A 144,179-nucleotide genomic window follows, 5' to 3' on the forward strand; every position below is an offset into this window, starting at 1 on the left:
TACAGAACTCTGGTGAAGCCGCACCTGGAGTATTGCGTGCAGTTCTGGTCACCGCATTATAGGAAGGATGTGGAAGCTTTGGAAAAGGTGCAGAGGAGATTTACTAGGATGTTGCCTGGTATGGAGGGAAGGTCTTACGAGGAAAGGCTGAGGGACTTGAGGTTGTTTTCGTTAGAGAGGAGGAGAAGAGGTGACTTAATAGAGACATATAAGATAATCAGAGGGTTGGACAGGGTGGATAGTGAGAGCCTTTTTCCTCGGATGGTGATGGCAAACACAAGGGGACATAGCTTTAAGTTGAGGGGTGATAGATATAGGACAGATGTCAGAGGTAGTTTCTTTACACAGAGAGTAGTAGGGGCGTGGAACGCCCTGCCTGCAACAGTAGTAGACTCTCCAACTTTAAGGGCATTTAAGTGGTCATTGGATAGACATGTGGATGAAAATGGAATAGTGTAGGTCAGATGGTTTCACAGGTCGGCGCAACATCGAGGGCTGAAGGGCCTGTACTGCGCTGTAATGTTCTATGTTCTATACCCCCAGCCAATGATTGTTGGCTGTTTGGAGGAGTTGAGGGTTTAGGTCGGCTGAAACCCTCTACCTTAATGAATCAGCATCTTTTGTTGGGTGCTACCTTCTTCTGTATAAAGAAATAGATGCATTTCATGAAGTGATGTTTTATGTTGTGCATTTTAGGCTGTCATACAGTTGTTTGCCTTACACATACTCGGAAAAATATTTGAGCGATGGCTGGTTGCCTTGAAATTGTCAGTTTTGTGTGTGGATATATTTAGTTTCCATTCTTTCCCCAGATGCATATTTCAAAGTGATCCCTTTTTGGCCAGAAGTACTAGTTCCCACCATCCTTCTTATTTTCTTTGGTACAGAAATTCCAGGTTAATGACTATATTTGGGGTAAGTGCATTAAACTTGTTCGATATTTACTCCAGCTCCTTCTGGCCCACACAAAAACTAAAACGCATTTTTTTTTATCCAATCCTGACAGGTTTGGCCTAACAAGGAAGCTGCTACTACTTCCTCAGTCAGGCCTCTGGTTAAAATAGCAAATTGGTACATTTAACAAGGACCCCAATTAGGGCCAGCTAAGTTCCTACTCCATTTTATCTGCTCCCCTTCAACCCGCTGGAAACCCTGGTTTCCTTCAGGTGGAGGGAGTTAAAATCGAGGCATTCTTTATTGACACTTCCTGCCTACACTTGATCGTTTACTCAATTTTTTTCTTGGAATCCTGGTCCATAAAGTACTTTAAGTAGTCACAAAATGACACTCTTATTTCAATAGGGCCATGTGGCTCCATGAATTATAGTTTTAATTACATGATTGAGACTGATTGCATGTTGCACTTGTCACATAAAATGTAATCATTGTATTTTTAAGCCTCAGGAAGCCACAGTAGACAGGCATTGAGAGACATAAAATGTGGGAATATTTCTACAACTGCGATAAATGGAGCTAATCAAAGCTTAACAATAAAAAATTTAAAAAATTTTAACAATCAAGTTTAGTAATAAAAGCAAAATACTGCAGATGCTGGAAATCTGAAATAAAAACAAGAAATGCTGGAAATACTCCGCAGGTCTGGCAGCATCTGTGGAGAGAGAAACAGAGTTAACGTTTCCGGTCAGTGACCCTTCATCATTTAAGTTTAATAATAAATTGGACTTCAAACACTCAAGTTTAATCATTTTCAGTAAACTTTAATTAACTACTTTCCATTGATAGCTCAGGTCAGTAAAATTGTAAGATATTGTTAAAACATTATTCAATTTTTCAGAAGTTTTACATCATTTTGTTGAAGCACTTAATAGATAGAGATATGCATATTAACCAACAATACATCACATAGCCAGCCCGTTTTTAAAAATATACCGGAATGTAGAAGTTCTAGTCCTGTCTCCCTTTGAGCTTTACTGGGCAACGATCCAGAGTTTCACAGAGAGCATGAAGGTCTGACAGACCCTGCTGGTCATGGTCTTTATTTGCTAAATTTATCCATGAAAGAGAAAATCCCTACTGCAACAGCAAACAATGCTTCCTCCCACTGTGGCAGAGCTCTTCTCTCCCCAAAACAAATAGGTGGGTAGAACATCTGAGGGACATATCCCAGGCACAAGAAGTGATAGATGCATTCATCCTGTAACTCAGGGATTACTAGTCTGGAACCAATTCCTGGAAGCCCACACAACGCATGCTCCCCCAACACAGACTCATTCCATCCCTCAAGAAAGTCAAAGAGGAACTATTGACGAAAAATCCCTGCATGAGGGTTCCATAAAGGGTAAGGCTCAGCATCAAACTTACTAGGTTCTGATGCTCAGTAACACAAGTAAACCTCATGGAGTTTCATTAAATTGTCATGATCGCCCGCCCACATCCCCACCCCCATAGTCCAATTTTGTTTTAAATTACGGATAGCTCTTTAAATGCAATTAAATTTAATACCTTTTCAATAATATATTGATGAAAGCTGTACCATCTATAGCTTATATAAAAATAACTATCTCAACGTATCAGTTTGACTTCCTTACTTTGGTTTTAAGAGAATCTAGGCCTTACAGTAGCCGATCAGTCCTTTTCAGTAGGGTTGAAATGATAAAATATTAGCACTGGTCTTTTATCTTAACACTTTTTAAAATGTCCTCTACATACTTAAAGAAGCATTTTAATTTGGGAGGATATATACCAAATGTATATTTAAATCATTAGAAACAGTCGAAAGAATTATTAGGAAAGTGTACAGGTAAATCCGGTCTCTTAAACCTAAACACTTTTGAGATTAAAAAATGTGGGCATTTTCCATTGTGATAGATGGCAATTACAAAGGCAGCGCTTAATCTGTATTAAACAGGCCAACTATTTCAGGCACTGCAAGTAGTTGTTCGCACTTCGCGATTACCTATCATTAAATCCTAACCCACTGATGCCTTGAACTTCTACCACTGCTACGAATCCTTCTTTCTGGCTTGCTGAGTTTGACACATTCTGGCTCCATTTTAAACTTTGTAAAGAGTTCACATAGGCCATTTTTTCCCATGAATGCAAAAATTTGGGTTAAGTATAATCCAACTTAAAAATAATAAAGAATTGAGGTGACAGATTCCAGCTACAGACAGTTGATGATTGCAGGGGTTTAATCTCAGCTAGATTGACAGATGCATCAGTTGTGAGTGTAGGCTTCTGAATCACCCTCCATATGTTTTATCATTTATTTATTTATCATTGTTTATTTGTTATAAGGGCCAGTGAATATAGTGGACAAATCACATTCGCATGAATGGGCCCACAATAAGCAGCGGGGACTGTACTGAAGAGCAAAAACACACCTTGATTGAAGCTAATAACTATTTGTTGTTAGTTAACACTGAGCATTATCTTTCATAACATTTTAATAGCAAGGATTTTGTTTCATTCCATATGCTGTGTACAGCTGATTAAGGAGTTCTTCTTTTTCCTCTGCACAAAGGAAACTAGAGCAAGCTGCGTTGAGATTCTGCAAAACAAAAATGAAGTGAAAACTTCCTTGAACCTGAATAATGGTATAATATTAAAAAAATTGCTGGTCAACATTTTTATGAAATTCTGAAAATATGTTCCTTCCATGTTCAAAAGCTGTGTGCTCATGTATCCTCCTCTCTAAATCCTCCGTGTGTCAAAATCAAGACACGTTGCAGTCTCTTTAATTTATTCTTACCAGGGCCTCAAAGCTGTGGAACTGAATGGGCCAGAATTTACTGAAGTAGGACATCTCACCACCTACCCCATTTGTTACATTTTTTCCCTGACCCTTCAACTCAAAAAATCTTTGAACCACAAATTGCTGGAATTGCGAGCTGTTAGTGGCACATACAGGACCCTGGTGAATGACAGGACCAAAAGTCTATCTCCTTAATCTATAAGATTTTTAAGGGTAGAGAAAGAAGCTGAGCAAATGATGGCGATGGAAACAGGATGAATTAAAGTCCAAGTAGATACAGAAAGAGAAATAAACAGTGGGAAAGAAAGATTGGATGAAGAGAGACAAAAAGAGACAGAAAAGTCAGAACTTTTTTTAAATTATAAAATTTTTTAAAACATCTAGGAACAATTTACTACCTGTAGGAATGAGACTTCAGTTTCAATTATTGCTGAAAATAGAGACATTTTGTCAAAGCTTTTCGTCTTGCACTCATCAGGACAACTTGCAAGAATACCAATGTAAGGGAAGCAACAAATTTGCACTGTAAGAGAAGAGAGTGCTGATTGGTTGGCAAGTGGACTCTGATTGGTAGAGGTGGTGCCATGGAGAATGCACCAGTTTATAGTGACTGAGTTAACTGTCAAGCTCTGATTGAAATTTAAACCAGGCAACTTGACTCTAATTGGTCAAGGCATTGCCCTGAGGAATGAACCACTTATCTGGTTCACTTATTTTGGTTTAGCCGAAACAGGGATAATAGCCGGAATTTTATCGGCATTAAACGTGTCTCTTCGGAGGTGTCCGGATGGTAAAATGAAGCGCGATGACATCGGGCCGTGTCCCCGGCGTCATTACACGCAGATGTCATTTTACCAATGTCGGAAGTCGGGCATGAGCGAGTCTGCGCTCTCCACCCGTATACAAGTAATTGAAAGGTAATTGAGGTCGTTTACAAAGCAATTGACTACCATTTTACATCTGAGGTCTGATTTAACATTCGTAAATCGGCTTGTGGGGCGTGTCGGCCAGTCGGCAGCTACATAAGGGCGGCAGGCATTGATTCAGGAGGGAGTTGGAAGTACAATTTTCAGTTTTACTCTGAAATAATTCTAATGCTATTTGTATATCCTGACAAGGTGTGTGACTTGCAACTAGTGCTAAAGGATTCATCTGAGTGTTCTGCACGGCTGATGGGGACCCATCAACTTTGATTTATGTGGTGAAAGGAAGGGGATCTCGTGAGCCAGTCCTAACTGCTAGAAGCTAATACCTGTGGTCAGCGCATCTGGTGAGTAGTATAGCAATGGGAATTGTTCAATGTGGAGGTGGATCATCAGATGAGGAGGACCTTGCCCCTATGAGGGACAGAAGGACAAATGTGCAGGGGAACGTGCAACAAGCTGACCCAGTGCACCATCGTGATGTGGGAGGGAAAGCAGGTGGCAGAGTCGCCCGGGAGCGAACACATGTCAGGATACGTGCCCACCCACGAGGAGGGGCATACCGGCTGCATCTGAGCTCCCCGCAGCTGTCAGATCGCCAGTGCAGAAGAAGACTGCGGCTGTCACGGGAGACTGTCAATCTCTTTGTGAGATGTTGGCAGTGGATGTTTCCTCAAACTGTATCGGAGGCCATCCAATGCCAGTCGCTCTAAAGGTTACAATAGCTCTTAACTTCTATGCGTCTGGTTCATTCCAAGCCTCAGCAGCAGACTTGTGTGGAGTCTCACAAGCAGCAGCGCACCACTGCATCAAGGTTGTGACTGATGCATTGTTCCGACGTGGTAACCAATTCATTACGTTCAAGGCGGACAACACTTGTGAGGCTGAGAGAGCCAGAGGCTTCAGCACTATATCTGGGTTTCCAATGGAACAGGGTGTGATTGACTGTACTCATGTGGCCTTCAGAGCCCCAGCAGGTCAGTTGGGGCATTGATTAACCGCAAGAGATACCATTCAATGAACGTTAAGCTCGTCTGTGATCATCGTCAGAGAATCATGCAGGTGTGTGCACGTTACCCTGGGATTTATCATGATGCCTTCATTCTCCAAAACTCCCACGTACCTGCACTTTTCAGGCCTCCAGACAGAATGGAGGGATGGATACTTGGCGACAGGGGGTTATCCTCTTATGACATGGCTCATGACACCAGTGAGGAATCCAAGGCGTCATGCGGAGGAACGATACAATGAGAGCCATGTGGCCACCACAGTTACCATCGAACAAACTATAGGCCTGCTTAAGATGAGGTTCAGGTGTCTTGTCCGCTCAGGTGCAGCACTGCAGTACGCACCTTCAAGGGTTGCAAGAATAATTGACGCCTGCTGTGCCTTGCATAACCTGGCGACTGAAAATGGAGAGGCACTGGAGAAGGATCAGTGTCATCGCGATGTGTCATCAGATGACGATGATGTTTCTGATGATGAAGCTGGACACCACTGACTTGATGGTCATGGAGAGGAAGCTGAATTTAATTTGGATCTAAGTGCTCGATAGACAAGGGTGTCTTTAAGAGGCAGACGTTTCCATTGAGAGTCTGTAAATTTTCACACAATTGAGATTACCGTATGACAAGACTAATTGTGAGGCTCTGAAAGAGCAAATTCACTCACCTTCACGGGGAGAGAGAATGCAACGATGCAATCCTTCACATCATGAGGAACGCCACCCAGGTGTGAGATCTCACATGTTGAACTACTTTTGTTGAGCAACGATGTTGGAATTGACTTCAGGAAAGCCATGACAAAATCTCAGAGAACCCGATTTTATTACAATATTTTATAACACATTCAAATAAAAAACCTTTCAATTCACCCTGTGAACCATTAGTGATGTTAAAGCGATTTCTTAAATCTTTTCCGAGTGCTCTTTCGGGTGCATGATCCCTCGCCACCAGACACACCAGAGGCAGGTGGCTGAACTGTTTGCCACCCTGCTTGTGATGACTTTGGCGGACGTCCTCTGCCTGCTCGCGGCCATGTCAGGGTTCTCCTGAGAAATCTCATGTGTACCCTGTAACAGCCTGGGATTTCGCTGATCACATGTCCCTGGCAGAGGGAGCAAGGAGCTGGAGGATGCATCAGAGGCCCCCTGAGAGGAGCTCCCATATGCGATCTGCTGCCCCTGTGCCCTCGTGAGGCTCGGACGATCCTCAATGGTGACATCAGATGGATGAGCGGCCTCGACCTGGCGCCAGCGCATCAGATTCTGCTCTCTGATGCTCTGGTCCAGGGAGGCCACAATTGATCTGACGTCACGAAGTGCATCCAGAACTGGCCCCTCCACTGCAGCCGCCAATCTGTCAATGGGGGAAGCCAAATGTTCAATTGCCTGAGAGTGAGCAGAAATCATACTCTGGATGGATGTAGCCAGAGTCTGATTAATTCTGTGCATTGTCTAAGGCAGCTCCGCCAGATTTTCAAGGATCACTTGCTGCACCTGCAACATCTCCCGCCGAATGGATGTTCTCAAAGGCATGTCATCAGCTTGCTGCTCTGCACTGGCCTGGCCTCCCACACTCCTCCGACTGTGTGAGGCATCGGCCGATTCTGCCTCAGGTGGCTGGCCTGGCACCTGTGCTGTGCTGACACCTGGATGTGAAATCGAATCCACGGACACGCAAATCCCAACCGAGGTGTCTGTATCTGCGCTGGTGCTCGGTGCGTCGCGAGGATGTGACGGTGCGCCCTCTGAGGCGCCCTCCTCAACCTCAGAGGTGAATGGTGGTACAACTGAGACGCTTCCTGTTCCGTGCAGTCGGTCACCTGCTGGGAAAATCATATTGATCAGTTTGATCAGAAAGCCAGAGTGGAGAACATGTATTTGAGTCCATTATGGTCACATCAGTGTGATGGGACTTTTGAGAGCTTAATTATGTTCATTAGTAACTCGTAACAACATTGGCCCATCAACCTCCCCACCCTGGCCCCTCCCCCCCGAAATGCACTAATACACCACTTTCTGGATCACTCACAATCATGGCCATATCCACCAGCCTTGCCATCTGCTACGGCTCGTCCTCCTTCCTCCCCTGCTATCATCAATGCGTCCTCCTCCATTCTACTGAGCAATGCTGGACAGGCCAGGCCACCACCTGTCCAGGACCTCTCTTCGGCGTTATGTGCCCTCTTTTCCTAATGAAAGAAAAAAATTAGGTCAAACATTTTTTTGCGCATTTCACGCAATCACCCAAATGTGTTGATGTGGCTTTTAACTGCTGTGCCATTGCTGATCGTGCCCTCATCAATCCCTCCTTAACGTTCATCTCACATATGCCCATCTTGCATCCCAATGCAAGGAGGCAGCCAGGCAATGATCACACAGCGGTTCCACATTGCATCATGAATACAAATACACCCTCCCTTGACAAAATAACGATTAGATGAATGAGGAATGCCCCTTACCCGGGCAGAGCGAAGCAGGTCATTGAGGCGCTTGCGGCACTGTATCCATGTGCGCCAAAAGACGCCACGGCTGCTGACCTCCTCCGCGACCTCCAGCCAGGCCCTCTTTGTCACTGTCAACGGTCGCCTTCTACCATCTGGGTTGAAGAGGATATCACGCCTCTCTTTTCTGCTTTTGTTTCAATTCCAATTGTTCCCTTCCTCGGCTGAAGAAGTTGAATGGCATTTTAGAAACATAAACCTGTCATGAAATAGCTACTTGTGTTGTTAAGTTCCAGCCTTACCTTTCTGCAGGATGTTTAATAGGAAAATGAATGTGCAAATTTTTGGGGGAGCTGCCACTTTCATGAGCCTAATGGCAGAGTGGCTCAAATCATCCAGCAACTTGTGGGGATTCACAATTCATGTGGTATCTCTTCCGCCTCCCCTAACAAGTTGCTTGGCGATATACACATTCATTACAGTGTGCACCATTAAACTCGTTACTAATTTGGCAGCAAAATCATTGTATTGTTAGATTTGATATTGTCAAAGCCAAGGTCAAAAACAACAATGAGGCTTTACAGAACTTTGGGATACCAGGTTTTGAAACCTGAAAAAAGGCTCACGAGAAGTACGATGATGAAAAATACAAACTCAAACTGAAGAGTAGAAAAATCGAGTCTTCATTTTCGAAAGAATGGACAATATGGCAAAAGATGGCTGCATGTATATTTGAACATTGCCACACTGTCAGTTTAGAACAAAGGATGTCTGACCAGGTTGAAAGGTGTCAATTATACCCATTCTGAAACATTCCTGAATTGAATAGGCTCTACTGAAACAAAGAAGCTATGAAGTGAAAACATCATAACTGGATTATTCTCATCCTGGGCCTTTGTGTGATCACTATGGGGGAGAGACCAAAGAGTCTCCTACGAGAAAATGATGTGACAAACATTTTACCTTAAAAAGGCAGCCCTCAAAGAGAGAGAGAGAGAGGGAGGGAGAGAGGAAGGGAGGGAGGGAAAGAGAGAGAGAGAGAGAGAGAGACCCAGAAAGAGAGACCCATAAATAAGCATCACCAAGAAGCCTGTCCAGCTAAAAGCTGCAGAGAAAATCTAGCAAGCCAGTAGAGAGACACCCTGCTGTAAATTCCACCTTTTCAACTTATGCAGCAGTAAATTTGAAGTGATTCTCTGTCTTCAAACTGAACTTTCAACCAAGAGAGGAATCTACAAACACTTCAGGCCTGCAACCAATGAGAACTTTACGTCCAAGAGAATTCAACAAGTTTACCATGAATCCCGAAATCCTACCTCACTTTGGAAACCACTCACCCCTTTTCCTCACAATCTGTCTCATCATGTGAGTGTGTACGTGAGTGGATGTGGTTGCGACAATTTCAGGATAAGGCTTATTGCTCAATAAGTAATTAGTCTTTTGTTCTAAACTTACCAGAAAACCTGTCGCTATCTATTCATCTGACAAATAAAACACAAAGGGGTTAAACCCTAATAAGAAAAAACACTTGCTGCGGTCAGGTAGGAGTTGAGCAGTGGGTACCACCCACACCCCTCACCAAGTGGCCGTAACAAATATCAAAGGCAATATTAATTCGAATCCATACTTAAAAATAGATCTACAGAAGAAAAATAAAATGCATTTAAGCCTTATTAAACAGGATGAGATCAGAACATGTATTCCATTTTAAAAAGCATACAAGATATGGATCAGAAATTTCACAAGAAAGTTAAAGGAATATTAAGAAAAAACTTTTAAAATACAGGGAAACAAAAAAGGGTGGATTCCTAAAATAGTCAACGAAGCACAACAAAAGGAAATGTTACAAAAAGCGAAAGAAGTAGAGAGACAAATTGTAGAGAGCAGCAAGAGGGATTCAAAAAAGTTTGACAATTAGATCAAACTGGCAGGTCTATATAAAGGATAAAACTATATCATTTACTCAACGTGCTCCTTGGAGATTAACCTCTGTAACTCCTCTTATCCCTCTTGCCTTCTCCACTGCACCCTTTAATCCTGCAAGTGGGTCAGAAACCACCATCCTGCTCCACATTACCACCTTGAGAATGCTCTTTCTCTTACAAATTCATGGCCTCATTCTAGATGAATACATTGCCATCCTGACACTGCAGAAAGCTGGCTACTGGAAGCAACTCCGTCCCACTCCCTAAAACCTCCCCACATGGCTACAGGATTTTATCCACCAATCTGCTGCAATGGTGTTGTAGCTCTTATTGAATCCTATCTTGGTGTTTCTCTTAAATTCACAGGTAGCTTTTGGTTTGAGTACCTCACCTTCTTCCGTCCCTTCTACTTCTCACTTAAACTACATGTGGTACACGGCCCTCCAAAGCTGCACACTAACTTCCTCACCAAGATCTCCTCATTAAGCCTCTACACCAAGCACCTTCTCAATGTCAATGATTACAACATACACCTAAACTCTCCCAGCCCTCTCACATCTAACATCTCCGTCTTGCTGCCTTGATTTAATCTCACTCTTCACATAATGTTTGTCAGCCACACCCATGGTCATTCCCCTGGCCTCACTATCTATTACAAGCTGTGCACTTCCGTGTCCTGCTTATCACCTCATTGCCTTCCCCCAACCTCACCAACTTGTGAATAACTCTGCCCCAGCCCCCTCAATAATTCACAAATAAATCCCAACTTCTTCCACCCTTCACAACACATCTGTAAAAATAGGTCAGTCATATCAAATGGTACTCTTTGATTGATTGTTCGTGCAGAGAGATCGACCATTGACATGCTGTTCTCCCTTCGTCAGATACAGGAGAAATGCCGTGAACAACAGATGCCCCTCTACATTGCTTTCATTGATCTCACCAAAGCCTTTGACCTCGTCAGCAGACGTGGTCTCTTCAGACTACTAGAAAAGATTGGATGTCCACCAAAGCTACTAAGTATCATCACCTCATTCCATGACAATATGAAAGGCACAATTCAACATGGTGGCTCCTCATCAGAGCCCTTTCCTATCCTGAGTGGTGTGAAACAGAGCTGTGTTCTCGCACCCACACTTTTTGGGATTTTCTTCTCCCTGCTACTTTCATATGCGTTCAATTCCTCTGAAGAAGGAATTTTCCTCCACACAAGATCAGGGGGCAGGTTGTTCAACCTTGCCCGTCTAAGAGCGAAGTCCAAAGTACGGAAAGTCCTCATCAGAGAACTCCTCTTTGCTGACGATGCTGCTTGAACATCTCACACTGAAGAGTGCCTGCAGAGTCTCATCGACAGGTTTGCGGCTGCCTGCAATGAATTTGGCCTAACCATCAGCCTCAAGAAAACGAACATCATGGGGCAGGACGTCAGAAATGCTCCATCCATCAATATTGGCGACCACGCTCTGGAAGTGGTTCAAGAGTTCACCTACCTAGGCTCAACTATCACCAGTAACCTGTCTCTAGATGCAGAAATCAACAAGCGCATGGGTAAGGCTTCCACTGCTATGTCCAGACTGGCCAAGAGAGTGTGGGAAAATGGCGCACTGACACGGAACACAAAAGTCCGAGTGTATCAGGCCTGTGTCCTCAGTACCTTGCTCTATGGCAGCGAGGCCTGGACAACGTATGCCAGCCAAGAGCGACGTCTCAATTCATTCCATCTTTGCTGCCTCCGGAGAATACTTGGCATCAGGTGGCAGGACCGTATCTCCAACACAGAAGTCCTCGAGGCGGCCAACATCCCCAGCTTATACACACTACTGAGTCAGCGGCGCTTGAGATGGCTTGGCCATGTGAGCCGCATGGAAGATGGCAGGATCCCCAAAGACATGTTGTACAGCGAGCTCGCCACTGGTATCAGACCCACCGGCCGTCCATGTCTCCGCTATAAAGACGTCTGCAAACGCGACATGAAATCGTGTGACATTGATCACAAGTCATGGGAGTCAGTTGCCAGCATTCGCCAGAGCTGGCGGGCAGCCATAAAGACAGGGCTAAATTGTGGCGAGTCGAAGAGACTTAGTAGTTGGCAGGAAAAAAGACAGAGGCGCAAGGGGAGAGCCAACTGTGCAACAGCCCCGACAAACAAATTTCTCTGCAGCACCTGTGGAAGAGCCTGTCACTCCAGAATTGGCCTTTATAGCCACTCCAGGCGCTGCTTCACAAACCACTGACCACCTCCAGGCGCTTACCCATTGTCTCTCGAGATAAGGAGGCCCAAAAGGAAAGGATTGATGGCATATACAGAAGTTAAAAAAGGATGTGTAATGTGGAAAGTGGAATGAATAAACAAGAGTCCTGAGCCAGATGGGATACATGCATGATTTAATTCCTTGTAGATTCTAGGTGCAAATTAGTGTTGCTTTGCTTAATTTCTTTTAGATTCCATAAATACTAGATAAGAACCTAAGGACCGATGTGTTGAGGATTGAAGGATACAAATGTAATTTTAATAAGGAGTAAGGTACAAACATGGCAATTAAAAAACAATTAGCTGAACACAGAAGGAAAATGCTTTGAGGCCTTCTAAATTATGCCGTTAGTGAAGATTTAAAGAATGCAAATATCCAGGAAGCAGCCTGCATGAATTTAGATGTAAAAAGCCATGCCTTTAAAACTTACTGTGATTCATTGAATGGGTAAATAAACTACTGGGCATGGATAATCTAGTCAATATACTTTACAAAACAAGACCGAGCTTGGTTATGATGCTTCATATGTTTGAGTAGCCAGCTGACATTCACCATCATGAAACACACAAGAATAGTCATCCATTGTCTTACTCAGATGACAATGAATACCAACCAGTCAAAGTCAATACGTTGTATGAGAAACTCTTGAATTTTTCCAGCATGAACTATTTTAAGTATGAATGGATTATTTTATTCTGTAAAAAATGTATCACTTCCATGCTTCCTTCATCATGGAACCCAGTTACCATTTCTACTGAACAGAGTGAAATAACTATTGGTGGGAATTTCCTCAGGGCTTGCACCAATTGGCCAATAAAAATAGGGTGCAAGGTCAGCATAAACCCTGGATAAACCACACAAATAGTGGCCATTTGGGAGAATCTCCCAAGGAAATTCCCAATGATGTGCTGCAATATTTGAGGACAGTATTCTTTTTTTCATTATTTTAAATTATACTTAGCTACCAATCAGATGCTAGCTGCATGTCTGATCTAGCAAGGGTTACAATTGTATTCCCCAGTAGTGCATTGGTAGTTTCTGGCAAATCTGGTCTGGTATAATGAAGAGAAGAGGGTTTGTATTCCTTACTGGCCGAGCAGTCAGCATTCAGCCGGACTTCTACCAGATGTTGATCAGCAAAACCCTTTAGAGCTATATGTAGCTTTAATCGTCTTCTAGCTGGTTGTTTTTCAAAATAATCAGATTGTGATGAAGATAAAAGAGTGCTCTGATTTGTTGTGAACTACTGAAAAATGGGATATAAATGTCAATTCACACAGCCCCTGAACCTCTTGTTGTCCTGCAATAAAGCTGCTGCAGTGAAGCCAAAAATCAAGAGCTAAAATATCAGCACCACATGAACTTAGTAAATATGTTGACTGTTGGATGGTTGGCATTATTGACTAACATTTTCATCAATAATAATTGCAAGTCAAGTAGTGAATCTACAAATAAGCAATGGAATAAGCTCGCATTAATAATAAGCAGAGGGGCACATTTTTCCCCACTTACCATTGTCATGAAATCTAATTCTGTAAAATTCATGTACTTTGCAGCTATATTATAATCAGTGTGAATTGTTGAATTGAAAATCAATGGATCATCTGTATTGAGTGAAAAGTTGGCTTTATCTTTCTTGAATCTGTAAAATATACAATTCCATTACTTAACAATAGATTATCAGCATATATCTTAAATTGTTTCAAAGTTAATTTATTCGTAAGCTACTACTTTTTGGCTGCACCACTGTATAATATTATCTGGCAACATTTGTAACAAAATTCTACACTCTACTATTCAATTCACTTCAGAATATTACAGTTTCTGATGTTGTGCCTTGTGTGATTGGTATCAGTATCCTAGCTCCATCCACCCACCTTGGCTCCAGATCCTTTAACACCCTTGACTAGCAATGATCTCAGATTTAATATGATTATTTGAGGTACATTCTATTGCTTTTTGTGGGAGAGTTTTCCACACTTTGACCACCTTTCGGGTAAACAAGTGTTCCCTAATTTCTTTCCTGAATGACCTGGCTTCAATTTTAAAGTTATGTGCCCCCCTTGTCTAAGACTCCCCTACGAGCAGAAAAAGTTTCTATCTACCCTGTCAAATCATCCAGAGGAGACATGATTACAGGGAGCCATTTCACTTGTAGGAAGCGGTGAGAAAAAATCAGAGGCAGAAACAAGCTGCTGCATATCACATAGTTGCTGGTCTGAGGGTAGCACTTTCCCATTTTCAAAATGGGGAGATATAGCTTGATCTACTACTTCCAGAGAGCAGGGCTACTCATGGGGAATATTTCTCAGGAAGATGTGGAATGAACAGCTTGTAATTGTCTGTTCATGAATAGGTAAATCAGTGCCCATTATTTCTTGAGCTGTGCTCCCTGCAAATATTGCTTCCGACAAGGAGCGCCAGATCCTGGAATCACTCCTAAAGTATGAGAATAAGGACCTAAAGTGAAAAAAGCATGTAACCAGAAGAAAAAGAGGAAGAATGCAGCATTTATATTTAGATTGCATATAGAAGAATGGATTATACTGTGAAGAGTTTCAAGAACTAAGCAAGAAAGTAGTGTACTAGGATATTAAAAGGCAATAGGGCAGACTCTTAAAATCTCTCAGTATGCTTAGCAGATTGAGAATGTGAATAAACTGGGCTGCTAGTTAATATTTCTGTGTATATGGAATGGAAAGAGATAAATAGCTCATTTAGTGTTACAAAGGGACATCAGATTTGTATTATTTCTCGTGACCTTTGTAGAAACTAACCCTTGCAAAACCCTTATAAAAGCAAAATAGTACAGATGCTGGAGATCTGAAATAAAAACTGAAAATGCTCGAAACACTCAGCAGGTCTGGCAGCATCTGTAGAGAGAAAAGCAAAGTTAATATTTCAGGTGTGTCAGAACTGGAAAAAAGTTAGAGATGTAACAGGTTTTAAATAAGCGCAGAAACAGGGAAAGGGGGAGGGGAAAGAACGAAAGAGAAGGTCTGTGACAAGGTGAAAGGAAGGCGACAAAATGATTTGGTGATGATTCTACTATTCCCATTTACTTTTCTAGTTCTATCTTTTGCAGCTTTACTTGCCCCATGACCATCTCCTTTTCTCTTGCAACATCATCCCTTTTGTCATTTAATCTCTTCTGTCTTCCACCCTGTCACAGACCCCTTTTGTCTTCCCTTCCCACCCAACTTTCCTTGACCTTGTACTTGTTTAAAACCTATTACATCTCTAACTTTTTCCAATTCTGATGAAAGGTCATTGACCTGAAATATTAACTCTGTTCCTGTCTCCACAGATACTACCTGACCTGCTGAGTATTTCCAGCATCTTTTGTTTTTATTTCGTGCTAACTCTTAGTCCAGACATGGATTAGAGCAATTCCAAATCCCTGGCAAGGAAAGAGCATTGAATATTTAATGCTGTATACCATTTCCCTAAAAGGGCCTCAGCTGAAAGTAACAGCTGCTATAATATTTTAGCTGGCTTTCCATTGTCCAATATTGTTTTTCACCTATTTATGTTGCCAACTGCTTATTGACTAACTAGAAAACTATTGGATATTGACAGCAATGCTCCCACTAGTGAGATTTGAACAGTGGAAACCAGGAAACTGGGTATTGCATGGCGTTGCCTGGTCCCTGCAGAAATCTTTCCAGTTAACGTTTTTCAATTAGGTTGAGCACCTGCATAGATTGCATCTTGAACATTATGTACAAGAACTTCAATGTATATAGAACCATGTTATCCACATCTCAGAATAGAGATGGGTCAAGAAAATGAGGGCCACTGTGTAAGATACTTGTACGGTTTTGTGTGTGTTCATATGAGAGTGAATCACAGACTGAAGATCAATGTTGCCTAACAAAAGCCTTGGTCAAAAAGATAGGTTTGGAGAAGGTTTACAAAGGGTCATGGAAAAGCAGTGAGGAAGGCACACAAAATCTTACAAAAGAGATTAAGAAAGTACAACATGGCCTTTACTGCCGATGGAGGGCCACAGAGTGAGAGAAAGTTAATATCAGGGGATATTAAAGGGAGAGAGGGAGGGAGGGAGGGTGTGGGTGAGGCCGAAAACAGCCAAGGAACCCAGCAGACCAATCTTATCAACAGGGCCTCATTAATATCTTTTAGCTCCACCTCCTTCTCAGTTGCTGGCCAAATGGACAGCCTGGTCAGTGGGCAGCAGTTTAACACCAGTGGCAGGAGGCCACAGCTGGGGATCCTTGGGGAAGATCGCTGGTAATCGGCAGTGGGGGAGAGGGGTTAGTCTGCGATCAGAAGGGCTGGGAGGAGGCTAGGTCGGGTTTGGTGGTGGGGGGGGGGCGGTGGGGGAGTAGGTGTTTGGGAAGAGGAGAGACTTGCAATCGGCGGGCTAGGGAAAGGCTGGTGATCCAGGATGCATGAGGCCAAAGGTTTCCTTGAGGGATTTTAAGGGAGCAATCCTGTTCCTTCTGGCCCATGAGGAGTGCTGAAGCAGCCATTTGGGGAGATAGCAGCTCCCATCTTCGTTACATAGGTTCCAGAGTTAGGGGGACAGGCAGGCATTTCTGTAACCATCATCGTGAGTCCCGCATGGTGTGTTGCCTCCCTGATGCCAGGGTAAAGAACATCACGGACACGGTGCAGAATATTCTGGAGGGAGAAGGGAGTGAGCCAGAAGTTGTGGTACACGTTGGTACCAATGACATAGAGAGAACAGGTATAGCGATCCTATAGTCAGACTTTCAGAAACTTGGGAGGAAGTTAAAAAGTAGGAAATCATGCGGCATTGGGACCAGTTCTGGGGCAGGAGGCGCCTAATCAAAAGAGACGGGTTCCACCTCAACAGGACTGGGGCTAATATCCTCGCGAGGAGTTCACCAATGTGGTTGGGGAGGGTTTAAACTAAATTGGCAGGAGGTTGGGCATCAGCATATAGAGGTAGAAAAGAGGAATAAGGTTCACAAAGTGAGAGTGTTAGACAGTAGTAGACAAGGAAGTAGTACCATATTATATAGGAGCAAACTAAGGACTACTAGGAGTAGAATGACAAGTTCAGAATGCATTTATGTAGACAAACAAAGTGTAGTGAATAAGGTTGGTGAGCTACAGGCACAAATAGCCATGTGGGAATATCATGTGGTGGCAATAACGGAAATGTGGCTTAAAAATGATGAGGACTAAATGCTTAATATTCAAGCATACAAAGTTTTCAGGAAAGATAGGGAAGGAAAAAAGGGAGATGGGTGGCAATAGTGATCAGGGACGACTTGTAGTATTGAAAAAAAAAAGACTTGCATTTATATCGAGCTTTTCACAACCACCAGGCGGCTCAAAACGGTTTACAGCCAATGAAGTACTTTTGAAGTGTATTCACTATTGTAATGTAGGAAATGCAGCAGCCAACTTTTGCATAGAAAGCTCCCATAAACTGCAAAGTGAAAATGACCAGATGATCTGCTTTTGTGATGTTGATTGAAGGATAAATATTGGCCAGGACACTAGGGATAACTCCCCTGCTCTTCTTCATTATTTTCCAAGTGTTCGGTTATCTCCTCCTTTATAATAGATTCTAACATTTTCCTACTACTGATGTCAAACTAACAGGTCTGTAGTTCTCAGTTTTCTTTCTCGCTCCCTTCTTAAATAGTGGGGTTGCATTTGCTACTTTCCAGTCTGCAGGAACCCTTCCAGAATCTATAGAATTTTGAAAGATAACCACCAATGCATCTGCTATCTTTATAGCCACCTCCTTCAATACTCTGGGATGTAGTTCATTTGGTCCAGGAGATTTATCAACTTTAAAGCTAATTAATTTTTCAAGTACTACCTCTTTATTAATACTAATTTCTTTCAGTTCCTCATTTTTATAAGTCCCTTGGTTCCCTAGTATTTCTGGGAGATTTTCTGTGTCTTCCTCTGTGAAGACAGACACAATGTAAGTCTCTCCACCATCTCCTCATTCTCCATCACAAACTCTCTTGTCTCCACCTGCAATGGACCCACATTCATCCTTGCTAATCATTTCCTTTTCACATACCTAAAGAAACGTTTACAGTCTGCCTTTATGTTTCTAGCTAGTGAGTGAATATGGTTACAAGAATTTCAGAATAAGGCATATTGATCAATAAACAATTGATTTTCTGCTTTCAACCTACAAGAAAACCTGTCACTGTCTATTTGACAAATAAAACACCAAGAGGTTAAACCCTAATAATATAACCCACTTGCTGCAGTCAAGTGGGAGTTGAACAGTGGTAACCACCCAAACTTCACCATGTGGCCATAATAAGCTCTAGTTAGGCCACAACTGGAGTATGGCATTCTGGTCACTATACTTTAGGAAGGATGGGAGGATCCTTGAGACGGTGCAGAGGACATTCACCGGAATGGTTCTATGGATAAGAAAATTTAGCTACAAGGTTAGGTTGGAGAAGGTGGTGTTGTTCTCCTTGCAGCAAAGGAGATTGAGGGAAGATTTCAAAGAGGTGTACAAGATTATGACAAGTTTAGATAAGGTAGTCAAAGAAAAGCTGTTCCCATTAGCGGATAGTACAAGGACTAGGGGACACAGATTTAAGGTTGTGGGCAAGAGATGCAGGGGGGATGTGAGGAAGAAATTTTATTTTTTTACGCAGCGAGTAGTAATGACCTGAAACTCATTGTCTACGAGGGTGGTAGAAGCAGAGACGATGAATGGTTTCAAAAGGAAATTGTATGGGTGCTTGAGGGAAATATACTTGCACAGTTACAGGGATAGAGCAGGGGATTAGGACTGACTGGATTGCTCTATAGAGAGCTGGAACAGACTTGATGGGCTGAATAGCCTCCTTCTGTGCCATAATGACTATGACACTACCAACTTTCCCAACTGTTGGGAAACCCAGACAGCAGCAATTAAATTCAAATCAGCTCCCAATTGCACTGTAGGAGTCTAATTTAAATATATTAAAAGTCCTGCACTCCACAATGGGACACTCAGATATTCAAATATCCACCACTATAAAAATGGCAGCGGGCATGTGCGTGACGGAATAGGGTTGCGTTCCGCAATGTCAAGGCTGTAGTATTTTGGGACGGGGTGGGGCCGGTGTGCATGAAAGACATAAAGGTTGAGGGTAATGATTTTCAGTTGAACATGATGGCAAGCCAATATAGATCAGCAAGGGCAAGGGTGCTGAACGAGTCAGTTTTAGCACCAGGTGGGATATGTTTAGTGAACTTGGAGTGTATGGCGGCTTGAGGACGATAGATAAGCAGGAAGAACATTGGGGTAGTTGGACAGCATTTTACTGAAATAGACCTGCTCACAATGGGGTCCGGGTTGAGGGGGCGGGGGTGGTACGGTTTGGGGTGGCAGTGGGTCAGGAATCCATTTGTTTTATCAACGGACTTTGCTGTGGCTCTTTAACTTAGCCATGGCATTAGCACCCAGGTTTCCTGGACCAATCCTAGAATGCAAGTGATGATGACCCACACTCAGTCAAAGGAAGGATTTCTAGTTAAAATGACACCTGAGGCTTCAGCGACTATGTGTATGAAAAGGAGATGTGGGACCCATGCCCCGAGTCACTGATTTTTCCCTGGAGGTTCTGCTGTGGAATCTGAGGGATTGAAGTGAGGTGCTGTCTCCTGCAGATGGGAGGACAAGGCCAGTCTCTCAAACCAAACAGGTGTGGATGGAAGTGGCCAAGTAATTGAGCAGCAGGAGTGTGGCCCTTCGAACCTGGAGACTGTGCCTGGAGGTTCAAGGAGTTCAAGAGGGCAGGAAAGGTGAATGGCATAACACTTTCAGGTGCCAAGCCCCACATTCTGACTTCTCCAGCATTCACCTGCACAACATACCTCAGACCAACATAGCTCCACTCATTCCTCTCTCTCCAGGCACCTCCTCACATCCCCATCTGGACAACAAACATTCACACTCAGCCTCGTCCTATTGCCATCACACACCCATGCCTTACAATCACCCTCCACAAATGTCATCATTGCATCCTCTTCACATAATCCATTTTTCACACATAACACTATGCTCTCTCTCCTTGCAGAAGAGAGCGCAGAGGTCCAGGCAGAGAGGCAGAGAACCGGTGGTGGGGTGGGGGAGGGTGGTACCTCCAGTGACAGGTATCTTGACACCACTGGCCCACAGTGAAGGAGGTCTTACTTTAGGAGACTGCAGACTTCAGCAGCAACCTGCCATGTAAGTCTGAGGCTATGAGGCACTCGGGCTCAGACCTGTACAGAAAGCTGATCCTCTGCCTGTATAGCCTGTGTTGGGGGTCCTGCCTTCTTGGAGCTGGATCTCAGTGCTCAAACCTTCTGTCCTGTGAGGTGGAATGTGCCTGAGGAGAAGGCAGCTGGTGTTGATGCGGGTGTTGCTCCTGGTGCTGTTGGTATTGGTGCTCCTCTTGTTCCTCATCAGAGGTCCAAAGTAGAGCTGCAAAAGCTACCATGCTGCAGTGAAGGCTGACAGCAGGGAAGATCAGATCCTGGTGAGTAAAGTCCAATATAGGTGATATAACTTCCAAAGAGTTGGAAGCTCTGTGAATGTGCCATGAGCACAAGCCTTTCGCATGGGCAGCCCAGCAGCTATGCAATTTCACTATCTTTTTTTTATTCGTTCATGAGATACGGGCGTCACTGACAAGGTCAGCATTTATTGCCCATCCCTAATTGCCCTTGAGAAGGTGGTGGTGAGCTGCCTTCTTGAACCACTGCAATCCATATGGAGTAGTTACACCCATTCTGCTGTTAGGAAGGGAGTTCCAGGATTTTGACCCAGCAACAGTGAAAGAAGGGCAATATAAGTCCAAGTCAGGATGGTGTGTGGCTTGGAGGGAACTTGCAGGTGGTGGTGTTTCCATGCAACTGCTGCCCTTGTCCTTCTAGGTGATAGAGGTCGCGGGTTTGGAAGATGCTGTCGAAGGAGACTGGGTACATTGCTGCAGTGTATCTTGTAGATGGTACACACTGCTGCCACTGTGCGTCGGTGGTGAAGGGAGTAAATGTTTGTGTATGGGGTGCCAATCAAGCAGGCTGCTTTGTCCTGGGTGATTTTGAGTCTCTTGAGTGTTGTTGGAGCTGCACTCATCCAGGCAAGTGGAGAGTATTCCATCACACTCCTGACGTGCCTTGTAGATGGTGGATAGGCTTTTGGGAGTCAGAAGGTGAGTTACTCGCCGCTGGATTCCGAGCCTCTGACCTGCTGTTGAAGCCAGGGTATTTATGTGGCTATTCCAATTCAGTTTCTGGTCAATGGTAACCCCCCAGGATGTTGATAGTGGGGCATTCAGTGATCGTAATGCCATTGAATGTCAAGGCAAGATGGTTAGATTCTCTCTTGTTGGAGATGGTCATTGCCTGGCACTTGTGTGGCGCGAATGTTACTTGCCACTTATCAGCCCAAGCCAGGGCACTGTCCTGGTCTGTCTGCAATTCTACACGGATTGCTTTAGAATCTGAGGAGTCATGAATGGTGCTGAACATTGTGCAATCATCAGCGAACATCCCCACTTCTGACTTTATGATTGTAGGAAGGTGAAGCAACTGAAGATAGTTGGGTCTAGGACATTACCCTGAGGAACTCCTGCAGTGATGTCCTGGAGTTGAGATGATTGACATCCAACATCCACAACCTTCTTCCTTTGCGCCAGGTATGACTCCAACCAGCAAAGAGTTTTTCCCCTGATTCCCATTGATACCAATTTTACAAGGGCTCCTTGATGCCATACTTGGTCAAATGCTGCCTTGATGTCAAGGGTAGTCATTCGCACCGCACATCCTGAGTTCAGCTCTTTTGTCCATGTTTGAACCAAGGCTGTAATGAGGTCAGGAGCTGAGTGGCCCTGGGGAACCCAAACTGTGCGTCACTGAGCAGGTTATTGCTAAGCAAGTGCCGCTTGATAGCATTGTTGGCGACATCTTCCATCACTTTACTGATGCTTGAGAGTAGGCTGATGGGGCGATAATTGCCCAGGTTCGATTTGTACTGCTTTTTGTGTACAGGACAGAGCTTGGCAATTTTGCACATTGCTGGGTAAATACCAGTGTTATAGCTGTACTGGAACAGCTTGGCTAGGAGCGCAGCTAGTTCTGGAGCACAGGTCTTCAGTCCTAGTGCTGGGATGTTGTCAGGGCCCACAGCCTTTGCAGTATCCAGTGCCTTCAGTTATTTCTTGATATCATGCAAAGTGAATTGAATTGGCTGAAGACTGGCATCTCTGATGTTGGGGACTTCAGAAGGAGGCTGAGATGAATCATCCACTTGGCACTTCTGTCACAAATTGTTACAAATGCTTCAGCCTTATCTTTTGCACTGATGTGCTGTGCTCTCCCATCACTGAGGATGGGGATATTTGTGGAGCCACCTCCTCCTGTCAGTTGTTTAATTTTGCACCACCATTCACGAATGGATGTGGCATGACTGCAGAGGATGGATCTGATCCGTTGGTTGTAGGATTGCTTAGTTCTGTCTATCGCATGCTGCTTCCGCTGTTTGGCACGCAAGTAGTCCTGGGTTCTAGCCTCACCAGGCTGACACCTCATTTTGAGCTATGCCTGGTGCTGCTCCTGGCATGCCCTCCTGCACTCTGCATTGAACCAGCCTGTCAATGTCATTGAACAATGACAGTATGAGGAACTAGGCACCAAATTAAGAAGCAGAACCTCAAAGGTAATAATCTCTGGATTCTTACCTGAGCCACGTGCAAATTGGCATAGGTCAAATAAGATTAGAGAAATTAATGCGTGGCTCAAAGACTGGTGTGGTAGAAGTGGGTTTCGGTTCGCGGGGCACTGGCACCCAGTACTGGGGAAAGTGGTCGCTATACCATTGGGACAGTCGCCCCCTGAACCATGCTGGGACCAGCCACAAGCTGCATAACTAGGGAGGTAGAGAGGGTTTTAAAGTAAATAGTGGGGGCAAGGGATCAAATTTGGGAAGATATGGTAAATCAAGGAGTAGAGACAAGGTAAGAGAGAATGGTATTAATATGGGAAATGATAAACAGACTGTGACAGGAAGGGACAGAGCATACAAATCTTAGAGTAAATCAACACATAAGGCTAGAGGTTACAAAAATAATAAAAGGACAAAACTAAAGGCTCTGTATCTGAATGCACGTAGCATTCAAAACAAAACAGATGAACTGAGAGTGCAAATAGAAATAAATAAGTATGATCTGATAGCCATGACAGAGACATGGCTGCAGGATGACATAGATTGGGACCTGAATATTGAATGATACATCGCATTTAGGAAGGACAGGAAGCTAGGAAAAGGTGGAGGGGTAGCTCTGTTAATTAATGATGGTATTAGCACAATAATGAGGGATGACTTAAGTGCAGGAAACCAGGATGTAGAAGCAGTTTGGGTAGAGATGAGAAATCATACAGGCAAGAAGTCACTTGTGGAAGTGGTGTACAATCCACCTAACATTAACCACACTGTAGGATGGGAATTAAAGGAAGAAATAATGGCAGCTTGTCAGAAAGGTACAGCGATAATTAGAGAGATTTTAACCTACATGTAGACTGGAAAAATCAGATGGGTAGAGGTAGCCTGGATGAGGAGTACATAGAATGTTTTCGGGATAATTTCTTGGAACAGTACTTTCTGGAGCCAACAGACAGACAGCAGGCTATACTAGACCTGGTATTGTGCAACGAGATAGGATTAAATAATGACCTCACAGTTAAGACACCCCTAGGTAGCAGCGATCATAATATGATTGAATTTTATATTCAATTTGAGGGAGAGAAGAGTGGGTCCAAGACTAGTATTTTAAACTTACATAAGGGTAATTATGAGGGCATGAAAGCAGAGCTCGCTAAGATGAACTGGCAAATCAGGTTAGGGGATAGGTCAATAGAGATGCAGTGGCAGACATTTAAGGGCATATTTCAGAATACACAGAATAGATACATTTCAATGAGAAAGAAAATTCCTAGGATGGGACCCGCAATCGGTGGTTAACGAAAACTGTTAAAGATAGTATCAAACTTAAAGAAAAAGCTTATAATTGCATAACGACGGGAGGCAGGTCAGAAGATTGGACAGAATGTAAAAAACAGCCAAGAATGATTTAAAGATTGATAGGAAGGTAAAATTAGAGTACGAGAGAAAACTAGTTAGAAATATAAGTTTCTATAGATATTTAAAAAAGAAAAGTTAACAAAGTGAGCATTGGTCCTCTAGAAAGTGAGTCTGGGGAATTAATAATGGATAATAAGGAGATGGCAGATGAATTGAACAGGTATTTTGCATCGGTCTTCATGATTGAGAATACAAGTAACGTCCTAGTATTAGCTGTAAGTCAGGAAATGGAAGGGAGGGAGGAACTCAAGAAAATTACAATCACCAGGGAAGTGGTACTGAACAAATTGTTGGAGCTGCAGGCTGACAAATCCCCGGGTCCTGATGGATTTCATCCCAGGATATTAAAAGAAGTGGCTAGTGAGATAGCTGATGTGTTAGTTTTAGTTTTCCAAAATTCCCGAGATTCGGGGAAGGTTCCATTAGATTGGAAAATAGCAAATGTAACTCCTTTATTCAAAAAGGGAGGGAGACAGAAAGCAGGAAACTACAGGCCAGTTAGGTTAACATCTGTCTTAGGGAAAATGTTAGAAGCTATTATTAAAGACGTTATAGCAGGGTATTTAGAAAATAAATCAAGGTAATCAGGCAAAGTCAACATGGTTTTGTGAAAGGTTGGTTATGTTTAACCAATTTATTGGAGTTCTTTGAGCAAGTTACATTTGCTGTGGATAAAGGGGAATCGGTGGATGTATTGTACTTAGATTTCCAGAAGGCATTTGGTAAGGTGCCACATCAAAGGTTATTGCAGAAAATAAAAACTCATGGTGCAGGAGGTAATATATTGGCATGGATAGAAGATTGCTAGCTAACAGGAAACAGACAGTAGGCATAAATAGGTCATTTTCTGGTTGGCAAGATGTAACGGGTGGTGTGCCACAGGGATCTGTGCTGGTGCTTCAACTTTTTACTATTTATATAAAAGACTTAGATGAAGGGACCGAAGGTATGATTGCTAAATTTGCTGATGACACAAAGATAGGTAGGAAAGTAACTTGTCAAGAGGACATAAGGGGGCTACAAAGGGGTTTAGATAGGTTAAGTGAGTGGGCAAAGACCTGGCAAATGGAGTATAATGTGGGAAAGTGTGAAATTGTCCACTTTGGCAGGAAGAATAAAAAAGAAGCGTATTATCTAAATGGTGAGAGATTTCAGAGCTCTGAGATGCAGAGGGATCTGAATGTCCTAGTGCATGAATTGCAAAAGGTTAGTATGCAGGTACAGCATGTAATTAGGAAAGCTAATAGAATGTTATCATTTATCGCAAGGGGAATTGAATACAAAAGTAGGGAGGTTATGCTTCAGCTATACAGGGCATTGGTGAGACCACATCTGGAGTACTGTGTACACTACTGGTCTCCTTATTTAAGGAATGATGTAAGTGCGTTGGAGGCAGTTCAGAGAAGGTTTACTAGACTAATACCTGGAATGGACGGGCTGTCTTACAAGGAAAATTGGACTGGCGAGGCTTGTGTCCGCTGGAATTTAGAAGAGTAAGAGGCGACTTGATTGAAACATATAAGATCCTGAGGGGCTTTGACAGGGTGGGTGTGGAAAGGATGTTTCCCCTTGTGGGAGAATCTAGAACTAGGGGTCACTGTTTAAGAATAAGGGGTTGCCCATTTTAGACAGGGATGAGGAGAAATTTTTTCTCTGAGGGTTGTGAGTCTTTGGAATTCTCTTCCTCAAAAGGCAGAGTCTTTGAATATTTTTTAAGGCAGAGGTAGGTAGATAAGCAAGGGGGTGAAAGGTTATCGGGGGTAGGTGGAAATGTGGAGTAATAAGCTCAGCCATGAACTTATTGAAAGGTTTGAGGGGCCAAGTGGCCTACTCCTGCTCCTAATTCGTATGGTCGTATGCTCCCTGCTGTGTTCTCACCTTGTTAACCTGGCAGGTTTCACACAGCTTAGAAACCTATTCGCTGGCTACTAAAGCTTGAATTCAGGGTTAAAGACTCAATTAATTTCACTCTCTAAATTACTTAACCGACAGCTCCACAGGGGTTTCCTGCTCACCTCCAAACATGCCCCAGTTAATCCCAGAAGTGGGCAGGATCATGTTAGGCTCCTGACCCCACCCCCCCCCAGCACTTTTTATGGCTTCAGACTCCCACCCCATCCCGCCCACCCACACCCAAATCCACCACAAACCTTGGCAGTTGATATTCTGCCCATTGAGTCTAGAGGTGACAAAGGCATATATGAGGGTTTCAGCAGCAATAGAGTTGAGGTAGCAGCAGAGAAAGGCAATGTTGTGAAGGTGGAAGTAAGCAGTCTTTTTGATGGAGAAGTCATGCAGCTCAATTTTCGATTTCATTAAGCATAGACGTGCATCCCAGGAATATTATTCCCAATTCACCAGTTTTGTTTTTGTATCGCCAATTAACAGCTCAACTGAAGGTTGTTCTCATGAAGCTTCATTAGCCATTCCAATTCATCACAATAAAAACTACAGCAAAGACTTGGAATTCATTCACATAGCTCTACGTGTTATGTCAATTCCCCAGAGGCAGACAATGTTGTGGATCGCTATCTGCATGGCCCATGTGGGTTTCGGTAACAATATCAAAAAGGAAACCTAAGTAGACCACGGAGTAGCCCACAGTGCTGCCTGCCTCTGGAGAATTTATGTAGTCTGCATCGCACCACTTTGAAGCAATGCTATGCAATCAAATTTTTCCCCCTTAGTATTATCAATTGAGTTAGCGAATTTTCATGTAATTTGTTATTTTTGTATCCAAGCAAGGTGCATCAATTAAAATAAAAGCAAAATACTGCAGCTGCTGGAATTCTGAAATAAAAACAAGAAATGCTGGAAATACTCAGCAGGTCTTGCAACATCTGTGGAGCTTCATCAGGGCCACTGACCTGAAACGTTAACTCTGCTTCTCTCTCCACAGATGCTGCCAGACCTGCTGAGTATTTCCAGTATTTCTTGTTTTTATTTGCGTCAGTTAAAAATTCCTTAAAAATAGTGCAAACTGTTATATTGGTACTGCTTATCTTTTAGTTTTAATAAACTTGTTCCTTATCTTATATTCTAAACTCATTCATGGGACTCAGAGGTAAGATGTGGAAAATGAATAAACCCCTGTCTTTGTAATGCTTCCGAATATGGTTAAGGAAGCTGACATAAATGTCAAATGAACAGGATGTGAAAAGACTTACGTGACAACTGGATGCTTTGTGTAATCAGAATCACATGCTCCTGTCAGAACACTGGAGAGGGGACATGCCTTTTTGTAAAACAAATAAAAATATATATAGCAAAAATATTCTTTCAAATGCAACTGCAAAGTTTATTGTAATTTCTATTTATTAAAGCAATTTTTTTTTACCTCAATATGGATTTGCTTCTGTCGTATTTCCTTATAGAGTACAGGATCCTGAATGGTTGCATAACCATGACCAATTCTTTCAGCCTTTAAAATTTCCACAGCCTATCAAAGTAATAATTTTTTTAAAAAGTGTTACTCTTCAGTGTGCCCATTCTGAAACCATAAAGGGATGAATATTCAAAATTCCCAAGTCCATTTGGAACTTAAACTGTTCACGGACAGCACACAGTGGACTAGATATTGCAGTTAGTGGTGAAGTGGCGGCACTCGCCACTCACTGTGAGGAAAGCTGTACATAGTGATCTAGTGATCTCTGTGGCTTGGATTTCACCTTTCCCCACATCAATTTGAATTTGGCGCCAAGTCAGGTGGATCGCCAGCCATCCAACAACAATGAAGATATCAGACATGTTGAAGAATTCTCGGACAGCAAAACAGAAAATTAAAAGAACTGATTATCCTTCACTTTTTACATATAATTTAACAGAGAGCAAAGTAAAGGTTGCACCATAAACATAGGATTAAATCAAAAAGAAAATGTTAAAAATGTGGAATTATTCATAATTTCACAAATATGAAATTAGTCTTTCAAGGTCAGAGGGGTTTTCAGCAGTAATTATGAACTTAATACACCATTAAAAACCCAATAAATACCTCATTCAACAAGGTGTAACTTTTTCAAGACTAATGATGTATATAAGAACATAAGAAATAGGAACAGAAATAGGCCATTCACAACCCTGAGTCTGCTGCTCCATTCAAAAAGATCAAGGCTGATCTTTGACCTCAACTCCATTTTTTCACCTGACCCACATATTCCTTGATTCTATTTATTTAGAGATACAGCACTGAAACAGGCCCTTCGGTCCACCGAGTCGCTGCCGACCAACAACCACCCATTTATACTAATCCTACATTAATCCCATATTCTCAACCACATCCCGACCATTCTCCTACTACCTACCTACACTAGGGGCAATTTACGATGGCCAATTTACCTATCAACCCGCAAGTCTTTGGCTGTGGGAGGAAACCAGAGCACCCAGTGGAAATCCACGAGGTCACAGGGAGAACTTGCAAACTCCGCACAGGTAGCACCCAGAACTGAACCGGGGTCGCTAGAGCTGTGAGGCTATGGTGCTAACCACTGCACCACTGTGCCCTTAGTGTCCAAAAATTTAAAATGATCTTATCCTTGAATATACTCAACAACTGAGCATCCACAGCTCTCTGGGATAGAGAATTCTAAAGATTTACAACTGAGTGAAGAAACATCTCCTCTTCTCAGTCCTAAATGGCTGACCCCCTTATCCTGAGATTGTGCCCCCTAGTTCTAGACTAACTAGCCAGAGGAAACAGCCATTCAGCATCTGCTCTGTCAAGCCCTCTCAGAATCACACGTTTCAATGAGGTGACCTCTCATTCTTCTAAACTCCAGAGAGTATATGCCCATTCTACTCAATCTCTCCCCATGGAACTGCCCTCTCAGCCCAAGTAAAAGTGGAAGTTCTCATCAGTTCAATTATTTCGAATTGTTTTCAGTCTGAGGGGACTTCAACAGCACACCCTATGGAAATGCATAGAATGATTGACAGCGACTTCTGGAAATCTGTGTTTTACTGTTCATGCGGATGCCAGAAGTTGTTCTTGGTTTCAGAGGAGTAATAATGGCAAATGTAGACAGTTTGACCATCATTACTACTGCAAAATCCAGGCCATTGCTTTTTTTTGTTTGAAATTGTTTTAACAATTTTAACAATTGTGAAGTGTTTCAAGCTGTGTGGCTTGGTATTTTGGAAATGAAGGGGACTACTTTCAAAACACAATTCTTGCACCCACCTATTTTATGTCATTGTCCCTGTGGTCAGCACCACCAAAATCAGATTCACTGGCCACTCATCTAGTTGCTGTATGTGAGACATGGCTGCGTGCAGCATGGTTGCCATGTTTGCCAATGTAACAGCAGCAAGTGCACTTAAAGCAATGAATTGTATCAGAAGCACTTTGGGACATCATAGAGACATGATAAGGCAATACATAAATGCAAGTTCTTTCTTACAACAGCTTATTGGTAGTAACTAGACTATTTCTTTCTAAGCCTCTTATTTATCATTCTTTAATCAAAGCTTTTTTGCCTCCATGGTCCAGTTTTCGACTCAGAAATTACGAATTGTTGAAGAATATAAACTTTTCTTCTGAAGTTTGAGCCTATAAATTACCGTGTAACATTAGAATATGAACACTTTGCATGGCATAAATTCTTCGATTTTGACTTCATTTAAGCATTTTTAAAGCATATACATTTTTCGTCTGTAGTGATGATTTCCAGTTTTCCCAACATTACTGAGAATAAGGTGAATTTACTTTGTTATCCTTTTCTTTACAAAGGAAAATTCCACATCAAATCGTCCTGCAGATGTCTTTAAAATAAAATGTGAGCAGAATTATGGAATATTAGTACAATCCAAGTATGAGCTGTAATTGTGTAGTTTTGGTTATGAAAAGTAATATGACATCTCAATATGTCCAGATCAAGAAACACTGTTTAACTGTTAGTTACATTTTTGTTCAAGTGTTGTGTATTCGAATATAAAAAAGTTACCTAATATTACTACTTTGGCCAATTTATTCTCCAACAATTTGGAGTTATAAATGACAGGGGAATTCTAATGTCAAAGCACCAGCCACTAATTTCAGATAGTGATTAAATAGGAACAAAACTAAGGAGCACCTATATGAAAATAACCTACTAAATGGCAGCTAGCATAGTTTCAAAAAGGGCAAAACCTGTCTGGCCAACTTACTTTTTTGAGGAGGTAATATCGCAACTGGATTTTGGAAAGTTCAGTTAAAGTATATTTGGCTAAACATTCATTTGCCCTGTTTTTTGGGCATAAGTCACAATTTATGACATGCCTGCACCAGTTCCTTTGGAGGTGGGCAGCGCACAAACTTACTGCTCCCACCTTTTTTACCTGATTGCAGCATGGGCCGAACAGACTCCTGGCTGTTGGTCTGCTCTTGGTCCTGCCAGCTGCCTCTGTGCTCAGCTGGGGGTCAAATAGAGTTGTGCTGAGATCATGCGGTGCAACCAGCTTGCTCTTCTTAAAGGCAGACTATCCCTCTTAAAGGGACACTGCACTGAATAATATTGCTGAAATTTAAAAGATGGAAAATGGAACACCAGGGCAGTCAGAGGGTTCCAGGGGGATGGATGTGGCACTGGAGGCATTAATGGAGCTGGGCAAGAGGAGGGCTGCCTTAGTTGCACAGGGGGTAGGAGAGGGTGGAACTATGAGACCCTTAGGGACCACACTCGGAAGGGAGCGAGAGCAGGTGGTCAGGGAGATCAACTCCCAGGGCTGAATTTTCGGGGGACATTGAAGTCCTGTTGCCAGGGCTGAAAGTGGGATGCAACCCCACTCCAGTGGTCTGTGGGTCCCTAGGGCAGCATTTTGCCACTGGTGGCCAACAAACATCGAATAGACGACAGTGACCTGCTCCCATGAGCTGCCAGACCAATCAGAGGGCCAGCAGCCTCGTCAGTGCCACCATGAGCAGTGGCCATTGCTGAGGCTGCATCACCAAGGAGAGGGCAGCTCAACTGCAAGCCGCCTTCAAAGAGAGGTTTTTTTTGTGGGGGGGGGGGGGGAAATTGAGGCCAGGTAGCAGGCCTTAGCAATGGCGTGGTACTGGGTGTTGTTCTGGTGGTGCCACCTTGGTTGCGGGGATGGCCATTGCTCCGGGGGGCCCTTCCTTGGGCTATGGTGCTATGGTGAGCCCATCAAGGAGGCACCTCCGGGAACCTGCTGGGAACCTGCTAGCGTTTACCTGGCAGTCTCCCCACTCAGCGGTGGGCCCTCCCAATGCAGGCAATATGCAGGGGAGGGAGGTGACCTTTAATTGAGCAATTAATTACCTCAATTGGTCACCCAGAGGGTGGCTGAGCTGCTACGGATCCCACCATTCACAATATGCCTTGGTGGCAGGAGGATGTCAGGCTCCCCTCCCAATACCTTCCCCGCCATATTGCCAACCTTCCTGCCTCCTAGCCCATCACCAATGGGTTGGGAAAATTCAGCCCCCAGAGTTTGGACATGACAATCTGGCAGCAGTACCACAAGCTGTCTAATGACCTCACGTAGGTGGTCATGATCAGTGAATGAATCTTCATATGACATCTCATACTCTCCGAAGCACCAGCCGCTCACGCTGCATAATGCAGCACATCCTAGCACTCGCCTAGCTGCATTCCCTGACACACAGGATTCATGCCCAACATCTAGATACTCCACTTCACCCTCACACACTTACCAATGCTGCCAACCTCACACCCACCTCCAGCTATTCAGCTATGGCAGGCACCTTACCCAAACACAGGGCTACACAACCGCTGGTATTCTGCGCTCTCTCTTGCAGGACAAGGTGGCCCATAACAGGAGGGAGCAGAGCTGACAGTGGACAAGGACACCTGCATCTCCTGTTATGGGCCCTACAGAGGAGATAGCTCTCTGCATCATGAGATCAGGTGCGATGAAACCTGTGGGATCCGACGTCACTGAAAACATTGAGAACGAGGGCATTTTCCTGCCTCATGAACCTCAACTCCCAGCATACCCTCATCCACTACCTGGCATGAGCAAGCTGCTGATGGTGTGACCATGGGCCTTTTGCTTTCCACCCCACCTTCCTCACACCAACATTTTCCCTTCTGATTTCCTGCTTTCTGACACCCAAGAACTGCCACTTGCCCAGCCACATCAGTCCAGGAGAAAAGAAAGAGCAACAGCACAGCACTAATGAAGAGGCCTACCACTTGATCTGAGACTTCCAGCAACCAGCTCAGATACTGGTACAACATGAACCTTAGAGGTTAGTATAGAGCAGGGGATCAGTATGTGGTGAGTCATCTGGGCATGAGTGGCCTGTAGCCAGGACGGGGGAAAGGGTGGTTCATTTGCCACCTCACAGGAAAGTGAGGTTGCAGATGGTTTCTGCTGTGGAGGATTCAAAGGAGGATCTCGATGGGGTGGCATACAGGAGAGTGTTGAATCGGATGCATACTGAGATGCTGGGTGCATTAGCTGGCCTGCCAGACAGCCTCCTGTCACAATCAAGGAGCATGGAGGAGTCTGGCTTCAAATTGGTCGAGAACATCGCGCAAAGTTTGCCCTCTCTACAACCTCTTCGCCATCTCCCTGTCGTCCTGCAAGACCCAGAGGCACTGCAACTGTCCCCATATCTGTTGCAGTCTTTGTGTGGACTGGTCACCTAATTCTCTGCCCTCCCTGTGAGGATGCAGCAACACTCATTGGAAAGTCTAAGAACTCATCACACACCTCCAAAAACACTCCAGGGTACTTCCAAGCACTTGCAATAGCAGAAGTTCTTCAAAATTATTTTAACTGCAATTTGGATGCTTAGCCCTTTAAGGAAGGCTCGTACAGGGCTGACCTTGGAGCTCAGCACTTGTTGTTTGTAGAGTGATGTACAAATATGTTGCCTGGCCCTGCGTGGTTCAAATTATATATCCTGGCATCACATCAGCCAGTTGGGCTGTGATGTTCAAAATCATGAGGGATCTGGACAGAGTATACAGGGAAACACTGTTCCCATTGTTGGAAGGATTGAGAACAAGAGGGCACAGATTTAAGGTAACTGGCAAAAGAAGCAATGGCGACATGAGGAAGAACTTTTTCACGCAGCGAGTGGTTAGGATCTGGACTGCACTGCCTGAGACTGTGGTGGAGACAGGTTCAAACGAGACATTCAAGAGGGAATTGGGGTGTTATCTGAAAAGGAAGAATGTGCAGGGCTATGTGGAGAAGGCTGGCGAGTGGCACTAGGTAAATAAATTGCTCTTTCGGAGAGCCAGAGCAGACACAAGGAGTCAAATGGCTGTAACAATTCTGTGATTCTGCGATACAGCTCACTCCTCTTTTACAAACATAAACAGGAGACGAGGTAGTGAAAAATATATAGCCAAATCCACCCTTTCTGGTGTGCTCCACAAATGTATTGCCTGCCCACCCCCTGCCATTTATCTCATCACTTTATATTGTGCTTCTCTTTGGTCATGTTTCATTCTTTTGTCATATTGACAGAAAATAGAAATAAAGCCCTCAGAACAAACAATGTATATGCACAGATTTTTCATTCCATTTCATTTCAAGCAGAATTTACTACAGCGTCAGGACAAACCTGAGTAAAGAGCAGAACAACAAAAAAGTGCTGAGAAGGAAAGCTAGTTGTAGGAAACCAGGAAAGAGCAAGTCAGGCAGCATCTGTGGAGAGAGGAAGATAGGGTTAGCATTTCAGGTCAATGGGTTTTTGTCAGAAGTTACAGGTGGACAGCTTATAAAGAGGACAGAACTATGGAAAATGGGATGGGTACAAAAAGAATGGGTTTGTGATTAGGTGGAGGACAGGGGATGATTAAATGGCAGAAGTGATAATGGTGTGATAAAAGGAAGAAATAATGAGAGAAATTAGAGAAACTGCATCTGTGACCCAAAGGAGGTATAAATTGCCACAAACAGTGGCGGAGGAGGAGAGAAGCATGGAAAATTTGGCAAAGTGGAGAATGCTCCAATGGCTCGGGTGTATGCTGGAAGAAAAAGTGTCTTTACACCAGTATTACAGATCCCCAAAGATAGAAAATGGTCATGGTTTAGCATTGACACAGCTATGTTTTTATCTTCCTATTCAAGAAACAGCCTGAAGTATAAATGGGTGGATGGGCTGGGCTTCATGATTAGGGGATAATACCTCCAAAGCGATAGGTCCAGATTCTGACTGGGATTTCTGTTTTGGCAGAATTCAGATTCAATGTTGGCAGGGTGGCCTGCCACTGACCAGGTTTAAGATGCAGAGACAATTTTTTTACATGCTTCCAGTGGAATTTTCACATCCATTAAGGAACCCAACTCAGAGCAGGAGGCAAATTGTATTTGTTTGTTTGCTAGAGCGTGTCTGGCTGGTTTCTTCTGGAGTGGAGACTGACAGGAAATGCGTTGGAGAATATGTTCCTGGCAACTGTATTTCCAAATGAATATATTTTACATCCCCTGTTATTTCTTGGGGATAAATCCCAGAATTGTTGGAGTAAAAAAGCCAGGCCAATAGAGCAGTTTCTGGGCTAATTTCCCACTTGCATCTAATTGAGTTATGTTTAGGAGTCAGCAAACTCCCCTGGAAAGTCCCGAGCCCTGACATTATTGGGGATGCAGGGAGGTATCAGTGGAGTGCAATAGCTGGGGTGGTGGGGGTGGGGAAAACACAGGGATGGGGAGATCCAGACCACATTATCATTTTTTTTGTCTGTTTCCTGCCAAGCAGGCAGCCAGTTTGTCAGGCTGGCAAGACTGCCAGGCAGGAATATTGTAGCTCTGGTCTCTGAATATAAATGGATGACTTCTCAATGGAACCATTGCACAACAGGATGTTTTACAGTACCATGTGGATGGATGCACCTGCTACAGATAGTGATGCAACTTCCGACATCACATTGAAACCAGACAGCTACAATTCTGTAACTATTGATCAATCACCAATTCATGCGCATTACTAAAATAATTTAGTAGATAAATCAATAGCTTTTCTAGTCATTATGTTTTTTTGCCATGTTTATATACTCACAATTAGGAATGGGCAAACATTTTAAAGAAAACAAAATCACATATTTTCCTGCAATTAAATCACAAAGTTTTTTATTACGGAATATGTCAGTACTCCTCTTTGTGAGTAATATTATTATTGAAGCACTGGAATGATAATCACTAAAATTGACCACAGCAACAATTCAAAATCAGTTAAAGCAAGTTTCCATATTTTATCTTAATGACAGATTAACTCTGATCACCATGACCACGAAACAACTTTTATCAAATACCCTTACCTCACGAACCACTTTTGGAGGTCCAGCTTCCCCAGCGTGAACGGTACGATGGATACCATATTTCACAGCCATCTGGAGGGGGATCAAAATCAAACAAAATTATATTTTTAATATTACATTTTTCCTGTCCTGAAGGTACTGATTTATGCTTGGATTAGGTTCACAGGCACTGGCACCTTCCCAGTACCTCAACCAAGCAAGAGCCCAGACAATCTCAGAGGTTGTAGTAGCATGCTGTCATAAGAAATGCAACAAAGCAGACCATAATGTGCTGAAACAACACCTGCTCCCTGGACTGCTCCGGAGGGGCCCTGCAGTATTTGGTAGAGCACGTGTCAAGATTTGTGGTGATCTGTTGCACGCTGCCATCATGAGTGCACATCCCTTGCCACCAGCTATATGGCAACCAGTTGACAAGTAGGATGAGAAAGAGGAGGTTGGAGGCAATCTAGATAGGGAATCAGATAAGCACCTGAAAGGAAAAAATTTGCAGGGCTACAGGAAAATGGCCAGGGAGTGGGACTAGATCAGCTATGATCTAGATCAGGCTCGACAGGCTAAATGGCCTACTCCTGCTCCTATGTTCCGACGTTCACATGACTAGCTAAACTGCTCTTGCAGAAAGCTGGCATGGGTTCAGTTGGCCAAGTGGCCTCCTTCTGTGTTGTAAGCATTCTATGATACTACACAGTGCTACCTCAATGGCTGCAACAGTGGCTCTTAGCTTCCGGGAGCGGAGCGGACCTGTGGGGAGAACGCCGAGAGCAGAGCCTATAAATCAACCCCGAGGATCGAGGCCCAGTCTCTTACCTTCCGGGAGCGGAGAGCAGTCGAACCTCTTCCAGCGCACCAGAGTTTTGAAAAAAAAGGGCAAACAGTGACGTCAGGGGAGAGCTGCAAGGTGATTGGTTGGTGAGTAGCAGCTGTTAGAATATCTTAAAAAAATAAGGGGAAAGCTGTTTTTCTTGTTGGAAAAAAAACCTCTGGTGATAAGGTGAGTACTACGAAAGTGTTTTTTTTTTAAGGACTTTAGATTGAAATGGGTAGAACAAGGCCCCTGGTATAATCAGTATTTTTTTAATTAAGGGAGTAACTAATTAATCTAAGGATAAGTCATGGCAGGAGAGCTCAGCCCCGTGATCTGCTCCTCCTGCGCTATGTGGGAAATCAGGGATGCTTCCAGTGTCCCTGATGACCATGTGTGCAGGAAGTGTATCCAGCTGCAGCTACTAACTACCCGCATTATGGAGCTGAAGCTGCGGGTGGATTCACTGTGGAGCATCCGTGATGCTGAGGATGTCGTGGATAGCACGTTTAGTGAGGTGGTCACACCACAGGTAATGGCTGCACAGGCAGAAAAGAGATGGGTGACCACCAGACGGAGTAGTAGGCGCAAACAGGTAGTGCAGGAGTCCCCTGTGGCCATCCCCCTCTCAAACAGAAATATTGCTTTGGATACTGTTGGGGGGGATGACCTCACAGGGCAAAGCAGCAACAACCAAGTTCGTGGCACCATGGAGGGCTCTGCTGCACAGCAGGGGTGGAAAAGGGGTAGAAAAGCTATAGTGATAGGGGATTCTATCGTAAGGGGTGCAGATAGGCGTTTCTGTGGCCATAAACGAGACTCCAGGATGGTATGTTGCCTCCCTGGTGCCAGGGTCAAGGATATCTCGGAGAGGCTGCAGGACATTCTGAAAGGCGAGGGTGAGCAGCCAGAGGTCGTGGTCCATATTGGCACTAACGACATAGGCAGGAAGAGAGATGAGGTTCTGCAAAGTGAATATAGGGAGTTAGGCAGAAGGTTAAAAAGCAGGACCTCTAGGGTTGTAATCTCAGGATTCCTCCCTGTGCCACGTGCTAGTGAGGTTAGGAATAGGAGGATTAGGCAAATGAATGCGAGGCTGAAGAGCTGGTGTATGCGGGAGGGCTTCAGCTACGTGGATCATTGGGATCTCTTCTGGTGCAGAGGCGACCTGTACAAGAAGGACAGGTTACATCTAAACTGGAGGGGGACCAATATCCTTGCAGGGAGGCTTGCTAGTACTACTCGGGAGGGTTTAAATTAGTCTTACAGGGGGGTGGGACCCAAAGCAGTAGTCTCTCCGATGAGATAGTTGAGGCAAATGTTAAAGGTTAAAGCAAGCAAGTCCAGTAGGCAGGCTGGGCAGGGGCAGGACAGGGAGCGTGGAAGGTCTGGTTGGCTAAACTGCATTTACTTTAATGCAAGAAGCCTTACAGGTAAGGCAGATGAACTCAGAGCATGGATCGGTACATGGGATTGTGATATTATAGCTATTACGGAAACGTGGTTGAGGGATGGGTAGGACTGGCAGCTCAATGTTCCGGGGTACCGATCCTTCCGGCATGACAGAGGTGGAGGTAAGAGAGGAGGGGGAGTTGCGCTATTGATTAAGGAGGACATCACGGCAGTATTTAGAGAGGATATCCCGGGGGGAATGTCCAGCGAGGCCATATGTGTAGAACTTAGAAATAAGAAAGGGGTGATCACTTTGATGGGATACTATAGGCCCCCCAATAGTCAGAGGGAAGTGGAGGAGCATATATGTAGGGAAATCACAGATAGGTGTAGGAATTATAGGGTTGTAATAGTAGGTGATTTTAACTTCCCTAATATTGACTGGGACTGCCTTAGTGCAAAGGGATCAGATGGGGAAGATTTTGTTAAGTGTGTCCAGGATAGTTTTCTGAAGCAGTATGTGGATGGCCCTACTAGAGAAAGGGCTACATGTGACCTCCTCTTAGGAAATGAGGATGGGCAGGTAATTGATGTGTCAGTGTGGAAGCACTTTGAGACCAGTGACCAGAACTCTATTAGCTTCAAGATAGTTATGGAAAAGGATAGGACTGGTCCTCAGGTTGAAGTCCTAAATTAGGGGAAGGCTAATTTCGATGGCATTAGACAGGAACTCTCAAAAGTTGAATGGGAGAGGCTGTTTACAGATAAAGGGACGTCTGGCAAGTAGGAGGCTTTTAAAAGTGAGATAGGAAAAGTTCAGGGCCGGCATGTTCCTGTTAGATGGAAGGGCAAGGCTGGCAAGTTTAGGGAACCTTGGTTGACGTGGGATATTGAGGGTCTGGTCAGGACAAAGAAGGAGGCATAGGTCAGGTATAGGCAGCAAGTCCCTCGAGGAGTATAGGGGATGTAGGACTAGACTTAAGAAGGAAATTAAGAGGGCAAAAAGGGGCCATGAGATTTCCCCAGCAGATAAGATAAAGGAGAACCCTGAAAGATTCGATAAGTATATTAAGAGTAAAAGCGTAGCTAGGGAGAGAGTAGGTCCCCTTAAGGATCAGTGTGGCAATCTATGTGTGGAGCACGGGAAATGGGTGAGGTCTTAAATGAATATTTCTCGTCCGTATTTACCGTGGAGAAGGTCATGGAAGCTAGTGAGTTCAAGGGAGGGAACAGCGATATCCTGGAGCATATCAACATTACAAAGGAGGAGGTGTTGGAGGTTTTGAAGCGCATTAAGGTGGATAAATCCCCAGGGCCTGACCAGGTGTATCCTAGGATGCTATGGGAAGCAAGGGAGGAGATTACTGGGGCCCTGGCAGAGATTTTTGTATCATCGTTAGCCACGGATGAGGTACCGGAAGACTGGAGGATAGCTAATGTTGTGCCTTTATTTAAGACGGGCAGCAGGGATAAGCCAGGAAACTACAGGCCGGTGAGCCTTACATCAGTAGTGGGAAAGTTATTGGAAGGGATTCTGAGAGACACGATTTATATGCATCTGGAAAGGCATGGTCTAATTAGGGATAGTCAGCATGGCTTTGTGCGTGGGAAATCATGTCTCACGAATTTGATTGAGTTTTTCAAGGAGGTGACCAAGAGGATTGACGAGGGCAGGGCGATGGATGTTGTCTACATGGACTTTAGCAAGGCCTTTGACAAGGTCCCACATGCTAGGCTGGTCCAGAAGGTTCAAACACATGGGATCCAGGTTGAGCTAGCAAATTGGATACAAAATTGGCTTGATGATAGGAGGCAGAGGGTGGTAGTGGAGGATTGTTTTTCAGATTGGAAGCCGGTGACCAGTGGTGTGCCGCAGGGATCGGTGCTGGGCCCTCTGTTGTTTGTCATATATATTAATGACTTGGATGTGAGTGTAAGGGGCATGATTAGTAAGTTTGCAGATGACACCAAAATTGATGATATAGTGGACAGTGAAGAAGGTTGTCTAAGGTTACAACAGGATATAGATCAACTGGGAAAGTGGGCAAGGGATTGGCAAATGGAATTTAACGCAGACAAGTGTGAAGTGATGCATTTTGGGAAGTTAAACCAGGACAGGACATATAAAGTGAATGGCAGGGCCCTGGAGAGTGTTCTTGAGCAGAGAGACCTTGGCGTGCAAGTACATAGCTCCCTGAAAGTGGCAACACAGTTAGACAGGGTGGTGAAGAAGGCGTATGGCATGCTTGCCTTTATCGGCCGAGGCATTGAGTACAAGAGTTGGGACGTCATGTTACAGTTGTGCATAATGTTGGTTAGGCCGCATTTGGAGTACTGTGTGCAGTTCTGGTCACTGCACTGCAGGAAATATGTGATTAAGCTAGAGAGGGTGCAGAAAAGATTCACAAGGATGTTGCCTGGTTTGGAGGGCTTGAGTTATAAAGAGAGATTGGATCGGCTGGGTCTGTTTTCCCTAGAGCGAAGGAGGCTGAGAGGGGACATGATAGAGGTATATAAAATTATGAGAGGCATAGATAGGGTAGATAGCCAGAGTCTGTTTCCCATGGTAGGGGTGACTAAAATTGAAGGGCATAGATTTAAGGTGAGAGGGAGGAGGTTTAAAGGGGATCAAAGGGGTAAATTTTTCACACAAAGAATAGTGGGTAGCTGGAAAGAGCCGCCTGAGGAGGTGGTGGAGGCAGGAACAGTAGCAACATTTAAGAGGCATCTGGACAGGTACTTGAATGAGCAAGGTATAGAGGGATATGGAATTAATGCAGGCAGGTGGGATTAGTATAGATAGGCATTATGGTCGGCATGGATGCGGTGGGCCAAAGGGCCTGTTTCTATGCTGTACGATTCTATAACTCTATGACTGTAAAATTCGATAACGACTGGTGGAAGACTACCGACTTTCAGTACAGGAGATTTCAGATGGCCTTGGAGGGCTCCCTTGAGCAGCTCTGGGACTAGAAGGCCCATCTTTGGATTCCACCACCTCGGCATGGGCGGCAACAATCTGGATTGGCTAGCTGGCAGGCAACATGGGCACTGGCGGACTGGCAGTGGAAGGAAGGCGAATGTTATTATCCTGAGAGATGACAGCAGGTTCATGCTCCACGGAGCCACTGCCACTCCCACGGCACATCAGCCATCCTAGCAATGTACTGGGAGAACAGATTGCTGGACCGCTGTGCCACACTGCAAGCCTCTTTGAATACTTGTATCCACAACCATGGTGACAGCAGTCTCAGCCTGTATGGCAGCAAGTAGACCTTACATTGCAGAAGTTTGAGCTTGCACTGCAGCACTGAGATAGTGAAACACTTTTTTCAGTACATTGATGACTGTATCGGTGCCGTTTCCTACTCTCGCCCTGAACTGGAAAACTTCATCAACTTTGCTTCCAATTTCCACCCTTCTTTTCTCTTCACATGCTCCATCTCCAACTCTTCCTTTCCTTGACTTCATTGTCTCCATCTGGGGATAGTCTATCAACAAATATCCATTATAAGCCCACTGCCTCCCACAGCTATCTTGACTACACTTCTTCACACCCTGCTTCCTGTGAGGACTCCATTCCATTCTCCCAGTTTCCCTGTCTCATCTGTTCTGATGATGCGACCTTCCACACCAACGCTTCTGTATTCCTTTATCCTCAAACAAGGATACCCCCTATTGTGGGTGGCAGGGTCTCGACCATGTCTGACCCATTTCCCGCACTCTTTCCCCTCCCTCCCAAAACCACCATCGGGTTCCCCTTGTCCTCACCTTCCACCCCACCAGACTCTGTATTCAACTGATCATCCTCCGCCATTTCCACCACTTCCAGCATGATGTCACCACCAAGCACAACCACTCCTCTTTCAGCATCGCAGAGGGACAGTTCCCTCCGTGACACCCTGGACCATTCCTCATTCACCCCAAAACCCTGACTCCTTCCCACATTACCTTTCCATGCAAGTACAACACCTGCCCTTTTACCTCCTCTATCCTCACTGTCCAAGGTACCCCAACATTCCTTCCTGGTGAAACAATTTATGTGTACTTCTCTTTATTTATTATAAAGTATTCACTGCTCACAATGCGGTCTGCTCTACTCCGAAGAGACTAAATGCAGATTAGCTGTGCAGAACACCTCCGTTCACTCCACAAGTGTGACCCCCAGCCTCCATTTCCTGCCATTTCAATTCTCCACCTTGCTCCCACTCTGACTTCTGTCCTATTGCAGTGTTCCAAGGAAGCTTAATACAAGCTCGAAGAACAGAATCTCATCTTTCCATTTGGCACTTTACAGCCTTCTAGACTCAACACTGAGTTCAACAATTTCAAACCATACTCTCTGCACCCCCACCCCCCACAAACCGCCCCCATTTTGTTTCCTTTTCTTTGCATGGTTCAGTCTTAATCTTGTTTTGCTCTCAGACAGCAGCTGTTCATTAGGATTGAGAACAAGAGGGCACAGATTTGAAGTGATTGGTAAAAGAAGCAAAAGTGACATAAGGAAAAACTTCTTCACGCAGCGAGTGGTTAGGGTCTGGAATGCACTGCCTGAGAATGTGGAGGAGGCAGGTTCAACTGAAGCATTCAAAAGGGACTTAGACTGTTATGCGAAAATGAAGAATGTGCAGGGTTACGGGGAGAAGGCAGGGGAATGGCAGTAGGTGAAATGCTCATTCAGAGAGCTTGTGCAGACACAATGGGCCGAATGGCCTCCTTCTGCACTGTAACAATTCTGTGATTCTGTGATTATTCTGCCATTCACACCTTCTCTGGACACATCTTTTGTCTTTTTACTTGTCCCATTACTTGCACCTTTGGCTCTGCCCCACCACATCTTTTGTCATTAAATGTCTCCCATCTTCTGCCCTATCACAGACCTTCCCTTCTGTTCTTTTTCCACCTTCCCCCATTTGACCTACTTAAAACATTATATTTCTAACTTTTCCCGGTTCTGATGAAGGATCATGGACCTGAAATGTTAATTGTTTCTCTCTCAACAGATACTGCCATACCTGCATAGTATTTCCAGCATTTTGTGTTTTTAAATTTGGATTTGCAGCATCTGCATTATTTTGCTTTTGTCTATAGGGCCTCCCATGGATCGATCACATTTCTCCTCCTCCTCTTCACTCCCTCCATCAAAGCATTCAGTGCAGCAGCAGAGAAACCTGGAGCACACTCTCTGCCCTGTTGCATCATAATTCACTCTTCTTCTTGCTCAGACTATCTTCCACAAACAGTTCCAGTACCTGTTCCAGCCAAAATGCGCCTCCCTTTAAGAGGCGCAGGCTGCCTTTAAGTAACGCAAGTTAGCTTTAAATGATGGTAGCGTCACACAGACTTGGGCCCCCTGATGAGGGAGAAACACTGAACAGTGCATTTCACACTGGCTGCATGCAGCAGTCATGCAAAGTAGCAGGCAGCATCAAGTTGGCATGTTGCCAGCACGGAAGCAAAGGGCATGGTTAATCGCACACATCAATCCCCATGCCTGTTTTCAGAGGCTGTTGGATTTTACCTTCTTAATCTTTCATTTTATGATGACACCTGTAATTCAATGGCAGAGGCCCTGTGTAGGCAATGATTGTTTTCAATGATCACCGCTCAACCAGAAAATCATGAAACTGAGCAATAATTTATAGCACATTTTCTATGTGCCTTTATACAATGAAAAATATTTAGTAGTGCTTCCTAATATTATAGCCTTGTGAACTTTTAATCCTACAATTGACAGAGAAGTAGCAAATTACAAGCAATTTATTTTTGTGACTTTTTCATCCAGAAAACAATATTGCTTGAAGATTGTATAGTGATAACATACTGAGATGACTGAACCATTAGTAACTACAGCAGACAGTAATTTTTAACTGATCATTAGAAATGTTAGGATAAAAATTGGCATTAGGTGTTTGCAGCTCATTTAGTGTTTTTTAAATCTTGATGCAGAAACATTTGAAGGAAACTTTTAAATAAATCAGACTTATAGCCCAATGAATTCATTCTGCACTGTCTAATCGGCAAGTGACTAGTCAGCACAAAGGGCTGAATTTTATCTTGGCAGCAGGGATCCCAGTGACAGGTTGGAAGGTTGTGGGGGAGCAGGGAGAGGTGATCCCGCCTCAGCGCTCTATCGGACCCCCAGCCGAACTCAACGGCCAGCAGGTAATAAACTGCCTGCCGTTGGGGATGCCGTCCCTTTTAAGGGACAAGGTCCTGCGCCATGAACTGCCGGCCAATCAGAGGACCGGCAGCTCAGCGGTCCTAGCAGTGCCACCGGAAGCTGTGGCCACTGGTACTGCAGGAGGCCCGGAGTAGGGAAGAACGAGGAGGCCTTGGGACCAAGGTAAGTGGGGTCGGGGTCGCCGGGACCAGTCAGTAAGGCCCTGGAGAGGGGGTGGGGGTATGGTTGCTGAGGTCGGGGGATTTCTTGCTTTGGGGACGGCCATCGTCGCTGGGGGGGGGTATCCTTCATGGTCCATGGATTGCCCCCAGAGGAGGGTCACCCACCCCCAATCCTGGCAGGAGGCCACCAGGTCTTACCTGGCAGTGTCTCTATATGGCGGCAGTCTCCTCAGACATTGGCTAAATGCCAGTGGAGGCAACCTTTTAAGTGGCTTAATTGGCCTCTCAGCTGACTTGCTGTCCGTCACAGTGCCCGCCGCAGACAAAATAGTACGGGGGGGAGGGGGCAGGACAACTTTGGGAATGCTGCCTGATGCCACCCCACACCATTTTGTTTGCCCTCTGCTTCCCAGCCCATCTCCAAGGGCCAGATAAAATCCAGCCCAAAATGCACATTCCTATGTACATGAATTAATTAATGGCAATGGAGCAAAGGAACATAGGATGTCTGGAATAGGGTGTTGAAGTTGATAGTCACTGTTATGCAGTATTTCTTTTTGCTACATGTTTTGTTCTTTCGAAACAACCTCTAAACTAATCTGGAGGTACTCTTCATGCTCAGCAGAGCCAGAGAGGTCCGTAGGGCCCTGCCTACAGTATGTGGTCTCTCAGGGCTGGTTGTTGTCTTACACAGGCTAGTTGAAAGAATGTGAATACTTAATGACTTGTGATCATGTTCCCAGTTAACCTATTCTTACTGCCTTGTGGACAGTCAGGATATGTAGGCGGGGATAACTGGATAGCGTAAGTGTCCAGGAAAGAGATGCAGACTGTCTCGTGGTTCTGGAGTTTACAATTCCAAAAGCACATGTCCAGCAAGTGTTTCATTGAAAAGTTTGTTATGGAAAGATCAACTCACGGTTGGAGATGGGGAAGGTATCTTTTGCCACAAGCAGAGGCAATTGAATTAACTTACAAATAGTCGGGGGGGAGGCGAGAGGAAGTTTTCTCCAATGGTTAGACCCAATGAGTGCAAGCTTGGGTTTGCAGAAAATATTAATCCCGTCATCTCAGGGGAATTCCTGAACAGTGAATGCAGAGGCATGATCAGAACATATACTGTAGTGCACTGTTTGTTCCACATTCCCTCCAGATTGGCAATGTCTGCTTGAGAAGCCTGAGCCTGTTTTTGTGGTTGTGGAGGTGATTGTAGTTTATTACCAAGGTATAGGCTTGTACTACCCCTGATTGCATCTGGTAACAGATAAAAACTGTGAAAAGATTATGGCAAACTGTGCTGTCAATCAGTGAAACATCATTGAAAGTAGGATTTAGCACTTTTTTTTAATTCATTTATTCATGGGATGTGGGCGTTGCTGGCCAGGCCAGCATTTATTGCCCATCCCTAATTGCCCTTGAGAAGGTGGTGGTGAGCTGCCTTCGTGAACTGCTGCAGTCCATGTGGGGTAGGTACAGCCACAGTGCTGTTAGGAAGGGAGTTCCAGGATTTTGACCCAGCGACAGTGAAGGAGCGGCGATATAGTTCCAAGACAGGATGGTGTGTGACTTGGAGGGGAACTTGCAGGTGGTGGTGTTCCCATGCATTTGCTGCCCTTGTCCTTCTAGTTGGTAAAGGTCGCGGGTTTGGAAGGTGCTGTCGAAGGAGCTTTGGTGCGTTGCTGCAGTGCATCTTGTAGATGGTACACACTGCTGCCACTGTGCATCGGTGGTGGAGGGAGTGAATGTTTGTGGATGAGGTGCCAATCAAGCGGGCTGCTTTGTCCTGGATAGAGTCGAACTTCTTGAGTGTTGTTGGAGCTGCACCCATCCAGGCAAGTGGAGAGTATTCCATCACACTCCTGACTTGTGCCTTGTAGATGGTGGACAGGCTTTGGAGAGTCAGGAGGTGAGTTACTTGCCTCAGGATTCCTAGTCTCTGACCTGCTCTTGGAGGCACGGTATTTATATGGCTACTTCAGTTCAGTTTCTGGTCAATGGTAGCCCCTAGGATGTTGATAGTGGGGGATTCAGCGATGGTAATGCCATTGATGTCAAGGGGAGATGGTTAGATTCTCTCTTGTTGGAGATGGTCATTGACTGGCACTTGTGTGGTGCGAATGTTACTTGCCACTTATCAGTCCAAGCCTGGATATTGTCCAGGTCTTGCTGCATTTCTACATGGACTACTTCAATATCTGAGGAGTCAAGAATGGTGCTGAACATTGTGCAATCATCAGCGAACATCCCCACTTCTGACCTTATGATTGAAGGAAGGTCATTGATGAAGCAGCTGAAGATGGTTGGGCTGAGGACACTACACTGAGGAACACCTGCAGTGATATCCTGGAGCTCAGATGCTTGACCTCCAACAACCACAACCATCTTCCTTTGCGCTAGGTATGACTCCAGCCAGCGGAGGGTTTTCCCCCTGATTCCCATTGACCTTAGTTTTGCTAGGGCTCCTTGCTGCCATACTCAGTCAAGTGCTGCCTTGATGTCAAGCGCCGTCACTCTCACCTCACTTCTTGAGTTCAGCTCTTTTGTCCATGTTTGAACCAAGGCTGTACTGAGGTCAGGAGCTGAGTGGCCCTGGCGAAACCCAAACTGCACGTCAGAGGGCAGGTTATTGCTAAGCAAGTGCCGCTTGATAGCATTATTGGCGACATCTTCCATCACTTTAGTGATGATTGAGAGTAGGCTGATGGGGCAGTAATTGGCCAGGTTGGACTTGTCCTGCTTTTTGTGTGCAGGACATACCTGGGCAATTTTCCACATTGCATGGCAGATGCCAGTGTTGTAGCTGTACTGGAACAGCTTGGCTAGGTGCGCGGCAAGTTCTGGAGCACTGGTCAGGGCCCACAGCCTTTGCAGTATCCAGTGCCTTCAGCTGTTTCTTGATATCACGCAGAGTGAATCGAATTGGCTGAAATCTGGCATCTGTGATGCTGGGGACTTCAGGAGGAGGCCGAGATGGATCATCAACTCGGCACTTCTGGCTGAAGATTGTTGCAAATGCTTCAGCCTTATCTTTCGCACTGATGTGCTGGGCTCCCCCATCATTGAGGATAGGGATATTTGTGGAGCCACCTCCTCCAGTTAGTTAGTTCCTTCTTGAAGAAGGGTCACTTACCCGAAACGTTAACTCTGCTTCTCTTTCCACAGATGCTGCCAGACCTGCTGAGTGAATCCAGCATTTCTTGAAGAAGGGTCACTGACCCGAAACGTTAACTCTGCTTCTCTTTCCACAGATGCTGCCAGACCTGCTGAGTGAATCCAGCATTTCTTGGAAGAAGGGTCACTGACCCGAAACGTTAACTCTGCTTCTCTTTCCACAGATGCTGCCAGACCTGCTGAGTGAATCCAGCATTTCTTGGAAGAAGGGTCACTGACCCGAAACGTTAACTCTGCTTCTCTTTCCACAGATGCTGCCAGACCTGCTGAGTGAATCCAGCATTTCTTGGAAGAAGGGTCACTGACCCGAAACGTTAACTCTGCTTCTCTTTCCACAGATGCTGCCAGACCTGCTGAGTGAATCCAGCATTTCTTGGAAGAAGGGTCACTGACCCGAAACGTTAACTCTGCTTCTCTTTCCACAGATGCTGCCAGACCTGCTGAGTGAATCCAGCATTTCTTGGAAGAAGGGTCACTGACCCGAAACGTCAACTCTGCTTCTCTTTCCACAGATGCTGCCAGACCTGCTGAGTGAATCCAGCATTTCTTGTGAAGAAGGGTCACTGACCCGAAACGTTAACTCTGCTTCTCTTTCCACAGATGCTGCCAGACCTGCTGAGTGAATCCAGCATTTCTTGTTTTTGTTTTCCTCCAGTTAGTTGTTTAATTGTCCACCACCATTCACGACTGGATGTGGCAGGACTGCAGAGCTTAGATCTGATCCGTTGGTTATGGGATCGCTTAGCTCTGTCTATTGCATGCTGCTTACGCAGTTTGGCACGCAGATAGTCCTGTGTTGTAGCTTCACCAGGTTGACACCTCATTTTGAGGTATGCCCGGTGCTGCTCCTAGCATGCCCTCCTGCACTCTTCATTGAACCAGGGTTGATCTCCTGGCTTGATGGTAATGATAGAGTGGGGGAATATGCCAGGCCATGAGGTTACAGATTGTGGTTGAGTACAATTCTGCTGCTGCTGATGGCCCTCAGCGCCTCATGGATGCCCAGTTTTACATTTCTAGATCTGTTCGAAATCTATCCCATTTAGCACGGTGGTAGTGCCACACAACACGATGGAGGGTATCCTCAATGTGACTTCATCTCCACAAGGATTGTGCGGTGGTCACTCCTACCAATACTGTCTTGGACAGATACATCTGCGGCAGGCAGATTGGTGAGGACGAGGTCAAGTATGTTTTCCCCTCTTGTTGGTTCCCTCACCACCTGCCGCATACCCAGTCTAGCAGATATGTCATTTAGGACTCGGCCAGCTCGGTCAGTAGTGGTGCTACCGAGCCACTCTTGGTGATGGACATTGAAGACCTCCACCCAGAGTACATTTTGTGCCCTCGCCACTGTCATTGCTTTCTCCAAGTGCTGTTCAACATGGAGGATTACTGACTCATCAGCTGAGGGAGGGCGGTAGGTGGTAATCAGCAGGAGGTTTCCTTGTCCATGTTTGATCTGATGCCATGAGACTTCATGGGGTCCAGAGTCGATGTTGAGGACTCCCAGGGCAACTCCCTCCCTACTGTATACCGCTGTGCCGCCACCTCTGGTTGGTCTGTCCTGCCGGTGGGACAGGACATACCCGGGGATGGTGATGGCAGTGTCTGGGACATTGTCTGTCAGGTATGATTCCGTGAGTATGACTATGTCAGGCTGTTGCTTGATTAGTCTGTGGGACAGCTCTCCCAACTTTGGCACAAGCTCCCAGATGTTAGTAAGGAGGACTTTGCAGGGTCGACAGGGCTGGGTTTCCCGTTGTCGTTTCCAGTGCCTAGGTCGATGCCGGGTAGTCCGCCGGCTTCATTGTTTTGAAAGGAATTAAAAATTTTGAAATTAAAAAAGGAGAAAAATTGCAAGTGCTTTATATCTGAAAATGGTAGAAAATGTTGGAAATATATTGCAGGCAATTTACAATTATATAGTGCCATTAATGTAGCAAAGCATTTTAGGCACCACATGAATGGAAGGAAAAACTAGTTACCAAGCCAAAGACAGAGGTTAGGAGAGATGAAACAAGGTGATAAGAATTGTCTTAGAGGAGTTCAAGGGATTGAATTCCAGAGAATGGCACACAGGCACCCAATGCATGGAAGGAGATGCATAACAATCTGCAGTCAGAGGGATGGCAAGTTTCAGAAGGTTCGGGGCTGGAGGAGGTGTCAGGGCTTGGGGATGAATGAAGTCATAGAGAGATTAAACAAAGATGAAAATTATAAATGTGAAATGTTGGGGAACCAGGAGCAGGTCAGCATGGATGGAGTGATCAGGGAGCAGACTATTCTAGATTTGGTATTATGTAATGAGGTGGGATTAATTAAATGATCTCATTGTTAAGGATCCTCTAGGGAAGCGTGATCATAGCATGCTAGAATTTCAAATTCAGTTTGAGGGCGAGAAACTGGAGTCTCACACAAGCGTTCTGGAGTTAAACAAACGTAATTACATAGGCATGCATGAGGACAGATTTGGCCCTAGTGGACTGGGCAGGAAGACTAAAAGGTAGGACAGTTGATCAGCAGTGGCAGATGTTTAAGGAGATATTCAATTCCTCCCAACTAAAATATATTCCAGAGAGGAAGAAAGATTCTAAGAGGGGGAAAAAACATTCATGGCTAAGCAAGAAAGTTAAGGATAGCATAAAGACAAAAACCTATTGCAAAGGCCAGTGGCAGGCTGGAAGATTGGGAAACTTTTAAAGATCAACAAAGGGTTACTAAAAAAGTAATAAAAAGAGCAAAGGCCAATTATGAAAGAAAACTAGCACAAAATATAAAAATGGATAGCAAAAGCTTCTTTGAGTATATAAAAGGGAAGAGAGTAGCTAAAGTGAATGTTGGTCCTTTGGAGGATGAGACTGGGAAGTTAATAGAGGGGAACACAGAAATGATGGAGACACTAAATCAGTATTTTGCCTCAGTTTTCACGGTGGAGGACATTAGTACCATCCTAATAGTAACAGATAATGCAGAGGTTATAGAAAGGAAGGAACAATCATCATCACTAGGGAAAAAGTACTGAGCAAACTATTGGGTTTGAAGGCAGACAAGTCCCCAGGGCCTGATGGCCTACATCCTAGGGTCTTAAAGGAAGTGGCGGCAGAGATAGTGGATCCATTGGTTATAATATTCCAAAATTCCCTGGATGCGGGAAAGGTTCCAGTGGATTGGAAGAAAGCTAATATAATGCCCTTATTTAAAAAGAGAGCGAGGCAGAAAATAAGAAACTATAGATCAGTTAGTTTAACATCTGTCGTTGGGAAATTTTTAGAATCCATTATTAAGGAAGTAATAACAGGACATTTAGAAAGTCAAAATACAATCCATCAGAGTCAGCATGGTTTTATTAAGGGTAAATTGTGTTTGACTAATTTGCTAGAGTTCTTTGAAGCTGTAACAAGCAAAGTGGATAATGGGGATCCTGTAGACGTAGTATATCTGGACTTCCAGAAGGCATTTGATAAGGTGCCACACAAAAGGTTAATACACAAGGTCAGATCACATGGGGTTAGGGGTAATTTGTTAGCTTGGATAGAGAATTGGCTAACCAATAGAAAACAGAGAGTCGGGATAAATGGGTCTTTTTCTGGTTGGCAAGATGTAACTAGTGGGGTGCCACAGGGTTCGGTCCTCGGGCTCCAACTATTTACAATCTATATTAATGACTTGGATGCAGGGATAGAAGGTACAACAGCCAAATTTGCAGATGACACTAAATAGGTGGGATAGTAAGTTGCAATAAAGAAATAAGAAATTTACAAATGGATATGGATAGGTTAGGTGAATGGGCCAAAATTTGGCAGATGGAGTTTAACGTGGATAAGTGTGTGGTTATCCACTTTGGTCAGAATAGAAAGGCAAATTATTATCTAAATGGAGAGAAATTTCAGATTGCTTCGGTGCAGAGGGATCTGGGTGTCCTCGTATATGAATTACAGAAAATTAGTATGCAGGTACAGCAGGTAATAAGGAAGGCAAATGGAATTTTGGCATTTATTGCTAAAGGAATAAAGTATAAAAGTAGGGAAGTGTTGCTGCAACTGTACAAGGCATTAGTAAGACCGCACCTGGAGTATTGAGTATAGTTTTGGTCCCCTTACTTGAGAAGGAGTGTAGTTGCATTGGAGGCAGTTCAGAAGAGGCTCACTAGATTGATTCCAGAGATGAGGGGTTTGTCTTTGAAGAGAGATTGAGCAGTTTAGGCCTTTACTCTCTAGAGTTTAGAAGAATGACAGGAGATCTAATTGAGGTATATAAGATGATTAAGGGGATTGACAAAGTAGACGTAGAGAGGATGTTTCCTCTTGTGGGGCAATCTAGAGTGAGAGGTCATAGTTTTAGGATAAGGGGTAGCAGATTTAAAACAGAGATGAGGAGAAATTACTTCTCTCAAAGGGTCGTGAGTCTGTGGAATTCACTACCCCAGAGTGCGGTGGATGCCGGGACATTGAGTAAATTTGAAGAGATAGACAGATCTTTAATTAGTAATGGGTTGAAGGTTTATGGAAAAGGGGCAGGAAAGTGGAGTTGAGGCCGAGATGAGATCAGCCATGATCGCATTGAATGGCAGAGCAGGCTCGAGGGGCTGAATTGCCTACTCCTGCTCCTAGTTATTATGTTCTTATGTTCTTATGATGGTTTAGCAGCAAGGGATACCAGCAGCAGAGCTTTGGATGAACAGAAATTTATGGAGGGTGGAGAATGGGAGGACAGTTGGGTCAGTTTTGAAACAGTCAAGTCTGAAAATGGTAAATGCCTGTATGAGGCTGCCAGTGTCAGATAGGCTGAGGTCTGAGCGGAGACAGTCAATGTTACAAAAATGGAAGTAAACGGCCTCTGTGATGGAGGGAATATGGAGTTGGAAGTTAAACTCAGAGGTCAAACAGAATGGTGAGGTTGTGAACATTCTGGATGTCAGCCCCTGTGATGAGAAGAGACACGGCCTCTATGTTAAACCCCTCCCCCACATGACAGGTAGGTGAGACGCCAACCCACAGCAGTGGATATCAGAGCAGGAGTGACCTGTCATATAGAGATGGGGGCACTTAATTAGCATATTTAAATTGGACTCCCACCGTGCAATTGGGAACCCAATTTAAAATTTACTGCTGCTGCAGACATGTCCCAGATGTCATGCAGGAACCCAGCAGTGAAAGGGAGGTGGGAGCTGCCAGCTATACAAGATAAGTTTTTTTTCCAGTAATCCTTGTGAGCCAAGTGGAGCAGGCCCTTCAAGGAAGCCTTCGGCCTTCCTCCCCAATCACAGCCTACCCGCACCCCCCCAAGTCCCTATTGCCAGCCTCACTCAGCAACCCGCCCACTGCATTGTGGGCCTCTCCACCCTCCCAATTGCCAGGGGCCATCCCCAAGGGTCCTTAGCTGTGACTTCCTGTCAGCCAGGCTGTCCATTTGGTCAGCTGCCGGGCAGAAAATAGAATTTAAAATAAGATGTTAATAAAGGTCCTGCCGTTTAGATGTGCAGGATCTCCATATTACCAGCCTTGCTGGGTTCTTCAACCATTTTAGACCTCACCTGCACCCTCCCCACCTCCCGGTAAATATCAGGGCCAGAGTCACAGTTGTGAAGAATTTCTATTTCATCACATTCATGTTGGCCTGCTGGAATAATTGCAAAGAAACCCATCAATGAAGATACTCTTCAACATTCATTAAGGAGCAACTCTTTATGGGCAATCACCACATATATAAGTACCAAAATAACTGGATGAGGCCCAGTCAATGCTTTTTTCAACTATTATTTCACTTAGAGTTCCTCAGTAGTTTCAGCATATGTTTACTATGATTCTCTGTACAGTTCAGACTGCATAAAAGAAATGTACAAACAGCAAGCTTTGCCACTCCATATTTTGTTCACACATGGAATAAAACTGTTAATGGTTGAAAGTAAGTGACAAATGCATATTACATGTTTACATACCACAGTTATAAATTAAATTAAGAGAGGGGGATTGTATTTGGTAATAAAGGAAATTGAAGTTCAGAATTCTGCAAAGTGAAATCTGCTTAGACATCCTACCTCATAAGCTTGTACGTGGCCTGGATAGGATTCACAGTCCATCAATTCATCTCCTGCTAGGTCAATTCCCACTACACCATCATTTCGATACTTCTTACAAAGCTCAACAATTTCAGGAGACCATGCTGGAGAGACAGAAGATAAATGTAAGTTCTATACAACTAATTATTCCTTCACCCAGTTTCAATAACTAGGCATACGAAATACCAATTTCTCAGTGGAACATCCCACGCCAAGAGTGCACATGAATTGCATCAGCCGCCATATTGGTTAAGGCACTCCTGTGTGTCTGTGGTGACTGCCTGAAATGAATACTGGCCTCCTTAAACTATTTAAATAGGGGCCCTAAGCTTTTATAGGGTCTTTTTGGGAAATTGTTGCCTGGAATCATTCTAATGCATGCCCAGCAAAACATGGCAGGAACACTTAGGAAAACAAACAATTGAATAACTAAGAGGAAGAAGCTCCATGAACATTTGGATCCTCAGTGATGGCAGAACCCATCATGTGAGTGCAAAAGACAAGGCTGAAGCTCTTGATATCAAGGCAGTACTTAACCAAGTGTGGTATCAAAGAACCCTGGCAAAATTAAAGCCAATGGCAATCAGGGGGAAAACTCTCCACTGTTTGGAGTCATATCTAGCACAAAGGAATATTGTTGTGGTTGTTAGAGGACAATCATCTCAGTCTCAGGACATCACTGCAGGAGTTCCTCAGGGTAGTTTCCTAGGCCTAACCATCTTCAGCTGCTTCATCAATGAGCTTCTCTCCAACATAAGATTTGATGTGGGAATGTTCGCTGATGATTGTGGTGCTCAGTTTCATTTTACAACTCCTCAGATACTGAAGCAATCTGTGCCTGCATGCAGCAAGACCCGACAACATTCAGGCTTGGGCTGATTAGTGGCAGGTTAACATTTGTGCCACACAAGCAGCAGGCAAAGACCATCGCCAACAAGAGAGAGTCTAACCACTTCCCCTTGAAATTCAACAATATTACCATTGCTGAATCCCCCACCATCAACAGCCTGTTGGTCACCACAGCTTCTTCGGCAGCACCTTCCAAATCCACGATATTTAACAGGGGAGCAAGCACATTGAAATACCACTACCTGCAAGCTATTCACCCACTGGTACACGCACCATCCTGAAATATATTGCTATTCCTTCATTATCGCTGAGTCAAAATCATGGAACTCCCTCCCTAAAAGCACTGAGGGTTTATCTACATAACACAGACTGCAGCAGTTCAATAGGGTCGCTCACCACCACCTTCACAACGATAATTAGGAATAGGCAATTGATGCTGGTCTTGCCACTGACCCCCATATCCCATGAATGAATAAAAGTGATCTATAGGAGGAAACCCCATCTCCATTAACATAAATCACAGAATAGCCCTTTTAGGCTGTTGGGGATTTTTGAAACCATATTTGGTTGTTTTAGCTGAGTTTGGAAAGATTTTCACACTACAGAGCTGTTGGCTGTTTGATTTCCTTGGTTGAGTACTGGGCTGAATAGGGATGTTAATGGGATTGCCATTGAGGCTGTTGTACTTGTGGGAACAGCACAGAGCTGTGGAAGCTCAAAGAATTGGGCAAAGGAAACAGGAAGCCTCACATGATGCAGGTTTTCTGCAACAGAATGTTATATTTGATGAAGGATCAATGTGTAAGGAAGCTGCATTTCAGCAAGTAGTCACTGAAATATCATCTGTTACTAGAGGAATTGGAGCCAAACACTACGACCATGCACAGCATGCCTGTGGGTGTGAAAGTTATTGTGACCCTCAACCTCAGACTCATTCCAGCTTGCAACAGGTGACGTCAGTCAGTCAGTCGTTCACACAGCCATTAAGCATGTGACGAATAGCCTCTTCGCAAGGAGACAGCAATACATCAGCTTCCCAATACAGGTGGCTGATCAGCGTTCTCAGGTTTGCCCACATTACTAGGTTTCCCAATGTAAAAGGTGTAACTGACTGCACACGTTGTCCTCCAATGTCCCCAACAAGTTTTATAACAAGAAGGGGCACCACTCTTCAAATGCTTTCTGGCCTGTAACCACAGATAGTGAATAATGCTTGATTTTGTATCGTTAGCCATGATGTCTTCATAATGCGTCTCATTTTTCCCCACCCATCTCCCCCCGCTTCCCCCTGCCCCACCCCACCAAGTGGCTGGCTGAAAGATGTACCAGACAAATGGTCTAAACACTCATGTAGATTGGATGCAATCTATCCCACTGCTAAATTTAGGAGTGTTGCACCGATTTTATGCCCAAAGAAGCAGGTGCAATACTTACCAATTTATACCCCAGTTACTTTATTTTCTAAAAATATACTTCACATTTTATTGGAGCCGACTTCTCAATCAATCCCACAATCTATCAGTCAGGCAAACTCCAGTGAAAATCCTACTAACCAATGGAAAACAAATCTACATTTGTGAGTTTCTTTTGTCAATTGCAGCAACATACTGGAAACCTGAACTATTAAACATCTCAAAAAAATACTATTATCTGAAAAGACAATTGTAACAGAAAAATTACCTTCCATGTGGCGTATGCAACAGAGAATTGATCTCACTTTGATGCCAAAATCACGCTGACCTTTCTGAAAGCCCTGATTAACAAGATTAACAACTTCATCTGGACTTAGATCACCTCTAGGAAGCAAAATGAAATATTTAAATTACAGATGATTTAAAATAAATTTTGTGCAGCTAAAAATACATGGCTTATATTTTTTAAATGTTTTTACATGAAGGTAAGGCAGACCTTTGACGCCCTGAAGCAAAACCTTTATTCTCTCTGATCCTGGTCAATCCCCTGGCCAATCTTGGTTACATAGAATATATCGCACAGAAACAGGCCAAGCAGTCTCCTCCCATGCCACCTACCTCATCTCAGTCTTTCAGTGTATCTTTCTACTTTTTTTCTCATATGGTCATCGAGTTTCCATTTGAGGCAATTACTTTGTGTGGTGGTTTTACTCACACTCCGAGTAAAGAAATTTCTCCTCATTTCCCTATTGGGTTATTAGTTAGATATGTATTTGTGGATCCTAGTTAGGAATTTTCCCACAAGTGGAAACATTCTCCCCACAACTACACTGTATAACCCATTCAGAGGTTTTTAAAATTGTGTCAGGTCACCTCTAAGTTTTTACCTTTCTGAGGAAAAGAGCCCCACCCTGTTTAATCTTTCCCAATAGATATAATCTCTGTTCGGATACCATCCTTGTGCACCTCCTTCAGAGTGTAAATTGTCCTCTGTATGGAAGCCAGACTATGCACAGTTGCCCATTTAAGACAGAGATGATGAGAATTTTTTTTTCTCAGACAGTCGTCAGTCTTTGTAATTCTCGTCCTCAAAAGGCGGTGGAAGCAGAGTCTTTGAATATTTTTAAGGCGGAGGTAGATAGATTCTTGATAAGCAAGGGGGTGGAAGGTTATCAGGAGTAGATGGGAATGTGGAGTAATCAGTTCAGCCATGAACTTATTGAATGGTGGAGCAGGCTCAAAGGGCCGAGTGGCTTACTCCTGCTCCTAATGCAGATGTTTGTATGTATGTTCGTATGTTCTAAGTGCAGCCTGACCAGAGTCCTATACAAATTTAGCATAACTTCACTACTTTTGATTCTATACCCCTAGAAATAAATTCCAATCCTTTGATAGCATTTCTAGTTGCTTTGCTGACCTTTGATGCTACTTTTAATGATTTGTTCATTACCCTGGTCTGCTCTTTCCATTACCTCTTCAAAGAATTCTATCAAGTTAGTTAAGCATGACGTAGTTTTTCAGAATGCACGCTGACTTTATTATATTTTTTGTTTCTAGATGCTGTTCTATAATTCCTTTTAGTATAGATTCCAGTAATCTTTCCTATCACAAACTTCAAGCTGACTGGTATAAAGTTCCCAGGTTTTGTTCCATCTCCTTTTTAAAAAAAATAGCAACAAGATTAGTGTACATGGAGTAATCAACCTGAAACATTAGTTTTGTTTCTCTCTCTACAGATGCTTCTTGACCTGAGTATTTTCAGCATTTTCTGCTTTTATTTCAAATCTTCAGTGTTCACAGAATTTTGCTTTTGTATGAGGTTAGAATAATTGGTTTTCATTCACAAATCATAAGTCTTTGAGAGGCATCTTAGTATTAGATTTGCCTTGTTACCTGTTTTCCATTTGATATCAGTGAATAATCATACCAATATCCTTATCCAATGGTTTTATTACACTAAAGGAAGTATGGAAACATTATATAGTGTCTAATGGAACAAAAATATTTTATGCCTAATAATTTATGGTAATATCATATTTTAATTGAAATCAACTTACTCAGATTGCTCCCATGGAATAGGATGAACATTACAGTTTGCTAGGTAGTGTGGACTGTACCTAACTTCAAGGTAAACAATTCCTTCATTTGCTTTGTCCTCTGCAAGTTCATAAGCTATTTGCTGAATTGCTTCTCGGTCACCTCTGGGAAGTTGGAAAATTAAATGTTATTTATACAGATTAATATTTTGAATATCAGTAAACCCTTAAATGGTTATCAAAGCTACAATTTAGCTGAATTGGCACAATAGCTCCACTAGTACAACACTTGAGCTCTATTATTATTGTTAAGTCACGAGTAATATCAATAGGCTAATTTCACTGTCAAATCTCTGGTTATCTGAAATAATCAATAGGTTGAAGAAACTACATAAAGCAAGGAAGAGATATTTGAATAACAAGTTACCAATTTTCCAGTACAGATGAAAACATTTAAATTACTATAAGTTACACTTACTTAATTTGGTTACTGGTGAATAATGAATACAAAGGAGTTCTGATTTTACAGATAAAATAGATAAATTTGTTCACTTTTTAAACACAACGTTGTTTCTGTGATACTGTCTCTGAGAACTGTTGCCTTCGTGTCTTTTTATTACATTTATTATAATCAATTGTTTCAAGATGCTATAAAAATACAAGCATTTTTTAAAAATAAGATAAACACATTGGATTTCAATTACAACTACACAACCACTGGGTGAGACATGAGGATTAACACATGATATATAGTGTACGTTACTTTTATTCTACCAGTAAGAAAGAAAGTCTGATTACATGCAGTGGTTAGCACCGCAGCCTCAAAGCTCCAGGGACCCGGGTTCGATTCTGGGTACTGCCTGTGTGGAGCTTGCAAGTTCTCCCTGTGACCGCGTGGGTTTTCGCCGGGTGCTCCGGTTTCCTCCCACTGCCAAAGACTTGCAGGTGATAGGTAAATTGGCTGTTGTAAATTGCTCCTAGTGTAGGTAGGTGGTAGGAAATATGGGATTACTGTAGGGTTAGAATAAATGGGTGGTTGTTGGTCAGCACAGACTCGGTGGGCCAAAGGGCCTGTTTCAGTACTGTATCTCTAAATAAATAAATAAACATGTAATGCAGGCAACTTCTATTTCTCAAAGCAAGTCATATTAATATGAGAAGAGAGAGACAGAAATAATATTTCAGGTTGATGACAACCTAAAACGTAACTGTTTCGCCGTCTACAGATGCTACCTGGCCTGACAAATATTTCCAGCATTTTCTGTTTTCATTTCATCTTTCCAGTATCTGCAGTACTTTGCTTTTGCCATATTAAAACCTACCTTGTAAATGTTACACATTTTGTAGCATATATCATTCACAATTGTGGATTCACTGGAGTCCCTGGACTTTGCGAATGCTAAAAATAATGTTCAATGTGTGCGCCTAGGATGCTTTTATGTACACAAACTCCCATGGTTTTACAAATGTTGAATGAGTTAATTCAAACTAAATATTACGGGGATCAATTTCCTCTGGAATTTTCCTGCTTTGCTGCTGTAACTTCCACAAATGCGTCGTGGAAACCTCTGTAAAATACCATAGATATTGTGTACGTAATTTTTCCAGGATTTCCACAGCATTGCTGCTGTCGTTGCAGTGGCCGCCAAGAAAACCCGTAAAATTCCCAGTGTTCAAAGTTTCAAGGAGACAATGCATGGTACTTGACTGATATTTGAAAAAATATGTACTGCATCAATTTTATAAAAATCAAGCCCAAAAGACACAGTAACTATCTGCAAATGTAGCTATTAGATATCATGTTTAATCATGGCTACAGGAAGGATAGAAGGAATGAAGAGATTATACAATATCCTACCAGGTCCAGGATGTCCCAAAGTGTTTGACACTCAATTACTTACTTCTGAAACATCATATAGGCAAATGCTGCACAAGATCCCACAAATAGTAAATATGATAGTCCAACAGTTAATCTCTTTTTGGTGGTGTTAATTACAAGAAGAATGCTGACCAACACATGAAAAGAACTCCCTGCACTTATTGAAAAAGTGCCAAATTAAAACAAATCAAAGCAACAGAGTTACATCAACTTGTCTCAGTGGCTCAAGGCAGCAGCTCACCACCACCCTCAAGGGCAATTAGGGATGGGCAACAAATGCTGGCCTTGCCAGTGATGCCCACATCCCAGGGAAGAGAAAAACGTAGTTGCCTGAAATCAAAAACAAAGCGTGGATTCAAACCCCACTTCAGGAGTTGAGCAAGTTCTTGGAGTGCTGCACCATCAGCAATTCTTCTGAGACATTAAACACAGGTATGTTCATTCATGTCATCTTCCCAGAAGGTTGACTGCCATGGATCTCCGCCTCTGCCTGTCGTGTGCTGCCCTCACAGGTTCCACATAAGTCAACTGCATCCAGTTCATCATATCCATCATCCATTTCTCCTCGGCTTCCCTCTCCTACATTTTCCACCGATCTTTCCTTCCAACAATTGTCTGTCTACCTTCTGCTCTAACGATGTGACCAAAATATTCTATCTTTCTCCCTATGATGTTATGCACCAATTTCCTCTTTTTTCCAGCACTTCATTAGTCTGTGTAGGATATAACATTCTACTTTTTGTCCACATCTTAAATACATTCAGCTTATCAATAGTCTTTGTTTGCTGTCCATGTCTCTGAGGCATGTAGCAGATGACACCACAGCATTCTTTTCCCAAGATTTAGCTTTAGTTTCTTTGACATTCTGACAAAACTGGTCTTGGCTATCTCAATTCTTTTTTAAAAAAAGGAAAATTCTTTCTCATCTTTTTTTAAAAAGAAAATTCTTTCATGGGATGCGGGCATCATTGGCAAGGCCAGCATTTGTTGCCCATCCCTAATTGCCCTTCACAACTGAGTGACTTGCCAGGCCATTTCAGAGGGCAGTTAAGAGTCAACCACATTGCTGTGTGTCTGGAGTCACACATAGGCCAGAGCAGGTAAGGACAGCAGATTTCCTTCCCTAAAGGGCATAAGTGAACCAGATGAGTTTTTAACGACAATCAATGGCAGTTTCGTGGCACCATTACTGAGAATAGGGCCTGAATTTTACCTTCGTCAGACACAATCACACCAGCGCTTGGCCTGGGGATCCAGATGGCATTTTACAGTCCCCAGGCCCTTAATTCATCTGAGGCAGGAATTGGGAGGATGCGGGGCGTGTTGGGTGTTGGGGGTGGTTGGGACATCGGGGGCGGCCCTCCATCAGGGACAGGGTGCCTGACCAGGACGAAATGTATTCTTTTGTTTGTACCAGACAGTAGACAGTTTGAATATACAATGCCATGGCTTTTGAACTTTGGTGGCCATTTTTAAGCACATTGCCACTTTTTTTAAAAAAACAAGAAAAGTCAATTTTTATAACTCTTCTTGAGTTCTTGTAGTTTCAATCACCACTTTATGTGAGCATCACACACTCTTGTTAATGGGCTAAACTCATTTTACATGCCAGCAATTAGAATCACAGAATCATAGAATCATTACAGCACAGAGGGAGGCCATTCAGCCCATTGAGTCCATGCTGGTTCTCTGTAGAGCTGTCTAATCAGTTCCATTCCCCTCTCTATCCCCATAGCCTTGCAAGATTATTTCCCACAAGTGTCCTTCCAAATTCCTTTTGAAATCATTGATTGTTTCCACTTCCACCACCCTCATGGGCCGCAAGTTCTGAACCATTACCACTCTTCACATCCCCCCTGCATCTCATGCCTAAAACCTTAAATCTGTGTCCCCTAGTCCTTGGATGAACAGTTAATGATAACAGCTTTTCTTTGCCTACCTTATCCAAACCTGTCATAATCTTGTACATCTCTATCAAATTTCCCCTCAATCTCCTTTGCTCCAAGGAGAACAACCCCAGTTTCTCTAATTTAACCGTGTAGCTAAAATCCCTCATCCCTGGAACCATTATGGCAAATCTCCTTTGCATCCTCTCAAGGACCCTCACATCCTTATTAAAGTAGAGTGACCAGAACTGGATGCAATACTCTAGTTGGGGCCTAATCAGAGCTTTATAAAGGCTTAGCATAACTTCCCTGCTTTTTCACTCAATAACTCTATTTATGAAGCCCAAAATCCCATATGGTTTGCTAACTAATCTGTCAATTTTTTCTGCCACCTTTATAGATCTATGCACGTGAACCCGCAAGTCCCTCTGTCCCTGTACACTCATTAGAACTGAGCCATCAGTTTATATTGCCTCTCTCTATCTCTTCTGCCAAAATGCATCACCTCACATTTCTCTGCATTAAATTTCATTTGCCATTTGTCTGCCCATTCTGCCAGCCTATCTATGTCCTGTTGCTGTTGATTGGTACCATCCTCATTATCTGCCACACCTCCAAGTTTGGTATCATTGTCAAATTTTGAAATTTTTGCTCTGTATTTCAATTTTCAAGTCATTTATATATATCGAAAAAAACAGTGGTTCTAGCACTGAACCTTGGGGAACACCACTGTCTATCATCCTCCAGTCCGAAAAACATGACTCACTGTTTTCTGCCCTTAAGCCAATTTTCTATCCAAGCTTATATTGACCTTCCTATTCCATGAGCCTCAATTTTGGTAACCAGCCTTTTATGTGATACTTTGTCAAATGTTTTCTTAAAATTCATACAGACAATATCCACTGCATTCCCTTCATCAATCTTCTCTGTTACTTAAAAAATTCAAACATGATTTGCCTTTTACAAATCTTTGTTGGCTTCCCTTAATTAATTCAAAGCTTTCCAAGTGTTTGTTGATTTTTTTCCCCTGATTATTCTTGCGAATTGTCTTGATGAGTGCAAGACAAAAAGTTTTGACAAACTGTCTTTATTTTCAGCAATACTATTTGTAAAACCTTACCCACCACTAATGTTAAACTGACCAGCCTGTAGCTAGTTTTGATGAAAGGTGACAGACCTGAAATGTTAACTCGGTTTCTCTCTCCACAGATGCTGCCAGACCTGCTATTTCCAGCACTTTCTGTTTTTATTGTAGTTACTACGACTGTTCTTACACCCTTTCTTGAATAAGTGTGTCACATTTGTCACTCTCCAATCCTCTGGCACCTCCCCATATCTAGGGAAGATTGGAAGATGATGGTAAGCCCTTCTGCTATCTCCACTTCCAAATGAGATGTTGGGGATTGGGAGTCAACTTAGGTCAACAAGCACCAGGTGAAGGGTGAGTTGGACTTGTGTGGTATAGGATATGGGCAGTAGAGAGATTTGGTTGAGCTGAACTGTACAGAGCGTGGAGCTCTGTAAACTTCAGGTCAGCCAGGAGAACAATGGAATCATTTAGAGGGGACAAAGGCATGGGTAAGGGTTTCAGTGTTGTTGTGTTGACGCAGGCATGGAGGTGGGTGATGATAGAGAGCTGCAAGTAGCAGGTGTTTGTGACAGAGAGTACATGGAGTCAGATGCTCAGCTTGAAGTTGAACAAGCTGAGGCTGTAATAAAGCCAAGACAGTGGGCGGGAGGAGGATGGAATGGGTGGAAAGGGAATGGAGTTTGTGGTGAAGGCCAAATTCAATGGCTGCAGGCTTTCCTGAAGAACTGCTACATCATGTAGATGAGGAAAAAGACCTCGCACCTGGGGAAATCCAGCAATGGCCTGAAGCTGATGGAGCTCTCCATCTGACTGTCACGGTCAGTTTGATACCACAGATAGTCGCCAGCTCTCTTGACCAGGGCATTAGTTACCTCCTTGATGCAGCACTGGGCTTCTGCCTGGGACATATATCCCCAGTGGATCCCAGGGAAGAGCCGGAGACATAACAGTTGAGTGCCACGGTGATCTTCAGACCCACTGGCATAGGATGTGCACCAAAGCCCATGGGTCACAGCTCATCCTGCATCATGGTGCATAAGTCAGTGACGGCCTCCCTGGAGAGCTGCAGTCTTCACTGACACTGTTGCCCGGACATCTGGAAGTAACTGAGGCGAGTCCGCTATACTCTCTGCTGTGGAAAATCCCTTCTTGGTGTGGCCGGCAGCTGTGGATCCTCTAGTCGATCTTCACCAGCTTGCTCAGCTGCCACCTGGCCCTGTCTCCCTCTGAGTCTCTGCTGCGCAGCACAGAGATCTACAAAGACGGGTGTATGAGATCCATTGCAGCTGGTCGCTCCCTGCCCTGCATGCTGTCCCTGGAGATACGACCTTCCCAAAATGTGCCCGTCTTATTACAGGCCTGAATTCTTTTTTAGCCTCCTCTCTGACTTCCTCTGCCCCATAGTTTTCTAACCCAGAAAAGAAAGCCTCTACCCCTCTGCCAGCTCAATGTGATGAGCCAATCCTCAACACAGCCAATCTAAACAAGCACCACTATGGTGTTGGGGCCAATTTATAGGTGTGAATATCTCTAGGAGGCAAATCCCCATTACCTCAAACTAATTGAGCATACAACAAACAGAATTATGTTTGGTTATGCCAGTGAATAGACTCAATCATCATCCCAGGAAGCTTGTGCATTTCTGGAAGTTAAACTTTTGTGGACTGAATTTATATTGAGATGAAGTTGAATTAAGTTCAAAATTAATCTATGGCAAATGGGCATATATCTCAAGGTCAGAATTACACACCCCTAGGAGAAAAAAAACCCATCATTTTTGGTTTCTTCACGTGGAAATTAGGAAGGGTCATGGTGTAGAAAAATATAGAATGGGAATATACTTACGCAATCACAGGCATGTAGTAACGGAACTTCGATAAAACCTCTGTCAGAGATGATGGTTTGCTGCAGATTACAAGATTGCGAAGCCCATCTTCATCTTCTACTGGCATTTGAATTTTTCTTTTCCTAAAGTAAAAGGTAATGATACAAAATTTTACTTTATAAATTATGGGTTTCTATAAAATTCAATAACTTGCACTTTTATAGCACCTTGAACATAAACAATATCCCAAGGTGATTCACAAATACGCATAAGGAAAACAATGCCAGGCCAGGAATCTAAGGAGTTCCAAATTATTGAACTGCAACAACTCAACATTGTGCCAACAATGGAGGAGGTAGAACAGGAAAGCACAGAAGGCTGGAGTCAGAAGAGGGGATATAGGGCTGAATGAGATTTCAAAGATCTGGGCTGCTGGTGACGGTGCAAGAGCAGAGATGGATTTTTAGCTGAGGACAAGAACATTGAATTCAACCGCTGCCTGTAGTGAAGCAGTCAATGCTTCTTCTCATTCTGAAGAACAGTTTTAAATTGATGCTTCCCATTATGAACTCTCCAACTGGAGGAAATAGTCTTTTCCTATTCACTCCAGTAAACCTCTTCAATATTATAAAAGTTTCTATTAAATGCCCTTTTAACCTTCCCTGTTTCAGTGGAAACAGTCCCAGTATCTCAAGCCTCTCTTTATACAGTTTCAATCCCTTGGAATCATCCTGATGAAAGGATGCTGAACATCCGATTTGACTTTAATGCCTTTTCTATAATGGAGAACCCAAACTGCACACATTCCTCCAACTACAGCTTCATCAATCCTTTGAACAATGTTGTCACAATTTCTTTACTTTTGTCTTCTGTGCTCCTACTTATGAACCCCAAAAAGCTGTTGGCTTTTTAAATAGCCTTTTTCTATCTGCACTCAGACTTCCAATAATTATTTATGTAAATTCCTTGGTCTCTGTTTATCCATACCCTTCACTGTCTTTCAACTGAGTGTATATTCACATTCCTTGCTTTTCCTCCCAAAATGTATTACCTCATACATATCCGTGCTAAACTGAATCTGCTGGACATATTTTAAAAATTCATTCATGGGATGTGGGTGTCAATGGCCAGGCCAGCATTTGTTGCCCATCCCTAATTGCCCTTGAGAAGGTGGTGGTGAGCTGCCTTCTTGAACTGCTGCAGTCCATTGGGATAGGTATACCCACAGTGCTGTTTGGAAGGGAATTCCAGGATTTTGACCCAGCGACAGTGAAGGAACAGCGATATAGTTCCAAGTCAGGATGGTGTGTGACTTGGAGGGGAACTTGCAGGTGGTGGTGTTCCCATGTATTTGCTGCCCTTGTCCTTCTAGTTGGTAGAGGTTGCGGGTTTGGAAGCTGCTGTCTAAGGAGCTTTGGTGCGTTGCTGCAGTGCATCTTGTAGATGGTACACACTGCTGCCACTGTGCGTTAGTGGTGAAGGGAGTGCATGTTTGTAGATGGGGTGCTAATCAACTGGGCTGCTTTGTCCTGGATGGTGTCAAGCTTCTTGAGTGTTGTTGAAGCTGCACCCATCCAGGCAAGTGGAGAGTATTCCATCACACTCCTGACTTATGCCTTGTAGATGGTGGACAGGCTTTGGGGAGCCAGGAGGTGAGTTACTCGCCTTAGGATTCCCAGCCTCTGACCTGCACTTGTAGCCACGGTATTTATATGGCTACTCCAGTTCAGTTTCTGGTCAATGGTAGCCTCTAGGATGTTGACAGTGGGGGAATCAGCGATGGTAATGCTGTTGAATGTTAAGGGGAAATGGTTAGATTCTCTCTTGTTGGAGATGGTCATCTGGTTGACAGGTAAATTGGCCATTGTAAATTGCCCCTAGTGTAGGTAGGTGGTAAGAGAATTGAGGGAAGGTGGGGATGTGGTAGGGAATATGGGATTAATGTAGGATTAGTATAAATGGGTGGTTGATGGTCGGCACAGACTCGGTGGGCCGAAGGGACTGTTTCAGTACTGTATCTCTCTATGACTCTATTGCCTGGCACTTGTGTGGCGCGAACGTTACTTGCCACTTATCAGCCCAAGCCTAGATATTGTCCAGGTCTTGCTGCATTTCTACACGGACTGCTTCACTATCTGAGGAGTCAAGAATGGTGCTGAACATTGTGCAATGATCAGAGAACATTCCCACTTCTGACCTTATGTTTGAAGGAAGGTCATTGATGAAGCAGCTGAAGATGGTTGGGCCTAGGACACTACACTGAGGAACTCCTGCAGTGATGTCCTGGAGCTCAGATGATTGACCTCCAAGTACCACAACCATCTTCCTTTGCGCTAGGTATGACTCCAGCCAGCAGAGGGTTTTCTCCCAGATTCCCATTGACCTCAGTTTTGCTAGGGCTCCTTGATGCCATACTTGGTCAAATGCTGCCTTGATGTCAAGGGCAGTCACTCTCACCTCACCTCTTGAGTTCAGCTCTTTTGTCCATGTTTGAATCAAGGCTGTAATGAGGTCAGGAGTTGAGTGGCCCTGGCGGAACCCAAACTGAGCGTCACTGAGCAGGCTATTGCTAAGCAAGTGCCGCTTGATGGCACACTTGATGACACCTTCCATCACTTTACTGATGATTGAGAGTAGGCTGATGGGGTGGAAATTGGCCGGGTTGGACTTGTCCTGCTTTTTGTGTACAGGACATACCTGGGCAATTTTCCACATTGCAGGGTAGATGGCAGTGTTGGAGCTGTACTGGAACAGCTTGGCTAGGTGTGCGGCAAGTTCTGGAGCACAGGTCTTCAGTACTATTGCCGGAATATTGTCAGGGCCCATAGCATTTGCAGTATCCAGTGTCTTCAGTCGTTTCTTGATATCACGCAGAGTGAATCGAATTGGCTGAAGTCTGGCATCTGTGATGTTGGGGACTTCAGGTGGAGGCCGTGATGGATCATCAACTCGGCACTTCTGGCTGAAGATTGTTGCAAATGCTTCAGCCTTATCTTTCGCACTGATGTGCTGGGCTCCCCCATCATTGAGGATGGGGATATTTGTGGAGCCACCTCCTCCAGTTAGTTGTTGAATTGTCCACCACCATTCATGGCTGGATGTGACAGGACTGCAGAGCTTAGTTCTGATCCGTTGGTTATGGGATCGCTTAGCTCTGTCTATCGCATGCTGCTTAAGCAGTTTGGCACGCAGATTGACCTGTGTTGTAGCTTCACCAGGTTGACACCTCATTTTGAGGTATGCCCAGTGCTGCTCCTGGCATGCCCTCCAGCACTCTTCATTGAACCAGGGTTGGTCTCCTGGCTTGATGGTAATGGTAGAGTGGGGGATATGCCAGGCCATGAGGTTACAGATTGTGGTTGAGTACAATTCTGCTGCTGCTGATGGTCCACAGCACCTCATGGATGCCCAGTTTTGCATCGCAAGATCTGTTCGAAATTTATCCCATTTGGCACGGTGGTAGTGCCACACAACACAATGGAGGGTATCCTCGATGTGAAGGCGGGACTTCATCTCCACAAGGACTGTGCGGTGGTCACTCCTACCAATACTGTCATGGACAGATGCATCTGCAGCAGGCAGATTGGTGAGGACGAGGTCAAGCATGTTTTCCCCTCTTGTTGATTCCCTCACCACCTGCCGCATACCCAGTCTAGCAGATATATCATTTAGGACTCGGCCAGCTTGGTCAGTAGTGGTGCTACCGAGCCACTCTTGGTGATGGACATTGAAGTCCCCCACCCAGAGTACATTTTGTGCCCTCGCCACCCTCAGTGTTTCCTCCAAGTGCTGTTCAACATGGAGGAGTACTGACTCATCAGCTGAGGGAGGGCAGTAGGTGGTAATCAGCAGGAGGTTTCCTTGTCCATGTTTGATCTGATGCCATGAGACTTCATGGGGTCCAGAGTCAATGTTGAGGACTCCCAGGGCAACTCCCTCCCTACTGTATACCACTGTGTAACCACCTCTACTGGGTCTGTTCTGCCAGTGGGATAGGACATACCCGGGGATGGTGATGGCAGTGTCTGGGACATTGTCTGTAAGGTATGATTCCGTGAGTATGACTATGTCAGGCTGTTGCTTGACTAGTCTGTGGGACAGCTCTCCCAACTTTTGCACAAGCCCCCAGATGTTAGTAAGGAGGACTTTGCAGGGTCAACAGGGCTGGGTTTGCCGCTGTCGTTTCCAGTTCCTAGGTCGATGCCGGGTGGTCCATCCGGTTTTATTCCTTTATATTGACTTTGTAGTGGCTGGATACAACTGAGTGGCTTGCTCGGCCATTTCAGAGGGCATGTAAGAGTTAACCACATTGCTGTGGGTCTGGAGTCACATGTAGGCCAGACCAGGTAAGGACAGCTGATTTCCTTCCCTAAAGGACATTAGTGAACCAGATGGGTTTTTACAACAATCGACAATGGTTTCATGGCCATCATTAAACTAGCTTTTAATTCCAGATTTATTAATTGAATTCAAATTCCACCTTCTGCTGTGGTGGGATTTGAACCCATGTCCCCATAGCAATACCCTGGGTCTCTGGGTTACTAGTCCAGTGACAATACCACTACGCCATTGCCTCCCCACCGCTATCTGCCCAGTCCACTAACTTGGCTGTCTTCCTCAAGTCTTTTACATTCCGCCACACATATCAGGAAAGTCCCCTTTTTGTGTCACTAGCAAATTTCAAGACTGTGTTCCCAATCATTTATGTGTCCCAAAAACTAAAGTGGGCTCAATACTGATGCTTGGGGTATACCACTTCTCAGCCTTCTCCAGTCTGAACAACACTTGTTTACCCTTTTGGCTTCCTGTCTACAAATGAACTTTGAGTTGTGAGGGACACCAGAATTGTGATGATGCAACAAACATGAAAGAACTCTGAAGAGTTATAAAAACTGACTTTGTCTTTTAAAAAATGAACCTTGATTTTAAAAAGTGAATGAGGCATCCAAAATGGCTGCTGAAGGAATAAAGCTTGGCCTTTGTGTATTCAAAGTGTCTGACAAGGGCAAAGGACAAATCTTCAAAGCTAAGAGGTGTCAACCGAACCCATCCTACACCCATCCTAAAACATTCCAGAACTGAATGTCTTCTTCTGAAACAAAGGTGTGAAGTGGTCACTTACTGGGCCATTGTGTGATCACCATAGGGAAAAACGAGACCAGAGCATCTCCCACCAGGAGATGAGAAGTAACACAGCTTTACCTCAAAAAACGAGGAGACAGAGACACAGAGACAGCAGCTTGTTATCCAGCAAGCCAGAAGGCACATGCCCTGCTGTAGAATCCTACATCTATACTGGACAGCAGTGAACTAGAAGTGATCCACTGTCTTCAAATGAATATTCAATCAAGAAAGAAATCTACAATCATCTCAGGCCTGCACCCATCAAGAACTTTATTTCCAAGTTTATCGTAACTCCCCACCCCCCCACACACACAACTAAAAATCACTTTCCCTTTTTCCCTCTCTGTCTCTTGTGTGTGTTTGCGAGCGAATGCATGAGTGGATGCCATTGTGACATTTTCAGAATAAGGCATACTGATCAACAAACAATTGATTTTCTGTCTTTTTAAAAAAGACCTGTCAATCTCTGTTTACTTGAAAAATAAAACACCAAGGGATTAAACCCTAATAACAAAACACATTTGCTGCGGTCAGGTGGGGAGTTGAACCGTGGGAACCACCCACATCATACCACGTGGCCGTAACACTGTCCATGTTACTACATTTCCTTTTATGCCATATGCCGAATGTTTTCTAACAAGCATCTGGGAGACATCTTATTGAATACTCTATGAAAATCCATATATACTGTCTCTACTTTATTTCTGTTACCCATCCAGTCAGTTATTTCTTCAAAATTTTTCTTAAATTTGTCAATCATGACTTACTGTCATTACTATCCTTGCTCAACACATGCATTTCCAAAAATGCCCTTCTCAAAATATTGATTCTAAAAATTTGTCCACAACTGACACGTGGCTAACATGACTCTAGTAACCCGATTTGGCCTTCTCTCTTTTTCAACAAATATATTGCATGCTCCACAGTTCCAGAGCACAAGCTGTAAATTTAAGGAGCCAGATCATCTTCTCCATGTTTTCTAACTTATTTTAACAACATAGATGTATCCTATCAGGACCCAGTGGCTTATCCATATTGAGTTTGACTATTCTTTTGCCCCAAAGATAATTTATTTTCTACATACTTCTGGTAAATGTTTCATATCCCCTAAAGTACATCCATGTTCTCATTTCCATAAAATGGCCCCAATATTGATGAGGTGGGGGGCAGGGTGGGTGGTTGTGGATGGGGATGCATCAAGGCCAGGGTTGCAGCAGTCCTGCCGAATTTAATGGCAGGAAACTCATTATAATTTTGTCTTCCATTTCCCTCCAAACTGACAGGCAGCCAAGCAGGAAAACCAACAGCAAGAGGTCACAGCTGGGGGCTCTTGGGTGTGGTCCCCATCAATTGAGAAGAGGTTGGGGCTTGGGGGGTGCAAGAGATAAGCCAGGATCACAGCCTGGAGAGGACATCAGTGCTTTGGGCAGAGGAAGGTCGGTGGTAGGGGAGGCTGAAGGCTTCCTTGAGGGCCCCCTACTGCTGTTCATCCTTGTCCACATGGAGTGCTGTAAAAAGAATTTTCCTTCTGGAGCTGGCAGCTCCCACCTCGCTTTTACTTTCAGGTTTCCCGAGTCCTGGGAAAACCTGAGCAACTGTAAATTTAAATCAGGCTCCCACAGTGCATATGGGAGCCTGATTTAAATATGTTAATGAAGGGTCCTGCCACAAAACCAGCCGCCCCGCTCGTATGTGATGGGTTTGAGTCGCGTTCCTCACTTTTAACTCCCCTGATCCTATCCTACCTATCGTTTGGGAGTTAATATCAAGGCCAATGTCTCTGTCATAGCTTCATTGTCCACGTTTAGACTCCCCTTCATACCTGACCAGTTCTAGACTCTTTAACCACTTTTTAAATGCCTATAACTTCCATTACTATTTCCTTTTCTGATATCTACAAACTGTCTTTCCATAACCTCTTTTAGCCCTACTAATTTTTTTTTACTTCTCCAATGCACCTGCAATATTTCTTACGACTAATCTTTTTAGTTCTAACTTTATTATTTTGTTCTCTTTGAAGTTTCAGTTTAGTTCTAACATCCCTATTCATCCACTGATTTCTATCCTTTGAAGTGTTCACTTTTCATCATATAGCAATGCATCTATTTTGTATGCTATCCATCTCAGATTTGAAGAAGATTTCCCATTGTTGATTCACCTGTTTACTAACTTTTCTACCCAGTTATTGTTCACGAAAGGTTAAAACTTCTTTCCTCTCTCCACAGATGCTGCCTGAGTGTTTCCAACATTTTCTGTACTGTATCTTTGCTCAGTAGTAGCACTTTTGCCTCTAATCAAAAGGTTGTGGCTTAAAGATCTACTCTAGTGACTTGAACACATAATCCAGGCTGGTACTTCAGTGTCAAGCTCCAGTGATCCCTGATGCTTTAGTAAATGGACTGTAAGATCTCACCCTCATCTTCAAATGCCTCCATAGCCATGTTTCATCCCTCTTCAGCCAAACTACCTCATTTACACTCTCCTCTCCTCGAATGACTGCTAAATGATTATTTTGTATCTGTCTTCACTGAGGAAGATACAAGAAATCTCCCAGAATTAGAGATCCAAGGGATTAGGGAGAATGAAGAATTGAAGGAAATTAGTATTAGCAAGAAGGTTGTATTGGAGAAATGAATGGGGTTGAAGGTTGATAAGTCCCCAGGACCTGATATTCAACATCCCATCATGTTGAAAGAGGTAACTATGGAGATAGTGGATGCATTGGTGATCATCTTCCAAAATTCTGTAGATTCTGGAACAGTTCCTGCAGATTGGAAGGTAGCAAATATCACCCCACTATTTAAGAAGGGAGGGAGAGAGAAAACTGGGAACTACAGACCTGTTAGCCTTACATCAGACATGGGGTAAATGTTAGAATTTATTCTAAAGGATGTGATAAATAGACATTTGGGTAATAATGATCTGATTGGGCATAGATTTATGAATGGGAAACCATGTTTGACGAACCTGTTGCAGCTTTTTGAGGATGTTACTAACAGAATTGATCAAGGGGAGTAAGTGAATGTAGTATACTTGAGTTTTCAGAAGGCTTTTGATAAAGTCCCCCACAGGAGGTTGGTTAGCAAAATTAAAGCAAATGGAATAGGAGGTAATATACTTCATGGAATAAGAATTGGTTAACAGGCAGAAAATAGAGAGTAGGAATAAAGGGGTCATTCTTGCATTGGTAGGCTGTGACTAGTGGGGTACCACAGGGATCAGTACTTGCGTGCTGTGAGGAAGATGCAAAGCAGATTCAAGGCGTTTTGGACAGACTTAATGAGTGGGCAAGAACATGGCAGATGGAATATAATGTGGTAAAATGTGAGGTTATCCACTTTGGTAGGAGGAACAAATGTGCAGTGTATTTCTTAAATGGTAAGAGATTAGAAAGTGTAGATATACAAAGGGACCTGGGTGTCCTTGTCAATAAGTCACTGAAAGCTAACATGCAGGTGCAGTAAGCAATTAAGAAGGCTAATGGTATGTAAGCCTTTATCGCAAGAGGAATTGAGCACAGGAGTAGTGAAGTCTTGCTTTAATTGTATCGAACCTTGGTTAGACCGCACCTGGAATACCGTGCGGAGTTTTAGTCCCTTTACATTAGGAAGGATATTATTGCCATACAGGGAGTGCAACGAAGGTTCACCAGACTTGTTTCTGGGATGGCGGGACTGTCTTATGAAAAGAGATTGGGGAAACTGGGCCTGTATTCTCTAGAGTTTCGAAGAATGAGAGGTGATCTCATTGAAACCTACAAAATACTTAAAGGGATAGACAGGGTAGATGCAGCCAAGATGTTTCCCCTGGTTGGGGAGTCTCGAACCGGGGACACAATTTCAAAATAAGCCACTTAGGACAGAGATGAGGAGAAATGTCTTTACTCAGAGGATTATGAAACTTTGGAATTCACTACCCCAGAGGACTGTGGAAGCTCAGTCATTGAGTATGTTTAAAGAAGAGATTGACAGATTTCTGAATACAAATGACATAAAAGGATATGGGGATAGTGTGGGAAAAAGGCATTGAAATGGATGATCAGCCATGATTGTTTTGAAGGGTGGGGCAGGCTGGATGGGCTGAATGGCCTACTCCTGCTCCTATGTTCCTATGTTCCTATCCCCTGCTCCTGCCATCAGAGACTGATCTTTTAGCCACCAAACCATCTTTCAAAACCACTTTGCCTGGCTAACTAGTTTCTTGATTTTAATTGCCTGCTAAAAACTGCCTTTGGTCTCCACTGCCCTGCACCCTGTACCCACTTCTCAAATTCCACCTTTTCTGCTTGTTCTCCATGTCAGAGTTTCTTTTATATGTGAGGAGCATACTATCAATGGGTGTTATTGTTTGTGCCATCAATCTTCTAGTTTCTGAAGACTTAGTGCCTTCCACTTGTCTGAAATCTTCCTTTTCTCTGTGCATGTGGCTTGCTTTTGAGTAAAGTTTCAATGGGCCAGGTTTAGTACTGAGAACACACAACAGGAAAATCTACCTTCTTGTTTCCATGTCTTCTTGATTACCTCTTGCACCATTTCTATCAAATCCTTTATATCCATGTGTAAAAAGCAGCATAAACTGGGGCTAAAATGACTGACAGGTGCATGAAAATGCAACAGAACTAGGCTGGGCCAAGGGAGGAGAAGCAAACTTTATTGGGAACAGAAAACATAGATCACCAAAAAGGTGAAGATGCAGAGAGCAAAGGTTTTTTTTAAACTTACAGGCAATTTGAGCAGACACTCTCCAGCAGGTTGAGAGAAAGTTTCTGTGAGGATTTGGGAGTAAGAGGAAGCAGGAAGACATTGGAGTGGTGTAAAGCCATGGCTATTGTGTGATTGGCTTTAAGAGTAGTATACCTTTAAGTTCTTAGTATGCTAATGAGCTATGTGCCAGGATGCAGTTATGTGACTACATGCCAGTCTCTCTCTGTGACTGTAACTCCAAGAGGAAAGTCCTGTGATACTTCGCACTGTACTGTATATAGTTGTTAGCTGTTTAATAAACCTGTTTGAGATCTTCAAACAACCTGAACTCCACACATCTCATTTATGTTGTATCAGACAACATAAAAAAAAGCTTCTCATTGCAACGGCAGATGCAAAATTTCAAAAAATATTACTGAGGAATGGGAATGTGGCCTGGGATCAGAGTGGGCTAGCAGAAAAATGACAGAATGAGCAGCCGCCCACAGAGCAGAAAGTGATCCAGAAAATGGTAGCTAACTCAGGAGTGGAACAGAACCATTGGAGCAAAAACAGGGGTGAGACAGGCTGGCAGGGGTGACATAAACAGCATTCAGTAGCAGAAGTGGCCTGGTTTGGCTGGAGAGCTTAAAAATAGCCTAAATAAAGTAGCAAAAAAGTAGTAGCAGTCCTAACAGGGCAGAAGTTACACTGAAGTTGACTATGGACATTGGGCAGATGGGTTGGAACTGCATCTGGAGGCTTGCAAGTGGGTGAAGAAAAGATGGGGGACTGAGAACAGTTGGAAGTGAAAAAAAAAGTCATGAGGAATAAAAATTCCAAAAAAAGTTAACTACCAAACTGGGAAAACACAAAACAACACCAAACATCGGCGAGAAAAACAAAATGGGTGACAGAGTGAGAAGCACAAGTTCAAAGACTCATACCAATGTGAACTAGTGGTTGAGCATGCAGCCACATTGTAACAGGCTGCCGTTTACATAGGAATATGGCTTTCCATCATAAATAATAAAAGCCATTTTACAATGTTAAATGGCGATATAAGATACTGTAACTCAAAATTGTGGCATAGAAACTAAAGCTTTCCTGAAAGGAAGTGCATGTTATTTGTAAGATTTTCAATAATAATCTGCCATGGCTGTTGCACGTAGGCGTAAAGATTAAAAATAGCCTTCACATGGAGTAGGGTTAGATAGCACAGTAAAATTTAGATTCTTCACTTATCAATACTATTTGAAACCTGTATTTTCTGATTCAGAGGCAGGAGTGCTACCACTAAATCAAAGACTTCACTCCTGTAGCATTGGTTGTGCAGCTAATAGACAAAAAACTAAGGCAGTACAATGTCACAGCTGGTGAGGCTGAATGTGGGAAATTGTAACAAAAACAAGTTGATGTAAAAAGCTTGCTCACTGTGAGTCAGAGAACTTGCTCTTTTATAACATTAGGAATGCTTATGCTATGTGGGGATACTATTTGGACTACTGATTTTCAGTAACTATATGTCACATTTTGTATTTATTAAAGTGCATTCTGGGATTCTTACAGCTGCTTTGGGGTTGAAGTTCATAAGTGCACATGATTCTGCAACAACTGGAATAGAATGGTATTATATTTTCATTACATTCCTTTAATTATGCATTTAATTTTGTATTCCTTATCAAATTTAATGTTGAGAATACACAAGATGATGAGTAAAATGTCCCAGTTGCAGGTTGATAACTGGTAAGGAATAGTGCTTGTGAGGAGGGTCAAATGGGGGTTAACTGCACTTGGGGAAAATCCTAGCCTTTGGTGGAGTTGAATGGGGGTTCTGGAGTTTTTCAGTCCTGTAATGGGGGTGCTGAAATTTGGTAGCGTCAGGAGTTAGGTGGTGCGGGTCTTCTCATCTGGTATCACTGTGGAAGGCAGAACTGAGTTTTGCTAATACTAGGGTTCAATGTGAACACAGACTCACCCATGAGATGCTAATTAACAGTGAGGGGAGGAACAAAGCTTGGGCCAGACAGCAGTGTTTGTGGGGTGAGAGAAGGGAGGGGAAGGTGATTACAGTGGTTGGTGCCTTTTAAAGAATCTCTGAAAACTTTGAATTCAATGTTTTGGTGCTGGTTCCTAGGCATATACCTCCCTCCCTGTCTGTCTGTCTGTTCCCCCCATAAGAAAAAGTAGACATAGAAATTTCGATCAACAGAACACGGGCGGCAATTAGACTTTCAAAATTCAACTTCATTTGTTGTTTAAATTTGGAACAAAAAAACAAAATTAACTGAGAAAAGACACAATGGGAGCAATTTTCAACTCTGTTGTCTGGGAGAGCAGATTGCCACCCCTCTCCGCTCCCCCCCCCCCCCCCCCCACCTAACTAGTTGTGGAACCTACAAATCAGGTGGGTACAGTCGCAGTACCACGAGAAGGAATACTGCTGATATTACAATTTGACGTTGACACAAACCCAATATTAAAAGAGATGATATGCAGATGGCTGCTATTAGGGAGGTGGGAGAGGGAAGTGGCTGCAAGTAGCTCCAGAGACGGGGCCAATGTGACAGGAAGCAGGACATTTCATTTTGCTGATTTTTCCCCCCCAAGTATAAAAGCCTGTCGGGGACAGATTTAGGCATTTAGCAATTAACAGAGTATAAAACCTTTTGTTAAAAGGTTAGGAAATTTCATAGTTTATACTAAATTTATATTTAACTTGTTTTAAAGTAATTTTGATCAGTTTTCAGCCCTTCCCCTAAGGTTGCTGTGACTGAGTGGCTTCGATCTCCTGCTGAGCCCATGATTGGCCACTGCTCATACTGATTTTTCAGCTACAATCTATTCCCAGTCAGAAATTCACTCTCCTGGGCTGAAGTACAAACCTCCGCCACTTCTGGACTTCATGGTGACCTCCAACTTCGCCATCATCTTTCTGCCCACCTCCTGCATTCTCATTCCCACAGAAATACCTCCAACAGCGCACCCACTAATACTTACCTTCAAATAGCTTTCTGACTTCAACCTCTACCCTGTCACAAATTCGGACAACAGTTTGTCAATGCTCCATGTTGACTCCACTATGTCATCATTATTCCACCTTGGGACTTCAGACTTTAACTCTGGACTTCTTCCTATCGTTTATCTATTTTGTGTTTACTATCAGCTTTTTATGTATCCTAATAACTGCTACGTAATCAGGCCATGGAGGTTGATTTTTCCCTGTGTCAATTTGTGTGTGCATTTTGACTGACACTCTTTGCTGATGCATCACTCTATTTCCACTTTTTTTAAACATTCTTTTTTCTGTACTCCCCTTTCACTTCTCCACTCAGCTGCTCTGCCCTCCCAAATACCTACCCCAACTTTTCAGTACTCTTGACCTACATGCTCTATTGCTGCTGTACCAGGCTTGACCAACCTCTTCGTCAACCCTACAGTTCCCCTCTGTGCCTCTCTTGGCATCCTCCAAATGGTTCATTGAGGCATTCTGCATTGGTTCATTACGAGCAGCAACTTCAATTCCTCCATTCTACCTTCTCTCACCGAACTTCCCACCCAGCGCGCCTACTAGGGGCTAATCATGCCAATCTCCTTCCCGTTCAATTTACCCCTCCCATTGTTGACCCTGTGGAATCAGCCAGTGGATCAGCTCTCAACGCTTCTTTCCGCATCTCCCTCTAGAATGGCCGTTAACTTGTGAAAAAGGACCTTGCCATCCATGAATTTATTGTGGATGATTACATTAACATCATGGCCTTGACAGAAACCTAGCTGAGGGGTGATGACATCTTCCCCTTAAATGAAGCCTCCTCACCTGGCTATACCTTCCACCACTTGCCCCGGCAAGACCGTCGCAGTGGTGGTGTGGCTCTTATCACCAAGTCACACCTTGGCCCGACACCCTGCTCCTCTGGCACTTTCTCCTTTAAGCATTTCAACTTGTTCCACCCCTTTCATCTCTCATTCAAAATCCTCATTCTCTATCATTCTGCTCAGTATGATAAAAATTTTCACTGAGATATTTTCACTGATTTCTCTCCTTAGTGTCTGCACCCTGTAACTTCTCATCCTTGGTGATTTCAACCTCCATCTCAACTTATCATGCTCTCTCTCTCCTCAGAATTCACTGCTTCTTAGCCTCAAAATCTCTCCCTCCATATAAACTCTCCAACTTATATTGACAGCCACTCCCTTGACCTTACCATCTCACGTGGCCTCGCTGTGTGAATCACAGATAAGGCCATCTCTGATCACTTCCTTGCATCACTCTCCACCCATATCCCCCTTCCACATACCAACCCCACCTCCTTCTATATCCACCCCCGGAAAAAAGAACTACCCCCCAATTCACTTTCAAAACCCCAAATGTCTCACCTTTGGCCCTCTGTTTGCCACGATTTGTCTGCAGCAACTGATTTGCTCAACCACACCTTCACCTCCACCTTTTATGCCCTAGTTTTTTTCTCTCTCTCTTTTTCTTTCTTCCACCCCCATGTCTGCTCCCTTAAGTCCATGGGACACAGACTTGAATGGATACAACAGATAACTGGTTGAGTCATTCACTGCACGGCTGGACCACATAAAGCATTATCGGGTTCTGTTCTCATCTGCTGAAACTGATCATCCGAGAATGCAAAGATAACCCCCAGATTCTTTTCTCTACTGCAAACTGTAGACCAGTAAAAACACATATAGCAAAAACACATCAGAACTTAATCAAAACAAAGGGGCCAGTAACACAACAATGAACAGTGTGTTGAAGCGGGATGAATACAAAGGGGCACAGCACACAGATAGCCTAGGAATTGTAGATATGATTATAGAAAAGGTATTGAGGAGGATCCCAGAAACTAGGAGTCGTCATGGACACCCGATATGGTTAAACTCATAATAGACAATGGGAAACTGTGACGTTTTGAACAGGTTCTCACTGAGCCAAATAAGGAATTATCATTATGTCAGTATACTAGACCCCTGTGACTAAGTAAGAGGGGCGGGTCTTAGAAACAAGATTTAACCCATGACTGAAACTGAGTTTCAGTATGAGAACCCCAGGGAAGAACACTCGAGAAGATACCCTGAGCCAGGGGCTCAGAGAACAGAAGAGCAGCCGCAAGTCTGAGACTGATCACCTCGTGTCTTGACGGGTAGTATACTGTACAAGCAGTGAGAGCTTGTACTTTGATGATTTAGTGTGTGAATAAAATATCGATATACATTTCACCAATCGGATTCTGCGGATTCGTTAAGATTAAGTGCGTGTTAGGCACAACGAAACTATCTTCTTAAATCCCTTGTCCCTGTCTCCTCCCTCTACCCCAACCTCCAGCAATAAGCTTCTGGATTTCTTTGTCACTCAGCCAATCAACTGCCTCTGCCATTTCCCTCCTTTCCACCAGCCCACCGAGCTAAATGTCCTCTAGTCTTCCCCCTGCACTAGCCCTGAACGCACATCTTTTTCTAGCTTCTCTTCTATTTCCCCTCATATCCTCTCCAAGCTCAGATTGTCCATGAGACCCACTCCTGCTCCCTCGTCCCTACTCCCACTAAACTGCTGACCACGCAACTTCCCTTCCTGGTCCCCATGTTAGCTGATATTGTTAATGGTGCTCTCTTAATCTACTGTCCCTCTCTCCTTTAAATCTGCCGGCATCATCCCCCTACTCAAAAAAAACCTTAACACCATCCTTGCAAACTATCACTCCATCCTCTCTAAAATCCTTGACCATGTTATCACCTTCCAAAGCCGTGCTCATCTTTTGCAGAACTCCATGTTTGAATCCCTCCAATCCACTTTTCGCCTCTGCCACAGTACGAAATGGCTTTTATCAAAGTCACAAATGATATCTTATGTGACCGTGACAAAGGTAAACTATCCCTCCTCAACCTGTCTGCACCCTTTGACACTGCTGGCCACACCATCCTCCTCCAATGCTTCTCCACTGTTGTCCACTGTTGTCCAGGTGCATGGGACTGCACTTGCCTGGTTCCGTTCTCATCTATTTGATCGTAGCCAGAGTAACACATGCAATGGTTTCTCTTCCCACTGGCATGCCTTGACATGCTCCAAGGATCTATCCTTGGCCCTCTATTTCTCATCTATATGCTGGCACATGGGCTCTCAGTGACATCATCCGAAAACACAGCATTAGTTTTCACATGTATGCCGATGACACCTGCTCTACCTCACCACCACCTCTCAACTCCTCCACTCCTGCTAAATTATCAGATTGCTTGTCTGACAGTCAGTACTGGACAAGCAGCAATTTCCTCCAATTAAATAATGGGAGGACTGAAGCCATCGTCTTCTGTCCCCGTTACAAACTCCATTCCCTAGCTACTGACTCTGTCCCTCTCCTTGACAACTGTCTGTGGCTGAACTAGACTGCTTGCAACCTTTGTGCCATCTTTGACCCCAAGATGAGCTTCCAACCACATATCCATGCCATCACAAAGACCACCTATTTCGACCTCCATAATATCACCTGACTCCCCAGCCCCCTCAGCTCATCTACTGCTGAAACCCTCATCCAGGCCTTTGTTACTTTTATACTTGACTATTTCAACATACTCCTGGCCAGCCTGCGACATCCTACCCTCCATATACTTGCTCATCCAAAACTCTGCTGCCCATGTCTTCACTCACACCAAGGGCTGGATTTTGTGCTGGAGGCGGGGCTCCCGGCTCCGGGCCTTTTCGTACCCCCCTGGAGTGATCCTCTAGTCTTTTTGATTCAAAGTTTTAGGAGGCAGGATCCCCGTCCCTTTAAAGACTTTATAGGGACAAGAATCCCACCTCCAAGGGCTGCCGGCCAATCAGAGGGCCAGCAGCTGAGCAGTATCAGCAGCACCGAGGGAGCGTTGGCCACTGCCAGTACTGGAGAGGCCTCGGACCCAGGTAGGTAAGGGGGGGGTTACCGGGGCCAGTCTGGAAAGCCCCAGCAAGGGCAGGGGGGGCATTTTTGTTCAGTCCAGGGTGAGGGATGTCCTGGAGGTAAGGTTGTTCCTAATGAGGGTCCTCCATGGGCCACAAGTTGCCCAAGGAGGGAAGTCCCCCCCGCCCCCTACCTCAAAACCCACAGGGAGGGCGCCTTGTTTTACAAGGCCTCCTCCCCGCGCGGTGGAGGCCCCCCAACGCTGGCAAGATTTCAGCGGTGGTGGATAGAGGCCCTTAATTGGCTATTAATTGGCCAATTAAGGGCTTGAATTAGCCTCTGGATGGGAAGGTTGTCGTCAGCCTATCCCACCCCCGGGAGATTGCTGGGCAACGGGGAGATGACGGGCCCTCTGCCCTGCTGCCCACCCCTCCCCAACTACGATACTCCATGCCCCCTGCCTTGGTGGGGCCCGTAAAATCGCGACTCAAGTCCCGTTCACCTATTGACCCTTTGTTTGCTGACCTACAGTGACTCCCAGTCAAGGAATGCCTTGATTTTAAAATTCTCATCCTGTTTTCAATTCCTCATGGCCTCACCCCTCACTATCTCACTAATCACCTCCAGCCCACAACCCTGAGATATCTGCACTCATCTAATTCTGGCCTCTTGAGCATCCCCGATTTTAATTGCTCCACCAATGGTGGCCGTGCTTTCAGCTGTCTTGGGCCTATGCTCTGAAATTCTCTCCTCAAACCTCTCCACTTCTCTATTCTCCTTTAAGACTTCTTAAGATCTAGCGCTTTGCTATCTGCCCAAGTACAGCCTTATGTAGCTCAGTGTCAAATTTTTCTTTATAACCACCTCTGTAAAGAACTTTGGGTCCTTATATTACGTTAAAGGTGCTATATAAATACAAGTTGTTGCTGTTGTTGGAACTCAATGCAAGTTAGCGATCGAGCTGGCAGAGAGAACAGAAGCTGCTCTCAACACCTCTTCTTTGGCCTCCTTGTTTCAGGAAACAATGGGTAAGCACCGAGAGATGTTCAGTGGTTTGTGAAGCAGCGCCTGGAGTAGCTATAAAGGCCAATTCTAGAGAGTGACAGACTCGTCCTCAGGCGCGGCAGTTAAAATTGGTTGTCGGGGCTGTTACACAGTTGGCTCTCTCCTTGTGCTTCTGTCTTTTTTCCTGTCAACTGCTAAGTCTCTCCAACTCGCCACTCTTTAGCCCCACCTTTATGTCTGTCCGCCAGCTCTGGTGATCACTGGCAACTGACTCTCACTACTTTTGGTCAATGTCACAGGACTTCATGTCGCGTTTGCAGACGTCGTCAAAGCGGAGACATGGACGGCCGGTGGGTCTGTTACCAGTGACGAGCTCGCTGAACAATGCGTCCTTAGGGATCCTGCCATCTTCCATGCGGCTTACATGGCCAAGCCATCTCAAGAACCGCTGGCTCAGTAGGATGTATATGCTGGGGATGTTGACCGCCTCGAGGACTTCTGCGTTGGAGATATGGTCCTGCCACCTGATGCCAAGGATTCTCCGGAGGCAGCGAAGATGGAATGAATTGAGACTTCGCTCTCGGCTGACATACGTCGTCCAGGCCTCGCTGCCATACAGCAAGGTACTGAGGACACAGGCTTGAAACACTCGGACTTTTGTGTTCTGTGTCAGTGCTCCATTTTCCCACACTCTCTTGGCCAGTCTGGACATAGCAGCGGACGCCTTTCCCATACGCTTGTTGATTTCTGCATCGAGAGACAGGTTACTGGTGATAGTTGAGCCTGGGTAGGTGAACTCTTGAACCACTTCCAGAGCGTGACCACCGATATTGATGGATGGAGCATTTCTGACGTCCTGTCCCATGATGTTCATTTTCCTGAGGCTGATGGTTCGGCCAAATTCGTTGCAGGCAGCCGCAAACCTGTTAATGAGTCTCTGCAGACACTCTTCTGTGTGGGATGTTACTGCAGCATCGTCAGCAAAGAGGAGTTCCCTGATGAGGACCTTCCCTACTTTGGTCTTCGCTGTTAGACGGGCAAGGTTGAACAACCTGCTATTTGATCTTGTGTGGAGGAAAATTCCTTCTTCTGAAGACTTGAACGCATGTGAGAGCAGCAGGGAGAAGAAGATCCCAAACAGTGTAGGTGCAAGAACACAGCCCTGTTTCACACCACTCAGGATAGGAAAGGGGTCTGATGAAGCACTGCTATGCTGAATTGTGCCTTTCATCTTGTCATGGAATGAGGTGATGATACTTAGTAGCTTTGGTGGAGATCCGATTTTTGCTAGTAATCTGAAGAAACCACATCCGCTGACGAGGTCATCGGCTTTGGTGAGATCAATGAAAGCAACGTAGAGGAGCATCTATCGTTCGCGGCATTTCTCCTGTAGCTGGCGAAGGGAGAACAGCATGTCAATGGTGGATCTCTCTGCTTGAAAGCCACACTGTGCCTCATGGTAGACATGCTCAGCCAGCTTATGGAGTCTGTTTAAAACAACTCGAGTGAAGACTTTCCCCACTATGCTGAGCAGGGAGATTCCACGGTAGTTGTTGCAGTCACCGCAGTCATCCTTGTTCTTATAGAGGGTGATGATATTGGCATCGCGCATGTCCTGTGGTACTGCTCCCTCGTCCCAGCACAGGCAAAGCAGTTCATGTAGTGCTGAGAGTAAAGCAGGCTTGGCACTCTTGATTATTTCAGGGGTAATGCCGCCCTTCCCAGGGGCTTTTCCACTGGCTAGAGAATCAATGGCATCACTGAGTTCCTATTTTGTTGGCTGTCCGTCCAGCTCATCCATGACTGGCACAGACTGGGCTGCATTGAGGGCAGTCTCAGTGACAATATTTTCCCTGGAGTAGAGTTCTAGGTCGTGCTCCACCCAGCGGTCCATTTGTTTGCGTTGGTCAGTGGTCGTGTCCCCTGATTTAGACTTGAGGGAGGCGATCTTCTTGATGGTTGGCCCAAAAGCTCTCTTAATTCCATCATACATTCCTCTGATGTTTCCGGTGTCAGAGGCCAGCTGAATATGACTGCATAGGTGTTGCCAGTAGTCATTTGCACAGTGCCTGGCTGTTCTTTGTACAGCGCTTCTGGCTACTTTAAGTGATACGGATGTTAACTCGCTGGGGGCTTTCTTGTATTTCAACAGTGCAATGCGCTTAGTGGCTATGACAGGTTCCAGCTCTTCAAAGTGAGATTGAAACCAGTCTGCATTCTGCTTCTCACATTTGCCATAGGTGGTCATTGCTGAATCGTAGATGGCGTCTCTAATGTGGGCCCACTTCATCTCTGCATCCACTGCAGGAGTGTTTTGAAGGGCTTTTTCAAGTGAATTTAGAAACTTATGTAACATCTGTGGATAAGAAATTCTGTTCGTGTTGATGCGCGGGCGGCCCTTCTGCTTAGAGTGATGCAGATTCTTTGGTTTGAGTGTAATCTTGCTGCACACCAGGGAGTGGTCGGTGTCGCAGTCCACACTGTGGAAGCTGCGTGTGATTTGGACACTGTTTATAGAGGCTCGCCTTGTGACGATGAGGTCCAGCTGCCGCCAATGACGTGATCTCGGGTGTCTCCATGAAACCTGGTGACAGGGTTTAGTTGGAAAGAACGAGGTGGTGATGTAGAGGTTGTGATAGGTACATAACTCAAGCAGTCTCTGTCCATTCTCATTCATCCTTCCAATGCCATAGCGCCCAAGGCAGGAGGGCCGTGAGTCATGGTCGGCCCCAACCCTGGTGTTAAAGTCCCCCAGCAGGAACAAATATTCAGTATTAGGAATGCTACTAATGATATTATTGAGTTCCTCGTAGAACTGGTCTTTAACATCAGGTGCGGAGCAGAGTGTTGGAGCATAGATGCTGAGTAGGTGTACTGGATCAGAGGTGGTGAGCAGTCGGATGGACAGTATGCGTTCCGAACCGTTTGAGGGTAGTTCTATCATGCTGAACAAAGAGTTTCTGATGGCGAAGCCCACTCCATGCTATCTTGGTTCTTCAGGATCCCTACCCTGCTAGTAGAAGGTGTAGTCTTGCTCTCTTAGAGATCCGCTCGCAGGGAGGTGTGTCTCCTGAAGTGCTGCACTGTCCACATTGAGTCTACTGAGCTCGTTGTTAACGATAGCAGTCTTCCGAGAGTCGTTGATTTGTGTAAGGTCTTCCGACAGTCCAGGACACATAGTTCTGACGTTCCAGCTTGCAAAATGAAGGGCTAGTACATTCTTTCCTTTTTTTGTCGTACTGTTTGGTGCGGAGTTTCAGTCCACTTCTCGGGCAATGACCCTGAGCTCCAAGCACCCATTGAAGCAGGTGGAGTGTGGCGGGCAAGAACCTTACTGACCGGAGGCTGCCCGGTTTGAGGCGGACAGTAGCTGTCCAGTGAGATGCGATGACCTCGCCCACCGACAAAGGCAACCCACGGCGCCCAATCTGTAAGCCTATTGAGCTGGACTTATAACCTATAAATCCTGCCTTCCATGTTGTTTTGGTCGCTGTGAGGCGACTATGGAGTGACCTCTCCATGGCGCATGCTTGGGCAGATGTATGGATTTTGTGAGTTGCCCAAGTGACAAAACCCCCCTCTCGGCCTTCCTGGTGGGGTCCTAAGGAGTGCAGAACACAATGTTTGGCACTGGTATGACTGCAGGAACTGCCGGAAACATGCCAAAGGTGACACATGACCGCCTTGGGGTTCCGTTCCGGATTTTCTGTTAGGGTTTACTCCCTTAGCCTTGGTCTCTCCCGAGACGCCCAGAAGGAAGTGGGGTTGTTAGCTCCCATCCCTGAGCAGGGGCCCTAACAAGTAAACAAGAGTGTGATTTCATGGAGGGAAAGGCAAGGGAGGAGGGGGTGCGAGGGGGTTGGGGAGCGGGGAAGGGGTTGCAAAAGGGAACGGGGTGGGGGAGGGGGTAAGAGGGGAGGGGGTGGGGGGAAGGGGGTGCGAGGGGGGTGGGGGAGGGGGCGGGGGCGCAAGGGGGGGGTGGGAAAGGGATGCAAGGGCGTGGGGGTGGGGGGAAGGGGGTGCAAGGGGGTGGGGCGAAGGGGGTGAGGGGTAAGGGGGAGCAGGGGTGTGAGGGGAGGGGAGAATGGGGTGCAAGGGGAGGGGATGGGGAAAGAGGGTGCAAGGGGGAGAGGCTGGGGGAGGGGGTGGTGGGAAGGGGGTGTGAGGGGGCAAGGGTGCGAGGAGGGAGGGGCTGCGGGGGGAAGGGGGTACGGGGGGAAGGGGATGCAGAGGGATGTGAGGAGGGAGCTGGGAAGGGGATGCGAGGGGGTGGGGGAAGGGGGTGCGCGGGGGGAAGGGGTGCAGAAGGGGGTGCAGTGGGGAAGGGGGAGGGGGTTGTGAGGGGGAAGCGGGTGCAAAGGGGGAGGGGGAAGGGGAAGACGGGGGGGTTGCAAGGGAGGTGGGGGTGGGATGAAGGGGGTGCGAGGGGAAAGGTCGTGCGGGGGGGGACGTTGGTGTGAGGGGGGGGGAGGTGGGCCCGGTGGGGGTCACAACCCTGGCAAGCAGGCCAGCCCACAGCCTGCACGGCCTCCTCGATGTCAGCGTTCTCCAGACTGGCGCTGCGCTCGTGGTCGCCATCCCTCTCAACACCTATGACTGTGCAACCAGCATGACACATTTCCAAAAACAAACACATGTCAAAACTGGGCAGAGAGAACTATGGGGTCAATTTTAACTGTTCCCGCCAGACAGGATTGGTTGCCCATTTTACACACTAGCCAATTTTTGGTATTGTTGAGAATCAAAAAAAAAATCAGTCTTCGTCTTGCACCTATTTTTGTCTTAAGCCCTTTTCTTGCTCTCTGGTTTTCACTTTCTGGTGTCTGCATCATTCTGGCTATTTATTTTTTATTGTCTTTGTTGCAATTCTCCTTTTCTCAGTGTTTTTGACCCTTATATTTCTATGTCCCTTGTCTCCACTCTTTCACATGTCTCCAATGTTTCTGTGTGGCTCTAAACATATTCCTTTATTGACATGCATAGTAGGCAATTTATTTTAAAGTCTAGGGTACTCAGGATAATGGGAGGGGGACAACATATACTGGTTTGGAGGTAGTAGCAGGGAAAGGCTGTCAGAGAAGTACTATAACGTGGGTGATTCAGAGAAAAGGTTGTGCAGAAAGCCCGGCAAGGGTTTTGCGGTGGGATGGAGGGGTTATAGTCTGGGAAAAGCATTGGGTTTGAGTTAACAGTGGAAGGTGGAAACTAGGAAATGGGGAACTGGCATGACCTGTGGCAGGTGGGGGTAGCTGTGGAAGTGCTAGGGTTTGGAATCATATGATGGGATTGTGATCTGGGACCTGGAAGACTTTGGGATGACTGTGCTCAACCAGCACTCATACAAAATCTGGAATGCAGGACTATTCACAAGTCGGGGTGCAGAGCACTCTAGGGAAAATTTCAGAGACTGAAAACTTAGGAGACTGCGGTTCTGAACAAGCCAAGTGAGGTAAATGCTGGGGTCTATGGGCAGTTGGGCAGAGCTGGAAGCACAGATCATTGCTATGGAAGGAGTGAGGGATGCTAGGCTGTCAAAATAATTGGAATAGTAAGTGCACTGGAAGGAAGACTGAGTTGTGGGATCACAACGTGGAAGACAGACACAATAATCATTGCAGACGGAGATAGGAAACCAGAAGAAATAAACTTGCTGATACTGTTTCCATGCTCTGGAGTGATAATGAAGCATTTATTTATTTATTTTGCACATACAGAAACACGAGTGGGAATATTACACATTAAATAATGAAGTAAACTATAGGGACTCGGTAAAGAGGTTCTTAAAATGGTGTGATGATAATTCTCTTAAATTGAATGAAAACAGGACAAAAGAACTAGTTATAGACTTTCGGAAAAAGCCAGTTAATAATAGTGTTCCCATGAAGATTCATGATGTGCACATTGAAACAGTCACCAGCTATACGTATTTAGGTATTAAAGTAGATAAGTTGAATTGGCGGGGGGTAGGGGGGGAGAAGAACAGTATAGTGATGTGATGGCCAAGGGGCATACACAATTATATAACCTCAGAAAGTTAATACCCTTTTGACTAGATCCCACAATTTTGAAACTCTTCTATATGCCCTAGTTGAGAGTGATTTCTTTATTGATGGCTCTCTGGTACTTGTCTTAGGAATGGAGATTCTTCAAGAGTACAGAGATTGTTGAATCAAGTAGGAAGGGTATTTGATAAACAAAACTTTCTTGATGAAATCTACTCTAAAAATGTTGACGTAAGTAAAGAGTGTTAAGGACACTCACCCCTTGTCTCAGTATTACTGTTGGATGCATTCAGGGAAAAGGCTACAATCCCTTAGATGCAGGACAAGTCGGTTCTTGAACTCGTTCGAGCCTTTCTCTATAAAAACTTTTAACAGAAGCCTGAGGAATGGATGAGGATACGCACTTGTGATGGGACTCATTGATTGATTATTTTAATGTACTGGAATTACTTATTTTTGCATATATTTTAATCAAGTTAGACTTTTTGTGATAGGACAATTTTCTTTTTATTGTTATTATTCATATTTAATTTAATGAGTGAGCAATGTACCCAAAATGAATTTCTCTATGGACAATAAACTGATTGAATTGAATTGGAATCACATACTTGGCAAAGTGCAAAATAGTTTGAAGTCTTATTGCTCCATCCAGATGCACATGAAGTTCAACCTGTAAAAGAGAATGGGTATAACATAATGTTTGTCAAATCAGGAATTCTTCCCTCTCCACCACCTCAGCAATACATGGCACACAGTCCTCAAAATTATTATTGAGGTTAAGCTGGCAAATTACACGTTAATAATTACAGATAAAGGCTTGCGGGATGCAAGATTTTTTTAAAAAAGAAGCACTCCCAATAATAAATACCTACAACGTCCATAAATTGTCAAACTTTTAGAATTAGATCACACGTGGAGCAAGTAACAAATAATTTCATTCATGTGGATATTTATTCAAAAGCAAATTAAAACAACAGTTATCTAGCACATACATACTAACCAGTTGTATCCAGCCCTATAGCAGACGGGGCTCCTGCATTATCAGCGCCACACCACAGCCCCGACCTCCTGTTGTCATGACGCCTGCAAATTGACCAGTATTGCTACAATGTCAGGACTCTGTGCCGACATTTTGCAGAGGCATTCCAACACTTACAGTTGCAGTTACATTAAGAGGTAGAAGCTGAGAAATAAATCAGCAGTGTTTTTGGGCGCGGGGTGGGGGGGGGGGGCGGTGAAAGAGAAGTCGGGAGGAAAGGGGAAGGCAGTTCCAACATGAAATGGGAGTGCTCCAACATGAACTTAACAGGGGGCCTGGGGAGGAGGAAAAAGGCAGCATGAGACTGACAAAGAAGTAAGTGCCAGTGTGAACTGGAATATTGGAAGATGCACTAAATAAGGTGTCAAATTCAAAATGTTCTTTAACACCCTACTGTCAGACTTCGCCCACCCCAGAAAATAAATATTGCACTTGCAACTGTCATTAAAGCTCATTTGTACTTAAAAGTGTGAAGGAATGATGGGTTTATCAAGCTTAAGTTACGAACCTGAGTTCCACTGCACTTCCACATATAGGCTTATATTTAAGGTGTTTTTTGGGAGAATTGTCAGTTTCTTTTCTAAAGCTGCTGATCGGTTTTGTCATCTCTATTCTGGTATAAATGCCAGTAATGAACAGTGTTTTTAAAAAGTGTTCCCAAATTTTAAAATAATTGGTGTCAGAAATCCAGCTTCATTTTTGAGTCAAACAGGGTGCAGCAGTGAAGTGACATTCATGAAATAAACGGGTTCATTTTGCTTCCTTGTGGGTCAGTTCACACTTTGGCAACTAATGAACACCTCAGGTTAACATTGGTGTAAAACACTTTCAACGTCACCAGGAGATTACATTTCTAGAGTGAAAGGACATCCTTCCGTCAGACAGCTCTAAATAACCAATACAAATGCTGTTTCTGCAGAAACACTACACCGCAAGATATCAATTTAAAGAAGGGGCGTTTCGAAAACTTAATTCTCATTAAAATAAATCTTTCGAAGACACCACCTTCAGTCTGAAGACAAGTCAATCAAAACATACACGTAATAAATGCAATCAAAATGTTTTGGATGTATAACTGGTGAGGAGGGATGGGACTGAAGTGTACAACTAAACAAGACCCTCCTCCCCTTGCCAAAAAGTTGAATTAAAACCTCGCATTAACTCTCCATTTCCTGCACAAATTGCCACCACGTTACAGTGTCCAGTTTGAGCCTTACCTTGGGTTTGCTGAAAGGTGTTCTTGACGCTTCTCCTGCCATCCTCAGAGGCTGTAGGTGCGAGCAGACTGCACGTCATTTAAGAAGAGCTTCTTGCTGGCATGAGAAATAAAAACACGCCTCTTCCCTCTGCATTGCTCAACATGTGGCCGCTTTCCGTTTTTAATTCGAGGGATCGGCGCGCCCAATATTTCACCCTGCCAAGGTCACTGTTTCATCATCAACGTCGCCAGGTGAAGCAATATTATGCAGCTAAACTGCAGCATCGAATCGGTCTAATTCAGTGTTGTCCAATAAGTTAGTCACTTTCCACATGTGGCTAATTGCGTATTTGATTAGTGAATATAACATGAGTAACAGACACAAAAACAAGAAATGCTGGAATCACTCAGCAGGTCTGGCAGCATCTGTGGGAAGAGAAGCAGAGTTAACGTTTCGGGTCAGCGACCCTTCTTCGGAACTGACACTATCATGAGTGTCATGATGAGTAACAGACACCATCGTTAATACGCTCATACCACACATATTCACACGTTGTACTTTATTTGCTTTGCTCCAGGTAAAACAATGACGCATACACATTCGGTTGAATTTCCTTCGCCAGGACCTATGATCCTGACCTGTATTTTCCTCAACAGGTTAAATAGCATAGCCAAATACGACTTCCGTTTTACGTGTGCATGCATCCCTCAGGACCTGCTGTTGTATTGGGGTGTTTTTGATATCTGAATACTATTAATGGAACACTACTTACCGTGGGTATGGAACTATGGAAAATAGAATTCTTACATTTGTATTAGTGAATCTTCTCTGGTGTGGTACACCAGAGAAGGTGTGTTGGTAACAAAAGGACTGACAGTTTTGCTAGAGATTTGGAAAGGTGGGAAGTTGTCAAGAAAACTGTAGTCATGGGACAAGGTATTGCATCTCCACCCCTGATCACACTAAATACCACCTCACTGGAATGATTAGCAAGTTCTGCTGCCTTGGGTCCATGGTGACAGACAATCTGTCCCTTGATGCAGAACTCGATACAGGCATAGGAAAAGCAGCTATCAGATTTGACCGACTTGCGAAACATTCAGGGGATAACACCAAGCTGACCCTTCAGACCAAGCTGATGGTTTATAAGGCCTGTGTTCTCAGCACCTTGCTGTGTGGCTGTGAAATATGGGCGACTTTGTAGCTACCAGGAAAAGAAAAGAAAAAATAATTTAAATCTTCGCTGTCTGTGGTGCATTATGGGTATATCCTGGCAGGACAAAATCACAAATGTGGCAGTCCTCTCTAAGACAGAGCTCACAAGTGTGTTGGCACTAATCAAACAGAGGTGGCTTCGGTGGATCAGACACATCCACAGGATGAAAGATGGTCACATACCCAAGGACCATCCTATGGTGAGGTAGCCGGGGCCAGATGACCAGTGGGGCACCCAAAGCTCCACTTCAAAAATGCTTGCATGAAATCTCTAAATGTCGACTATCGCACTTGGGAGTCAGTAGCTGGCAAAAGAGGGAAATGGCGACACATCCTGTGGACAGGTGTGCACGACCATGAAGACCAGTTGCTACAATAGCTTGGCAACAGACACCAATGTCAAAAACAACAACTCACAGCGTCACTTGGCAGCTTCATGTGCAGCACTCGTGGCAGAAGCTGCCTCTCAAGGATTGGTCTTCAGAGCTGTCAGCAAAGGTGCACCAAGAGGAAACTCCCCACCTAAATGGATTGTTTGCTGCATGTCCACTATCTTTCGTAGATGGAAGGATGTAGGAAGAGTGGGAAGTTGTTTTATAGTAAAATTTTTAGAGTGCAGGGCAAAAGAAATAGTGGGACTTGAAGGGAAGTGAAATACCTAAGTATGAAGTGTGGGTATGAAATAAAAAAATAATGCAACATGTAATCTGTAAATAAAGGGATTGTATTAACAGGTATTGAATAAACAAAACATGGAGCTGGAAGGAAATGAAATAATTGGAAGGAGTAATAAAATAAATAGATAATGGGGCTGACAGGAAGCAAAAATAAATGAACAATAGAACTACCTCCTCCATGGCCAATATATCCCTTCTGCCCAGAGCTGAATGGAATGTTCCAGATGGTGTCTGACCAAGGCTCAGTACAACTGAAGCATTACATCCTACCCTTTGTATGCCAACACCCATTGAGCTAAAAGCCAACATTCCATTAGCCTTTCGAATACTTTCTATGTTGGTGTGCTAGCTTTTAGTGATTTGTGTATGTGGACAACCAAATTTCTTTGCTCCTCCATGGCTTCTCGTCCCATGCCTTTAAGAATATTAAGGGATAATTTTAAAGCTTTCAGCAGTGTGAGCCAAAGAAGAGGTAGGTCAAGGATTTAACCTAGATTCACAATGTTAAATACCAAAAGCAGAAATCTGGTAGAATGGGCTGGAAAACAGGAATCAGGTCTAGGAGTGGGGCAGGAGGTACAATATTTTAATTTCAGCCAGAGGCCTTTAGGAGCAGACTGTGAATATTGTATTCAGGGCTAGAGGAATTTAACTTGCAGGGGAGCAGGTTTGGATATCGTGCCAGCCGCAGAACGGGAGAGAGAAAGTGGCTTGCATGGGACGCAACTACAAGGCAATATGTTTATCTTCTATGAAATGGGAAATGGGCAGGACCCGACCAGTAACAAGGAGGAGGCAAACTGCTTGATGTGAAAAAATAGACGCATGAAAAGTTTTAAAATGCAAGCACTTTTCATTTGTTTTCTTACATGCCCACTGTAGATTTTTCAAAATCTGGGGACCATACATAGCATCATTTAGTTGGTAGAAGCCCTGCACCTAAAGCATGACAAATGTTCACACATGTTTTTTTTAATTATATAATGTTGACAAGTTCTAAGGGCTTTTTTCCACTCTTAATGTTGATATGGGGTAGCTCACACGCCTCTGAGTCACCAGGTTCCAAGTTCAAGTCCCACTCCAGGGCTTGAACGCAAAAATTAAGGTTGACACTCCAGTGCAGTACTGAGAGAGTGCTGCACTGTCAGAGGTGCTGTCTTACAGATGAGACGTTAAATCAAGGTCCCCTCAGCCTGCTCAGGTGAATGTAAAAGATCTCATGGTACGATTTAGAAAAGGAGCTGTGGAGCTACCCCGGCTATTTATCCCTCAATCAACATCACAAAAGAACAGATTATCACATTGCTATTTGTGGAAGCTTGCACAAAATTGGCTGCCATATTTCCTACATTACAACATTGACTACACTTCACAGGTACTTCATTAGCTGTAAAGCACTCTGATGGTTGTGAAAATGTTATATAAATGCAAGTCTTTCTTTTTTTCATCAACGTTGACATAAAACATTAGCATAAAAATTGTGCCAACTGAAAGTGTATGTTATCCACCATATTTGACCCGTAGGCACCCATTTAAGCATGTAAAATGGATGCAGCATAATTCAATGTCTAGGCCAGGGAATCAAAACCAAATGTAGTCTTCAGGAGTTTTGGGGTAAGAGGGTAGTGGATATTTGGTCTGGGGCACACAGACTTAACTCAGTCTCCATCTTAAGGCCATACATTTTGTCCTTATTTTTATATTTCTGTTATAAATTCCTATGTCCACATTTATAATGGAAACTGCTTTTCTAAACTTGTCATTTTGCCAGTGGTGGTGAAGCATTGCTTCCACTGCTGGAAGAGTGTAAGTTCAACATGATAAGTTTACACAGCCAATTTCCATCAATATTATAGATGTAAGAATTTATTGGAGTTGACAGGAATTGTGACCAGATGTAAGATTTTTTTAACATTTCACAAGTTTAACTCTTGTGGTGTTGCACACAAGTGAGACAACATAGTGTTCCATAAGGACAGGATGATCAAACAAAGGAGAATGTGTTCATTATAGACCAGTATGGAAATTATGGAATAAAATAAACAATTGAAAATTGAGATAAAATAGCAAATTTTCATGTTTTCATATAGTTGTAAAGGTTTCCAAAGAAGAGTAGAAATACATAACTTGCACTATGAAATATACTATATTTGATTTTATTGCAGCTATATGTGTGCACAAACTTGTAGTTTTTTAATGTGTCTAAATTATTCAATATATGTAAACAGAAGTTTGCATTTAAATGATACAGTAAAAGTATAAATATAATTAGTAACCTGCTCACTGATTCTCAGTTTGGGTTCCGCCAGGGCCACTCAGCTCCTGACCTCACTACAGCCTTGGCCCAAACATGGACAAAAGAGCGGAACTCCAGAGGTAAAGTGAGAGTGATTGACCTTGACCTCAAGGCAGCATTTGACTGAGTATGGCATCAAGGAGCCCTAACAAAACTGGAGTCAATGGGAATCAGAGGGAAAACCCTCTGCTGGTTGGAGTCATACCTAGCACAAAGGAAGATGGTTGTGGTTGTTGGAGGTCAAACATTTCAGTCCCAAGACATTACTGCAGGAGTTCCTTAGGGTAGTGTCCTAGGTTCAACCATCTTCAGCTGCTTCATAAATGACCTTCACTCCATCATAAGGTCAGAAGTGGGGACGTTCACTGATAATTGCACAATGTTCAGCACCATTCGCGACTCCTCAGATACTGAAGTAACCCATGTCCATATGCAGCAAGACCTGGACAACATCCAGGCTTGGGCTGATAAGTGGTAAGTAACATTCATGCCACACAAGTGCCAGGCAATGACCATCTCAAAAAAGAGAGAATCTAACCATCTCCCCTTGACATTCAATGGCATTACGATCGCTTAATCCCCCACTATCAACATCCTGTGGGTTACTATTGACCAGAAACTGAACTGGAGTAGCTGCATTAATGCGGTGGCTACAAGAGCAGGTCAGAGGCTGTGTATTCTGTGGCGAGTAAGTCACCTCCTGTCTCGCCAAAGCCTGTCCACCATCTACAAGGCACAAGTCAGGAGTGTGATGGAATACTCTCCACTTGCCTGGATGGGTGCAACTCCAACACCACTCAAGAGGCTCAACACCATCCAGGACAAAGCAGTCCACTTGATTGAGACCCCTTCAGCACCTTCAAATTTCACACCCTTCACCACAGATGCACAGTTGCAGCAGTGTGTACCATCTACAAGATGCACTGCAGCAACTCACCAAGTCTCCTTCGACAGCACCTTCCAAACCCACGACCTCTACCAAAGGCAGCAGATGCATGGGAACACCACCACCTGCAAGTTTCCCTCCAAGCCACACACCATCCTGACTTGGAATTATATCTCCGTTCCTTCACTGTCACTGGGTCAAGATCCTGGAATTCCCTTCCTTACAGCACTGTTGATGTACCTATAACCCAAGGACTGCAGTGGTTCAAAAAAAATAATTTTAGATTTCTGTATTAGTTTTTCCTTGTTTCAATACAAGTGTAATGGTTGCAAATATAGTAATGTATAAGTGATAGGGAGATGTAAAACATTACAGGGGAATGAAAGGAAATAGTTGGGCTCTGGGAGAACTAGAAGTGGAAAATGTCAAGTAGGTGATAAAAAATTTAGTGATCAATTTCAGAAGAAAAGTGAGGTTTGTACTGGTGAGTGCATTTGTGACATGAGGTCCAAAGAGGAACACTATTAAAATAAAGACACCATGCGTCTTTATCTTTGCAGTCATTGTCCAGGAAATTCGATAACCTCCAAAACCAAGTGCAGGGAGCAGGATGTCGAATTAACCAGTGCCCATCGGATCCAATGCTGGCAGCATGCCAACTTCAAGCTACCTGCTCATTGCCATGATTGTAGAGTGCAGCCAGCTCTATCTACAGGATGCCCTCCAGACAAACTCTGAGAAGGCAAGGTGAGCAGATAGTCATGTCGGTCAATGCCAGGAGTCTAACCCTGAGGACTTGGATGCAGTGCTGCAAGAAGTTCAATGACCTCACACGAGTGGTCAAGGTCACTAAAAGAATGCATCTTCAAATGTCATATCCCATCAACTTCTATCACTAGCTTCAGACACTGCTCATATCAGCACACCCTCTTCAGAATCCCTGAGGAAAGATCATCCACCTGAAACACTGGCTGGAATTTTAGGCTTCAACAAGGGTAGGCATAGGGGTGGGCTGGTGCAAAAATTAACACCATCAGCCAGTTTTATGTCCCCATTTCTGCCACCGGCAATTTTCCTCAGGAATGGTAGGCCCTGGAAACCCGCCCAATTTGGAAATGAGGCCAATTAATCTTGTCAATAAGCTCATTGTCAGCTCGATAAGGGCCAGTAAGGAATTTTGGTGGGGGCACAAGGGTTGCACCCTGGATCAGAGACAATCCAGATGCAAGGAGGCAGCAACAAACAGGGGTGCCATACTTGGCTGCACCATCAATTTAGGTGGGCCCGTAAAAGGGAGCACAGTGGAGAGGGGCACACAGCCATTGGCACACAGGTGCCATCAGGTATGTAGAGATTGCAGAGAGAGTGGTTTGTACACACTCAGGCAGGAGATAGTCAGGACCCAGAACAGTCTCAATGCCAGTTTCCCAACTCCAGAGGCAAAATCATGCCCATTAACTCTCTTTCTCTCCAGAGATGCTGAATATTTCTAGCATTTTCTGTTTTTATTTTTGTCTCATATGCTGTTCCTCACTGAGATTCAGGTAGGAGAATTGCTCCCTGAACACCCTAAGCGGATGTGGCCTCTTTCTGAGAGCCTTTCTCCTCCTCCCTCTTGTAGCAGCTTGCTTACTATGTGTGCGCTCTGAAGTGGCAGAGGATACTAGTTCCATGTCTACAGCTCCCTCATGTGAAGGCATTGGAGGAGACCTTATGGCAGCAGGCGGATTATCACAGAGCACACCGGGGGGGGAGAGAGAGAGAGAGTGTTTAAAACAGCGCGGGACCTCCAGAACCAGAAGAGCAGATCGTGGGTGGGGGAGAAAGAGAGAGAGTTTAAAACAATGCAGGAACTCCAGGACCAGCAGAGCACATCAGGGGAGAGAGAGACAGACAGACAGACAGACAGTTTAAAAGTCTATTTCTCTCAAGTGGCCATGAACATCCTCTTGAAGTCATTGATAAGCTTTGCTTCCACCACCCTTGTGGGCAGACAGTTCCAGGTCATTACCACCCGCTACTTCCTCATATTCTCCCTACATTTTTTGGCCAAATCTTTCAATCTATGTCCCTTAGTCCTTATACCATTCGTTAATGGGAGCAGCTTTTCTTTGTCTAACTTATCTAAACCTGTCATAACCTTGTACACTTCTATTAAATCTCCCCTCAATCCACTTTGTTCTAAGGAGAATAAACCCAAATTTGCAACGGCGTCTTGATGCCACACTTTGTCAAATGCTACCTTGATGTCAAGGCCAATTACTCACTCCTCACCTCTTGAATTCAGTTCTTTAGTTCATGTTTGGACCATGGCTGTAATGAGATCTGGAGCTGAGTGGTCCTGGTGGAAACCAAACTGAGCATCAGTGAGCAGGTTATAGATGAGAAGTGTCGCTTGATAGCACTGTCAATGACACCATACTGATGATTGAGAGTAGACTGATGGGGCAGTAATTGGCCTGATTGGATTTGTCCTACTTTTTGTGGACAGGACATACCTGAGAAATTTTCTACTTTGTTGGGTAGATGCCGGTGTTGTAACTGTACTGGAACATCTTGGCTAGGGGTGCAGCTAGTTCTAGAGCACAAGACTTCAACACTACAACCTGAATGTTGTCATGGCCCATAGGTTTTGCTATATCCAGTGCGGCTCAGTGGTTCCTTGATATCAGGTGGAGTGAATCAAATTGGTTGAAGACTAGTTTCTATGATGGTGGAATCTTCAGGAAGAGGCCTAAATGGATCATCCACTTGGCACTTCTAGCTAAAGATGATTGCAAATACTTCCGTCTTGTCTTTTTCACTCACATGCTGGGCTCCATCATCATTGAGGATGGAGATGTTCATGGAGCCTCCTCGCAATACTTAGCTAATTGCCCACCACCATCATGACTGGATGTAGCAGAATTGCAGAGCTTTGATCCAATCTGGTCTAGCATGGGCAAGGATAGAGTGATTAGCTTCTATCTCCCTCTCTCAGTTGATCAATCAGTACTCCACTATGAACAGCACTAAGGGTAGCAAATGCACGGATTGTACTCTCGGTTGAGGTTTTTAAAATCCTTCACCAAGACTTGCTGGTAAAGCCACTATTGACTGAACTGGCCGAGTCCTGGAGGACATAGCTGCCAGACTGGGTCTGTGGTAGGTGATGAGGGAACCAACATGAGGGAAAACACTACTTGACCTCTTCAAGGCGCATTTATCCAGGACAGTATTGATATGAGTGACCACTGCACAGTCCTTGTGGAGTTGAAGTTCAGTCTTCACATTGAGGATGCCATCCATCCTATTATGTGGCACTACCACCATGCTAAATGGGATGGATTCAGAACAGATCTAGCAGCTCATAACTGGGCATTCATGAGGTGTGTGCCATCAGCAGCAGCAGAATTGTATTCTACCACAACCTGTAACTTCATTGCCCAGCAAATCCCTCACTCTGACATTACCATCAAGCCAGGAGACCATTCATGTTTCAATGAAGAGTGTAAAAGAGCACCAGTGTACATAAAAATGAGCTGCAAACCTGGTGAAGTTACAACACAGGACCATGTGCATTCTAAACAGCAGAATCACCAGGAGCAGTACTAAATGGTAACACAACCAATGGAACAAATCAAAGCTCTGCAGTCATGCTACATCCTGTTGCGTAGAAATAGCAGCAGAGTATAAGGGTGATACAAAACTTTGAAAAAGCACAAAAAGCTAATTCTGCCCCATTGGTGCATCTTCCAGCTTTGACCAATCATCTGTTGTTACTTCATCCCCAACCTCACTCTCATCTACAGATTCTTCTTCCTGTTTGCTCATAATTTGCAACAGCTGGTTTTCATGAGTAGTTATAGTTTTCAGTTTTGTTACTCCTTCCACTGATTGTAATTCTTTGTTGTTGGTTGCAGGTCCTTTTCTCCTTCAGATGCTAAGAAGACAGTGTTCATGGCATCTGAGTGGTGTAGATAATTTGCCCATTAAGAGTGCATGCCTCCTATGTTGATAAGATATGGAAGGACACCGTCCTTTTTAATGAACTATCCTCAAAGACTAGCTGTTAGCAAAGTAGTTTTGAGTAAAGAAGGTGCTTGAATGTTTGCAGATATTGCCACTTGCTAAAGTGAGTTCCCCTGGCACTCAGGTGCTGGGAGGAAAGATTAAGAAAGGTAAGGATGTGAGTGAAGGCTGTAGTGATATTTCAAGAGTACCACAACATACCTGAGTTGCCTTTGTGAGGTTATTGAATCTCTTGTGGCAATTCTGAGGGTGGTGGAGGTGGTACTGCTGCCTCTGTCACCTCCCTCCAGACAGCTTGCACCATCCTCTTATAGGGCTTCCTCTCTTTGTGCCTAAAAGTCTTGGTGAATCTTACCCTTTTAAACACTCCACCAGAATAGTACTTCCCTCCCTCCCAGTGGCACTAAGTCTTTTGTGAGTTCCATTCCAGTTTCAAATCAGCCTTGAATAGCAAAGGATGGCCCTATGAGGAAATTATAGCAAGTTAGTAACGGATTCATATTGGTGGGTGTTATTCCCGTTCCTACAATAGTTTGCCAATGGAAGGGAAATCCGGACCATAGATTGTAATGTATTGAAAGTGTATTTGCTTGAATTCTTTCATAAAATTTCAACATTTTTTTCCAAATGAAACTGAGTTGCCGGAATGTGTAATATTTAAAAAGTATTTTTGCATTTTTAAGTAGAGTATAAAACTTAACACAGTGAATCATTGTGGAAATGACCGGATCTGTAGTATCAGACATTTGTCAGAGATCCACAATTTTTTTAATATCAGAAGCTATTTAAGTGCCAGGTAATGGCCATCTCGAACAAAAGGAAGCACGACCACCTCCACTTGACCTTCAACAGCAGTACCATTGCCAAGTCCCCCACCATCAACATCTTGTGTTTCACCACTGATCAGGAAGTTAACTGGACCAACCATAACAACATCATGGCTACAGGAACAGGGCAGAGCCTGCGTACTCTGCAGTGAATGGCACTCCTGATTCCTCAAATACTATCCTCCACCTACAAAGTTCAAGTCAGGAATGTGATGGAATATTGACCATTTGACTGGATAGATGCAGCCTCAACAAAACTCAAGAAGCTTGACACCATCTAGTATGGAGCAGTGTGCTTGATTTGTGTGCCTGCCCCTGGACCCAATACCCAACATATCCACTACTGCATTAAAAGCACTACATAAATACAAATTGTTGATGTTAATATATGTCAGGAGTTAGCCTTTTTAAAAATCAGTTCTGGGATGTGGGCTTCACTGGCAAAGCCAGTCTTTATTTTCCATCCATAGTTGCCCTAAGAAGGTGGTGGTGGGCCTTGTTGAACCGCTGCGGTCGTAGGGTGAACATACTTCCATAATGGTGTTAGGTAGGGAGTTTCCAGATGTTGTCGTGTGCAGGGCTTAAAGCAAAGAACTGGCATGAGTTTTGAAATATTTTGAGCAAATAAAGTGGAAATTGGATAAATTAGTACAAATTTGCAGATATCAGTGTGATGCAAATCCCTGCTGTGATCTCATTATAGTACTAGCATGAAATGGATTTAAGGCTAAGTGGAAACTTATGATGGAATATAAGAACGAGACCATAGTTGTTAATACTACAGAAAAAGTGTTAAATTGGCAAAAAGTTTCTTCAAAATTGGTAAGCATTGGGGAAGTGAGTAATGCAGAAACTAACGTACACTGTTTTTTTCTGGATGAGTCAGTTTATTTCATATGCACTGTTTGATGACAAATTATAAATCTTGAATGGAAGCACATTTTCATTCTGGGGGAAATTATGAAAATAATGTCTCGCTTTTGTTGAGATAGAAACTAGGGCTTACAAAAGTCAGGGGTGAACTCAGTGGCAATTGCAAATGCCACGACTGATGACCAAGAGGACCATGCAAAATCAGGACATGATTGGCTTTTCGAGCACACCAGTCACAACCCAAAAGGTCATGTATCGGTCATAAAGAGGGTGAAGATTGGTCAGCATGGACACCAGTTCAACAGTAAATCTAGAAGGAGGGGGGAGGAGATCTGGGGGATGGGGTGGGGGGGTGGCAGGTGCGGGGGGTGTTGCAAGCAGTGGCTGACAGCGGCCCTCAGGTTTCATGTGGAACCAGAAGAGTCATTGCTGTTTCCGGCTCCACATTCAGGAAAGTAAAATTTTATCACTTACCTGGTGAAGGATTCCAGCAATCCCTTTGAAGATCATTGTTTTTTCCGCTGCTCCTGATAAATTTAACCGCAACATGCCAACCACATGCTGCAGTGAGTTACGAACCAATCTCAGGACTGGGCCTGTAGTAGGCACTGGGCCACTGATCTGCATTGGCAGTGGGCTTAATGCCTGCTTCAGACGGGTGCCCTGGATGACTAAAACACACCATAACTAAGATGGGGTGTGGTGCATACCTGGTGTGGAATGAGAACCCGCATGCCACACGCCATCTTGGACCCTTCAGCATTCAGTTTTGCCTGAGAAATGGACTCTGCATAATCCATTTTCTTGGCTCTGGATTCCTTTTAAGGCACAAGATATTAATATCCTGTATTATTAGCTCATCTCAGACCACATGCATGAAATTGGATATGTATTATATACATTTTTAAATTACTTTTGCTGGAACTAAGAGATTTTCTCAGCTGCAATGGGAATTGTATCTTGTTTTAAATAAATATTCATACATTTCAGTAACACCTATACATATATGTCTGTAATACATCAATCATAGATATTGTCTTATTACATATGCAAGTTTCTATGTTACATATTAAAAAAAAACAACAAATCAGTTATTTGCTGCTGCCTTTATAGAAACTTCCAGTTGCCGTCAGGCTGAAGCTCCAATTGAACTCAGGATGTGCTTATTTGCAACAAGAAGACCTTATAGTTTTAAAAGGGCATACACAGCTCAACCTTAGCAGCAGAACAATATATTGTATAAAACAGGATATAACACCCCTGTCCTTATAAAAGAGAGCCTCCTCTAATTTATTGTGAACAAAATTACAGGAAATCCACTAAAATAAGATTTCTATTACAGATAAATTTGGTGTTGCTTTCAGTTTATATTAAATACAAAAAAAAATTAAGTTTAGTAGGAATATGCCACAGATATCTTTCCTGTTTTATTGTTGGGAAAACAGTCATATACAATATGGTCATCTGGATGTACTGAATCATACTATCTGTTCCTGTTTTTGAAAACAATAGCTTCAGGAAGCAAAGCAAATAAAAATTTTGCAGTGTTAGCTAATATTCTGAAATTTTTGCTATTTAGCAGGTAGGGCATTTGTTTGAATTTATTTTCGTTAATCAAGACATTTTGCTGAGGTTTCACTACAGGAAATAAATCATGAAGGATTAAAATAACACCTTTAGATTTTTGCCACTTTTTGTACACATTTTCCAGAATTTCCATGAGTGAACGACAGAGGATGGGCAGGCTTCAAACCTCCGCCTCTAAAAGTGGCTGACCGTGAAATTTGACTCCATATTGCCTGATTTTTTGGCGCTACAGCACCGCTTTACTTCCAAAGCAGCATCTGCTACAAAGTAATATGCTTCCAGTTCTAGCCGCGCCAGATGTTATTTTGGTCAGGACATTACAGCCTCACAGCTTCAGCGACCCGGGTTCGATTCTGGGTACTGCCTGTGCGGAGTTTGCAAGTTCTCCCTGTGTCTGCGTGGGTTTCCGCCGGGTGCTCCGGTTTCCTCCCACAGCCAAAGACTTGCAGGTTGATAGGTAAATTGGCCATTATAAATTGCCCCTAGTGTAAGTAGGTGGTAGGAGAATTGAGGGGATGTGGTAGGAATATGGGATTAATGTAGGATTAGTATAAATGGGTGGTTGATGGTCGGCACAGACTTGGTGGGCCGAAGGGCCTGTTTCAGTGCTGTATCTCTAAATAAATAAATAATAAATAAATAATTAGCGCGCGCAGATGGAGCATCCGCCGCAAGTATGCAGAGTAGGCAAATCGTGATGCCAATCAGCTTGTAACACTGATTTGGTGCCAACACTGCCATTTTGGAGCTCAGTGCTCCAGCTAATGCTATGTCTAACTTATACATGGCTGAACAAGCATCCTGTTCCAGCAGGAAGGACCTCCCACCCCACCAATGTTATTTAAAGATATTATCATGTACTTCAGATTAGTTGCTGATTGATTTTTACTGGCTCTTGTTGCAATTGTAGAAGTCTTCAATGGTTTCCAGAGTTATTTAAATTTGCTTGTGTCTACAGGATGTGGTATGGCACATGCTGAAGGACTGCGGCCTGTCTTCAAGGATTGTGAAGGAACCATTTGCTCCCAGATGTGGGTGCGGTAATTTGCATACACCTTATACTACAACATGGATAGGACGAATGAGCAGAGGTGACACAGAGTAGAACAAGCTTCTGGAAGAGGGAGGAAGAGGAAGGGGAGAAGGACTCTCAGTAGGAGGCCATATCCAGCAAAGTGTTCAGGGAACAATTCTCCTCCCTGAACCTCAGAACGGAAGATTGTGTCAGATGTCTCTGCTTTCCTAAGGAGGTCCTCACTGAAACCTGCCACCAGCTGCAGGCACAACTACAGCTTCAGAGCAGGGTGAAGTGGGTAATGCCAGTGGCTGTGAAGGTGACCATAACCATGAACGTTTATGTGTCTGGCTCCATTCAGGCTGGAGCTGATTATATTTGCGACACCTCCCAGTCTGCTGTCCACAGTTGCATAAGAGAGGTCACTGAGGCTCTCTTTTCCAAGAAAGCTGAATCCATTTCATTCTGTCTTGCCAGAGCAAAGCAGGCGAGTGAGCATGTGGGTTTGCAAGGATTGCAGTCTTCCCCATAGTGCATGAGGCCATTGACCGCATGCATGTTGTTTTGCGGCTGCCGCATGTCAACTCTGAGATGTATCACAACCAGAAGGGATTCCACTTCCTCCACTCTCCCAGCTGATGTGCGACCATATGGAACGTATGATGCAGGTCAATTCCCGGTATCCTGGCAGCAGTATTGGCCTTCATTTTGTGGCAGTCCGCTGTACCATCTGTATTTGAGCTGCCATGGCAAACCAGCAGGCGGCTAATGGGTAACAAGGGCTATCCCTGAACACATGGCTCATGACTCTAGAGGGCAGCCTACATGCACATGTTCAGTATATATATATAAAACAAGAGCCATGCTGCCACATGGAATGTGACAGAGCAAACAATTGGCATGCTCAAACAGCACTTCTGCTGCCTGGACCACTATGGAGTAGACCTGCAGTACTCAGCAGAGGGCATGTCAAGATTCATTGTGGTCTGATGCATGCTGCAACCTCGCCATCATGAGGGCATAGCCCTTACCACCAGCTGCACTGCGAGCAGCTGAGGAGCAGGAGAAGGAGGAGGAAGTAGAGGAGGAAGAAAAGAAAGAGTGAGGACAACACAGACAGTCCTTTTCTGGCCCAGCTGTCTTTGAACAACTCACTTGACTGCAATACCAGTGAACGCAGCCCACGTAAGAGATTAGCGTGTAAAATTAAAGCGCATGGGATTGTGGGTAGTGTATTGCGATGGATAGAAAATTGGTTGGCAGACAGGAAACAAAGAGTAGGAATAAATGGGTCTTTTTCCAAATGGCAGGCAGTGACTAGTGGGGTACCGCAGGGATCGGTGCTAGGATCCCAGCTATTCATAATATATATTAATTCCACAGGCTCGCCACTCTCTGGGTGAAATAATTTCTCCTCATCTCAGTTCTGAAAGGTTTACCCTGTATCCTTAGACTATGTCCCCTGGTTCTGAACTCCAAATTTGCAGATGACACAAAACTGGGTGGGAGGGTGAGTTGTGAGGAGGATGCAGAGAGGCTTCAGGGTGGTTTGGACAAGTTGAGTGAGTGGGCAAATGCATGGCAGATGCAGTATAATGTGGATAAATGTGAGGTTATCCACTTTGGTAGAAAAAACAGGAAGGTAGATTATTATCTGAACGGCTATAAACTGAGCGAGGGGAATATGCAACGAGACTTGGGTGTTCTCGTACACAAGTCACTGAAGGTAAACATGCAGGTGCAATAGGCAGTAAAAAAGGCAAATGGTATGTTAGCCTTCACAGCGAGAGGATTCGAGTACAGGAACAGGGCTGTCTTGCTGCAATTATACAGGGTCTTGGTGAGGCCCTCCCGGAGGCAGTGAGGTACTGTGGTGGCCTTCCCACCGCTGGGTGATGGGACCACAATGTTAATATTCAAATCAATTAATTTAAATATACTTACACCGCCTCTTGGTGGCCTGCCACAATCTTCGGCAGCTGGCACTCCCACCCCTTCAGATCCCCGGCTGGGGAAACGAGGCACGACACTGGTGGGGAGGGGGGAGAAGGTAGGTTTTTCAGTACGGTGGGGGGCGGGAAATGAGGTCAAACTAATGTCATGGGTGTAGGGGATGGTGAGAAGGGTTGTAATTTAAACTTTGTGCAGTTTTGGAGGGGATAGGTCAGATGATAAAGGTAAGTGTTTTCAGGGGGAAGGGCAAATAATTAATTTAATTGTTATGGGGGTGGGTGGGAGAAGTGTAAAATAAATGTATTTATTTAATTTTATCCCACCTATCTTTAAATATTTAAATCAGCCAGTAGGGCTGACAGCCCTTTAAAAACGATGTCAGCGCCTGCAAAGGCAGCTGACGCCATTGCCAAGGACAGACATCCCGCCCCTCCACATGATTGAGGGTGCCAGCCCACCCCAGCTATTTAAATGAGTCGCCGCGCTTGAGATTGTGATGGCACAGGTGGGCCGCCATTTTTGAAGTTTGAAAACTGTCTGTGACTGTGGACCTGCCAAACCTACAGATTGCTACAGACAGAGACGAGGGGAAGAGAGACACCTACAAGTCTGCCTCCAAGAAAGCCCTGAGCTAAGTGGACCAGCCACAAAGTACACTTTGACTAGCCAAAGACTTCAAGAATACAACTCTGTCCAGAAGACCACATAATCATCCAACCTCTGTGTATTTAATTTCCATTTATTCTGGACTCTAATCCAACTACAAAATCTACTTTTCACTCTGTAATCTATTTTTGTATGTGTGATTCTCATGTGAATGTGTGCGTGAATGTGTAGCATATTTTAATTTTTTTTATTTAAATCGGGTTTAGATTGTTAAGTATAATAAACTCACCTCTTTCTTGTTTAAACTCAAGAAAACCTGTCCAACTGGTTCTTTCACGATCACATTAAAGGTGAAAGGTAAAACACTCACTGAGGTAGTAAGCACAACCACTGTTTAAGAAGTAATAAACCCTGTTCTGATCAAATAAGAGGAAGGGCAAGGGGGGAGCCTGTACCCCCTCCTCAGCTGATCGTAACAATACTGAGAAAATGTTTCTCCTAGCTGGGGAATCTAGAACACAGGGTCACAGTCTCAGAATAAGAAGTCAGACTGAGATGAGGAGAAATTTCTTCACACAAATGGTTGTGAATTTTTGGAATTCTCTACCTCAGGGAGCTGTGGAAGCTCAGTCATTGACTATATTCAAGACAGAGGTCAATAGATTTTTGGATACTCAGGGAATTAAGGGATATGGGGTTAAGGCAGGAAAGTGAAGTTGAAGTAGAAGATTAGCCAGTGTCTTATTGAATGACAGAGCCGGCTCGTAAAGCCAAATGGCCTACTGCAGCCTCTGTTTCTTATGTCTTATGACTCCTTCAAGCTGCTTGATATTGACCACATCGTTTCTGGCAGGCCTGCCAATGAGCCAAGCATTACAGTGTACATACTTATCAGCCTTATTCTGTAGGCTGTCCCATTGAAGTCCACATCTGAATCCTCTGCAGCAGAACTTGTACGTGACCTCATCCTCCAGTGAGCTGGGACCTGGGCTACAGCCTACATTACCCTGGCTACAGCCCACTCATGCCCAGTGTTCCACCATATGCAGAATCCACCTCTAAGCTATCCTTTAAAGTATGCACAGTGTCAATATCTGAGCTGGTTACTGTGAGTGTCAAAGTGAGTGATGCTGTTTCTCCATCATCACTGTCTTCCTGCTCTTTCACCTCCTCGTCTTCCACCACTGCTTGGTCAAGTTGCAGTTCTTGGTTATCTGAAAGGAGAAAGGCACAAAGGTGGGTTGTGGTTAGAAGAGGGGGCGAAAGCAACAGTGACGACACTTCAAAAGTACTTCATTGATTGTAAAGCACTTCAGGATGTCCTGAGGTCATGAAAAGCACTATATAAGTGCACGCCTTTCTTGTTTCTTTTTAGCTTTCCAGAATACAGTACTGAAGGTGACAACCTGGAATCAATTGAATGCTGCTCTCAGGGGACAGTAAGACCTTTCTAGATAGCTGAATTTAGATGGGTCATATAGCCTTCCTCACCGGTAGCTTTCTTATGATCATGCCAATGATAGATCACGCTGAGTGAATGGTCCCTTCATGGGCATCTGTAAGGGAATGCCCCAGCAGAGTCCCTAAGGGTGTCACAGTTGTATTATAATTGACACAACATTAGGCTCTGATCTCCATGAGTCAGTGCTTATGGTTTTCTCCATGCTGGAGATTAATCAAGACAGGATCTTCGTGCAGAAATGCCATGATCTCACAGCAGCTCTGCAGTCTTCCCTTATCCACATGGCTGTGGTTTAGTTTCCTCTACTGTTGATTCCTCTTGATGGAAATGTAAGAGAAGGAAATGAGATGGTGGGCTGATGAATTTTCTGTTGGAAGAAACAGGATATAACAGGAAGAGGTAGGGTTGAGTCAGATATCTGTCAGCGCAACTCACCATCTATACCACCAAGACTGCCCATTTCAAAGAATTCATACAGAATCTTAATGTGAGCAAGCTAGAAGGCATCTACTCCGACAGCTCACATGGCACCTACAGTTGCAGAGGTATCTACTAACCCTGCTGATGGAGGTAACAAGCTACTTCTGTTGTAAGGAATCCAACAGAAAATTCATCAGCCCACCATCTCATTTCCTTCTCTTACATTTCCATCAAGAGGAATCAACAGTAGAGGAAACTAAACCATATAAATACATATTGCTAGCAAGTAATTCAATCCTTCCGGTCCCGCACTCAGCAATTCTCCTTCTAGATCCCTCTGTTTAGTGACATCTCTCCTCACTTTCAAAAGCCTCTTCGAGCTCTATTTTTGTCCATGCTTTAGTCACCGTCCCTGACCTTATATCTCTTTTTCAGTATACAATAGTATGTGGAAGGTGCTGTATATGTGTAAATTGTTGTGATCCACTTTCTTTGCAGTTGATTCCACTTTAATTCATCAACTCCCTTTAGACTATATGGCCTTAGTGCTCACCACCTCCAGTTCAATCCCATTGGTTGATACAACATTCTTATTTGCCTCATCACTTTAAATCAGGGAAGGTGAACCTTTTATTTTTTAAGTTTCTCAAAAACACAGTTTCTTCATGTCTCTTGCAAGTCAAACCAATGGTTACTATCCTTGATGGTTTCACTGTTCGTCATCAGTTTTGGCCCTGCTATATTTTCTAAGGAGAATTCAGACATCTCCACTACTAAAGATGTATTTAGCACGAAGGATTGCTGGAGGCAGCTCAGAATTTCAGGCCACGAAATTCGTGTGCCCTGATATTTGGGCGCAGGGCTGCAATTCATGGTTTGCCAATGCCCACTGGAAAGGAGGTGAGTATGACAAAACATTTGTTGTCTCACCTCATTTCCAAGTTTGTAGCATGGTCACAAGCGCCTCAGCCCACAGCCCCACTCTATTTCAGTGCAGGTGTCCACTGCACACTCCAGGGGGCTGAATAACTTTAGAAGAAACCATGTGCTCCAGGCAGCCTTCCCTATTTAAAGATGCAGTGCCTATAAAAAGGGATGTTGCAGAAATACACTGCAAGCTGCTGGATAATTGTATTTCACCATTCAGGGAGAAGCTATGGCACACCAAGGAAAGGAGAGGGCTCCCAAATTTTGTGACGTTGCCCCGGACTCACAGTGTCGAGAGGTCCAGGCTGGGAAGGAGCCCATGTTTCTGATAGGGGAGGGGGGCGAATGGTGGGGGGAGATCAGGAAGCCCTTCAAACAAACCCTGCAAAGAGAGTGGGAGCAGGTGACAAGGGTTGTGAATGCTCAGAGTGTGGCACTGTGAAACTAGCAACAGTGCCAAGAAACGTTGAATGATCTCACTCATGCATCTGCACATCATGTCTCTTTGTCATGCAGAGTCTGAAATGTCCATGTTGGGGGTGAGTCCTCTCACTCCATCCAGTTGCACGTGGTGCATACAATCTCCTCCCTTTCTTTTCCTCCTCTCGAGGTGGCCTCCAAATCCCAGGAGCTAGTGGCAGGACCCTCTCTATGCCAGGTGGTGGAGGATGCAGCACAGCAGCACAAACATGGACTCTCCCTCTGGCACTTACAGCAGAGAACCTGCTGAATGATCTAAGCAGCAAAATCTCTGCTCTAGGACACCAATGGCTTGCTCCCTGGTGTTGCATGTGTTCCATGGTTCTCGTTCAAGGCCCTCTGACCTTGCATGGTTGGATGGCAGAAGGGCTGTGGAGGGGGCATCTTTTGTCTCCTAGCAGGCTTCCAGGTGTCTTGGAAGCTCAAATTGTTGACTGCCGCAGGAATAAATGGGACAGTAGCAGCTTGGATATGAAATTGGCTGAGTGACAGGAAACAGAGTCGTTGTGAACAGTTGCTTTTTGGACTGAAGGTATGTATATAGTGGGTTTCCCCAGGTTTTGGTGTTGGGGCCCTGCTTTTCATGATACATATTAATGACCTAGACTAGGGTCTGCAGGGCACAATTTCAAAATTCACAGATGACACAAAACTTGGAAGTGTTGTGAAATGTGAGGAGGGTAGTGATAAACTTCAAGAGGACATAGACAGGCTGGTGGAGTAGGTGGACAAGTGGCAGATGAAATTTAATGCAGAAAAGTGTGAAGTGATTCATTTTGGTAGGAAAAACAAGGAGGGGCAATATAAATTAAAGGGTGCAGTTCCAAAGGGGGTGCAGGAACAGAGAGACCTGGGGGTATGTGTACACAAATCATTGAAGGTTGCAGGGCAGGTTGAGAAAATGGTTATTAAAGCATGTCGGATCCTGGGTTTCATAAATAGGGGCATACACTACTAAAGCAAGGAAGTAATGATAAACCTGTATAAAACACTGGTTTGGCCTCAACTGGAGTATTGTGGAACATAAGAGCAGGAGTAAGCCATTCAGCCCATTCAGCCTGCTGCACCATTCAATAGGATCATGGTTGATCATCCACTTCAATGCCTTTTTTCCAGAATATCCTCATATCCCTTTAGGTCATTTGTATTTAGAAATCTGTAAATCTCTGCTTTAATCATACTCAATGACTGAGCTTCCACAGCCCTCTGGGGTAGAGAATTCCAAAGATTCACAATCCTCTGAGTCACAACCCTCTCTGTCCTAAATAGCTTCCCCTTATTTTGAAATTGTGTCCCCTGGTTCTAGACTCCCCAACCAGGGGAAACATCTTAGCTGCATCTACACTGTCTATCCCGTTAAGTATTTTGTAGGTTTCAATGAGATCACTTCTCATTCCTCGAAACCCTAGAGAATACAGGCCCAGTTTCCCCAATCTCTCTTCATAAGACAGTCCCGCCATCCCAGGAACAAGTCTGGTGAACCTTCATTGCACTCCCTCTATGGCAATAACATCCTTCCTAAGGTAAGGGGACCAAACTACTCCAGGTGCGGTCTAACCAAGGTTCTATACAATTGAAGCAAGACTTCATCACTCCTGTACTCTAATCATCTTGCGATAAAGGCTAACATACCCCATTAGCCTTCCTAATTGCTTGCTGCACCTGCATGTTAGCCTTCACTGAATTATTGACAAGGACAACCAGGTCCCTTTATACATCTACACTTTCTAATCCCTTATCATTTAAGAAATACTCTGCACATTTATTCTTCCTACCAAAGTAGATAACCTCACATTTTTCCACATCATATTCCATCTGCCACCTTCTTGCCCACTCACTAAGTCTGTCCAAATCCCCTTGAAGCCACTTTGCATCTTCCTCACAACACACATTCCCATATAGTTTTGTGTCATCCGCAAACGTGTAAAAGTTACATTTGGTCTCCACATCCAAATCATTGATATATATTGTGAACAGCTGGGGCCCAAGCACTGATCCCTGCGGAACCCCCATGAGTCACAGCCTGCCAACACAAGAATGACCTGTTAATTCCTACTCTCTGCTTTCTGCCTGTTGACCAGTCCTTGATCCGTGCCAATATATTACCTCCTATCCCATGTGCTTTAATTTTGCTAACCAACCTCCTGTGGGGGACTTTATCAGAAGCCTTCTGAAAATCCAAGTATACCACATCCGCCGTCTCCCCTTTATCAATTCTGTTAGTAACATCATCAAAAAACTGCAACTGGTTCGTCAAACTTTTCTTCTAATCTTATACAATCTGTAACTACCTTTGTTATCCATAATTGACTGCCTTTACTTTCGGGGTTTTTGTGCCTTGAAGGAAGTTGCTGTAAACAATGTAATATTTCTTTAAAGACAATCCATTGTTTATGTACTGTCATACTGTTTCATGTATTTTCCCAATCCACCTCAGTTAATTTGCCCCTCATACCTTCATAATTTCCTTTGTTCAAATTTAACACCTTGGCTTCAGATTGAACTACCTCACTTTCAAACTCATCCCTAAAGGTTCTTTCACAAGGTTATTAATTAGCTCTTTCTCATTACATAATACTAGATCTAAAATAGCCTGTTCTCTAGTCAGTTCCTCAACATACTGCTCTAGAAAGCCATCCCTAACACACTCCAGAAACTTGTCCTCCACAGCATTAGTGCTCATTAGGTTTACCCAGTCTATATGCAGGTTGAAGTCACCCATGATTACTGTATTACCCATGCTACATGCTTCTCTAATCTCCTGATTAATACCATGCCCCACACTACCACTACCATTTGGTGGCCTATAAACAACTACTACCAATATTTGCAGCCCTTTGCTGTTTCTTAGCTCCACCCAAACAGATTCTACATCATTTTCCTTCAATCTAAGATCCTCTTTCACTACAATACTGATCCCATCCCTTATTATCAGCACAACACCACCTCCTTTTCCTTTTTGCCTGTCCTTCCTAAATGTTGAATATCCTTGAATATTCAGTTCCCAGTCTTGGTCATCTTGTAGCCACGTTTCTGTAATGGCAATTAGATCATACCCATTTACCTCTATTTGGCCTTTAAATCATCAACCTTGTTGCAAATGCTGCGTGCATTCAGGTAGAGTTCCCTTAACCTTGTCTTCTTGTCATTATTCTGCATTCTAAGCCTAGTTTATACTCGCTTTTGTTTCATCTGCCTTCTAATGTCATTTGCTACTTTTCTACCACCTGTTAACAGCTTTATTTCCTTCCAAATTGAGCTACCATTGCCCAGACAAGCTAGTTTAAACCCTTCCCAATGGCACGAGCAAATCTGCCTGTGAGGATGTTAGTTCCGGTCCTGTTAAGGTGTAGCCCATCCATCCTGTACAGGTCCCACCTGCCCCAGAACCGGTCCCAATGCCTCAGAAATCTGATTCCCTCTCTCCTACACCAATTCTCTAGCCATGTGTTCAATCAACGAATCCTCTTATTCCTATGCTCAATAGCACATGGCACTGGGAGTAATCCTGAGTTTACTGCTCTTGAGGTCCTGCTTTTTAGTTTCCTTCCTAACTCCATAAGAATTTGCTTTCAGGACCTCATCCCTCTTCCTACCTATGTTGTTGGTATCAATGTGGGCCATGACCTCCAGCTGTTCACCCTCCCCCAGAAGGATGTCCTGCAGCTGCTCCGTGTCATCCTTGACCCTGGCACCAGGGAGGCAACACACCATGCTGGAGTCTTTACTCCAGCAGAAACACTTGTCTGATTCCCTGACTATTGAATCCCCAATCACTATTGCTCCTCCACTCTTCTTCCTCCTCTCCTGTGCAGCTGAGCCACCCATGGTGTCACCGACTTTGGTCTGGCTGCACTCCCCTGAGGAATCATTACTCTCACCAGTATACAAAATGGAAAACTGATTAGCAAGCAAGATAGACTCAGGGGACTCCTGCACTGCCTGCCTGGTTCTCTTAGACTGCCTGGCAGCCACCCATTCCCTCTCTGCCTGCATACTCCTAACCTGCGGTGTGACCACCTCCCTAAACCTGCTATTCACATAGTCCTCTGCCTCGCGGATGCACACCAGTGACTCCAGCTGTCGCTTGAGTTCCGAAACCTGGAGCTCAAGCTTCTGCAGCCGGTGATACTTCCTGCAGATGTGTTCGTCTGGGACACGGGGTGCGTCCATGACTTCCCACATACCGCAAGTCATACAGTCCACTTGGCCGAGCTGACCTGCCATACCATAACTTTAAAAACTTTTTATTATAATGAAAAGTAGAATAATTTACCAGTTACACACCAATCAGCTTCTTCCCCTGTACCGAAGAAAGAGGCAGCTACTGGAGGCTGAAAAAGGTAGAAGAAAGAAAGGAAGGATGGAAGGAAGGAAGAGGGAAGGAAGGAAGGAACCCCTCCCTCACGCAGCAAACTCCCACTTTATACTCTATAGACTCAAAGCAGTTCTCGGTGCAGTCAAATTTATTTTTCCTTAATTTATGGTGCCCCTCCTTCCCAAACTCCCTCACTTACCAAACTCCCTTCTTCACACTCTGTTCCCTCCAGCAGCACTCAGTGCAGACAAGCACCACTGAGAGTCTCCTGAATTTATACTTTGAAAACAATGCTGTGTCAGTTCTGCTAGAGCTCAGAAACCAGTTCATGCCAGCTATCTAATTAACTAGCTACAGTTACTCTCAGAATGTTTCTGCACCCCTGTTTAAAACTGCAAGAAACCTAACTTACTTCTTAACTGAAACAGGAATGTCAATTAATTAGTAAATGGAAACAAAACAAAAGGATGTTAAGGCATTAGAGAGGGTGAAGAAAAAGATTAATGAGAATGGTTCAGGGATGAGGAACTTCAGTTATGTAGTTAGGTCTGTTCTCCTTGGAGAAGGGATGATTAAGATGAGATTTGATAGAGGTATTCAAAATCATGAGGGGTTTGGCAGAGTAGATAGCGAGAAACTGTTACCATTGGCTGAAGGATCCAGAAGCAGAGGGCACCTATTTATTTATTTTTATTTATTTTATTTATTTATTTAGAGATACAGCACTGAAACAGGCCCTTCGGCCCACCGAGTCTGTGCCGACCATCAACCACCCATTTATACTAATCCTACACTAATCCCATATTCCTACCACATCCCCACCTGTCCCTATATTCCCCTACCACCTACCTATATGAGGGGCAATTTATAATGGCCAATTTACCTACCAACCTGCAAGTCTTTGGCTGTGGGAGGAAACCGGAGCACCCAGTGAAAACCCACGCGGTAACAGGGAGAACTTGCACCTAGTTAAGGTGATTGGCAAAAGAAGCAACAGCAACATGGGAAAAATATTTTTAAAACAACGATTGCTTAGTATCTGGAATTCACTGCCTGAGACTGTGATGGTGGCTGTTTCAATTGAGGCCTTCAAAAGAGAACTGGATGATTATCTTGAAGAGAAAATACTTGCAGGGCTATAGGGAAAAGGCAGAGGATTAGGACTAGAACACAAGAACACAAGAAATAGGAGTAGAAGTAGACCATATGGCCCATCGAGCCTGCTCCACCATTCAAAACAATCATGGCTGATCTTGGGCTTCAATTCCACTTTCCTGCCCACTCCCCATATCCTTTGATTCTCTGCAAGACCAAAAATCTATCTATCCCAGCCTTAAATGTATTCAATGATGGAGCATCCACAACCATCTGGGGTAGAGAATTCCAAAGATTCACAGCCCTTTGAGTGTAGTAATTTCTCCTCATCTCAGTCCTGAATGATTGACCCCTTACCCTGAGACTGTGTCCCCATGTTCTAAATTCCCTGATCAATGGGAACAATCTCTCAGCTTCTACCCTATCAAGCCCTTTCAGAATCTTGTATGTCTCAATTAGATTGCCTCTCATTTCTTCTAAACTCCAGAGAATATAGGTCCAATTTACTCCACCTTTCATCATAGGACAACCCCCTCATCCCAGGGACCAACTTAGTAAATCTTCGCTGCTCTGCCTCCAGTACAAGCATATCCGTTCTTAAATGTGGAGACCAAAACTGCACACAGTATTCCAGGTGCAGTCTCACCAAAGCCCTGTACAATTTTAGGAAGACTTCTTTATTCCTGTATTCCAATCCCCTTGCCAGAAAGGCCAACATGCCATTTGCCTTCCGAATAGTGTGCTGCATCTGCATATTAATTTTGTGCATTCCTCAAGTCTCTCTGAACATCAACACTTACCAGTTTCACATCTTTTAAAAAATATTCTGCTTTTCTATTTTTACAACCAAAGTGAACAACCGCACTAGGTGGGTTGCTCTTGCAGAGAGGCTGTGCTGTAGCTATTTTATGATTCTATGATTTTATCAAAGTATCGTAGATCTTGTCAGAATAGCAGGCATTCACCAAGATGAATTTCTTGGTGTAGTCGCCCAGCAACTGCACATTGAGTAATAGCCCTTGCGGTTGCAGTATCGATCCCTATTGATGTGGAGGGCCCACAGAGCCAAGTGTGTGCAATCAATAGTGCCCTGCACCATCAGGAAGCCAGCTATCCCAGTGAACCCACATGCCCTCTCCTCCTGGTCTTGCCTCCTCAGGGAGAAGAAAATGAAGAACCTTCTCCTCCTATAGAGTGCCTCTGTCACCTCCTGGATACTTCTGTGGATGGCAAGCTGCAACATGTTGCTAACGTCGCAAACTCCTGCCTGGAAGAAATTGGTTGCGAAGAAGAAAAGAGCGACGGTGAACTTCACAGCTATTGGGAGGGCTGTCCTCTCCCTGGTTTGAAGCTCCAAGTCTTCGTGAAGGAGCTGACAACTCCGTCATCCCCTCCTGAGGCACTGTTCCCAGCTCATTGCAATGTAGAACTGGTGCTCCCAGACAAATCTTTGTGGGTAGGTCATTCTAAGTAAAGCCCCCCTTCTCCTGCCTCTTCAGACAGTTCTCTCTCTGCCTTCTGCTCTGCCTGTCCTGCTCATGCTGCAGAGCAAGTGGCTTTCTGTGGTCAGCAGAAGCCTTTACACTCCAGCTCAGCACAGTGCTTCCACTAACTTTGCCTGAGCACAAGTAAGTCAAAAGCATCTCAGCTGTAACTAGTTGAATGGTATTTTAAATAGCCACAGAACAGGGCCCATCTTGCTTCCTAGCACTTGTTGGGTGAAATTTAATGGGCTCCTAGGAGACAGGCTGGGAGGCAGGGAGGCCTATTGAATAGCGATGGAAGGCGGGGGGCGGAGGGAAGTCGGGGACTGGAAAGGCTAAATAGCGCAATCCCCCCAGAGGTCAATTGAGGCCCTTCAGTGGCCCATTAACAGCTACTTCAGGGCCTCTTCCCACTGCTGCTGGAGTTACACCAGCAGCGGAGAAGACTCCATCATGCGGGGCAGTTGCCCAGTAAAACAAGGCGGCCTCCCTGCGGGGTTGGGGGAGCCTCCTCCATGGGCAATCTGTGGCCTACAGAGGGCCCCCAGTGACAAAGGCCACCCTTCCACTAACCCCACCTCCCTCAACAATCCCCTCCCCCACCACCCCCCCCCCCCCCCCCAATGGGGTCTGCCAGACTGACGTCCGCGATCCTGCCACACGTACCTAGGGTCCGGGACTCCAACAATGGGCCCGGTCCTAGGTCTGGTGCAGTACCTTCATTGGCCACAGCTCCATGACACTGCAATACGACTGAGCTGCCGGCCCTCTGATTGGCCGGTAACTCTTGGAGGCAGGACCCCCATTCTTAAAGAGTTGGGGACACTAGTACCAGGAAGTTGTGCCCAAGTGCCGTTGGATTGCCCATGGGAGCTCCAAAGGACCTGCGTGGGGTTCCCTTTGCCTTTTCAGCCCAGCGTTGGGACACTCACCGGCTCGACTAAATTCAGCCAGTTATTGCAGGAGTGAATAAGGAAGGTATTCCCTCCACATACTTTGGCTAATATTAGTATTCGTTTGTTGCATCAGCTCATTGATGTTTGTGATGTCATGACTGCACTCTATCAAGGCACATGCAGGGGACTCACGTGCAAGCACCACTCCAGTCTCCTCACACCATACAGGCTGTCCTTCGACTCTGCAGGTATAGCTCCATAGCTCCACTAGAAATGGCACTGTGTGAATAAATTTCATGGCCTCAATTTCTTCTTTAATAGAAAACACTGCTTTTCCCTCCAAAAAACATGTAAAATTCTAAGTACACCCAAGTCTTGAATACTGCTCCCATATTTGCAGAGGCTTTTTTTTGCATCTTTTCACACTATGGATTTCAGGAAAAGCTCCAGTACTTCCACTGGAAAATGTAGTACATGTCCAGCATAGGGATTGTATTGCCAAACTAGACTTTTATGCTGTTGATCATTACAGCCTACCACTGGAGACATCAATAACATTAGCCAATCTGGTATACTACAGATGCACAAAACAAATCATAGATGTACTTTGCTAGAGCAAGCCAGTTCATTAACTGTACCATGGCTAACTATCATCAGCATGACAGGGCAATAAAATTCTACCCAAGTGGCATGTTTGCACAAGGCCCAAAGAATAGTAAACTTCTCTCATAGGGTCATATGTGCACCTTTGACCAATCCCATCACCTATGTCAATAGAAAGGATCCCACTCTCTTACAAGTCCAACTTGTTTTTAACCAATAGCTCTGCATTATGTAAGTACATGCTTGCTTTCCAGACTACTGCCATGATACCTTTATTTTAAGGTGGTCCACCATGCCAGTGCTCCTTATTCCAGGAAAGGATTATCCAGGAAAGGATGTCTAGGTAGTTATTCTCTGCAGCAATGGCTGATGACACTTGTGTGCGTATTCCCAGGACACTGGTTGAGCATCATTACAAGGTCCGTTCTGTTGTCGTACAGTATAAACGTGGCATTTTTCAACTGCCAGAATTGCTCTGTAGTTTAGTATGACTTAAGGAATATGGTGGTGTGCTGGAGAAGTTTGCTATACAAAGATGCATAATCATAGAGGCCTTGAAGGAGCAATCGAATGCCCCCTTTACTTCTGGCTCTGTCACACATGAGATCTATGTCACCAAGCTTCTTCAGCTGAAGGCAATGGTTCCTCTGTCCACCATATTTTTCTTGCCTTCCAGTTCCAAATGCCCCTGCTTACTCATACTGTTTGGCATGCTGTGCATTATCTCCAAGCAAATTATAATATCACTCAGGTGAATGTTTCTGCACCAATGTTCAGCAGAAAGAAGGTTACATGACAGAGCCGGAAGCAGAGGGGTCATTATTATATTCTTTTTCTCCTTATATTTCCTCTTGCTATCTCAGGAGGAGGAGGAGAAGTTAGAATGTAATGCTGAAGAAAAATGGGAAAAGCGCCATTTGGATACGATGCAACTAAATCAGTACTTACCAAACCCTTAATGACACAATTTTCTGGGAAAGGCAACAGATGGCTTTTTATCAATTTAAAAAAAGACTCAGGAAAGTTCCTCTCTAATTCCCTAATGCTATTAAGCAAGGCTCTAGAAAACCACAAAAGCCTATGACACAGCTTACTGGAAATGTCCTATTCATTCAGCAAGTTGGAAAGTCCCTTTTGAAAAAAGACTGTTGGGAATGTATGCCCAATGCATCTGTTAATCATTTGTTTTAGAGGATGACGTACAATCTAAATCTTTGCCTAATGTTATACTGGACATGTACTGTAACCCCAAAATTCCTAACTTTCCTATTCCTCTTCATTTCAAATAACCTGGATATAATCCATCTCTTCATTAATTTAAAAGCTCAATTATTTCAAAACTACATTTCTCTAAAGTAAATTGTGCTGACTTTTAACCTGTCCTGAAAACTGAGAGCTCTAAGTTTATATTTGTCTTTCTCCAAAGCCCTGAAATCCTTCACCATGTGCTGGACACAATATTGTAAGTACCAATGTACCAAAGTCTTCTGTGGACTAAGTGTAGTGTTCTTTGTTTCATATCCAGTGGTCCTAACAATAGACCAAAAAACCTTACTTGCCTTCCCTATAGCTACTTTAAACTGATAGTTGCCAACTTGTTATAAGTTCACAATTAGACTCACATATTTCTCTTAATCTGTAATATTTAGCAGGTACCTCTGCATGGTCATAGAGTCATTTATGGCACAGAAGGAGGCCTCTTGACTCATTGAGTCTATGTTGGCTCTCTGCAGAGCAATCCAGTCAGTCTCAATCCCCCATTCAATCCCTGTAGCCCTGCAAGTTTATTTCCTTCAAGTGCCCATCTAATTTCCTTTTGAAATCATTGATTGTCTCCACTTCCCCCACCCTCCTAGGCAGTGAGTTCCAGGTCATTACCACTCACTGTGTAAAAAAGTTCTTCCTCACATTCCCCCTGCATCTCTTGCTCAAAACTTTCAATCTGTGTCCCTTAGCCCTTGTACCATCAATTAATTGGAAAAGCTATTCCTTGTCTAATTTATCTAAACCTGCCATAATTTTGCACATTTCTATTAAATCTCCCCTCAATCTCCTTTGCTCCAAGGAGAACAACCCTAACTTTTCCAACCTGACCTTGTAACTAAAATCCCCCATCCCGTGAACCATTCTGGTAAATCTCCTCTGCACCCTCTCAAGGACTATCATATCCTTCCTAAAATGTGGTGAACAGAACTGGACGCAATAATCTAGTTATGGCCTAACCAGAGCTTTATAAAGGTTCAGCATAACTTCCCTGCTTTTGTACTCAATGCCTATATTTATGTAGCCCAAGATCCCATATGCTTTGCTAACCACTCTCTCAATATGTCCTGCCACCTTCAAAGCTCTATGTACATGTACCACTAGGTCCCTCTATTCCTGCACACTAAAACTTTGACTTCAAAAGATTGGAGGATCACTCCAGGGGGGACGAAAAAATGCAGAGGTGGGGTTCCCCCCACCTATTCGACCCAGCGCCGGGAGCCTGGCCTCCTGCAAAAAATCCAGCCATGTATAAACATATCTGGAGCAATCCACCTCAAGGGCTGGATTTTGTGCAATGATGAGTTCAGAGACATGAAAATTATGGACATGAATACTGCAGCTGAAAGTCCTTTCAGCAATGGACTTTGTGAAAGGAGTCATGCAGTGGTTGATGAAATGCTGCATAAAATTTAAGTGGATCAACCAGACTGCAAGTTGACCACTGCCCTGGCATGGGCAGTTCCTGCAAACAATTCACTCCAAATGGTTGGAAGGTATAGTCCCAACTGTTTACCTGTGGGTGAAATCTCAAATTGCCTTCTGTGCTATGCAATAGTCCTCTTGCGCTAGAAGGTACTAACATTAATTGAATCTTTTCTGCACATTTGAATACTGTACATGCAGGGAGAAGGGCTTTCATCAAGGCTGAGGTTGTGATGGTAAGTTAGTACTTATCAAACATGGCAATCAAACTATTAAGGTTCATTTCTCAAGATTAATCTGAATTAATTACAAAATCTCAGATTCTGAGCAGCTGACAGAAGAATATGAGGCACCTTATACCTCAAATGCTCATGTGTTTTGTGATGAAGGTCCTGAGGAACAGAGTGCGGTAGATCAAGGGCTGGATAGTGGTAATGTGAGTGATCATGACACACGTGATAGAACTATCGCATCCACAGGACAATTGCCCAGAGTGACTCAGAAGACATATATTTCAGAGAGGCCTAGTGATTGGAGGGGTGTGACAAGTGTGGAAAGTGCACGAAAAGTTACTGGCAAGTTCAAATATTGGTTGATTGTTCAGGATGATGGCCAAGTGAGGTTCATGGACTAGCAGAGTGGGATGAAAGAATGAAGAATAAGAAAGCACAGTGTAAGTACTGATAGTGACTCTTGCATAAGAAAATGATCACGAACTGGCGAAAGAGCATCCAATAGTGCAAGAGGGAGATCTCACAGTAGTGGTCCCGGCAAACAGAAAAGTAGAGGCCATAGCTTGAATAGATTAGACAATGAAATAAAGGCCACGTAACAGTCTTGTAACAGATCTAGAGTCATAGAGTTATACTTCAAGCGCTATGACCCTTCATCCCTTCATGTCTGTGCCAGCCTCCAAACAGTCAGTGAGAGATTGAGGAGCAGATATGTAGGCAAATCTCAAAGAAGTGTAAAAATAATAGGGTAATAACAGTAGAGGATTTCAATTCCCCCAATATTAACTGGGATAGTCTTAGTGCAAAAGGCTTAAAGGAGGCAGAATTTTTAAAGTGCATACAGGAGAGCTTTTTGAGCCAGCATGCCGAAAGTCCTACAAGAGAAGGGGCAGTACTGGAACTAATCTTAGGGAATGAAACCGGACATGTGGTAGAAGTGTCAGTTGGGGAGCATTTCGGGGACAGTGACCATAACTCTGTAAGATTTAAGGTAGTTATGGAAAGGGACAAAGATGGACGGAAGAAAAAGGTAATGAATTGGGTGAAGGCCGATTTCAATATGATAAAATAGGACCTGGCCAAAGTGGACTAGGAGCAGCTACTTGTAGGAAAGTCTATATCAGACCAGTGGGAGTCATTCAAAAAGGAAATGGTGAGAGTTCAGGGCCAGGGAACCCTGGATGTCAAGGGATATTGGGGATTGGATAAAGAAAGAAAAGGCTTCTGGCAGATTCAGAGCGCTGAGAACAGTGGAGGCCTTAGAAGAGTATAAAAAGTGTAGGGGGGTACTTAAAAAAGTAATTTGGAGAGCGAAGAGGGGGCTTGAAAAAACACTGACGGGCAAGATAAAGCAAAATCCTAAGGCATTTTATGTATATTAAGGGCAAGAGGATAACCAGGGAAAGAGAAGGGTCCATTAGGGACAAAATGGCAACCTGTATGTGGAGCCGTAGGTTTTAAATGATTACTTTTCATCTGTGTTCACTGTGGAGAAGGACGATGTAGGTGTAGAGATCAAGAAGGGGGATTGTGATATACTTGAACAAATTAGCATTGAGGAGGTATTAGCGGTTTTAGCATGCTTAGAAGTGGATAAATCCCCAGGCCCAGATGAGATGTATCCCAGGCTGTTATGTGAGGCAAGGGAGAAGATTGCAGGGGTTCTGACACAAATTTTCAAATCCTCTCTGACCACAGGAGAGGTGCCAGAGGACTGGAGGGCAGTGAATGTGGTACCATTATTCAAGAAGGGTAGTAGGGATAAACCAGGTAATTATAGACCAGTGAGTCTAACATCAGTGGTTGTGAAACTGTTGGAAAAAATTCTGAGGGACAGGATTAATCTCCACTTGGAGAGGCAGGGATTAATCAAGGATAGTCAGCATAGCAGAATTTTTCGAGGAGGTGACTAGGTGTGCAGATGAGGGTAAAGCAGTTGATGTAGTCTACATGGACTTCAGTATGGCTTTTGGGCAAGAAGGTAAGAGCCCATGGGATCCAGGGCAATTTGGCAAATTGGATCCAAAATTGGCTTAGTGGCAGGAGGTACAGGGCGATGGTCAAGGGCTGTTTTTGCGAGTGGAAGCCTGTGATCAGTGGTGTACCATAGGGATCGGTGCTGGGACCCTTGCTGGTTGTAGTGTACATTAATGATTTAGATGTGAATATAGGAGGTATGATCAGTAAGTTCGCAGATGACAGAAAAATTGGTGGTGTCATAAATAGTGAGGAGGAAAGCCTTAGATTACAGGACGATATAAATGGGCTGGACCCTAGGAAGTACAGAGTCAGAGGGACTTTGGTGTACTTGTCCATAGATCACTGAAGGCAGCAGCACAGGTAGATAAGGTGGTTAGGAAGGCATATGGGAAACTTGCCTTTATTAGCCGAGGCATAGAATATAAGAGCAGGGAGATTATGATGGAGCTATATAAAGCACTAGTTAGGCCACATCTGGAGTACTGTGTACAGTTCTGGGCACCACACTATAGGAAGTATGTGATTGCACTGGAGAGGGTGCAGAGGAGACTCACTAGGATGTTGCCTCGACTGGAGCATTTCAGCTATGAAGAGAGACTGGATAGGCTAGGGTTGTTTTCCTTGGAGCAGAGAAGGCTGAGGGGGAGACATGATTGAGGTGTACAAGGTTATGAGGGGCATAGATAGGGTAGATAGAAAGAAACTTTTTCCCTTAGCAGAGGTGTCAATAGCTAGAGGGCATAGATTTAAGGTAAGGGGCAGGAGGTTTAGAGGGGATTTGAGGAAAAAGATTTTCATCCAGAGAGTGGTTGGAATCTGGAACACATTGCCTGAAGGGGTGTTAGAGGCAGAAACCCTCACAACATTTAAGAAGTATTTAGATGAGCACTTGAAATGCCATAGCATACAAGGCTGTGGGCCAAGTGCTGGAAAATGGGATTAGAATAGATAGGTGCTTGATGGCTGGCACAGACACGATGGGCTGAAGGGCCATAGTGCTAGAAGTATAACTCTATGACTCTAGATCTGTTACAAGACTGTTACGTGGCCTTTATTTCATTGTCTAATCTATTCAAGTTATGGCCTCTACTTTTCTGTTTGCCGGGACCACTACTGGGAAGTCAATTTCAGTGGAAGTTTAAAAGTTAATTCCCTTTTGTTTTCGGAGGACCAGGGGACTGCTGGTTTTGGTGACTGCAGCTTTGACAGTAGTGAAGGTGCGAGAGCGAGCTTACAGCTGGGAAGTCAATTTCAGTGGAAGTTTAAAAGTTAATTCCCTTTTGTTTTCGGAGGACCAGGGGACTGCTGGGTAAGTAAAAACTATATATTTGGGTGGTGGCTGTACCCGAGACACTACACGTGTAGTGTCTCCCACCCACCCTCCTCCTCTAACCAAAAAAAAAGGACTCTGTTGTGTTGATAAGGTAAGCTTTTTATTTAAGAAGTTCTGTCCGTTGGATTGCTAACCTAACAAGTTTTGACATTTTTTTTTTTTTGGTTTTTCAGTAGATTTGTTGGGATTTTAGAATAGTGGGAATGGAGGTTAAGGCAGTTGTATGTTCCTCCTGCAGAATGTGGGAGGTAAGGGTCGCCAAGAGTGTCCCTGCTGACTGCATCTGCGGGAAGTGCACCCAACTCCAGCTCCTCGAGAACCGCTTTAGGGAACTGGAGCTGGAGCTGGATGAACTTCGGATCATTCGGGAGGCGGAGGGGGTTATTGAGAGGAGTTATGGGGAGGAAGTCACACCTCAGGTAAAAGAAGTAGGGAGATGGGTTACCGGCAATGGGGTACAGGTATCTGGCACAGAGTCTGTCCCTGTTGCTCAGAAGGGAAGGGGGAAGAGGAGCAGAGCATTAGTCATTGGGGACTCCATAGTTAGGGAACAGATAGGAGGTTCTGTGGGAACGAGAGAGACTCACGGTTGGTATGTTGCCTCCCAGGTGCCAGGGTTCGTGATGTCTCGGATCGTGTTTTTGGGATCCTTAAGGGGGAGGGGGAGCAGCCCCAAGTCGTGGTCCACATAGGCACCAACGACATAGGTAGGAAGAGAGATGGGGATTTAAGACAGAAATTCAGGGAGCTAGGGTGGAAGCTTAGAGCGAGAACAAACAGAGTTGTTATCTCTGGGTTGTTGCCCGTGCCACGTGATAGCGAAGCGAGGAATAGGGAGAGAGAGGAGTTGAACACGTGGCTGCAGGGATGGTGCAGGAGGGAGGGTTTTGGTTTCCTGGATAATTGGGGCTCTTTCTGGGGTAGGTGGGACCTCTACAAACAGGATGGTCTTCACCTGAACCAGAGGGGTACCAATATCCTGGGGGGGAGATTTGCTAGTGCTCTTCGGGGGGGGTTTAAACTAATTCAGCAGGGGAATGGGAACCTAAATTGTAGTGCCAGTGCACAGGATGTTGAGAGTAGTGAGGTCAGGGAGAAGGTTACAAGGACGCAAGAGGGCACTGGCAAGCAAAAACCTGGTTTAAAGTGTGTCTACTTCAACGCCAGGAGCATCCAGAATAAGGTGGGTGAGCTTGCAGCATGGGTTGGTACCTGGGATCTCGATGTAGTGGCCATTTCGGAGACATGGGTAGAGCAGGGGCAGGAATGGATGTTGCAGGTTCCGGGATTTAGATGTTTCAGTAAGAACAGAGAAGATGGTAAAAGAGGGGGGGGTGTGGCATTGTTAATCAAGGAGAGTATTACAGCGACAGAAAGGACGTTTGAGGACTCATCTACTAAGGTAGTATGGGCCGAGGTTAGAAACAGGAGAGGTGAGGTCACCCTGTTGGGAGTCTTTGAGAGACCTCCAAATAGTTCCAGAGATGTAGAGGAAAGGATAGCGAAGATGATTCTCGACAGGGGCGAGAGTAACAGGGTAGTTGTTATGGGGGACTTTAACTTTCCAAATATCGACTGGAAATACTATAGTTCGAGTACTTTAGATGGGTCAGTTTTTGTCCAGTGTGTGCAGGAGGGTTTTCTGACACAGTATGTAGACAGGCCAACCAGGGGCGATGCCACATTGGATTTGGTACTGGGTAATGAACCCGGCCAGGTGTTAGATTTAGATGTAGGTGAGCACTTTGGTGATAGTGATCACAATTCGGTTAGGTTTACCTTAGCGATGGGCAGGGACAGGTATATACCGCAGGGTAAAAATTATAGATGGGGGAAAGGAAATTATGATGCGATTAGGCAAGATTTAGGATGCGCAGGATGGGGAAGGAAACTGCAGGGGATGGGAACAATCGAAATGTGGAGCTTATTCAAGGAGCAGCTACTGCGTGTCCTTGATAAGTATGTACCTGTCAGGCAGGGAGGAAGTTGTCGAGCGAGGGAGCCGTGGTTTACGAAAGAAGTTGAAGCGCTTGTCAAGAGAAAGAAGAAGGCTTATGTTAGGATGAGACGTGAAGGCTCAGTTAGGGCGCTTGAGAGTTACAAGCTAGCCAGGAAGGATCTAAAGGGAGAGCTAAGAAGAGCAAGGAGAGGACACGAGAAGTCATTGGCGGATAGGATCAGGGAAAACCCTAAGGCTTTCTATAGGTATATCAGGAATAAAAGAATGACTAGAGTTAGATTAGGGCCAATCAAGGATAGTAGTGGGAAGTTGTGTGTGGAATCAGAGGAGGTAGGGGAAGTGTTAAATGAATATTTTGCGTCAGTATTTACAGTAGAGAAAGAAAATGTTGTCGAGGGGAATACTGAGATTCAGGCTACTAGGCTAGATGGGATTGAGGTTCACAAGGAGGAGGTGTTATCAATTTTGGAAAGTGTGAAAATAGATAAGTCCCCTGGGCCAGATGGGATTTATCCTAGGATTCTCTGGGAAGCTAGGGAGGAGATTGCAGAGCCTTTGTCCTTGATCTTTATGTCGTCATTGTCGACAGGAATAGTGCCGGAAGACTGGAGGATAGCAAATGTTGTCCCCTTGTTCAAGAAGGGGAGTAGAGACAGTCCTGGTAATTATAGACCAGTGAGCCTTACTTCGGTTGTGGGTAAAATGTTGGAAAAGGTTATGAGACAGGATTTATAATCATCTTGAAAAGAATAAGTTCATTATCGATAGTCAGCACGGTTTTGTGACGGGTAGGTCGTGCCTCACAAACCTTATTGAGTTTTTCGAGAAGGTGACCAAACAGGTGGATGAGGGTAAAGCAGTGGATGTGGTGTATATGGATTTCAGTAAGGCGTTTGATAAGGTTCCCCATGGTAGGCTATTGCAGAAAATACGGAAATATGGGGTTGAAGGTGATTTAGAGCTTTGGATCAGAAATTGGCTAGCTGAAAGAAGACAGAGGGTGGTGGTTGATGGCAAATGTTCATCCTGGAGTTTAGTTAATAGTGGTGTACCGCAAGGATCTGTTTTGGGGCCACTGCTGTTTGTCATTTTTATAAATGACCTGGAAGAGGGTGTAGAAGGGTGGGTTAGTAAATTTGCGGATGACACTAAGGTCGGTGGAGTTGTGGATAGTGCCGAAGGATGTTGTAGGGTTCAGAGGGACATAGATAGGCTGCAGAGCTGGGCTGAGAGATGGCAAATGGAGTTTAATGCGGAAAAGTGTGAGGTGATTCACTTTGGAAGGAGTAACAGGAATGCAGAGTACTGGGCTAATGGGAAGATTCTTGATAGTGTAGATGAACAGAGAGATCTTGGTGTCCAGGTGCATAAATCCCTGAAGGTTGCTACCCAGGTTAATAGGGCTGTTAAGAAGGCATATGGTGTGTTAGCTTTTATTAGTAGGGGGATCGAGTTTCGGAGCCATGAGGTCATGCTGCAGCTGTACAAAACTCTGGTGAGACCGCACCTGGAGTATTGCGTGCAGTTCTGGTCACCGCATTATAGGAAGGATGTGGAAGCTATGGAAAGGGTGCAGAGGAGATTTACTAGGATGTTGCCCGCTATGGAGGGAAGGTCTTACGAGGAAAGGCTGAGGGACTTGAGGTTGTTTTCGTTGGAGAGAAGGAGGAGGAGAGGTGGCTTAATAGAGACATATAAGATAATCAGAGGGTTAGATAGGGTGGATAGTGAGAGTCTTTTTCCTCGGTTGGTGATGGCAAACACGAGGGGACATAGCTTTAAGTTGAGGGGTGATAGATATAGGACAGACGTCAGAGGTAGTTTCTTTACTCAGAGAGTAGTAGGGGCGTGGAACGCCCTGCCTGCAACAGTAGTAGACTCGCCAACTTAAAGGGCATTTAAGTGGTCATTGGATAGACATATGGATGAAAATGGAATAGTGTAGGTCAGATGGTTTCACAGGTCAACGCAACATCGAGGGCCGAAGGGCCTGTACTGCGCTGTCATGTTCTAATTCTAAAAAATCTCCCTCTTGCACTATTGGATGCTCTTTCTCCAGTTCGTGATCATTTTCTTATGCAAGAGTCACTATCAGTACTTACACTGTGCTTTCTTATTCTTCATTCTTTCATCCCACTCTGCTAGTCCATGAACCTCACTTGGCCATCATCCTGAACAATCAACCAATATTTGAACTTGCCAATAACGTTTCGTGCAATTTCCACACTTGTCACACCCCTCCAATCACTAGGCCTCTCTGAAATATATGTCTTCTGAGTCACTCTGGGCAATTGTCCTGTGGATGCGATAGTTCTATCACGTGTGTCATGATCACTCACATTACCACTATCCAGCCCTTGATCTACCGCACTCTGTTCCTCAGGACCTTCATCACAAAACACATGAGCATTTGAGGTATAAGGTGCCTCATTTTTTTCTGTCAGCTGCTCAGAATCTGAGATTTTGTAATTAATTCAGATTAATCTTGAGAAATGAACCTTAATAGTTTGATTGCCATGTTTGATAAGTACTAACTTACCATCACAACCTCAGCCTTGATGAAAGCCCTTCTCCCTGCATGTACAGTATTCAAATGTGCAGAAAAGATTCAATTAATTTTAGTACCTTCGAGCGCAAGAGGACTATTGCATAGCACAGAAGGCAATTTGAGATTTCACCCACAGGTAAACTGTTGGGACTATACCTTCCAACCATTTGGAGTGAATTGTTTGCAGGAACTGCCCATGCCAGGGCAGTGGTCAACTTGCAGTCTGGTTGATCCACTTAAATTTTATGCAGCATTTCATCAACCACTGCATGACTCCTTTCACAAAGTCCATTGCTGAAAGGACTTTCAGCTGCAGTATTCATGTCCATAATTTTCATGTCTCTGAACTCATCATTGGCAAATTCCCCTCTGTTATCAGTCTGAAACTTTGCTGATGCCCCAAGTCCATTTCTCCATGATTTTGTCTATAATAGCCCTTTTGTCCTTCCTATGTATTATTGTCGAAAGACTAAATCTGGCCAAGTCTACAAAATGTAGGATGATAATATTTCTAACTTTGTCCCATATCTTTAAATCCATGGCAACAATCTCACATTGAAGTCAGGTGTCAATGTAAGGCTTACAATAGGATGTGGCGGCATCCTCTGATACTTTTTATGTATTTCACAATTCTCACTAATCTTTTCAATTAGCCTCATATACTTTCCAACAACCATACCTGCATCTTTTAGCAGTATTTTAAACCCTTGGCCAGTAAAGTGATTAAATTGTCTATGTGACTTTTAGACCATTTTCTTTTCTCTCTGTTTCTTATCACTTGATTCCATTAGGTTTTGTTAAGGGGATACAATAATGTCCCGACTGGATAAATTGCAAATCCACTGACTTTCCAAAAATAATCGTCTCATTGTGCTCCATATCAAGTTTCATTTGTGCCTTTTTCATAAAGATTTTATTCAACTGCATAGTTATCTGACTCGAGACTACATCAATATTTAGAAAATGGTTTCCTCCAGCTATTTTACATAGAATTACAACTCTCTTTAGTGACCTCAATGTGTTGTCATTACCAACCTAAAGTAAGTAGGACTTTTATTTTCCTAAATCTTGCATCAATCCTCACTACTTAGTGAATCAAGATAAAATTTTAACTAATTTGTCCCACATACAGTTGAAATACAAGCAGTTAAAAGAGTCTGAATTGAACACATTCATCACAGGTCGAAGACTCCTTGTGACCAGTAACGTTTGTTTGGATTTATCATTATCTTCATCCTCTTCCTCAGAATTCTCTTAGTCATATTTAATTTCGAGGCCACTGCCTCATCCCTTTGGGCAGTTCACCGCATAATCCTACTCCGAGCCATACCTAAAGCACCTATTAACTGTTCCACAGGCATTCCTGGGATTCTTTTGCCTATTATTGTTATTCAGATCTTGAGTTCTGCTGTAATAGGCAAATCTGCTAAAGGTGCTTTCATCCCCACTCTGCCTGTGTTTAATCTTTCCGTTGTATTGATGTCTGCGTTTGGTATCTGGACTATTTAGAAATCTGGAAAACATTGAGTCTTCTATTCTTTGTGTCACTATAGAATGTCTCATTAGCTCCATAAAGGCTGAAGGAAATGATTGTTTCTGCCGAATTTCTTTTTAAGGCAATAGACATCTGATCCAACAAGGTCCCCTTCTCTAAGAACCAAACACCAGTTAAAACAGTAGCTTGTCCAAATGAGACACCTTAGCATAATTTTTTTTATTCATTCATGGGATGTGGGCGTCGCTGGCTAGACCAGCATTTATTGCCCATCCCTAATTGCCCTTGAGAAGGTGGTGGTGAGCTGCCTTCTTGAACCGCTGCAATCCATATTGACTTCGTAGCAGTTAGATACAATTGATTGGCTTGCTAGGCCATTTCAGAGGGCATGTAAGAGTCAACCACATTGTTGTGGGTCTGGAGTCACATGTAGGCCAAACAAGGTAAAGACAGCAGATTTCCTTCCCTAAAGAACAATTCCCTGGGTCTCTGGGTTACTAGTCCAGTGACAATACCACTACACCACCGCCTCCCCCTTATCCAGTAATATAAACACTGGTACCGATCCAAGGATCCCCAAATTGAATTTCATCAAGCTTTTATTCTTCTTTTGGGCCTCCTTATCTCGAGAGACAATGGATGCGCGCCTGGAGGTGGTCAGTGGTTTGTGAAGCAGCGCCTGGAGTGGCTATAAAGGCCAATTCTGGAGTGACAGGCTCTTCCACAGGTGCTGCAGAGAAATTTGTTTGTTGGGGCTGTTGCACAGTTGGCTCTCCCCTTGCGCCTCTGTCTTTTTTCCTGCCAACTACTAAGTCTCTTCGACTCGCCACAATTTAGCCCTGTCTTTATGGCTGCCCGCCAGCTCTGGCGAATGCTGGCAACTGACTCCCACGACTTGTGATCAATGTCACACGATTTCATGTCGCGTTTGCAGACGTCTTTATAACGGAGACATGGACGGCCGGTGGGTCTGATACCAGTGGCGAGCTCGCTGTACAATGTGTCTTTGGGGATCCTGCCATCTTCCATGCGGCTCACATGGCCAAGCCATCTCAAGCGCCGCTGACTCAGTAGTGTGTATAAGCTGGGGGTGTTGGCCGCTTCAAGGACTTCTGTGTTGGAGATATAGTCCTGCCACCTGATGCCAATTATTCTCCGAAGGCAGCGAAGATGGAATGAATTGAGACGTCGCTCTTGGCTGGCATACGTTGTCCAGGCCTCGCTGCCGTAGAGCAAGGTACTGAGGACACAGGCCTGATACACTCGGACTTTTGTGTTCCGTGTCAGTGCGCCATTTTCCCACACTCTCTTGGCCAGTCTGGACATAGCAGTGGAAGCCTTACCCATGCGCTTGTTGATTTCTGCATCTAGAGACAGGTTACTGGTGATAGTTGAGCCTAGGTAGGTGAACTCTTGAACCACTTCCAGAGCGTGGTCGCCAATATTGATGGATGGAGCATTTCTGACATCCTGCCCCATGATGTTCGTTTTCTTGAGGCTGATGGTTAGGCCAAATTCATTGCAGGCAGACGCAAACCTGTCGATGAGACTCTGCAGGCATTCTTCAGTGTGAGATGTTAAAGCAGCATCGTCAGCAAAGAGGAGTTCTCTGATGAGGACTTTCCGTACTTTGGACTTCGCTCTTAGACGGGCAAGGTTGAACAACCTGCCCCCTGATCTTGTGTGGAGGAAAATTCCTTCTTCAGAGGATTTGAACGCATGTGAAAGCAGCAGGGAGAAGAAAATCCCAAAAAGTGTGGATGCGAGAATACAGCCCTGTTTCACACCACTCAGGATAGGAAAGGGCTCTGATGAGGAGCCACCATGTTGAATTGTGCCTTTCATATTGTCATGGAATGAGGTGATGATACTTAGTAGCTTTGGTGGACATCCGATCTTTTCTAGTAGTCTGAAGAGACCACGTCTGCTGACGAGGTCAAAGGCTTTGGTGAGATCAATGAAAGCAATGTAGAGGGGCATCTGTTGTTCACGGCATTTCTCCTGTATCTGACGAAGGGAGAACAGCATGTCAATAGTCGATCTCTCTGCACGAAAGCCACACTGTGCCTCAGGGTAGACGCGCTCGGCCAGCTTCTGGAGCCTGTTCAGAGCGACTCGAGCAAAGACTTTCCCCACTATGCTGAGCAGGGAGATTCCACGGTAGTTGTTGCAGTCACTGCGGTCACCTTTGTTTTTATAGAGGGTGATGATGTTGGCATCGCGCATGTCCTGGGGTACTGCTCCCTCGTCCCAGCACAGGCATAGCAGTTCATGTAGTGCTGAGAGTATAGCAGGCTTGGCACTCTTGATTATTTCAGGGGTAATGCTGTCCTTCCCAGGGGCTTTTCCGCTGGCTAGGGAATCAATGGCATCACTGAGTTCCGATTTGGTTGGCTGTATGTCCAGCTCATCCATGACTGGTAGAGGCTGGGCTGCATTGAGGGCAGTCTCAGTGACAGCATTCTCCCTGGAGTACAGTTCTAGGTAGTGCTCAACCCAGCGGTCCATCTGTTTGCGTTGGTCAGTGATTATGTCCCCCGATTTAGATTTGAGGGGTGTGATCTTCTTGATGGTTGGCCCAAGAGCTCTCTTCATGCCATCATACATTCCTCTGATGTTTCCGGTGTCTGAGGCCAGCTGAATATGACTGCATAGGTGTTGCCAGTAGTCGTTTGCGCAACGCCTAGCTGTTCTTTGTGCAGTACTTCTGGCTGCTTTAAGTGCTGCGGATGTTAAATCGCTGGGGGCTTTCTTGTAGTTCAAAAGTGCAATGCGCTTAGCGGCTATGACAGGTTCCAGCTCTTCATTATGAGATTGAAACCAGTCTGCATTTCTCTTCGCACTTTTGCCGTAGGTGGTCAAAGCTGACTCATAGATGGCGTCTCTGATGTGGGCCCACTTGGTCTCAGCATCCCTGTGGGAGTGTTTTGAAGGGCTGTTACAAGTGAATTTAGAAATTTTTGTAACAGCTGTGGGTGAGAAATTCTGCTCGTGTTGATGCGCGGGTGGCCCTTCTGCTTGGAATGATGCAACTTCTTTGGTCTGAGTCTAACCTTGCTGCACACCAGGGAGTGGTCGGTGTCGCAGTCCGCACTGTGGAAGCTGCGTGTGATTTGAACACTGTTTAAGGCGGCTCGCCTTGTGACAATGAGGTCTAGCTGGTGCCAACGACGTGATCTTGGGTGCCTCCATGAAACCTGGTGACAGGGTTTAGTGTGAAAGAACGAGTTGGTGATGCAGAGGTTATGATAGGTACACAACTCAAGCAGTCTCTGCCCGTTCTCATTCATCCTTCCAACGCCATAGCGCCCAAGGCAGGAGGGCCATGAGTCATGGTTGGCCCCAACCCTGGCCAAGCCCAAGTACAACCCATTAAAGTCCATGATATACTCTTCCATGGAATGAACATCTGTTTTCCGAAATCTAGCAAATTCTGACTATGCTTCATAGACACTTAATAGATCATCTTCTTTGTAGATTTCATCCAAGAATCTAATAGAAGGTCCAAAATGTCATTACTATCTAACTGAGAGATATCCATCTCACAAAGTATTTTGCTTCTAATCTTAATTCTTGTCGGAAGCAACAATTCCAAGGCCATAACTTGTTGTCTCTTGTAGGGACGTAATCCTTGTCCCATTAATTATCCACTTCATTCTTCCACTCATCATATGGTTCAGACTCTGAGCACATCGAAGGGTAATCATATCCCAACAATTTACACTTGCTTTTTGCCATTTTCCACAATGGCCACCAGGATATTTATTTCCTGTCTGAATTTTTTATCTTAATTTCCAAACTTCGCTTTTACCCAGCTGTCCTCTGCTACCATGTTCTACTCTAGAAAGCCAGGTGGTGAAGGATAGAACAGAAGCCAATCTTTACACACTTTTGTAAGCATTTATTTACAGAGATACACATGCAGCTCCTCACCCAACATCCACAGTTTCTCTCTGAGCACAAGTGAATCCCCAGTTAATGCCCACCATCAGCATACAAATAAATACAATTAATATATGATTAACACTAGACTCCCTAACCAGCCAAAATAGTTTCTCTCTATCTAGCATATCTGTTTACTTAATATCTTGAAAACTTCAATCAAATCATCCCTTAACCTTCTAAATTCCAGCAAATACAACATTAGTTTGTGTAATCTCCCTCATAATTTAACCCTTGGAGTCCAGGTATTATTATGGTAAATCTACGCTACACTCCCTCCAAGGCCATTATATCCTTCCTAAGGTGTGCTGCCCAGAATTGCTCACAGTACTCCAGGTGTCATCTAACCAGGGCTTTGTATAGCTGAAGCATGACTTCTACCTCTTTGCATTCTAGTCCTCTAGGTATAAAGGCAAGCATTCCATTAGCCTTTTTGATTATTTTCTGTATGTGTTCGTGACATTTTGATGATCTATGTCCCTGGACCTCCTAGCCTCTTTGGACCTCAACTGTTTCTAGCTTTTCACCATTTAGGTGGTGCCCTGTTCTATCCTTTATAGGTCCAAAGCAGATGACCTCACATTTGCCTACATTGAAATCCATTTACCACAGTTTTGCCCATTCACTTAAACAATATCTCTCTGTATTTTTATGCTTTCATCTACACTGCTTACAATATGCCTATTGTTGTATCATTGGCAAATTTGAATATATTGCTTTCTATCCCAATGTCTAAGTCATTAATAAATACAGTGAATAGTTGAGGCCCCAACATGATCCTTGCAGGACATTACTAGTCACAAGCTGTCAATTAAAGTACCTGCCCATTATCCATACTCTCTGTCTCCTGTCATTCAGCCAATTTCCAAACCAGGTCAATAATTTGCCTTCAACTCCATATCGGTTTCAACTTTTGCTAACAGTGTCTTATGAGGGACTTTGATAAATGCCTTATGGAAGCCCATATAAATAACATCCATTGATAGTCCCCTGTCGTACTTTAGTCACCTCTTAAAAAATGCAATCAGGTTCGTCATGCATGACCTACTTTTGACAAATCCATGCTGACTCTTTGTGGTCAGCTGAAAATTTTCAGGGTGTTCAGTCCCCTTCCAACAACAGATGTTAGGCTAACTGGTCTATAACTCCCTGGTTCCCTCTCTTACCTTGCACAGATTTCCAATCGAAAGGCTCAGTTCCTGAATTAAGAGAACTTTAGAAGATTATAGTCAGTGCACGGCAATGTTCTCACCTACTTTCTTTAACCTGGGATGCAAACCATCTAGTCCCGCAGATCTGTCACTCTTTAGTGCCATTATTTTCTTTATTACTGTTATTTTCCTTAAGTTAATTTTAGTGAGTGCCTGTCCCTGATTCAATTTTCTTACCCTATGCACATTTATCTGTCATCTATGACTTTATAAACGATCCATTAATACAAACATACAAAAATGAAGGACAGGAACAAACCAGTGTAATATTACTTGTCCCTTTGGTATGTGAACTATTGTAAGATTCACAGGACTGCAAGTAATATCCAAAGAAAATATGTGCTTAACTAGAACTTATATTTACAAGCAGATATGACACAAGCACACCTACACATGTCTCACTCTTTTGGGCTCCACCCACAAATCCTTGGTCATGTGTGACATGACGTCATTTCCTCTGGTGACTTTCACTTATAGCTTCTTAAGGTTGTCCACTCTTCAGGTCGTCCCACAACAACCAGCTGGGCTATCTAGTCTATTAATTACAATTGTGATGTCTTATGCATCATGCCAAGAGGCTTGTTAATCCCGAGGTGCCATACGAACATACGAATTAGGAGCAGAAGTAGGCAATTCGGCCCCTCTAGCCTGCTCTGCCATTCAATAAGATCATGGCTGATCTGTTTGTGTCTTGAATTCCACACTCCCATCTACCACTGATAACCTCTGATTCCCTTGCCTAATAAGAATCTATCTACCACCGCCTTAAAATTATTCAATTACCCTGCCTCCACCACCTTCTAAGGCAGAGAGTTCCAAAGTCACACAACCCTCTAAGGGAAAATATTTCTCCTCATTTCTGTCCTAAAAGGGCGACCCCTAATTTTAAAACAGTGGCCCCTAGTTCTGGACTCACCTACAAGAAGAAACATCCTTTCCACATCGACATTGTCAAGACCTTTCAGGATCTTATATACTTCAATCAAGTCTCCCTCACTCTTCTAAACTCCAGTGAAAACAAGCCCAGTCTGTCCAACCTTTCCTCATAAGACAACCCACTCATTCCAGGTATCAATCTAGTAAACCTCCCCTGAACCACCTCCAGTGCATTCACATCGTTCCTTAAATAAGGATACCAAAACTGCACACAGTATGCAGATGTGGTCTCACCAATGCCCTGTATAATTGAAGCAAAACATCCTTACTTTTATTTTCAATCTTTCTCATAATAAAGGATATCATTCCATTATCCTTCTTTATTACTTGCCTGAGAGACGCAAATCAATGATCAAAAAACCTTGATCAATTAGGGGAACAGAAATCTGGGAAATTTCTCTCTGATCTGCTAGTAATTGTGCTTTGTATTATATGTTGGCATGCCTCAGATAGAGGCTATTAGATTCTGAATTATCCCCCTGAATGTTTGAATGCAAGCTGACCTTTTTGAGCACCAGCAGTTTAATTATCCTTTTTTTATTAGTTTTGTGGGATGTAGGCATAGCAGGCTAGGCCAGCATTTATTGCCCATCCCTAATTGCGCTGGACCTGAGTGGCTTACTAGGCTATTTCACAGGGCATTTTAAGAGTCAACCACATTGCTGTGGGTCTGGAGTCACATGTAGGCCAGACCAGGTAAAGATGACAAATTTCCTTCCCCAAAGGAAATTAATGAACTAGATGGGTTTTTACAACAATCAATAATGGTTTCATGGTCACCATTAGACGAGTTTTTTTTTTATTCCAGGTTTATTAATTGAATTCAAATTTCACCATCTGCCTTGGTGGGATTCGAACCCACGTCCCCAGAGCATTAACCTGGGCTCTGGATTTCTAGTCCATTGACATTACCACTACGCCACCGCCTCCCCCAAATTTGATCAAAACAATCCTCTGAAACATGTACAAAGACTTTGGAAACATTTAGATCCTCAGTGCTGTGAGGCAGTGTGGCTGCTCCCAATCACATCAATTCTCCCAGCTTCATAGGGATATATAGTAGCCTACATTTGGCAGTTTACTTGCCCTCATGTCAAGGTGCAATGACAGACTGGCATTACCTTCGCAGGAAGAAATGCTTTGTGTAAACCATATGGTTTAGCTGTTAGGTTTAGGAGTTTATAGTTTCAGTTAGTTCCTGATGCCCGGCAATTATTCGTAGGAAGAAGATATGCTGCAGCATTGTTAGCTGCAAAAACAAATTTACAAGGCCGCATCTGTGAAAGGAATACATTCGTTGATAAAAGGACTACACTCCTTCAGTTAGATGGAATGTTTTTGTCATCCATTAACTTTACCTTGTGAGATTATTTGTTGTGTAACGTTCCTCTGTTACAATGACCTGACTGGCAGATGTGACAAGAATCATGTAGACTGCAATTTCAAGCCTTAAATAGAGGGGCAGTTCGCAATCTAGTTGAGTGTGAACTGCTAAGATAAGGAAGCTGACAGTTACAGACAGGGTGGAAAAACTTCTGGTGTGTCCCAAGTTTGGTAACGATTGGTCTGTTCTGTTTTCGGACACAGCTTGTTAGATGAAGAACATTATTCTGCGTATTGTCTCATTATATGTATTATATACTGTAATAGTTTTTGTAAAACTCATAATAAATCAGTTGTTTTATTCCTCGCATAGGAATCATATTACTGTAGAATGTGCATTTTAAAAATAAAGACTGACCTCAAGAGGACTAATGTGTGTGGAGTGGTTCATTGAATGTCTCAAAACCAAACAGAAATAAGCAGGCAACGCACCAGTTCCCTCTAGGTTGTCAAAATTAGTCCAGGAGACCACATGACCATGACTTATATAATTTGGTGCCTACGTCTTGTATGATGTGATCCTTGCCCTAGCAGGAACTGGTCCAACTCTCTCAAGGGTATACAGTGAATCAGCACTCATACAACAAGCCTGCAACTTGTTCCAGATATCTACAACTATTTAAGAAAAGAAGAACTGCCATATATCTAATCAAGGTCTACCCTTGCGTAATTTATACACATAATGACCCTTGTTCTCCGCAACCTACCGAATTGAAATAATTTGTCAACGTGCATACTGTCACGCTTATGCAAGGAGAAATTATGACCAATAAAAATGAATCGATGAATTAACCTCCAAAAATTAGCACACTTTTACTGCAAGACAAAATAGAGTAAGAGGTCAGATGACCTCTCCTGTACTGCGAATATTCGCATTGACTGTTGGAGACTGAACCCATCATCATGTCTGAAGCAGCCTTGAAGAAAGCATTAGAAATGCTAATTGCCCATTCAATGGTAATGGCTACCTTTTTCAACCAGTTGGACTAACAATGACCTTTGCAGACATGCAGTCTCCAGACCCAAGCTCAAGATAATAGGTGTGACCAAACACCAGTTTAACAAGGTGAGCAACATTCAAACAACATTGTATAACAATGGCCATTCAGAGACATTGGCCAGAATTTTATGCCCCCCCCAAATGGTGGGATGGTGGCAGGGGGTGCGTAAAATGGAGTCAGAGGTTTGGGGAGCCCTTCCCAACCCGCTGCCACCTCCACTATCATTTTACGCGGGACGATGGCAGTGGAAACCGGCCCACCCGCCCCAGGCCAATCAAGGCCCTTAAGTGGCCAGTTAACGGTCACTTAAGGGCCTCCACCTGCCACCAAGGGGATTTTACCCTTGGCCGGTCAGATATCCCAAGCCTGAGAAAAGCTGCCTGACAAAAGCAGGTGGCTTTCTGACGGCCTTGGGGGGGGGGGGGGGCCTCCTGTGCTCAACGGAGGGCTGCCTCCGATCCCCAACCATACCTAACGCCCAGAATGCCACCTCCCCATCCCCCAATTGAATCCCCTTGTCTCGCTGGGCCCCGAACACACCCGGCCAGGCCCCAAAAACTCAGCTTCGAATCGGGCCATCTTTCCTGTTCTTGTGGAAGCTGGGTTGTAGTCCCAGCAGTGGCCACCAATCCTGGTGGCGCTGCTGGGACTAGGAGCTGCCAGCCCGCTGATTGGCCGGCAGCTCCATTAGGTGGGACTTCATGCCTCAATGAGGTGGAAATCCCACCTACACCCAATTAAGGGCCTGGGAATGTAAAATCCGGATTGGATCCCCAGGCCCGGCATGTGTGCGGGTGAAGTTGCATTCGGGGTTTTGTTTAATAAGCATTTATCTTTCTTTAAACCTACAAGAAAATCTGTCATGTGTCTGTTAACTGGCCATTAAAATGTTCAAGGGTTAAAACACAACTCAAATAAAAACACTGTCTGTGAGCAGTTGAGAGGTGAAAAGGGAAACCACCCTAGCATTTCCTACCTGTCCATAACAATACAGTCTAGTATTTTCATTCTATTATGCACCTCAATCAAATTGCCTGAGTCTGTGCTTCTCTAAAATATATAGACCTAGCTCTTTAATTCTGTCTGTGCAGCTAAGATGTTTTAATCTGAGAATTATTCTTGTGGTCCTCATCTGAATCTTTCTCAAGCCTCAATATCACTCACTACGTGAGAGGACCAAAACTGGACACAGTATTCTAAATGATACCTAACCAAGGTCTTGTGCGAGGACCAACTGTTGTGGTTTGCTTTGTAATGAATAGTCCTGTGAATGCAACCCAGTACCTTTTTTGCTTTAAGTCCAGCTCCAGCCCATTGGACATGAACCTTTAGAGAGTTATGAACAATGTTACCAAGATCATTTTCTTTCACCATAGCCTTGAGTTCTGTTCATTGTATGCTTAAGGTTGGTCCTGCCCACACTGCACTTCTCTAAATACCATTTGCCAAACGGGGACTCATTCCCCCATCACATCAAGATCGGCAGCAGTTATTTCATCTCATCCACAGTCTGAACACCTGCACAAACCTTTGTATCATACACGAATTTCATTACCTTCATTCATATTATTAATGAACATGATGATCAACACAGAGAGTTATGGAACTCAGTTTGTGATCAGGCTCAAATTGATCCATTTGCTTTAATGCCAACTGATGCTTTTTAATTTTTTTCAGTAGCTTTCTACATTGTGGTTTGTCAAAGACATTTTGGAAATCAAGGTAGACAACATCAACAGAATTGCCTGCATCTATTGCTCTGCTCAATTAGTCAAATAACTCAATCAAGTTGGTGAGACCTTTTTTGGTTAAAGGCACTATATAAATGCAAGTTGATGTTTTTGTTGTTGAAACAACACTGGCAATTCCGAATACACTCTAAATTCTCTAATTGATCAAAAAACACATCCAAATTCAGCCTTCCAGTAATTTGCAACCACTGTCAAACTGATGGGGTGGAATTCTGTGGGCTGTGCAAGAGTAGATTTGGTGGCGTGCGGGGTGATATAATTAGGTGGAAGGTGTTTCTTAGGATTCCCGACGGTGGGATATTTTAGAGAAATTAAAAGTCGGCAGCAGGTTTGCGGCATCCTGGGGTTCCCTCAGCGCGGTGGCTGATTGCAGTTTTGCATTCATTTCAATAACATGAACACTCATTGCAATTTAGTCCGACCTGCCAGATTAAGTGAACAGCAAGCGATATTCCCATGCCACCCAGTTCACGATTGTTTTACCGTGGCATACAGCAGTCGGAACTGTGCAGTTGAGTCTCAGGTCTGTGCTGTTCTCTCTTTAACTTATCTGCAAAACTAATGCCAGCATTTGAACGGATGTTTGCCTCCAGGCCAGCATCAACACCAGCAAGGATGAATATTCTTAGGGGATGGCAGACAGGGCATGAGCAGATGCAACATGAAGAATCAGGGCAGGTTACTCGGGGAGGAAAGGGTTGGGCTGATCGGGTGCAAGGAGGGGCAGGGGAGGGTGGAGTGTAGTGACGGGGTTGAATGGTTGTTGTTGATGCTGAGGATGCCTGTTGTCAGCTGCGCAGGTGGTGGATGGATTATAGCATTACAGTGTGAAAATATTTGGCAAGGGCTTGTGAGTGCTGTCAGCATTAGGGAGCTGTGGGGCAAATTGAGGGCACTGAGTCAGTTGCAAAGACAGGATATTTCAAAGGGAAAGAGAAGAGAGGCAGGAGAGAAAAAGGGAGCGAGGAAGGGAATTTGAATTAAAAAAGCAGAACTACAACAAAAGGGTGGCCTTGACTCCAGTGAAAATTCTGGTGAGGAAAGGCCTAACCCCAACCGAGGACCCAGTGGAGAGCTGTTTAAATTTGTGCAAAAATTTGAGGAAAGAGACGTACAGGCATTTTTCATTTCTTTTGAAAAGATAGCTAGACAGATGAAGCGGCTGAAGGAAAGCTGGACATTGCTTATGTAAAGCAGCTTGATGGGCAGAGCTCATAACATTTATGCCATTATTTCGGAGAAGGCTTCTGCAGATTATAAGGTAGCAAAAAAGGCTATTGTCGCTGCTTATGAGTTAGTCCCTGAAGCATACAGGCAGAAATTTTGGAACCGCCGGAGAACGTAGGTATAGAGTTTGAGAGGGTAAAGCAAATTAATTTTGATCATTGGATGCAGGCACTAAATGTAGAGGCCACGTATGAGATCCCTAGGGAAATAATTCCCCTGGAAGAATTTAAAAATTCACTCCTTCCATTAGTAAGAACCCATGTGGAGAACCAAAAGGTTTCAACAGCCAGACAGGCAGCTGAGATCGCTGATGATTATGAGCTTGTTTACAAGCCCAAACCCTCACCCACATAAACACGAGAAGGTTAGAAGGTGGGAGGGTGAAAGGAAGGCAAGTAGCTGGGGACAAGAAGGGACAGCTGGGAATGCCCAAGGATCTCCTCCTCAGACCAGAAAGGAAGATGCTGAGGGTGCAAGTGAGGTCGGAAAGCCTAAGTACTTCCATTGCCACAAGGTGGGACACCTTCATGCAGAATGCTGGAAGGTGCAGGGTAAACACATAGGAATTATTGGGTTACACAAGGCCAAAACAGAGAAATGGTCCCTGACCAAGAGGCTGTAGCTCTGACTGCAGCTGTAAGGTCAAGTAAAAAAACCACATTGAGTGCGGCGGATGTGAACAAGATACCTGAGAGCTATGGGGAATTCTTGTCAAAAGAAAAAGTAACTCCTATCCCTCAAGTGAGCAGGTAAACCTATAGTTATACTTAGGGATACAGGAGCCACCCAAACTCTTTTTCTGGGGAAAGGCAAACTTTTCCACCAGAAAGCTCATTGAATGCCAAAGTTTTAGTGAATGTAATCAGCAGGGAGTATATACCTGTACTTTGTATCGGGTGCACCTGGAGTGTGACCTAATGTCTGGAATGGTAACTGTAGCAGTTGTCCATAGTTTGCCTGTAGACGGAGTTGACTTATTCATGGAGAATGATATGGCTAGAGTAAAGGTAGCAACTTCTCCAGTAGTCACAGAAAGACCAAGTGAAGTCAAGGAGACAGAGCAGTTGCAGGAAAAGGTTCCAGGATTGTTTCCTTCATGTGTAATGACCCAAGCAACGGCTAAACAGGTTCCATTGTCGGGAAGTCAAATTGGCAGCAAAACAGATAGCCGAATATCTGAAACTTTCTTTGGGGATTTGGATAATCAGAAGGAAATGTTCAATAAGTCTTATCTGATCAAGGCTCAGCAAGCCTATCCAGATTTATGTAAAGTGGCACTAACTGAAGCTGAGGCAAAGGGAGTTCCGGAAGGCTACTATATATTAAAATGTGATTCTGATGAGGAAGTGAAGACCTCCTCACAGACCTGCGGACAAAGAATGGACGGTAGTTCACCAGGTAGTGGTACTGCCCAGGTAGCACCAGGAAAAATTAAGGATAGCCCAAAAATTCTTATGGCAAACCATTCTAAGGAAAACCACATCTGCCATCATATGGAACATTAATTTTAAACTCTAACCAGACTGAAAACATGGCTGCAGCTGCATTCTAAAAGGACAGTGGTTGGAAACATTTGCTTTCTAAAAGACAATCGCCTGGAGAAGACAATGCAACTGCTCCCTGATTCAATTAACCAAATAGATTTTGATCAAAAGACATTGAAGGTGTGAAAGTCAGCATTCCAGCTCCCTACTAAAGATGTCTACTAGGATTGAAAGAATCCACAAAACCTCACCAGGCAGGATGTTCCAAAAAAGGAGCTAGTCACATGACTGGCCTGCTGGTCCAGGTTTGGTTTGAATTGTGCCACACAGGAAAAAACAGATTGCAACTGAACTTGAAGAGAGAGCATCTCTCCTTCTCTCTCTCTCTCTCATGAAAAGCAGAGACTATAACTGGATTTCAAGAAGACAGCATTTTCCTCTCTCTCTCTATCTCCCTCTCACGCAAAAACAGGGACCCAATGAAGAAACTAAGCCTCAAGACAGAAAACCATCAAAATAAGTTTGAAAGTATGCACTGGGCCCCAACGAGACGCAAGAATTAATTACAATCAAAGACTTTACATCGAACTCAAAAGAGAGTAAATGAACTCCAGCTATTGCTTGGAACCTTTACCCTTGATTCTTTCTCCTTTTCTGTCTCTATCTGCATGTGTGTTTATCATGTATGCATGCTAGCAGGGTCGCATCATGTATTTTTAGTAGTATTAACCGAATTAGAGTTTTAAGGTTAATAAACTTACATCTTTCTAGTTTAAATCGAAGAAAACCTGTCTGATTGATTTCTTTGCCATTACAATTGGAGAGCAGTGAACAAGGATTCACTGAGGGGAAGCTAAAAACACAGTGTTTTAAAAATTAAACCCTGATACGGCCAAACCAGGAAAAGGCTGAGAGGGAACCACTGGACCCCTTTCTCACCTGCTCGTAATACCATGTAGGGATCCCGAAGACACAATCACATGTAAGTCAACATTTTTACTGGCCAGGTCTTTACCAGGACGTGTGCAATTTTATAAAATGTGAAGTACATGCCAGATTGTGGGAAAATCACAACCTGCCATAAAACCAGAACCTCTAATTCCCATACCATTTTTTGG

The 144,179-nt window shown here is 44.2% G+C and overlaps 1 protein-coding gene across 2 annotated transcripts; it reads right to left on the reverse strand.

Annotated features, from left to right (window-relative positions):
• Nucleotides 1-1,692: 1,692 nt before the first annotated feature.
• On the reverse strand, nucleotides 1,693-90,485 carry LOC137370045 (adenosine deaminase-like). Of its 2 annotated transcripts, none has more exons than XM_068032089.1 (11): nucleotides 90,277-90,485; nucleotides 88,629-88,690; nucleotides 64,350-64,472; nucleotides 57,671-57,814; nucleotides 55,882-55,997; nucleotides 53,332-53,456; nucleotides 35,579-35,650; nucleotides 27,682-27,783; nucleotides 27,512-27,579; nucleotides 13,772-13,901; nucleotides 1,693-3,511 (listed from the first exon to the last, which is right to left on the reverse strand). In XM_068032089.1, the coding sequence occupies exons 1-11, from the start codon at nucleotides 90,316-90,318 to the stop codon at nucleotides 3,407-3,409; spliced, it is 1,089 nt and encodes a 362-aa protein (XP_067888190.1). In that variant the 5' UTR covers nucleotides 90,319-90,485; the 3' UTR covers nucleotides 1,693-3,406. The 2 variants fall into 2 exon arrangements, with proteins under 2 accessions (XP_067888190.1, XP_067888191.1); XM_068032090.1 differs by lacking the exon at nucleotides 90,277-90,485 and adding an exon at nucleotides 89,021-89,190.
• Nucleotides 90,486-144,179: the final 53,694 nt, after the last annotated feature.

Source organism: Heterodontus francisci, chromosome 5 (genome assembly GCF_036365525.1).
Source record: "Heterodontus francisci isolate sHetFra1 chromosome 5, sHetFra1.hap1, whole genome shotgun sequence".
NCBI classification, from domain to species: domain Eukaryota; kingdom Metazoa; phylum Chordata; class Chondrichthyes; order Heterodontiformes; family Heterodontidae; genus Heterodontus; species Heterodontus francisci.

Excerpts from the sequence above, each read along its gene's own strand:
- LOC137370045 (XM_068032089.1), bottom strand. The coding sequence starts at position 90,318 with ATGGCAGGAGAAGCGTCAAGAACACCTTTCAGCAAACCCAAG. Across the intron at positions 57,815-64,349 it reads TACTACATGCCTGTGATTGC|AGGTGACCGAGAAGCAATTC; the intron begins GTAAGTATATTC and ends CCAACTTCCCAG. Across the intron at positions 27,784-35,578 it reads CTCCAAAAGTGGTTCGTGAG|GCTGTGGAAATTTTAAAGGC; the intron begins GTAAGGGTATTT and ends TTACTTTGATAG.